The sequence below is a fragment of the Sinohyriopsis cumingii genome, chromosome 18 (assembly GCF_028554795.1).
Source record: "Sinohyriopsis cumingii isolate HCF-2022 chromosome 18, ASM2855479v2, whole genome shotgun sequence".
Classification (NCBI taxonomy): domain Eukaryota; kingdom Metazoa; phylum Mollusca; class Bivalvia; order Unionida; family Unionidae; genus Sinohyriopsis; species Sinohyriopsis cumingii.
In genome coordinates, this window is record NC_142978.1 from 68,419,999 (window position 1) to 68,552,027 (window position 132,029).

General features: G+C 36.4%; 4 protein-coding genes across 13 annotated transcripts in view; 2 read left to right on the forward strand and 2 right to left on the reverse strand.

Annotated features, from left to right (window-relative positions):
* Nucleotides 1-3,836: 3,836 nt before the first annotated feature.
* On the reverse strand, nt 3,837-47,523 carry LOC149776900 (uncharacterized). Of its 9 annotated transcripts, none has more exons than XM_089941602.1 (10): nt 47,467-47,523; nt 44,369-44,472; nt 38,635-38,717; nt 35,970-36,040; nt 35,102-35,221; nt 28,023-28,119; nt 14,792-14,846; nt 10,155-10,281; nt 8,617-8,770; nt 3,837-5,098 (listed from the first exon to the last, which is right to left on the reverse strand). In XM_089941602.1, the coding sequence occupies exons 2-9, from the start codon at nt 44,382-44,384 to the stop codon at nt 8,641-8,643; spliced, it is 699 nt and encodes a 232-aa protein (XP_089797728.1). In that variant the 5' UTR covers nt 44,385-44,472; nt 47,467-47,523; the 3' UTR covers nt 3,837-5,098; nt 8,617-8,640. The 9 variants fall into 9 exon arrangements, with proteins under 9 accessions (XP_089797728.1, XP_089797732.1, XP_089797724.1 ...); XM_089941606.1 differs by having other exon boundaries at nt 10,155-10,218; nt 47,384-47,504; XM_089941598.1 differs by having other exon boundaries at nt 47,384-47,504.
* Nucleotides 47,467-61,514, forward strand: LOC149776901 (large ribosomal subunit protein eL6-like). 2 transcript variants are annotated; one of them, XM_089941609.1, is made up of 4 exons: nt 47,467-47,560; nt 52,372-52,477; nt 57,090-57,464; nt 61,313-61,514. In XM_089941609.1, exons 2-4 carry the CDS (start codon nt 52,373-52,375, stop codon nt 61,472-61,474), a joined length of 642 nt encoding a protein of 213 aa, XP_089797735.1. In that variant the 5' UTR covers nt 47,467-47,560; nt 52,372; the 3' UTR covers nt 61,475-61,514. The 2 variants fall into 2 exon arrangements, with proteins under 2 accessions (XP_089797735.1, XP_089797734.1); XM_089941608.1 differs by having other exon boundaries at nt 47,538-47,587.
* Nucleotides 61,515-94,039: 32,525 nt separating this feature from the next.
* On the forward strand, nt 94,040-105,822 carry LOC149776902 (aquaporin-9-like). The gene is made up of 6 exons (XM_089941361.1): nt 94,040-94,135; nt 98,395-98,521; nt 101,053-101,190; nt 101,773-101,891; nt 103,159-103,376; nt 104,394-105,822. Exons 1-6 carry the CDS (start codon nt 94,040-94,042, stop codon nt 104,623-104,625), a joined length of 930 nt encoding a protein of 309 aa, XP_089797487.1. The 3' UTR covers nt 104,626-105,822.
* An 11,524-nt stretch (nt 105,823-117,346) lies between these two features.
* The window catches only part of LOC149776903 (aquaporin-9-like), a 17,542-nt gene continuing 2,859 nt past the window's right edge, over nt 117,347-132,029 (reverse strand). The window contains exons 3-7 of the mRNA XM_089942664.1: nt 129,490-129,616; nt 127,686-127,823; nt 126,880-126,998; nt 122,893-123,110; nt 117,347-119,672 (exon numbers count right to left, since the gene is read on the reverse strand). Of these exons, the coding sequence (XP_089798790.1) occupies nt 119,441-119,672; nt 122,893-123,110; nt 126,880-126,998; nt 127,686-127,823; nt 129,490-129,616 (834 nt within the window). The 3' untranslated portion in view covers nt 117,347-119,440. The remainder of the gene's footprint in view (nt 119,673-122,892; nt 123,111-126,879; nt 126,999-127,685; nt 127,824-129,489; nt 129,617-132,029) is intronic.

Below are 132,029 nucleotides of genomic sequence, written 5' to 3' on the forward strand. Positions count from 1 at the left end.
ACCAGCCATCTAGATGGAGCAGTCATGTCAAAAGATTTGTGCCACTTTCATTTATAAATAAACTAGACATCACAAGTATTTTAGTGAGAACCCTTCACTGGTTTAACAATTCATTCAGGAGCAGTGATAACAAAATATTCAAGATAGTCATTGTGGTGGATATATTTGATGTCTTAGCAGCACCATTTTCATTTATGACTTAATATACACTATAAGAATGACTTAATACTGAATTTATGAAACAAGTTGAATAATGTTCAGCTCTTGCGAGCCTTGGTGAGCAAAAGCTGGACATTATTCAGCATCGGGTTACAATATTTGGTTGTAGGTTTTGAGCTACCCTGAGAACATGGAGTAGTTTCTTGTAAGTCCATGTCCTCAAAATTGCCAAAACTATTGTGTAGCTTAATGGGGTCATCAGACCCCTTTTGTTGCCTGTTTGTTTGTTGCTTATTTTTCTTTTTTTTGAGATTTAGGTAATGGGTGGTGGTGTTGAAAGTTGTCTGCATGGAGAGTGTGTTTCTTTGTGCCTTGTAGCTTGGAATGTTAGTAGTTGAAGTTATATTGGGTTGTGTTTGGACTGGTTTTTACAACAGTTGAAGGTTGTGCCATGTTGATGGGTTCAAGTTTTGACCATCTACTGGCCTCTGGTAAGGGGATGTTAGAAGTATATTTTACCCTCTGGACCTCCTCTAGTTTCCAGGTTTCACAATCTAGAATTGGCATGGTGACCTTTGCCACAATTTGCGCAGTGAGGGTTTGCACCACAGTCTGTTTCTCGTTGACTAGTTTCACTATATCGGACACACAGGGCTTCTGGAGCTTCTCTGTTCGTGGTGATTAGTACAATGGCTCTTAAAACAATGTAAAGGGTTTGGAATACATACTTCAACTTTAACCTGCAAAAAGTCAGCTTTGACTACCTTAGGTAGTGTTGGTGTGTTAAAGGTTAGTATGATGGTGTTCATGTCCTGCATTTGTTACAAATTCACAGAATTGCAGTAACACCTTCATTCCCTCGATGATTTCTGTGTTGCTGATGCCTGCAAGGTCTCGGCAGCGAATGACACCTTTGGACGAGTTGGGTGTCAAATGAGCAAAAGTAGTAACTGGAATATCACAGAAAGACTGAATTTTCCTGATACTCTCAGTCTGCACCTTCTGCTCACATTAAACTAGCAAGCTACCCAATTTCAGTTTCTTCACACTTTTTGGTGTGCCAACAAGGCCAAGTATAGTCTTTTCGACTATAAATGGTGACAGTGAAGCAATCGGTTTCATTGGATCTTTTGATTGAATAACCATGAAGCGTGGGAATGAATCCATGCTACATGGTTTGTCATTTTAGTCTGTTATAGGTTTACAATGTTTCAGCTGATTTTTGTGTTCGTTTTCCATTATATTTTGTTTTATATTCATCACCCATTTTCACACAACCACCATGGAGTCCAACAAGGGGACATATTTCAAGTGTCGGTGATACATAGGTGGTATACTCGGTAAGTAAAGACACCTCCCAGCTGACCCATTAAGCCACTGCCTTCTAGAAGTCTTCTGAGAGTAGGAGGAAGGAAAAATAAAGGGGTATATAGTAGGGGCAATGGTGGTATCAAGAGAGATACCAGGAGAAAGATAGAGAAAATGTGTAAAGAAAGACCTAGGGCTTGTCATGACCAGCCAATTTGTCGAGACCAGGCCCTCTAAGAGAAATAGAGGCAAAAGTAGTGTATTGCATTGAAAAACCTCTGCTTAACTACCAGGATCCTTTACTCCCCCAACATGGGATGCAACCCATGGCTACTTAGTGAGGACACATCGGGCCAATTCTACAACCCTGGACCTGCAGGGGGACAATAGACCTTGGGATGAATGTCTATGTAAAGTTAGGATGCTAGTACTTAAGGATTAGTTTTATAGCAAACTTGTGCTAACAAATGCTGACAGAGGCCATCACATAAGTTCCTCAGGTTTATGACCATTGGAGCTAAAATAGGCATTAAACTCATTTATTATCAAATAATTTAATAAGCACACATCCGAGTTATGTAAAAGGATGATCTGCATAACAAGCTGAAGGCAGTGGAATAACATTACACTGAAAAACATAATGGAAACAATGGATTTCTAACCACCACTATTTCATCAAACAGGCTGACATTTTTGAACTTAACTATGGCTGCTGGAAGAAATGATCACAAAATGAGCGCATTAGACCACATGGGGCTCTGGTCACAAAATTTAGTCCGCTTTCTGCACATGCATTACACTTCATCATGAAGTTTAAAGAAAGATTTGATATCATCAAGATGTTGGACATTCTGATTTTTAATTAATGATGTGGCAGTTAAACAATAATGCATGGGCAAACAGATTGCAGTAAGGCCAACTCTATACCACTACACTTGATGACCTAAATATTAGCAAGCAATACATATACATCAAATCAAAGGCCCTATTTTGTCTAAATTCGGCAGTTAACTGATGAAACACAATTTATATCGACCAAAACTGAAATTTGGCAGAAACTAAATGATGGGATAATTTTCGTTTGCAGTGATGATATGCTACTTCATGTCACAAATGTATACCATTCAGTGCTTCTTGTCATCGGTTTTAATAATGGTCATTGTCATGATAGATGGCATATATTATATTAGTAAAAATGCCTTTAACAATCATTAAAGTGTACATGCTTGCTTGTCATGTATGTGCACAAAGTGGATGATGATAGTTGTCATGCTTGTAATTTGAATGATGATGTTGCAACTAAAACTGATATGATAAAACATTAATAAAATTCCTGTTTTTTTTTTTATACCAATATCATGTAATACCCTTCAAGAAATGTTATGAAACTTAAAGATACCATTGTTTTTCCTGGATTTGGATTTTTATCAGAAGATTGCATTGAATGAGTGCCAGTTCTATAATCATGACCTGGCTTTTCAGTTATAATGACATGCAAATATAAAACAATTCAAACAATTAAAAAATGTCGATTTTAATCAAAACAATACAAGTTCAGCAATTTTATCTACATAATGACATTCAAGATAAAATGTCTTGGGTAAGATTTTTTTGCTGCACTTGTTTAACTAAAACATATAAGAAAGTTCTCAAAAAGATTCAGTATGATGAGGGTCCTCAAAAGTATCAATACTGTACAGCAAAAAAAAAGGGCAGCAGCTAAGAAACAGACTAGACACGGATGGTTTATAACATTTCTTTTTGGCCAGATGAGCATCATTCCATTTGAGGTCCTCTTGTTAGTAAGGCATAAGTAAATGAAAGGCTAAGCCACAGTGACAGACCATTTCGTTTCGAGATCAGAATGGTAAGAACAATGACAATATTGAGTTACTTATAAAACTAAGCTTCCAAACCGCTACTTTTTGTCTTTGAGTCAGTTAAATGATTAGCATTGCTTAAGTTAAAATTCTGCAGAACTTGCTTGCTTCAATTGTGACGTGGAACAATACAGCACTCCTTTATTAATTAGTACTTAGCAAGTAGTTCAGCTGTAGGGACAACATCTCATTTGCCAACTGACGTCACAGGATGGATGCAAAACCATTACACAAGTTTAATGCAGACGAGACATTTTTGAAGAAGGCATAATATTAAAATGCACATTATACACAGGTACATGGTAAAATACTTGGAAATATTACCTTGATATCTTGACACTCCATCATAGACATAGTTGTAAATCAAGGAAATAAGAGACAGAAAGACAGGACAACATCCATGAATTGTGTAAAAAGAGACAGGAAGGCATGATAACATCCATAAATAAAGCAAACAAGAGACTGAAAGTGAAAATAAAACACACAGGATTGTATATCTTTTAAATCTACTTTAATCTTGATTCAGTGATAACACAAATATTAAACAAACGCTTTTGTTTTGATGAAGTCATGCTGTGTAAATGTGAAACACACACACACACACACACACACATAGGTACTCTCTTTATGATCAGCCTTTAACTCTCTTCCTAGATGTTGTATTAATATAACAGTATGAACACAATGCCCCAATACAACTATCCAAAGGTCAGCTGCCTTATCCACATGTCTACAAGGTTCATAGTCATTAGTAATGTCTCTCTCTAGCATGGGTAGTTACCATACAGTGTGTGTCCATTTTTTGTACAACATCCCCTTGTCAGGCACAGGAAAGAATAGTGCATAGGCCTGCTTACTTGTTTAATTCACAGAGGAGTTGGATAAATGGAACAGCTATTCATGAAAAATACTGTACATACATGTACAAAATGATAATAGAGCATGATTATCGTTATTCACAGGAACTGGACAGGTGCTCCTGTAATGTAAATTATCTATATTCCTTGAACATTTAAACAAAAGAAGTGTCCCCCAAATATTCAATGTACTGTCTGTAAAATTATCAGTTAACCAGACAAAATCAATTATCAAGGAAATATCCATCTCTTCCAATTGATTGGGATGACTGACATGTCAAAGATTCTTGACTATTCATTAACAATAGGCAGTTCATGCTGGTAACATTTGGTGCCAAATTGAGAGTATCCCAATATTTCCATCAAGAATATTTTCTGTATCTACCCCATGTTCATTTTCCTGCTACACATTCTTGTTGGTATTCTCTGTTAAGACATGCAATGTAGTCTATAGACTTTACTAGACAAGATTGGGAAATTTATCACACTGATACAGATAATAAAATGGGTCAATGCTCTATTTCTATTTACATGAACGTCTTCAGTACAGCAATTCTTCTAAGAGTACACTTCTTTGTCACTCAGAGCTATTCCAAGAAACTGTATTATAAACACCCCCATTCATACCAACTTGACATTTTTATTAGGACGAAAAAAGCATTGTGTAAAATTGTTTTTTCAAAATTCCACTGCATTACTTCAGTTTTCTCATCCTTGTGTGACTGATTCCTGGAATAGTCTTCAACAGCACTATTAACAAAAAGAACAGTTGACCAAACCACATTCAATATTTGAAGTATGTTCATAAAGCTTCATTTTGATATCTAGATTTACTGTGGAGCATCAATTATCAGCTCGGAATCTTCATCAGCATTTGAATCATTCAACGTATCACTGGAAAGGGAAAGATGCAGGTCTGTACTTGGAAAACAAAAAGAGCCATAGCTGTTATAACTATCACTGTATATAGACAACCTGTATATAAAAGCTACCTCTATATAAAAAATTGTTATAAATAAGTTTGTCTGTATACCTCACAACGTGTCATTAGCAATAAGCTAAGTACAGATCATAAATGAAAGAATACCTTACAGTTAGTACACAAGATGGTATATCTCCTCAGATCACCATGTACAAGGTCCAAATACAAACTTTGTTCTTTAATATTCAGCACATTTTGCAGAAACTCTATAAATCTGAAATCAAACTGACTTTGAAAGCAAGTATAGCAATGTAGAAATGTTGCACTTGTAGACTCAAATGCATGTATCAAGCTAAGTTAGACAAATCTATTGCCCTGCATCCCACGCCAACAATTTTTGTTTGTTTGGGCCACCATATCTCACAGTAACAGCCTGGTCACACAACTAGATTTTGATAGCTATGGTTTATAATATTTAATAACCATTATGAAATTTTAATTTGTACAAGTAAGCTATGGGTTTGTTAGTTATTACTCGCGACAGGTGTCAATGTTTACTACAGGTCTGATACCTACTTAGAAAAGTCAATCAAGTGTAATGCCTAATGGTAAGTTCTATTAACAGGCATAATTATTTTCTGACACTAAATAGGGTATTGCAAAAAAAGGACGACATAATGAAAAGCCATTACAAGAAATATTTACTTAAAATTAATATCAACTTTAGCAACCGTTCTTGGACCCCACATTGACCATCATAGGCTAAGATTGTAGTTGCTTTCAATTCCCTCCACATGGACTTGTCTTCAAAAGGCATGTTTTCTTTCACAATTCATACATTGTATTGATAAATAATGACTCTGCCCTAACTATGAGCATGAGAAACATAATGTAAGCAATAAACAATTAAAGTCAGTAACTTGCATGATTCATTCTAAGGTAACGAGAAAAAGTCCACAGAAGGGAATAGAGTCAAAAAAGTATAAATAATAAATATTTCATGACTGAAAAACATGAAAAAACCCAAACATCTTTTGGTGTAAAGAACAAAAAAAATGTACTTGGCATAATCTAAATATTCCTTTCAGGGAAAAATCTCACAGTAATTCTAATTTATATTAAAATCATGATCAGTGTACACGCTACATTCTCAGACTGCAGGTTTATGTCCTCTCTAGGCTAATATGTGAGCACAACATATCAGGGCTCATACAGAATTCTGAACGACAAATTCAAAGACTTTCCCCAAACTTTCAAAGACCACTACCACCTAGTTTCGCTAACATTTTGTATACAGGTTATGCTATATGAGAAAATAACGAATGCAAAATACTACAATATTGTTTAAATGATGAAATTTAAACTATAATAAATTTCCTAAAGTTGCTTTATAAAGATCTGGAAGATAGGTTAACGTTCATTGTTATTTCAGAAATATTTAACTTATGCATCAGATTTAATATAAAAATAAAATGTTCTCTTATAAATTAAAATGTTTGGGTTTATTTCCATTTTCAAAGACTATTAAAGACCTCAGGGTAATCTGCTTGATTTTCCCTATCTTTCAAGGTCTTGAAAATGCTACCTCATTATTCCCAAACTGTCAAAGACCTTCAAAGATCATAAGAACCCTAAACATACTGAGGTTGCACATTACGAAAAAAAAACCAAAACAAAAGAGAATCATCACACTAGAGTAAATAACAGAAATATATAAAAAATCAGCAAATAAGACTTTCACTACTTATCTGCATGTTAACGTTTGAAAAATAACCCGGTAAAGATGGATTTAGTAGTAAGTGAATTGACAACTCCAAATATTACAAAAGCTTCTTTTTTTTCCTTGGAATGGAGCTGCTCTTAAAATACCCTTAAGGATTATCATTGCCTCCACAATCTGCAAGTCAGGAATCCTATTTACCATTACATAATTTACTCCTCTGCATTTCTTTCATGATGTGTGCTGTGCACTGAAAGTATATTAGTACAGGGGGATGTAACCAGTCTACCTACCATGACCAAGATAGCAATCTTGAAAGATTTACCACCTATGTGTGTCCTAAACATTGTAAACATCGCCATGTTTGATCAAATTTTCTTTGCTATCCTTGAAAAACTGAGTAGCACCAATACTCAACCGAACATACAGTTCTTAAACTAAATTTAGTACATACTCTTCAAGTAACAAGTTGAAAATCCTCTTTGTGGGCATCATTATTTCTATTGCTCTGAGTATTCAATGTATTAAAGCAAGAGAAGACATCATATTTCTCTACACAGAAATTTTCTCATGTGAAGAAGGTAACAGGATTGCATGTTTTCAGCCAATACATACACGATGCAAAATTCAGTTTCAATTAAACTGGGTGCAGCCTTGATAAATGATAAGTATAACAACATTAATGAAGATTTGAATCCGATGCTGATACACTGATACTGCCACATTCATATGCTTCATCAAACAATGCCACAAATGCATTTTCATGAAGGAACAACCAATAATATCACAATCAATTTAAAACCACCATTTCGTATCCAAATAATTACCAATCATCCTGTATTTTTCTTCTCCTTTTTTCAACAGCAGCCTTGTATTGATAATTAAATTTTGGAATATGTCTGAATTTTCCTTCTTATACTGCAACACAAATGAAGTTCTAGTTCAATACAATTAAGTCCTAGCACAACACAATGAAGTCCTAGCACAACACGATGAAGTCCTTACTCAAATTTCCCATGACTTCTGTATGCACTTCCAACATTTAACAAAAATGTAACTGCTTTGTTTGGAACATGTTTTTTTTATTATTTAAAAACTGCATCATTTCAAAATGTGCAGAAAAGTAACATGCAACTTGATAAATTGTATAATTTGCTGAAAATGTGCACGAGTCATAGAGTGTTACCCTTATGTACTCATCTATCTCTCCATCATGCCTTGGTTAGGTGTTTGGATTGAGGTTTGTTTCTCAGGAATTTTTTGCCTCAGAGTCATGAAACTTTTTAAGTCTTGGCGAGTACAATACCATCTTCCCAAATGTGACCTAAATCTGTCTTCAGTGAAGTAAGTTCAGCTTTGCATTATTTTCAGTGCTAGAGCTATTTCAACTACAGAAGGATGTGGTGTTATTTGTGGTTGCCTTACCATCATTGTGACCAATATATTAAGTCTCAATCACTTTGGTTAAGTCCTGCATTCAAGTCAGTTTTGGGGGTGTTGCTAGCCACAATCAACTTTGTACCTGGATACCTCTTAGTATCAACAAGGTATCACCCAAAATAGATCATTGTGACCAACATAACACAGAAGTACCTATTTAATACCCATTATCAAACAGTACAGACTCATTTCTTGTATGACAGTATGTTGACAGATTAGGGCAACAAAAGATCTGGGTCTACAACATTTACAAAAAATGGTCTAATACAACATCTAGTCATCTCCCCATCCCATTCCCCATGGCAAAAGGTATATTCAATTCATTTTTACCTGTCTGGGCTTGAATTCTCATTACTAAATATCTCCATCGGAAGTTTGGCTGGTGCCTTCTCTATGCCAAACTTGTTTTTCTTGGAGTCCAGATGCCGCTCCAATTCTTCTCTTGTCATCTGGTCCTTGACAGTACCTCCTTTCTGTGTTTTCCCTGTCAATAGGTAGCACAGTACACATCTTGTCACACAACATCTAATATACAGTAAAACCTCATTATCCAACTTACAAGGAGCTATGGTGGCTCATTTGTAAGCTTGTAAGACTTGCAACCAGAAGGTTGATGGTTCAAATCCTTCCAGACCATGTCTGGCCAAGACAGTATTGGATATCAATTAATCCATTTATTCAACCATTTGTATATGTCCTTCAAAAGAGTTAAGACAAATGAGATTAAATTACTGTATGTGCCCTTAAGAATGTATATAAAACTGCCATTTTTTGGATTGAATCAACATAAAAATCCAAAAGGATATATTATCCAATCTTTATAAAAGTATATCCTTGCATGATTGTTGGGCATTTAAAAACTATTCATTCAAAGTTATGTTTGAAAATGAACTTATAAGTTTTAAACAGAAAAGTAATGCTTTATATGAAGCAGCACTGAAATGGCAGAAAGAGTCTGCAGTGCATCAGCTAGATAGAAACAGGGCATTACACCCATTTGGTGTTGGTGCCCATCACTATGCCCTTAAAACTGCCGAAAGAATTTGATGAATTGGATATTTTAGGGTTTTTATTCCTTTGGCTGAAATTGATGGCATTTTTTAAAACAATAAATGGGCTACTTTGTGAACACTGCCGAACATAAACATGTGATATCTAGCCGAGTCTGAATCGAGATTTCAGAATACGTTACAATGGCTTAGTGACCAAGACTAATTCAGAAAGCATTTGATTACATGGCTCTGTATGAGTGTTGTCACATTGATCAAGTACAATAATTTCAAATGTGCATGAAACATCCATAACTCATCCCAGCAGCGTAGCTTATCAAAATCTGCTATAATAAAACATGGAGTGAGCTTATGCCCAGATCAGTACCAATGACAGCTTCAAACTAAATACTCAAAATGATTTTTTTTGTGCATAATCTGGGTGCATTTAATAATTTCTTTAATAGTTTTTGGTTAATTTGTTCATGTAAAATATACAAATATGCTGTTCATCAAAACTCTGAAAGTTGTATCATTTTTCTGTTGATTGTTTCATTTTCCATTAATTCCATCTTTTTTAAATATTTAATTGAGATTCAAATTTGACTGCTTCAATAAGTTTTTACTACTACTAGAAAGATATAAACAATCTGAAAGTTTCACTAGCAAATGTGTCAGTGTTCACAAAAAGTCCCTTTGTTTAAGAAAAGTAACCATTCAAATGGTGATCTTGTAACTAAAGGTGCATCTTTGTATGCCCAACCCTCTATACAAAATTTAATTCCTAGCTGGAGCACTGGTCAGATTTGCATATAATTACAAAGAACGATACCTGCTGATAAAATTTAACAGGAAACAAATCAAAAGTTCAAGCCTTACTTTTTTGGGGAAATTGCAGTGCCTAGTCCAAATTGTGAGTTCCCATTCAGATCAACCAGTCTGTCTGCAAACATGTATGTGCAAATAACTTCAGGGTTCCATGCCCAGCAATCATGAGGCGATATATCTTTAACAAAGCATGCTAGTTATGTTTTTTTTTTAAATAATTTTGTACGCCTTTTTACAAAAAATTGCAAAGCCAATTTATAATGGCACATACATGTACTTTAGGCACATAATATATCAAAATACAACTTTATGCAAAAATGTAGAATAACACTTATATGTATCACAAGTCAACATAAGTACCCAGACAAAAATAACATCTATACACATATACACTATAAACACATATACACTAAACATACAAGTCATGTCTGTGGAAACACAAATTAAGAAAAGCTTATAAGCTCACATAATTTGAAAACTCAAAGCAAGTTAATCATTAGATAAAAACATGGAAATATGCCAAAAGATACAATTCACAGGTCACTTATAATTCTGAAATTATAATAATTACATACAACTGCATGATAATTAAGTACATCTTCATGATAATTCAACACATTTTTATCATACTTAAATACATGTTATGCATATATATTTTGTGCTCAACTTTTTGTACATGGTTATAGATTGTACTTTATGATAATGGTCATTTTTAAACAGTATGTTTACATGACTAACTTTTGACTATGATTATAAGTTATAAAATTACATGCTGACAAAACAGTTTAGTCAAGAATATTCTAGAAACAGACTTGTTTACACAGCAAGAGTTCAAGGTTGGTCTTGTTTACAGTTACAAAACTCTTATAAATCTTCACATTATATATTGTTAAAAAAATCAAATAAATGTGTGTATAACTTGGGATTTGATAAATAAATAATTCATTCATGTTTTAGGTCAGTCCATGGGAATCCTTTACAGCTGTATTCAGAAATAATTCAAGAGGAAATATTTATTTACATTATTTATTGGAATTACTAACTGCTCATTGACTTTGGAATAAGACATCATTTTGGGACTATTGTGAACTCATTTAAAGACATTCTGGATTACATCATTGTGGTATGTCAGGACATTAAAGACTAATGGAATTTCTTCAGAACATTCTATAATTTTGGACTTGTGATAAGACTTTTAGGATTTTTTTGAGATTTAATTCACAATACACTCTTAAATTTTCACTCTGCAACTTAGAGAATAAACTGTTTGTTGATTTGTTGGCTTCACATCTTTGTGCTACCTAATTTAAGGCCTAGGGTCATAACAATGTTCATAATAATTAAATAAATGTTCATGATAAACATATCACTATCAGTGATTTCTGAAAAATTTCCACACTGAAGTCCACCACTACCACATTAATGATCTTTTCTTATACTGAAAACTGTTCTTTTGCAAGTCTTAGATAACAGCATGAATAGTCTGCTTGTGTTTTGAATGGGATAACAGTATGAATAGTCTGCTTGTTTTGAACTGAGTAACAGTAATGAATAATCTCCTTGTGTTTTGACTGGATAATAGCAATGAAGTCTGTTTGTGTTTTGAATTGGATAACAGTAAAGTCTGCTTGTGTTTTGAATTGGATAACAGTATAGACAGTCTGCTTGTGTTTTGAATTGGAGAAAAGTATAGACAGTCTGCTTGTGTTTTGAATTGGAGAAAAGTATAAATAGTCTGCTTGTGTTTTGAATTGGAGAAAATTATAAATAGTCTGCATGTTTTGAATAGATAACATCATAAACAATCTGCTTGTGTTTTGAATTGGATATTATAAATAGTCTGTTTTGAATTTGATAACAGTATAAATTGTCTTCATGTCTTTTGAATCAGATAAAAGCATGAATTGTCTGCTTTTGTTTTGAAAAATTTGTGACAAATATTATATCTACATAAATAAAGCTGAAAGAAAACTGTTTATCACCATTATCAGCAATATAGCTGCATTCAATAATTTATACAATGGAGTTGGGTAATATGAATTTATTAAAAGAGACATTAAACACCAAACATAAACAGAGTTGCCATTTAGAACTTTCTGAGTGCAGCAGTTAAAATGCTTTCATAAAATATTATTTACTCTGAGAACCTCTGCAGCATCTACATCTGACAAGAAAAATACAAAATGACATTCATGCAAATTTTAAAAATACTGTTTTTATTTTGTCTGATGTAGATGGGGTATAATTTGCTTAGGAACCTGGGGAAAACTATAGATAAAACTATTGATAATCAATAACAGTAGCTCAAATAAAATATGTCAGTTATGGTAAGCAATTAATATTGGCAAGTGATCTAGCAAAATAGCTCTTAAATGACTGCTACGAGCTAAAACTTAATGGAGGTTCTGGGTTCTGCAAGGTACATGGCTAATCAGCACTGTATGATTTCTTGCACTTGCTGACAAGCGTCCAACAGCCAAATGCAAAAGCTGTTGGTCAAGAAATCTGGTCAAGAAATCTGGGTCAGTGGGATGCTTTATGCAAATGTTTTTTCCAATACTGTTGATTGCAATATGAAAATGATTGTTTCAACAGTTCTCTAGTTTCTGTAATTATCATCCATATTTAATCATACATCAGCATAATTTGATCAATTCTGAAATGCCTCAATGTCCAGATACATTGTGTCAGATTTTGGCAAATTCTATTATGGCTGTTCCATTAAAATATACATGGGACCCAGCGAAGGCACTTTTATAGTACGGTACTCACCCATTGATGCAATTTAGAATCTTCCTATCATTTTAATATGAACTCTGTTTCTCAAAGTGACCTGGCATATGTTTTTAAAAAGCTGCCTTCCCTGGGTGCCATGTTTGTTTAACTGAAACAGCCCTTAGAAGTTTTAGAGAAAAAGAAATTTAAAATCTTTTCTCTTTTTTAGTAATGGCAGTCATATTTGAAAGCTGTGTGCATAATTTAAACAAATCAGAAGGACCTTTGTGTCAGGATGGATTTGATCCAAGTTTCTAAGAATATGATGCTTGAATGAGTGTCTTTTCTTAGAATGGCTACTTGTCATCATTTGTATAAATTATAATGCTAGCTAAGCCAGGACGATTTCTGTCAATTCTGATCAAATTCTGTTGAGAAGTTTTGATGAAATCATTTACATGTTTATCTAATTTTATGTATGGACTCCATATTTTGTAGATGATTGGCATCATTTCTAAATGAATTTAAAGCAATCTATGCCAGAATGTTTTGTGTCAAATTCAGTCAAATTCCTATTAGAATTTTTGGGAAAGTCAATAAAAAAATGTTTAATAATGACTGCCACATTTAACGGCAGATTGGCATCAACTGTGAAACTGAAACCCGAAATGCTGGAGTGTTTACTGACAAATGTGGTCAAATTCTGCTGACCAGTTTTGAATTAGTTGTGTAAAGATTTTTCCCATTTTAGTAACATTGACCACATGTGAACAGCATCATTGGAAATAGCTGAAATGCTGATATTTTCTCTAAATGTTAGGCCATATTCTGTTCAATGGGTTTTAGAAGAGATACCTTTAAAACATTTTCTAGTTGCTAGTTGCTTTCTGTCAAATTTGGCCAAATTCTGTTAAATGGTTTTTGAGAAATTATTTTAGGTTTCTAGTTTCACTACCTGTGTCCATATCTGATGGCAGATCAACAGCGTTGTATAGTAAGGCATTCATGCCAGGAAACTTGCTGTCAAGCTTTTTCAAATTCTGTTGAGAGGTTTTCTCAGTAGTTACAAACATTTATATCTGCAGTAATGGCAGATATATTTGATGACTAATCAGCATCATTTGTACAAACTGGCCAATGCCAGGATGCTTTAATCGAACCTGGTGAAATTTTGTTGTTACCATGTAAATATTTTCCTATCTTAAGTAAACACGGCCATATTTGATGAATGATCAGCGTTATTTATAAATTATTTAAAGCCACTTAAATCAGGATACTTTCTGTCAAATATGGTTAAATTCAGTTGAGCAGTTCTTGAGATGTTCATTAAAGCTTTTTTATTTTCAGTAAAGTGGTCATATTTAAAGGCAGATCAGCATCTACTCAATAATTCTTCAAAGCTCTGATACCAGAATGTTCCCTGTAAAAATGTGCAAATTAGTCAAAGGTTTTTGAGGAAATCTGTGTGTGTTTTGAATTTTTAACAATTGTTCAGTCATATCATTACAATGTCTGCAGTGTGGCAGTTTATAGCGATGTCTAGCACTGGGGCATCATGCCTCAGTCATGCAGCATCATGTTCCACACATTCACATTATCCTGACACCAGGCCGACCAGTCCTAACACTAACCTCTTAATGCTGAGCACCGAGCGAGGCAGCTGCTAGTACCATTTTTATAAGTCTCTGATATGACTCCGCTGGGGGTTTGAACCCACAACCTCCATCATCCGAGGCAGATGCTCTAACCATTATACCACTGGAGTGGTTTTTGAGAAAATCTAAACACTAATTGTGAAAACACAATGCACAACAAACTAAGGACCATAAGCCTATTTGGCCTAATGGCCAGGTGAGCTAAAAATCTGAAGCATCAAATGATATCGGTTTTAAATTAACCCTGTCTTAAATATTCTGACTGGTTCTTAATGTTGTAAAAGTGGAGAGAGAGAGAGAGAGTGCCTGCATTTTTACCATGGGGTTTATTTGTTTTCTTCATTCCAATTTTTTGCTTCTTTTTAGGTGGGCCCTGAAAATACATTAGACACAAATACAATAGTTCAGTACTATTAGTAAAAATGCATTCTTCTGTATAAGACACCTAGAAAAATTGAGCCATGCAAAGCTGATATTTTTAAACTGATAAATTTGCTGCAGTAAATCAATTTACTGCATTCTGTAACACATACCATGAGTGAATAAAATTATATTACTTCTATGAAATCCACAAGAGAAATAAAATGCATCATTGAAGAAGTAAAAAAAAAAAGAAGAGAAAAGTAAAAACATGCAACTCTGTAGTTCCTCATTTTTATGGATATTTCCAACAAACTTTTTGATGTAATAAGGTCAAAGTAATTCATAAGGGAAAAAAAAAATTAAAAGCAATTCTTATACAAGTGTGACACACTGGATGTTCCTGTTTCAGGCAGATGTAAATTCAGCTTACTATAGAAGAAAAGCCTCATCAAACAATTTGAACCCACCAAATACACTTCATAGCTTCCATTCATCCAGCACAAAATCTAATTACTTTGACTATTATCACAAACTTTCAGTTCCAATACTCTGGTCCACTACCAATTTAAAGCGTCAGCATAAAACTGTCATAGTGTTGTGCCCTATATCTTCAGCATCTTCATACTTGTATTTATCAGCCTCAACTTGCCTCAACCCACCACACTTCAATGTCAATACCCTGTCTAGTGCTACCAGCAGCTTATTACTAGTTATGCACACCATCTATAACATTATGTACACCATCTATAACATTATGTAATTACCATCTATGCTTACTTGTAAGTCCAGTCCAATTTACAACAACAAAGACCCTGTTCTGCCATCACATAATGTGCCAGCAGATCATGGTCCCTATTGTTGTTCTAATGATTCTTCCTAATAAAATCCATAGCACCAGATCTGTTGGCATATTGTGCAATGCCAGATCTGGGTCTGTGTAGTTTTGCAGTATGACTAGACCTATAAGTGAGTTTATATGGTAAACTTTTTTTTATTTCTTTATCATGTATCAAGTACAACAGCTGATATACTGTATATATTCACTAATTCTTAACTATGTATCAAGTACAACAGCTGATATACTGTATATATTCACTTATAAGTGGAGTCCAACTGCAAACTGCAGTCTCATATCTGCCACTGCATAATTACCAGACAGATCTGTGAGTATTCAGTTTGTTAGGAGTAATCAGTACAATAAACAATACAGACCCTGATCTGCCAGTGCATTATGAGATGGCATATCAAGATCTATGTTGTCTGCAGTTGGACAAGACTTGTATGCCTGTTATGCATGAATGCAGTTACTCTGAAGCATCAAGCAATAGCATGGAATAGCTGCTTCCTCTGGTACCATGTGGCATGTACTGTTGCTCATGTGGCATGCTTTTCAACTAGACATTTTGAGTTTTCATGATTGATAACAAGGGACCCTTACACACTTGCCAGAGTTGAGTCCCAGAGTGGCTGAGTGGTCTAAAGCACTCTCTGTTATGGATCACTGCCATCTCACCTTTGTCTGCATGGCTTCAAGTCCAGGATTTGGCCAATGTGGGTATGTGAGAAAACTTGCCAGTAGCTTCTCTTGGATCGGTGGTTCTTCCATGGGTTTTCCCGGGTTCTTCCTCCACCATTAATACTGGCTGCCATGCATAGCCTATTGTGTACTGAAAAATGGTGTTTAACCCCACAACAACAACACACTTGCCAGTCATAGCCTAGTGACATATTAGTTTGAAATTGTTCTAATGGCTACAGCCTAAAACAAAAGCCCATTAAGGTAAATGCTTGCTTCAAAGTATCTAATATACAAAAAATTGTAGTCAAGAAAACCAGTTGCTGGAACTTTCAAAAATCATGCACAGTTATCGTCATTGTATGTTAAGATCTGGCTTAGACCAAACAACCTTGACAGTGAAATACTCCCCTTTGATGCACATCAAATGCTTTTATAGGACTGACAGAGAAGATGGGCATGGAAGTTTATAATTGAAATCTGATTTCTTAGCAACTCCGGAGATGATGAATCCTATGTCAGAAAGTCCACTGTGCTGTATTTTATGATCTCATCATATGTGTAGTCCATAGACCTAACAAAAGCATGTACAATATATTGGATCTTGTATGCAAAATCAATGATTTATTAAAAAATTCACTATGGCAACTATAAGGATATTTTTTTTTCTTCACAATGACCTTACGTATTATGGTCCATCAACCTAAAAAGCAAATTTTTTGTAAATTGTGTTTCTCCGAGAATACTTACCCGATCACATTAACGTTAGGGATATAAGCTTGCTACCTCTTGAATCCAACCCTACTAAAAGATGAAAATTCGTCTTTTCGGTCTATCTCATATAGACCAAAGGGCAATAACTCTTGCCCCTTACCTCCCCTTGCCACCGCCAGGTGTCACTAGTTTTTTAAGCTGAGCGATATATATTATACGAGGATGCTCGCATAGCGGGGTGGTTGGGAGGGTTTTTAAGTAATGTGATCGGAAAAGTATTCTCAGAGAAACACAATTTACTAAAAATTTGCTTTCTCCTTCAAATACGTTCCCTGATCACATTAACGTTAGGAGAATAAGTAATAGGAGGAGGGAATGCTGAGCATCCTACCTCCACTCCGGGTACCTTCTAGGGAATGATGGCTGAATTCCCCATTTGAACGATAACCCGTTCTCCTAATTTCATCAGCAACACAGCCTAGGGTCCCGTTATATGCGACCCCTATATACGGTTAAGAAGATAGTTATTGAAATCTTCTTACCTACGAAATTTCACTGGCGAATCCAGTGAAGCTGATAGGCTGTGCTGATTGTTTTAAATGGGTCTGGTGGTCACCTGGTCTGGTGGTCATCTGGGCTGCCGACACCAGACCTACCAGATTCAAGGTTTGCCTCTGCGAAGCCAAATCTCTGAGATAAAAACTGGAGAAGGTTGACTCTGCATGCCAGCCAACAGCTTCTATTATATCTCGGATCGAAACATTGCGTTTGAATGCCAGGCTCGCCGAGATTGCTCTAATCTCATGAGCCGTAATCTTCATGAGGCGACTCTGATCTTGTGAGACCTCAGAGTACGCTGAGCGTATAACCCACTTCAGCCATGAAGCAAGGGCTTGAGGGGTGATATCCCGTTTACCAGCTTTGACCGGAAGAAAGAGGCACTTACGTGTGTCCCGACATGCCTCTGTGCGTTTTAAATAGTGCTTGAGTGCACGAACAGGATCTTGCATGGCTGCTGCTCTTGACTTATCTATGGAAGAGAGCGAGCGAATGATGATTCTTTGATTGCCAATGGATGGTAACCTATTTTTGGCTACAAAGCCTTGTTGCTTCAGGAGGACCACCGAACCATCTGATCTGAACTGAAGAAGGTTCGGGTCACTGGAAAGGGCATGTAACTCGCTCACCCTGCATGCTGAAGCTAAGGCTATCAAGAAACGTGTTTTGTATGATAGTAGCTTTAACGAAGTGTGGGCTAAAGGTTCAAATTTGTCTGAATTGAGCCATGTTAAAACCCAGGGCAGATTCCATTTTGGAAACAGGGTGAGGCATTTTGGTCGATTGAAATCAAAATTGGCTAAAAGATCTGATAGATCTTTGTTATGCCCAATATCACATCTACCATGATGGCGGAATGTGTCTGATACCATGGAGCGGTAGCCTTTGATAGTAATTGGGGCCAAGTGTTTCTCCTCAAAAAGCCAGAGAAAAAAGTCGGCCAGTTAAGGGATTGAGACACTCAATGGGATGATGTTATTGATATGGCACCAGTCCCTGAAAACACGCCACTTTCCCTCGTAAGCCTTCAGAGTGGAGGGCCTTCTTGCTCTTGAGATTCTCTCCACAATCGAAGGTTTAAATTGTCTCGCAAGGCTGCCCGGACAAGAGCCAAGCGTGAAGAAGACGACAATCTGGGCAGGGGTGGAACACCTGTGACCGCGGTTGTTTGAGAAGATTTGGGCTGGTTGGAATCTTCCTGGGTAGATCTATCGCTAGATCGAGTAGATCGGTAACCCAGGACTTGTTCCATCTGAGAGGGGCAATCAGAATCATCCGACAGTTCTGACCCCTTAACCTCTTAATGCCCACAACCCCTCCCAGCTGATTGACAGAGCGTCTACAGCCCAAGCCTCTGGGTCTGGAACCGGAGAGACGAAGGTGGGCAACTTGCGATTCCACCTTGTCGCAAAAAGATTGATCATCGGATGCCCACAAAGTGTGCAAATCCGAAGAAAGACTGATTGATGGAGTGACCATTCCGTGTGAATGATTTGACCTTTCCTGGATAGAGTGTCAGCCAAGACATTGAGTCTGCCGGGAATGTGTCTGATTTGTACGTTGATGTGGAAGTTGTCGCACCAACGTAGAAACTGCCAGATCAGAATGCACAGGTCTGGTGATTTGGTGCCCCCTTGTTTGAGGAGGTAAGTCACCACCACAGAGTTGTCTGACATAATGAGGACAGTTTTTCCTGAGAGTTGATCCTTCCAGAAATGAAAGGCATTGATGACAGCCCTCATTTCTAAAAGGTTGATGTGGAGAGACCTCTCCTCTGGCTCCCATGTGCCGCTGACTGTAGCGAAGTCCGGCAACAGGTGGGCACCCCAACCGTAGGTACTGGCGTCGGTACATACCGTTATCTCCGCTTGGGGCATCTCCAGAGGAATCCCCATGGACAGCCAACCTGGGTTGTGCCACTGACTCAGGAATGATCATATCTCGGGTGTGATCATTACTGTTTGATTGATGGGGACTTGAAAAGGTAACGTCATTTGTAAGGGACGCATAAAAAGACAGCCAAGCGGAATCAAGTCCGCCGCCACATTGAATAATCCGAGGAGTTGCAAGAATTCTCTCGCTGAAATCCACGTCCTGTTGGAAACGGACTCGACGAGTTCGACGATCCGGATTACGCGAGCGCGAGGAAGCCGTACCAGATTCAGATCGGTGAGAAACTCCATACCCAGATGGACAAAACGCTGAGATGGACGGAGATCGGACTTTTTCCAGTTCACGAGAAAGCCTAGATGATCTGAAAGTGCTAAAAGATCGTTTCTGCCTTTGAGCAGAATAGAACTTACCATATGTTTCTGGAGGATGTCGTCCAAGTACACTGCCATCCCTGTAGATGAAGTCGAGCAGAACAGGGTGACGACGCAATCCATAACCTTGGTAAAAGCCCACGGGCTGATGTTGAGGCCAAAGGGTAGGACCTGGAACTGATAAACCGCGTCGCGGTAAGCGAATCAGAGAAATTTCCGTGACGCGGGGTGGATAGGGACGTGAAAATATGCGTCGGTCATATCTAGACTGACGGCATACTCGTCCTGCCGGAAGGAAAGATGGATTGATCTTGCCATTTCCATCTTGAATTTCAGTGGTAAAATGTATTGGTTGAGGCGACTCAGGTCAATGATTGGCCTCAACTTGCCGTTTGCCTTCTGGATAAGAAACAGCCTGGAATAAAACCCCGGCGATTGCGGGTTTTTCACAATCTCCACCGCCTGTTTTCCTATGAGCAACCGTATCTCCTGTTGTAGAAAGGTATCCTTCTCCCGATCGGACCAGTACGTCCGTGAAGAGGGGAGAGGAGGACAGGGGATGGGGTTGGATAAATGAAATCCGAAGTCCCTCCGAAATGATCTGGATCACCCAATCGTTCTGAGGAAAAAAGGTGGTCCAGTGGTCCTGAAATTGCAGGAGGCGGCCGCCCACAGGTAGGCTGTCCGCGGGTGGTGGAGAGGGTATGTCAATTTTTAGAGTTAGGAGGCTTGAAGACGGAGAAACTTTGTTTCTTACCACCTCTGTATGGTTGCCTCCTAGCTTGATTAGACTGTTGTCTCCTGGCATTGGGTTGGGATATATACTGCACATTTGATTGTAAGGATCCCTTGTCCCTGGTCCGCCAATCATCCCTCCGCTGTGGCAGGGGCTGATTTTTTCTAAACGCCTGTGAGGGCTGGGCGGCGAGTTGGAGGGGCAGTTCCTGAGCTGTCTGCTTCCGAACTTCTTCAATTTTTCCTCCAAAGAGTAAAGGCGACCCAAACGGAGTTATCCGTAATGCCAGAGTATGATGGGGCTTGAGTGACGTGGACCGCAGACATGCGTCACGTCATATCAGGTCTAAGTTGTCGGAAGCAGTCAACGCATTAGCCATGGAATGGTGAACTGCCCTGTTAATAACTCTAGCAATCTGGGCCGTCGCTTCCCAAGCATGGTCATTGTCGGATTTTTCTGCGAGTCGGAAAATGGCTAATGAAGCTAAGTCTAACACTGAAGACGTAGCGACTATGTTCCTGACTAGCTTTGACGTGGCATGGAACACATTTTTGTCCACTTTGTAAAACAGTGACATGCGAACTGCTGCCATATTTTTGTCCAGGGCCAGAAGATCCGTACTGAAGGCGTCTGAATGAGTTTTGTACCAGCGACCCGAGAACGTCGCTGGTATTTGACTTTCTGAAAAGAACGCCTTAGCATTCCCCGGATCACCTATTCGTCCTGATAGACGATCGTTGATCTCCTTAATTTTTGCCGACTGGGGAAGGAGCCGGAAGGACGTCGTCTCTTCCTCCCCGTCAAGATCTACAGACGCCTTAACTTTGTAGTCTTAAGTGGCGGTAGGAGGTGGAGGGCATTCTGAAATTGCCAACACCCTATAAATTTCTTCCACTGACGCCTTGAAGCCAAACTCAGTCCGTTCCATGGTTGGATCTGTGTACGGCTGATTTGCAGGAGTTTCGTCACCCTCACTGTGTGCCGAGTCGTGTTCTGTAATAGCTTGCATTTCTGGACAGAGCATACCAGGTGGCATAGATGACGTGATTCCGTCATCCTTAACACTGTCACTAACTCTCCCTTTTGGATAAGCTGTGAACATATGGACGGCCAGCCCTGCCAGCTGGTTTTTCTGGCTTGTGGTCAGTCTGAATATTGGCGACGGTCCTGCCATCACCGGTACCGGCTGCTCCAATGGCCTGGCTGGACGGACAGATTTCTCACTAAAATCTCTGCCATAGTATTGGTATGTTGCCGGCGGTACAGCTTGACGGACGGATTTATCACTAAAATCCCCGTAAGTCATGTTTGGTCGGATCGTTTTACCAATAGGGTCCCCATGCTGGGATGGTTGGACGGCCAGTGACGTTGAGGTTGTGAAAAGAAATGGATCTGATGGATCTGATAAAAAAAACATGCGTCCTGACTTACAGGCCTGAAGGCCATGCTCGGACATGCGGGGGGGACTTACGCCCACTGGGCAGCCTAAAATTGGGGGAACATTCCCCCTAAAGAGTCAGACAAAGCTGTGTTAGCGAGCAAGGGAAATAAGGGTAATATCTGGCCTGATGTCAATAGCTGCATCGTTTCCTGGACCAAATGACGCATCTGTTCAAAGTTGGACTGTTGTACCCTGTCAACATTATTTCCCTCCATTGCCACTGATGTTACTGTGGCTGACGGTTGCAAACGACGAACTTTAGGTGGAGGGGGGACCCAAACGTCCCCCACAAGGCTTGCAATGGAGGCTGTCTTCGGATGTATACTGAGGACATCAATGCTATCTCTCTTCGACTTATTCCGTCTATCCCTCCCTTTTGCCGCCTTCTGGACTACATCAGCCCACATTTGCTCTGTCCAAGTATTACACGCGCTGCATGGTATAGATGATGTACACTTGGTACATACAATACAAGAGTCATGGTTGTCTTCTTTTGCTTTGAACTTTTTGCATTTCATGCATTTGGTTGACATTTCTACTGAAACCACACAAGAAAAGAAAACAAAGCACAAATCAGCAATTCAGCATGTTATTAATTCGCTAATACCACAACCATCGCTAACGGAGTAAGCGAAATTAGTCAGTGTCGCGTTAACTCTTAATTAATAACACGAGTTCCGTGATAGCGTGTGTAACATGGTCTTCAGTAAACAAAATCCGTAAGGGTGACAAAGTCACTCAATTTTGAGAAAAATTGTTAAAATAATGTATACAACCTGTAGAAGAATGATTGTCCAACGCAATAAATCCAAATTTAACTTCGGATGGTCCAATTTAACGCTAAGATGGCTTGGATTGTTTGGAGGTATAATGTACGTGTTATCAGTACAAGCGAAGCTTAAAAACTGGTGACACCAGGCGGTGGCAAGGGGAGGTAAGGGGCAAGAGTTATTGCCCTTTGGTCTGTATGAGATAGACCGAAAAGACGAATTTTCGTCTTTTAGTAGGGCTGGATTCGAGAGGTAGCAGGCTTATATCCCTAACGTTAATGTGATCAGGGAACGTATTTCAAGGAGAAAGTATAAATAACTTCAAGTCCTTAGAAGATCTTGGCCATACTAATTAAGTGGACTTTCCAATACAGATCATGCACAGATTCAACAAGTAGACTTTTCAATCCAGATCATGGACAGATTCAACAAGTGGACTTTCCAATCCTGATCATGGACAGATTCAACAAGTGCACTTTCCTATATATAAATACTTCAGACCTTTTCTTTGCAAACTCACATTCATTTGTAAATTGCTGGAAACCACTACCTGGCATAAATGACCATATTAACGGATTCAAAAATCTTCATTCAGCAACAATATCAATAAAACACAAAAGTCTATATGAGGAAGAAGTATAATCTGAAAGGCACACGACTGGCAGTCCATGCAAATCTTGGGGCCTTCAGTACCACATTCAATTTATCAGCTGACAAAAATAAATGGTGAACAAACATTCTGAAATCCAATGTCATTGCTAGAACCACACCCCATAAAAATAATCCATCCCTCAAAAACTAGAGATCTCTGCAGACTGAGCAGAAGCATTGTAGAGTTCTTGCCTTGAAGAGATGGCATGCATTTAGCTACAGTTATGAAACCAAGTCAGATATACAGACTGTTCCAGTATTTATCTGATGACAGAAATATTGTGCCAGACTTTGGTTATACAGTGTGACCCCACTATAACGTGAATTTGGATATAACGTGGTCATGATGTGGCTCCAGAAATTTCATATATTCATCCGCACATGAAAAAATAATTTTTGTTCAAAGTACGTGAAATAGTGTATAAAAAATTTGTTATCATTTTCGGAAAGAGATTGTGTATGAATTTGAATATAATATGAACGTGGCATGGTTCCTGAAATTTTAAATACAGGTGTATTTTTCTCCTACACAGAAAAATATTTTTGTTTAAAGAATGAGAAATAGTGTGTAAAATGTTTATTATCATTTTGGGGAAGAGTTCACATATGAATTCGAATATAATATGATCGTGGCATGGCTTCTGAAATTTAACAATTTCACCAGGTTCTTGAAGTGTTATGCCAAAATAAACATTATCAGAAATGTTACTTCTTACTGATCCATGAGTAAAACCAATAAGTCGTCTTTGTGATTGTCTTCAATTAATTCTGTATACAATCACTGCTCAAACAATAGCCGACATGTGTTTCTTCTTAACTGCATACACAAACAAGCAGCAGACACTGCAGTGGTTGATAAAAGATTCTCACAATTTACAATTTAATAAACATCAAAAAACAAAAGCCGCCAACATGTATGCTGGGCTTGGTGGTATTATTAGATGCAATCAGTTGACCAGTAAATAATGTCCCCTTTATTAGCTGGAAATTGAAAGGGTATGAAATTGTACATGTGTTCAGCTTAAAAGACTTTATAAAAGTGACTCATGACCATTGCAGACCCACTGCACTCAGTTCTCAGGTTTTACATGTGTATGGTATTTACTTAGGTACTCATTATTAATTTCCTATTTTTTATAAAAAATATTTTACCGTTATGGAAAAGCAAGTTCACGAACTCAAGTTGTTCTCTACCCAGGTGAAACTGTACGTCCTGGATCAATTAAAGAAGGGCAAATAACAAACTCAGCTTGCCAGAGATGAGATAAGTGGAAAAGCCTGGGATGTTATCTCTGCATGTTGCATTGAACAATGCTGGATAAAGGGTCTTGGTCCAGTGTTTCCATCATCTACACACCATGTCAGTGACGACGAGTCTGAATTTACAGGATTCACTGACGGCGACATACAATTAGCTGAAGAAGCACTCAGAGAATATGAGCACAGACATCATGATATCCTCAACCGGTATTCAGCAGATGACATCTGCCCCGTATACAGCACATCTCAGATGACGCAAATTGTTGCAAATGTCAGTAGGAAGAATGAAGCTGCACAACCAGAGCCCAAAACCAGTGATGCTAATGATGATGAGGATGATGGCACCCCAACTCCCCCACAAAAAGTGTCAGAGGCAGTAGAGCACCTAGAAGCCAGTTTGAAGTGACTGGAAACTCAAGATGTGGACAGCGTCAAAATCCTCCAACTCAGAAGCATTCTTGACTTTGCTAGAAGCCAACAGTTTGTGGCAAAGAAGCAGACTGCATTAGACAGATTTTTTAAGAAATGATGAACTTTAAAATTATGGAGTCATGCAACCAGATTGACTTTGCACTTTGCACAATGATTAGTATAGTAGTTTTCACACGTTTCTTTCAATATTCACGAAATCTGAAGTAAAAAATTTTATGCACGCTCTGTGTGTCTGTGTGTGTGTGATTTTGGATTTTTTAATGTAGCTTTAACAATTTTTCAGACATACTGCTACGATGTCTGCAGTGTGGCATTTTATAGTGATGTCTAGCACTGGGGCATCATGCCGCAGACATGCAGCATGATGTCCCACCCAGTCACATTATCCTGACACTAGGCCAACCAGTCCTAACACTAACCTCTTAATGCTGTGCACCAAGCTAGGCAGCTGTTAGTACCATTTTTGTAAATCTTTGGTATGACTCGTCTGGGATCGAACCCAATACCTTCCACATCTGAGGCAGACACTCTAACCACTAAGCCACCAGAGCGGTTTTATGCACACTGAAAGCATGTGTTGATTGTTAATTATTCTTGCTGCAGTCCTTCAAATGAATAGGCATACAAGTGTTAATTCTTGGGAATTTACAATGGATAAAGGTACACGAAAACGCACATGAGAAAATTTTAGCTGTTTGAAATTTGTCCAGACACCATTCATAGACCTTGGAATGTAATGAACCGTACACGTGCTTCGTCTTTCTTAACTTAATTTTGCTGTTAATATTACCCACTGAATTCAGACACATAATGATCTGTGACAAAATTAATGAATAATTTAAATATGTATGCAGTTTTGGCAATGGAATTCCATGTATTATGGATTAACTACATGCCACGATGGTACAATATCAGATGGTAAGTAAATGGTGTTAATAATCTATTCATGCTATATATTTGACGATGAATTCAGACACAATGATCTGTGAAAAAATTATTGAATATTTTAAATCTGTGCAATTTTTCAACTGAATTACATGCATTATGGATGAACTGCATGCCATGACGGCACAATAGTAAACGGTGTTGATAACCTATTTATCATATAAATTAGACATGCTTTCACATATATGTGCCAATGCGCTGTTCTCTGTAAAAGTAAAATACTGTAAAATCCTGCATTAATGCGATCCAAGTTTTTGGACCCCAATTATTGCATTTCTGCGGGGGTTGCACTGTAGCTCTACAATTAATGAATATATACTATTAAAGCCACTGGCCCAGACAATATTCCCTGCTGTTTACAGCATGGAACAGCAAGTAAGCTTGCTCCTGCAATCACATCGTACAAGTATCCATCATCCAAATCATAGGCTAGTCTGGCATTGAGCAAAAAAGAGACAATGGAAATTCATTTTAGATCTCTGTTTCTAGGTACCTTATTTATACACCCTTACTTTTCTTGGTGTATATCAATGACTTGTCAAAGTTTGCATTTTTGCTGACAACTGTCATTTGTATCAGAAAATTAAATAAATTGAAGATTGGAAATCTCTTGAGTGGGACCTTGTCAACTGCCAACTTTATGATTGAAGACGACAACAAATTTCAATCCATCCAAGTGTCAGGTGCTTGCCATTACCTACCAAAACAATCCATTAAAGTACTCCTAATCCATCCTCTAGCTAAAATAATACATTGGAGTCATCAAATAAAAAAATCTGTCTTGGAATTAACATGCAGTGTTTATCACTGAAAAGGTTAATTACATGCTTCCATAATTACAACAATAGCATGTCTCCATGTGAGGCCAAGGGTCAAGCTTACAAGACCTTTATTCACCAACTTTGCAAAACAGCTCAAAAGGCTGGGACTCGTACATGTGACACAATATTGAGACTATTGACAAAGTGTGTGTGTGTGTGATTTGGATTTTAATGCAGCTTTAAGTTTTTCAGTCATATTGCTATGATGTCTGCAATGTGGCAGTTTAAAGTCATGTCTAGCACTGAGGCATCATGCTGCAGGTATGTAGCATGATGTCCCACCCAGTCACATTATCCTGACACCAGACCGACCAGTCCTAACAATAAACTCTTAATGCTGAGCGTCAAGCGAGGCAGCTGTTTGTACAATTTTTAAAAATCTTTGGTATGACTCAACCAGGGTTTGTACCTGCGACCTACCACATCTGAGGCGGAAGTTCTAACCACTTGGCCACTGGAGCGGTCACTATTGACAAAGTACAGAGAAAGGCCATCAGGTCTGCCACCAACAATTTCAACCAAACCACCAGTGTGACAGTTATGTTAAAGAGATTGAAACTGGCCCAGATGCAGAGTTGTAATACACAATCACATGGTCTACCAAGTCATGGATATACTTCTGAGTGAGTACTCAATTCACTCCGTATCCACACATGACATAACATCGACATCCTCCAACCGATGCCAGAATCTCTTTTCCCTAGTTCTGTTAGACTATGAATAAGTTGCCCAAGACCCTTGTGGAGATCAATTCCAGAGAGACATTCCATCAAGGCCGTGTTAACTGTCCTTTTGAGATAAACACCATGCAAGTTTTAAATCTGCATTTAAATTGTACAGAAATAATTGTGTTTTTACTGTTCATAATGAGCAAAGCATCAAACATGTTGCAACTGTTTCCACAAAGCAATCATATTCATATTTTTTTTGGGGGGGGGTGCACTTGGCCCAGAGCTTTAAGTGTTTTGCTACTGACGTATCTATAACACCTGGTCCCCTTGCAAAAATCTCTAGATATGGCTCTGATAAGAATTAATCCTGAACTCCCTACACACACATATATTACATATTTTCCTACCAGCAGACTGTGTCCCTGTCCTAGTCCAGCAAAACCCAATCCTATGTGTAGAGGCGAAGGGTCCAATCCACTTGGTGTTGCAGAACTCCCCTTTTTTCTGTGAATTTAAATGACAAGAAATTAGAAATGGACTCTTCCAAGACTAAATCTCTCTAAATATTGCAAATAACCAATTACCATGTCAAATTTTTCTTCTAGTACTGACCAGGAAGGAAACCTGTTATAAAAATATATAAAAAATATAAAACAAACAAACCCAAGTGGACCAAAGACGGCTCATGCAGGCTGACATCTACATTATAGCCAAATAAAAAGCAGCTGGCCAAGAGATCAGAACCATAAATTTACCTTGCTATTCATATCTGAGTCACCTTGATCTTACAAATTTAAGCTTGGCATTACATAATAGAGTTAAAAAGGCTTGGCATTACATAATAGACTTAAAAAAGCTTGGCATTACATAATAGACTTAAAAAAGCTTAGCATACATAATAGAGTTAAAAAAGCTTGGCATTACATAATAGACTTAAAAAAAGCTTAGCATTACATAATAGAGTTAAAAAAGCTTGGCATTACATAATAGACTTAAAAAAGCTTGGCATTAGACTTAAAATTCTTCAAAATAAAGTGCATTGTTAAATAGCAGATGGCTTTCTCATTAGATCAATTACATAAAAAAAACAATAGTGTTTGGTATGATTGACAATACATACTGGTATCGATTGATAAAAACAGTACGTGCTCAGATTTGCTTAAATTGAACAAAGGGCCTTTGATTTGCTTGCCAAGTCAAATTTATACTTTGAGTCATATAGTGTGTGGGTGTGATATTTTTATCGAAGCTTTAACAATTTTTCAGTCATATTGCTACGATGTCAGCAGTGTGGAAGTTTATAGTGATGTCTAGCAATGAGGCACCATGAAGCAGACATGCAGCATGATGTCCCTTCCATCACATTATCCTGACACCAGGCTAACCAGTCCTAACACTAACCTCTTTATGCTGAGTGCCAAGAGATGCAGCTGTTAGTACCATTTTCATTAAGTCTTTGATATGGCTCAGCTGGAGTTTGAACCTGTGACCTCCCACATCTGAGGCAGACTCTCAAACCACATGGCAGCCAGAGTGGTGAGTCATATAGTCCAACATTCCGAAGCTGAATTACTTTTTTTAAGAACTTTGCATCAAGTGAACTGAAGCTTTTTTTCCTTAATATTTTAATGGCATTCTATGTAGTGCAATTTTTTTGGGAAGGGAATATACCACTCAGTGTTTTAGTCTGCTGGTGTGTCTTCTCAGTAATTACATAGTCCTACAGAAAAAACAACAAACTTTGCACTGCTGTTTATACTGACAGGGATTCGCCAAAAACACACAGCCCTGTGTGGGTTTATTGTTAGAGCTAAGTCACTCCAGCGCAAAATATTATGATTACAATCATTTTTAAAAAAAAAACCTAATCATTTATGTAAAGGTAACTAAAGGTACTATATGGAAGTACTTTCATTTTTTTTTAACTGTCAGTAGCAAACAATTATTATAATGTTGGATGAATAAACAAATAAATTTGTTAATAGCCCTTACTGTCATATTAAGGGCTGGTTGCTGGGTTTACCTTGTCCTGTTACCTAAGTTTAAACCCCCGACTTAACCCCCCCACCAAAATCAATGGATAAATCCGGCAAAAGTACCATCATATGCCTGTGCTGTCTTCAGATTGGTTTGGCGATGATCTAGTCTGCAGCCACTAGATTCAATTCTTGTGTCTGAAAAGCTAGATCATGCGGATAAAAGACAAAGGTTTACTGTGCTTGCTAACCATATACATTTAGTATACCTGTAACTGTCACATTCCATTCGAACTTGAGGTTTGCTGCTGCGATGGCTCTGAGATCATGGCCAGAGCTTGGATGATTATACCGCTTTCCTATGATTGATCAGAAGCGGAATTGCTGGGCCAAACTGCACTTTTATGTGCACATCAGATAGCACATGGACTGGGTCCTGCATCACTACTTACACAAGGGGTCTCAAACTCAAACCACCCTGAGGGCCGCATGAAGTCATTATTTGATAGGCAAGGGCCAGACCACCTTTGTTATCTCTCGTGACACCTTGTGATGCCAATCATTTTGTTGGCCACAGAATACTACTTCGCGGGTCACTTGCATCCCGCATGCCATGTGCCTGAGACCCCTGACCTTTACAGACAGATTGGTGGAGAAGGGTTGGATGACTACTCCTTGACTGCTAGTTCTTCAATACTTCAATATGAGGCCTGGATGCAACATCAGGACTATGGGACCATCTGATCTGAACTGGAGATAGCTTTGGTCCATCAAAATCGTGAAGTGGTAGCTGTTTATCATACTGGGGGCTAACCCTGTCTACTCAAAAATCTAGAGGAAAAACATTGCCATTTCTGGGATTGAGACACTCAAACAGAAGATGTTGTTGCTGTTGCATCAGTACCTGAAAACCTGCACCTTCCACTCATATACCTTCAATATGGAGGCCTTCTAGCTTGTGAGATTCACTCCATGACAGAAAGCTTTCTTCTGGTGTTCATAAGGTTCTCCTGACCAGAGCCAGTCATAAAGGAGTAGCTTGTGTGAGCCAGTCATAAAGGAGTAGCTTGTGTGGGCATGGATGAAACACCTGCAACCTATGTTATTTAAGCAGGCTGAGTCGTTGAGGAATTTTTCAGGAAATGTCTTTTGCCAGATCGAGCAGTTCATCCAGGATTTGTCCAACCTGTGAGGTAATATCAGAATCACTTTGCATTTGTGGTTCCTCACTTTCTGAATTATGTTTGGTTCCAAGGCTAGTGACCATAGGCATTGCCAAACAAACCCTCACAACTTGAAGTGTATCCCAAGTCCATGCCTCTGGGTCTGGTACTGGCAAGATGGGCAGTTTGTTATTCCACCAAGTTAAAAGTCGTGGTTTGAGACTGTGCCAACACTGCTGTCATTTGCAGCTATGTGGAATTGGTGCTGAAGTCTGGAATGGTTGCAGTAGCCAGTACCAGAGAAAATCCATGTTCCATGTATACCTTTTACTGATCCAGGGTCACTGCAATGTGCTGGCTTTGTTGGACTACAGTCATAAAAGGGTTAACCTCTTGCAGCAATGGGAAGTGAAGAGTCCACAGAGATGTCTGCAGCATGACCTATGGAATCTGCTTTCTTGACCATGTGTTCCTCATTATTTTGTTATTTACAGCAAAAACAGTACAGATGACCAGTGTAAGCATAAATGCCATGTATGACCTCAGGTCATAGCTAAATACATTTAAATCCCATGCACTCAATCATACCCAAAGCACTGACACTTGTAAATACAGAGCAGAACAAGGGCGTGCACAGGTGTAATCAATCAAGAATTTTGTTAAACTTACTTTGAGCAGGACACTGCATAGCATGCTCTAGTGAGCAAAAATATGTCCAGGAATTTGGGAAAAGACAATTTATTCTTTTTAACTGCTGAGTGTTGAAACAATGTTTTTTTTATATTTTTCAGCAATAACAATATTTTCAAACTAGTTGCTGTGGTGGATATAGTGGATAACAGACTGGCACCACTTTCATTTAAAACCAAACAGACATCACTAGAAGTCTTTCTGTGAAAACCCTATATGTTAATTTGACCATCCATTCAGAAGAAATAGTGGTGACAAGTTTTAAGATGGCTGCTGCAGTGACCATTTTGGATTTCCGAATTGCTTCATTTTGATTTCAGACCAACTAGGCCATGGGATAAATGTGTATGTAAAGTTTCATGGCACTTCTCTAAGTATATGTAGTTTGAGAGGAGTAGCAATAGTAAACTTGTGCTACTGGATGGGCAGACAATGGTCCCAATAAAATCTTCTGATCTATGGCAAACAAAACTAAAAATGAATAAATGAAACTACATGCATATAATAATAGACAACAGTTTGACAAAATTCACAGTAAAGGTCACGAACTCTGGTTTATCTGACTGTAGTACTATGAACCCTAGTGCAGACTATTATAATGGAACTGACATGCGTATTGTGTGACAAGGTTAGAGAAATGACATGAAATATTTATCTACAATAAAGACAGAGTGAGAAATAGGCAAAAGTAAAGCTGGAGTATCTTTACCTGAGTGAGAAAATTCCTCAGAATCACTCAAATGTGAAAAAGGAATTAGCAGATGATACATGGAGGGATATGGTGCCAAACCCTCTATCTTTTGAAGAGATCAGTACATGTATATGTTGTTAAAAAATCAAGTTTTGATGGGCAACACTGACACTGATTTTAAGTGGCTTTTTCTGTCTGGAGTTTCAGCTCCTGCCATATTTTAATTCAGGAGATAAAACTGAGGAACATAAATATTCTCTGAGCACCAAACTGCAAAAAGCATGTTAATGTTACACAACGCACTTCTAAACAATGTCCTAACTTAATTGTAATGAATAAATTTGCCAATATAATATTTTGTTCTCTCATATGTTAAAGAAAAAATATCAATCCCAAGTGGAAGAGTCAAGATATTCCCTGAGAAACAAGAACTTTCTCCCATACACAAAGGTCTGAGATGGTTTATGAGGTAATGGTTATTCTCCTAATTTTATTATGATCCAGTAACATCTCTAAATAATCTTGGCTTCCAACAAACACAGTCAAAATCAGATGGGAGATAACCTAATTAAGATGTAAGATCTCGATCATATAAACATACAATTAACATAATTAGATGAGAAATATAGCCGACAAAGTAGAAACAACGCCTGCAAATCAGAGGCAAAGTTATCTCTTTAACATGTGGTTCCTGATCAGGAATGAACTGGACCAATAGCTTCATGTCATAAATATAGATTTCATTTTGATCGATATCCAATGATAAATATGGCCTCTACAGCCAATCAGTTGTAAAATAAGCTTACTCATAACTGAACTCATCCAAGATTTTGATGATATAAGCCCAAATGATCTAAGCTAGATCAAAAATGTGGACTCCAGAATGGTAACAAGCACTTGTTTACTGACTGATGATAAATGCTGCATGACCAATGTGTATCCTTACCATAAGTGCACTTGGCTTTATTACCAGGTGAACTAAAAATGTAAACCTAAACCTTAAATCAAAATTCCTAGAAGTGTGATCATGATCCAGAAGTCAAAAGGGCAAGTGCACATCACAAAATGAATCGTCTTAGCTCACAAGTTTGCTCTGCAAACTGTGTGGACTAAGATTTGCTGTCACATTTTGCAACAGCAGATCTGGCTCTGTCCAATTTGTCATGAGTAATCAAAATAACAAAACCATAGACCCTGATCTGCCAGTACATTATGTGACAGCAGGTCATGGTCCATGTTGTATACAGTTGAACTGTCTTATATGTGTGTATATAGACTAGTTGTTTAGGTTGACTGGGTCAAGGTTATGTACACATGCCATGTTATAGTTTATGCAATATTATGAAACCAGCCATTGTCCTGAGTTTTATTTTGTAAATTGGGAATTAGGACACTTTATTTCTTTACTCTTTCTAAATTAAATAGAAGAGAATTTTCCCTGTAACTTAGCTACAAGTAAATTCAGAATAAAGATTTACTTCTGTATGCTTCCTGCTTTAACGTATTTTTATATGACCTTTTAGTTGTAAGTTTAAGAAAGGGTACTTCTGAGTCAGTTGTAGTGATTTTAAATGTGATATAATTACTCTTACCACTGACTCTGAGTATCTTTAAAAGAGTCAAGTATATTTACTTCTTACTGGAAAAAGACAGGAATGTTCAAAATGGACTTTGATTCTATAAAACAAATATTCAGGGTCCAAAGGTTCAATGCAGGCCCTGGAACAAGCCACTTACCATAAATTCTTCCATTACTTATCTGTAAAGATATACATGCTTCAGCTAAGAATTAAACTGATACGGACTGGCATCTTATTGTGGAAATCTTACTAGCTGTATGCATCAACATAGAGCAGAGGATGTCAACTCTCTAACCCAACCAACCCAGGCAACTAATAATCTGTGTTGGGCAAGTGAAATTTAATGTGAGTATTTCCATAGAAAACACCCAAAAATGTTGAGACCATTTCACCATATATAAAAGTCTGTGGGCTTAGTAGGTAATAATTGGAGTTGATGCTCCCACCCATCCTGGTAATAAAACGTCATTCTCATGCTGTCAAGCTGCAATCAACTCAGTATGTACTTACAAAAAGGAAAAGGGAGTTAAGCACATTTATTATGGACACACCTGGGCAGCCAAACCAGGTCTGCTTGTGTCGTATTGAACCTATGACCACTGGGTTATAAGCCCAATGCTCTACCAACTGAGATGCCATGGCTCTCTAACATGAAGATCACTCCTACATAAAATGATTGTCTTACCACAAATAATCCATTCATATAATTTTTGCCACCAATATCCACACAAGTGGTCCTGCCACCAATATCCAATCAGATGGCATTGCTACTAATATCCACTTGTATGGTCTTGCTACCAATATCCACTCATATGGTCTTGCCACCAATATCTACACGTGTTCTTACTACCAATATCCACTCAAAGACATACGGTCTTGCTACCAATATCCACTCATACGGTCTTGCTACCAATATCCACTCATATGGTCTTGCTACCAATATCCACTCATATGGTCTTGCTACCAATATCCACTCATATGGTCTTGCTACTAATATCCATCATATGGTTTTGCTACCAATATCAATTCAGATTGTCTTACCACCAAAACCAGCTCAGTTTATCTTACCACCAATATCTATTCAGACTGTCTTAACACCACTAAGATTTTTTTACTCCCAAAATTCACTCAGATTGTCTTACTATCAATATCCACTCAGATAGCTGAGCTTGTCTTGCTTAGTTTCTACGACATATCAGTGTTGTGGACTAAAACCTGTACTGACAATACTCTATTATTACTGACATGCTATCTTGTCTGCCTGATGGTAGTATCCTGCATTCAGATTCCCTAAACCTTTTTCTTGACCCTTATGTTCAATTTTACACAATATTCCCTGGAAAAGCAGCATTATATATAGTGAACCAATCTCATAATATTGCTAACCTTCTGACACCACTGCCATCTTTATGACCTTCAGCTTCGCTGTCACTGGAGGCTGTGGCATCCGAATCCTCTGATGACTCATTTATTTTTTCATAACCCAAGAGACGATCCAGCAAAAAGCTGAAATAAAAGGTCAATTACAGTAAATCACGCAATTTTAATTGGATTCAAATTATTGTAGATTAAATGAAGAGAACAGAGTTTATTCCTAGTCATGTGAAAAAGATTAGTGAACATAGCACATACAAACACAAAATACAAAGAAAGAAAGAGATAGAAACCCACCGACATTGAGAAGGGTAGAATCCATCCATTTAAGGCAACAGTTATATAGATATATAAAAGATGTGCTGGGTCTGTCCAGTTGTCTATATGCAGACTACCATGAGATTAAGTTACTGGTACTGTGTCTCACTATGGGTAAAATGACATACTGACTTAGTTCCTTATTTCATGTAGTGCATCTAATTTTAAAGAAGTAAAGATTTCTATGACTCAATTATCACAGTAAATTGGAGTCAGTCATATGATGAAAACCTGCAATTTGTTCATGGAACACAGATGCCCCCCAATAGTACTTGTTCACTGATCTAACACAAAACTTAGCCTGGGCGTAATAGCTGGGCAGGACATGGTAAACACACAAAATATTGCTCAACCACTGGCATGGTGGGTCATAACAACCGAGTGTTCAAGTGTTAATTTCACAGGTGCCTCAGAAACAAACAGAAGCTGTCAATTATGCAATAATACAAAAGGTGTCCACAATGACCTGTTAAAAGCCCATCAAGGCTGAAATGAGTCAATTCCAAATAACTGTCCAAAGGATGACAAGAAACAAAAGGAATGAAGAAAATGCCTGCACTACCTGCGGTCTCGAGATACTTTGAGTAGTCTTCTCTGTGCCCTCCTTAGTTCCTCCAGAAAACACTCTTGTTCCTGTAAGACAAAAGTATAAAAGCAATTAAGGTCTCCTCCATGACATCAGACTGACAAAAGTAAATTAGTTTCCTACAAGACAACAGTATGATAAGCACAACATTTCAGTAAGTTACATCCATATTTTACCAGAGAAAGACCATACTCTTATCATGTACTATCTGAAATTACACAGTCCTTTTTACCCTAAGACTCCCTTTCTCTACCACCTTAACTCAGGATTTGTAATGTAAAATATAGTTTTTCAATTATTACAATTTTGTGCGAAATTTCATCATTGCATCAATACACATCAAGTTTGGATGCCAATACTTCCAGCATGTCACACAGTGAATAAGTTACATTTAGTTCAATTGATGGTTGTTTAACTCTGAACTTGAACAAACAATAACCAATGATCAGAACTGAATACAACATATTTCACTGCATGACATGGAAGCAGACCTCTCAAATCTGATCCTGAAGGACATGATGCAAGCAACATAGAAACTTTGCATAAATGTGGATATTAAATGACCAGTAAAGTCCTCAAACCATAAAGGGGAACAAATCTGGAATGTCTTTTTTGTGTTGATATATGTTATCAGTGGCTGTACATGCTGACACGATAAATTAATCAGCATGAAACTGGCAGGGGTGGGGGTGCAAGGGAGATTTAAAATCATGTAAGTCACCTTCTGTTTCTTAATGTGTAGAAGGTGAGCTGGTGTTGTCAACAGTTTATATTGACTATGGATTTTATGGCACACCAGAACTGTAAGGCAATACAGCACCACAAAAAGCATTATATGCATAAAAAGGATACTCAAAAAGGCTTATTTTAAAACAACAATAAAATCACAAAAACGCAACATCATGGCAGATATATATGAGGGTTCCTGGTCAGCAAGGATATAAATGTTCTTTTAAAATTGCAAAAAGATAATAAAAATAAAAAAGAACAATTAACAGTATGAACATTTGTTAAAAATATTCTAAATAAACAGAACTGTACATCGAATAGATTTTTGAACAAATAGTAACTTCCTTCAAGAAATTTAAAAAACGAGTCATATCTACAGTATCAGAAATTTCCATCATGTGCTGAAAATTGCAGTAACGAGTGAGTGTAGGTTGGATATCGAACAATCTATCCTAAAGCAAAGAGTTCATTGCAAGAGACTCACTCAGGATGGTCTTCACCTTTTAATATGTAAAAGTATGACCTATTTTAATTCTTGTAAGGACTATCTCATAGTTATGGGTGGTTCGGTATGAAGGAGGCCGTCTCCTAGGGTTGGTTTTATCACATGGAATTTCTGTATTCACAGCATCATTTCATGACGCCTGCCACCTACCATACAATGACTTTTTGATACTAGGTTTAAAATCAGTGTATCGTATTTTAAAATCAGAGGGTTGATGAGATAGGGCTTTTTTTTGCAGCCTGGTCTGCTTTTTCATTACCCTTTTAATACTAACAAGGCTAGGTAACCGACAGTATACTATATTGTGAGCAGTACATATGCTGGTGTGTTTATGAGAATATATTTCAGTAACGAGTTTTCCAACTTCATATTGTGTAGTGACTTAAGTACTGATAATGAATCACTGAAAATGATGGAGTTCAACATACGTTTGTTGTTGTTGTTGTTGTTGTTGTAGGGTTTAACACCATTTTTCAGCACACGATAGGCTATACATGGCGGCCAGTATTAATGGTGGAGGAAGAATCCGGGAAAGCCCTGGAAAGAACCACTGACCCTCAAGAAGCTACTGGCAAGCTTTCTCACATAACCATATTGGCCGAATCCAAGACTCAAACCCATGCAGACAGAGGTCAGATGGCAGTGATCCGTAATGGAGAGCGCTTTAGACCACTCGGACACTCTGGGCCCCATATGTTTGCTTTCTATACATTTTAGGACAAAGTCTATTGCCCTGATTTTGGCTGAAAATATTGATGCACCATCTGATAAGTGAACTTTATTCTATGATTTCCACTAATGAAGACTGCAGCAACCTTTTCCTCATCCTCTGACCCAAATTACTGTGCAAACTCTTGTGTATTCTTAAACTGGTAAGGAGTTCGTTATAAGAGTTATGAAAAATGGAAGGATTTGTCTCCCATTTTTTTTCCATCATGAAGTTTAAAAAGTACTTTGAACTGTTTCAGTAGCCAGGGAAGAGTTTTCAATAGTTTGTATTTTTTACTTACATAAATTAGTGGAGTTGCCTGCTATGGTTATCTCAGGAGAATTCTCAAAAGGCAAAGGACTAATAATTATTTGCACCCGATGAAGACTAAAGTAACTTGCAAATTTTTTTACTGATACTTCACCTCTAATGAAAAGTATCAATGCAGTTATATATCAACCAATCCTCAGAATACCTTTAAAAGGAACAAACTGTTATAGTCCCAGCAGTGATGGCAGCATCCCCTCTGACATTTTCCTACTACTGCCCTGCCTTCACCTCTGAATATTAAATTTTAAGGTTATCAATGTATCTTATCTTATTTTGTATAATAATCACACAAAACTGCTATTCTCCAAGTGCATTCCAATGACTGAATGAAAAAAAAATCACTAGATTATACTTATGACTTTGCTTACATAGACAAGAAACTTTAACTTCTTTTTCAGAGCTTTATATTTCTGCTTGTAGTCAATCTGGTGCTCTGGCTGTCCGACTCCATCTGGAACAGAAAAGTCTCTTGCAGATGAAAGGGTGTCTGAATACAAAGATCATGTGTATCAATACAATCAATTCTTCTTACAATAACATTCATTACAGCAGAATACTCCAGTTCCTAAACAAACATGATGAGAAACAATGTGTTCAACGGCGATATGATTTTTAAATAGAACTACCAAAACCAGACTTTGACAGAAACTTTCTAGTATCAGACACTCATATTTCCAATATAAATTGCTTTGAATTTGGATATGCCAACATTTATGTGTAAATTGAAATATAATAAAAAATTACAAACTTTACATTTACAAAGTTTTTAGTATTCTCTAGCAGTCCTTAAAGAATTAAAAGACTAATAATTATTTAAAACTGATGAAGACTAAAGTAACTTGTATAGGGTAAGTATCGTGTTCTACTGATACTTCAACGATGATACTTCACCGCTAAGGAAAAGTATCAATACAGTCAGTCATATATCGACCAATCCCAACAATACCTTTTAAAGGAATGCATATTTTTATAGTCACAGCAGTCACAGAAAAAACTAGTTCATACTACAGTGAATAATAAATGTTGGTCCTTGTGACTGGGCATAAAATGCCACAGTAATTTTAATATATTTTATTTTATTGATGTAAAAGTGGAGTAGCTATCAAATTTAATCCAAGTAGACACAATGCAAAGCAACAGCAAAGCAAAGAAGTACAGTACTGTAATGAGTAAAAAAAAAGATATAAATTTGCCTTTCTTCTCAAACTGTTGTCCATAAAATCTGTTTCAGAAGCTATTATGACTGTCAAACAACAGAATCATCAGAAGGCATTAGGCTACAATGCTCCTGTATGAGCTAGCAAAATAGCGCTAGGACGCAAAAGCTAATGTCAAGAAAAAATAATTCGCTCCATGTGGTGCGTGCGAATGTTGCTTTAAACACAGAAGAGCACACCAACTGAAACTAACTCAAATTAGTCTTAAAAGCCTACATACACAGTAAAATTACCTAGAATGTTGAACAACTGATGTGTATTTTGACCACTTTACTCTATAATATGGATGAAACACATAAGGGAAAGCAAATATCAGGATATTAGCAGCCATGTGAACTTGCTGCAAGTATTTTCCCACCGTATTGCAAATTCACCTGAGAGGACAGGCTGTTCAGTGGTGACATCAGGCTTTTAAGTAATAGCAAATGCATGATGCCATTTTGAATCAATACAGCCCAAATCTGACTGAGTGGAAACGACTTAGATTGGCAAACAGTATGACCACCATTACGGACATAGAACATGCACAAGAATAAAGCAATGTTTTCAGTTCAAGTGACAAGTGATTGTGCATATGTGTGTATGAGGGGGGTCCAGGCCCCACCCCACCCGTTCTGGCTCTGCAGGGTTACCAGTACATCTTTAATTCCATCATATGACCGAATTGTTAACTGTCAATTTGGGGAATTGTCCATACTGCAAAAATGATGCAAAATATTTCATATTTAAAATATATGAAAATACTTTATTGATGATCATAAGTGTTGAGCTTAGATCATGAAGGTTACGTCAAACTAGTTTTAAGTGTAGTGCTACATATCATTCATGAGGATTGCTTATTCATTTCATAGTAGGCACTTTTCAACTTCTGTAGTTGTACCACTGAGTTCTGGCTTTGGGAATCAAACATATTACCAGGTTTTCATTTCAGAAGCAACAACACTTCCGGAGTGTCATTTCCAATTGATGCCCTCTGCTTTGTTCTTACACACTGTGCCATGTCTCTCTCTTATTGTATCTCTTATTTTATGTGGTGAGTGACGTCATGTCATTCCAGCCACCACTCCCAATGACACTGGTTACACACAATTTGCACAAGACATAACTATTGCCTTTTCTGCTAGCAGAAATGAATAGCCAGGTCTTGCAGCATGATGTGATAAATTTCATCTCTTTGTGTCTTTAGCTGAAGTTGACTCTTCCTCAGCCACTCTCTTCCTCATAGATGTCATTTCAAATTCATTTTCTGAACCCTGCTCAACCATGATGTTGTTTACACTACAGGTGGAAGACAAAGATACCCTTCACAATTGCCACTGCAAGTGTTTTGCTCATGACCCTTCTATTTTAATACAAAGCTAAATAAGGTGGGCTGATTTTGCTTTATTTTCCTACTTATTTTATTATATGTTCGTGCTTGCTAAATACAAAAAATAATTTACCATGCACAAAATAAGATTTGACACTTGAAAGTTGTACAAGTATTTCCATATCTGCTATTTTTCCAGCACAAAATATAGAAAAATCCAGAGGGTACACAGGTCTATATTTCTAAATCTGTATATATATAAAGCAGCATGTACATTTAATACCACAATGGGGTATATCTCTAGAAATGCACTGAAGTGTATAATGAAAGAATGATATGCACATGTTAATAAAGGTTGCCAAGTTCCAATAAATTTAATAAAAAATGGGATTAGTTGTACACACAACAATCAATGGAGCATCATACTTGAAATCCAACTGTATGTGTTTGGCATGACATAAGCAAATAAAGTGTTCAAAATGCCTTTAAAATGCAACCAAATGAAATTTAACACCAAAATATGGCAAAACTCTGAAAAGATTTGTCTGAGCACAATGAAAGAACAGAATGCAAATGCTGACCTCAAGGTAATAATATCTCATGTTTCAACGAATGCATTCCATGGGCAGATGCAATAGCAGCTTCATATGGAAGAATTCGTGACAAACATATGGGACAGATGAATCAGCCTAATGCAATGTCAGGAGAATAAAGATGTGTTCTTATTTACATACACCATATGACGAGGGAGGAAACTCCTAAAAAAGAAAGGCGAGCCCTGAGAGATCTGTTCAAACTACTAAATAAGCAGGAGACAAACTTAAAGATAGTTGAAACATATAACAAATGCTTGATGCAGTAACACCAGTGATATGAGGGCTGTTCCATTCAAACATACATGGTACCCAGGGAAGGCAGTTCTTTTTAAATATTTGCCAGGGTACTCTGATTTCACCAAGTTCATATCCAAATGATAAGAAAACTCTAAATTGCATCTATTGATGAGTATCCCACTTTAAAAGTGCCATCCCTGGCTTCCATGCATGTATTAATAGAAACACCCTTAGTAATTTGTTGTTGTTATAGTGTTTAATGCCATTTTTCAGCACAAGATAGGCTATACATGGTGGCCAGTATAAATGGTGGAGAAAGAACCAGGGAAAACCCCAGAAAGAACTACCAATCCACAAGAAGCTAATGGCAAGCTTTCTCACATCCACACTGACCGAGCCTAAAACTTGAACCCATGCAGACAGAGATGAAATGACAGTCATCCATAACAGTGAGAGCTTTAGACCACTCGGGGCCCCTCTTAGTAATTTGAATTGAGTCTGCAACATTTAGCAAAATTTATACCTATACACAATATACAACAAATGAAATGATGCCTTTTAATCGAACTGATTCAAACATGAATCCTTCCCCTGATCTGCACATTAAATTTACAAGTGACTACTTTTTATATGTATGAAAGCCAATGGTAACCTCACTGAACTGATTAATTTATTCTTTGTTGAATATATCAAACAACTGAAATAAAACACCCGCTGGATCACTGTGATATTGTTCTGTACAGTAATATATGTACATGATGAAAAAATAAAAAAAATTCAGCCTGTTGATGTGTATTATCTAATACCAGAAATATATGCATTTTCATTTACTGATTTTGCATATCTTTACCATCCATAAAGTAAACTATGCTGCACATATGTATAAAAACTAGTCTTATCTACAGTATTTGCAACCTTTTCAAAATAAATTTCATGTTTTTTCCTTAAGACCATTCTTTTTTAATTACCAGGACAATGTAACATGCCAGTTAATTATTCCTGAATTGAGGATAAGAACAAAAGACCTATCAGAAAGGAAAGCATCCTTCATTCTTTTTCTTTTCTGCATCTTGGATAAAAAAGGTTGGTATTTAAAATTGCTTTTAAGTATGGATACAACAGGTCATTGCTTTTAAGTATGGATACAACAGGTCAGTGAGTAAATATACTGTCGTTTCACAAATTTAAATCTAGAAAATAATATGATCAATCTATAAGTGACTGCTGCTGACAGAGTAATACTGAGTTAGAGATCAATATAAAAATTTAAATGGCACAGTAAATTTAGGAAATTTAGCTTTCCAAAGGACACCCTATGTCTCTCATTTTAATCCTCGATGACTTTACTTTTTTTTTAAAATGTTGTTAATAAAAAAAATGTAGCGGAAAAGAGGTTTCAGAAATGCTTAATCATGCGTATTTGGGTGCAATTTTTTTCTAGGATTCTAACATTCACTTAGGCAGGAGTCCTCCGTATGCATGTAATAGCTGTACGGCAAATCCAAAGAATTGCCAGTCCTGCTTCAACCACCTGCTGAGTGGGAAAATATGTTGCTCAATTGATAATTTAAGCTGTGTTGATATTTATAATGACAGAATTCAGTGGCTGAAAGATCTACAGATGTGCCTGTAATCATTATAAGAGTATATTAAAAGAACATGATGCAATAGCTGGGCGGCAAGTTCAAAGACTTCAACTAGCTGCTGAGTGGTGGAAAAATATGCTGATATTTACAATGACTGAATTCAGGGGCAGAAAGACACAGAGATGTACATGTGGTCATTATAAGAGCAGATCAAATGAATAACTTTAGCTTTCATTATTGTGTTCATTTCCGAATGTAGTCGAAAAAGCAGTGCATGTGGCCTCAAAATCAAGACACTTCAAGACTTAGACAAAATGCTCTTTGCAAATCTGGACAAGTATTTTGGAGTTAAAAGGCAAATTGATGAAGACTGTAAAGAGACTCAGAAAAGTCCAAACATTGATAGTTTGGATGGAACAGTAGCCAAGTAAAAGAACGTGTGTGATGACTTGCATAGTGTTAGGAAAGAGATATTACCTCGGACTGACAAAATTCAGTCACACCCTGATGGAAAAACAAGAGTTCTATCTCTGTGGTGCAAAGAATCTGGAAATTTAATCTCAATGGCAACAACGGGTTCTTCTCATCTGGACATTTAGCCACTTGAACTTTGCCTATTATGCTTCTGAGAGGTAACTGTAACTTTTGATGATGGTACTCCAATTCTTACCAAAATAGGAGTTGTGGACCCCTTGTTTTAAAATCCTAATGATATCTCTGGTAGAAGATATTGGTAGTTAGTTTCTGGTAACAGACCTGAGGTCAATTACTGTCATATCTAATCAATTAAATGAGTTAGTCAAACCTATCTGAAGCTACCATCTCTTAAAAGTTGAAGAGTGGCCTCAAAACACAGGCAGCTGCTTAACAGAGGTTCATTTAAACAGTAAAGTGCTCGTTTAAGATGTGATTGCTTAAAACTTCATAATCAATCACAGATGATTTGGTTTAGTTTTGTATAGCACAGCAACACAAATAGGGTATTTAGAGCTGAGGCAAACTGAAGTAACATGCCTTGCACAAGAATACACTAAAGTAACTGAACCGGGCTGATCCAATGATAGGATTCAACCTGTATCAGTCCGATTGTGTGTCTTGCATGCTAACCACCAGGTGGGAATAATTACTGATTACCTCAGGTTTGTTTGGAAACATACCTACAACTGGCATCATTTTAATAGTCAAGCAGCTGAACTACCGGATCATTCTGAACTTCTTTTGCGAATGTCACAATGCTGGCTTAGTACTCATCTTGGCCTCACTGAAATGGAGACAGATCATCTAATGAATAACTTGGCTGACTTGCAACCAAGTGGGTAGTGTGGATCACAAATGTTTGAGAGGTTCAAGTCCTTGTTTATCGAACCTAGATTTCTTTTAAAGTTCAGGACTCTGGACTTTCAATACTTTGTCTAAAGTTTCACTGACATTACTGGACTTTAAATTTTCTGAATAATTAGGCCCTTGTCTTCCAACTACGGACAGATGAGTGCCTCCATATGATATGGGTGATCAAGCCATTCCCTAATTTAAACAGCAACTTATATGTAAATTCAACATACCTAACAGTACTTAACATTTTCTAACCTACAGAACCTTTACCTTTTAGCGATTGATATCCTGCAATGCAAAGTTAAAGATGTACTTGTTTATTTCATGTATGAAAAATAGACAAAAAAAATTGGACCAATCCCAACAGACAATTTAAATGGCTGATTATCTTGATGTTCTGTCTCAACTGATGACACTGCAAAATCTACATACATATTAAGGATTTGCACCAATGCTTTGTAAACATCAAGGACATGATCTATGTCTGTCAAAAACAGCAAGCAGGTTTTCAATGCCACCAGCTGGACAGTTTCTTTAAAAACTACTGATTTATACATATATCTTTTTAAAATGGACTGTTACTTGTTCAGCCTCGATCTTTGCTAGGAAAATTAGCTCTTATTAGTTGCTTTGTAAATGTATAACCATATGTGCGCAAATATGGGCTGATCTAGTAAGCTATCTGGTACAGTCAATTTGATAATTGGTTTTAATTTAATGTTTGACAAAATAACCTTTATCATATGTGAAGATTGCTGCTATATTTTTTTGGTATGTTTTTTTTCTTCTTGTATGTTTTGTTAAACAACAGAGTTGTCGATGATGAATAATTTTGTACTTGAAAAATGATGCTGATGTACAGCAGCAATCATTTTGACATAATGCATGTTCTGTTTCCCTGCTGCTGTTTTTGGTGGTGGTGATATTTATGTTGATGATGATCGTCATCACAATGGCGATGATTATGGTCATTAAAAATCTTATATTCACAGAATAATAAGCAAACAATTACTACTAGAGCATAGCCTTGATAGAGTTGTGTTTTTTTGTACTCAAAATACATTTGTATCTGTTATGACCCCTGTTAACAATATTTGTTGATTTTAGTACCATTTTATTCGTAGTGCCCAACTTCTAACACTTAGAGCCTTTTAGTACTTTTTGGTAGCTCTTGACAATTCTTGACAATGTTTACCAGGACCCTGTATCACACGAATCCCAGAACGGTGTGCTCTATATGTTAATTTGAATTAAATTTAAATCATTTAAATGAATTCTGTCATTTTAGCTACATTTTGAGACACTGATGTAAAAAATGAATGAGAAACTGACAAGGATCTCATTCATGATGCTGATCGAACCATACCTTCTGCCACAGGGACTTGATACAAAGAAAATTGTTAGCAGGCCCTGCCTTAGGGCAAGGCAAACTAGGCAACCACCTTAGGCTCCATGCTTTCAGAGGCCCAGCATTGCTGGCTAAATATTTTTTTCCCCACTGTAGTTAGATTGAACAGATTTTTTTGCTTGGGGCCCCGCTCACCACCTGCTGCCTTGGGCCCCACACATCTTGGGGCCAGGCCTGATTGTTAGACCCTTCAGCCCTAGATTCATTGATGGATACTCCCAATTTTCTTTGTAACGAGCCCCTAAGTCCAATAATGTAAGACACATCACTTAACATACCTAATAATGTTTCCTACCTGAAATATTCTCAGCATGTTTTTTAATTTTTAATGTTTTCTAATTTCATGTTGTTTGTTTTTGTAATAATATTATTAAGTTTCTTATCTTATAGGTGTTGTCTAAAGGTGTAAAGCGCTTACAGCTTCTAAAGATTAGGCGCTATACAAAGTCCTCATTATTATTATTATTATCACCAATACTTTTGTTCTGGGGCATGAGGGGTCTTACTGCCTAACTAACAACACTGTGTAGCATGTTTTGATGTCGACTAACAGTGTAAAAAAGTCAAATTTCAGAAATATCACACACAACTGGCAACCAATAACGACACGATTCTACAAAGTAAAGTTTTAATGTTTTTTTCACACTTTACTTACCCTGATGTCTTTTCTCCAATTCTCAGTCAAGAAATGAACCTGTTTTCAAGTTTAGTTGGCCTACATTTCAGTTCGTTGGAAAGCGATGAAAGCCGGGAATGCCAAAATCGGGTTAAGTTGAAATATTATTCTTTAATGAAACAAATAAAATATATTATGTCTATTGAAGCTGTAAGCAAGGTTTTGTTTCGTTCAAGAAACATATCCTCCACATGAACCTACTTCGGCATACCTCGACTACCGTCGCATTGGAACAAATTCAAATGTATGTCAAAGGAACATGAAAATGCATCCATTTGCTAGTGTCATATTTTCATTCTGCCAGGATAAAGACAGCACAGTATGTTAATTACACATAAATTAGTGGAAGAGTGTCGATATAGGCTGCCAAGTGTGAGATATTCCTCAAAGTCTGACTACTCAACTGAATCGGAACACGCCATACAAGGCCGTTGTTTGGGTAGTAAGACAGAGCACTAAAACAAAAACATGTGCCATGTCTTACATTGTAGGACTAACGAGCCCATGTACCTTTTACATTCTCTGCTCATCATTTTGTACAAAAAGCGTAAGTAGGTTGAACTCATCTTCTAACGACACCCATATATTAAAATATTTTAACGAACATATCTATATGCTATATGTTTCATGTGTTTGAAAAATTCGGTTTACTGAGTACACTTCCCACTATATACTGTATATCTCAACTACTAAATGAAACGTTGTCCGTCAATGCGAATGATCACATAAAAAGCATTTGTATCACTAATTATACACCTTTTTCGAACTTTTCGTTAGAACTCTCGAGTAATTCTTATCATATGCAGACCTACGGAAAATGTTTTATACAAAGCGCATACATGAACAAGTTCGTCCGTGGTAAAGCTCGTGTTTACGTTGCCGGAAGTCCTACATCGTCATCAGTTTTGCGGTCTCTTACAGGAACTTGGCCAAGTGAGTGAACACGAATGTAGGACCAACGTAAATAAATCGGGTCCAATCTGTCTTATTGCTTTACATCTGCATTCTTTATCTTCTCAACAAATCTGATATATCATCCTCTTTTTATTAATACTTTTATGATTCTTTGCAAAATATTTTTTGTGCTATAATTTAACCATCACGTGAGCTATGTAACCTCGATTTTCCGTGTGCAATAACGACTTACAATTATAAAGGAATTTCGTGAAGAAACCACTTGTGTTTAAAACTGATGGAGGAGGTTTATTTATACTAATGGATTTCTTTATACAAACTTTGTATATTTTCCACATCCCTATTGTTACTGTCGGGACATATGGTGCTAAATATACCCACCCACCCTATTCACGAGTGCTCGACGTCAGTTTGATGTTGAGAAAAAAACAATACTGAGTGACAAAAATACATTAGATTACCCACACGACTCGTTGTGACATAGGACCTTCTCTCATACTATATAAGAGAGAAGGTACGTAACTTCCAAATAATTGGTTCCACCCAAGACCCTCGATTTCCTTAAATTTTCGTCTTTAAAGGCAAACGAGCTGGTCCTACAATGTAAGGCATAGCACGTTTTTATTTTTATTTTTGTGCTATGTCTTATTATCCTCGCTTGTATAGCGTGTTCCGATGTCGTTGACGTCGGAACGAGTAGCCAATGTTTCAGGAATATCTCACATTTGGCAGCATATATTGACACTCTTCCACTAATTTATGTGTAATTAATATACAGTAAAACCTGTTATGAGAGACCGCCCCTTTTGCCAACCAAAAGTGGTCTCTCAAGACAGGTGGTCTCTCATAAGAGGTGTGTGAAAATGGACTGGTTTTCAGGGTCAATAGTTAGCATTGTTGAAAAATAATTAATACCCATACTCACTGTACATGTATCATATCCTTTATTCATGAATCTTGTTAAATAATGCATGCATTCCTCTCAAAATATCTTTATATAATAAAGATATACATCTATCAAACAACGAGAATAAAATTTATATTTCAACATCACATTAATATGTACAAAAAATGAACAGTTAGATATGATGTATATATCTTATTTTATACACTTATTCACTGTTTTTTTAAAAGAAATCCATTATACTTCTTTGTTGACATGTTTTACTCAGCTCTTTGGTCTGAAGATGTATCTCAATTATTGCCTTTTCCTGAATCAACTTTCCACTTACTGGTATGTTTTTACTCCTTGCAACACAAAACCACTCCCATACTCGCTCGTTCAGATCTCCGTAAACTGTCCGTCGTGCCGTGGCATATTTCCTCTGTGCTTGTGCACCTTTCTGCCATTCGTTTCTAATGGACTTCTTGTCTTTGATTACATTTTGAACTTGCGTTTTACCGACGCTTTATCCTGACTGCTATTTTGCGAGTGGTCTCACCTTTTTCATTTCTTTCAATGACATTAATCCTTTCTTCCAGCGTTAAAATTTTTCTTTTTTTCAGCGGAGATTCTGCCGTTGTTATTAGTGTTGACGTTATAAAGACTATAGGTTTTGATCAGGTTTTGGGGAATTGTGGAATAAATATATATTATGTACCAATGAATGAAACCAAAATACATAATTAACTCATCAGGAAACAATACTGTACATTTATTTAAATCAACAGCGTTATAGCTCGATAAACAAATGTTCCGACCATCTGCACCCACGTAAACAGATTGTGGCTTGGTGAAACACTAACAAAAGAAATAAAAAATAATTTTAAAAAAATCCGGAAATGATTCTCACTTACTAGTATTAAAGACAATGAGCTCATTCACCCTCCAGGCATTATGGATTAACTGGAAAGCAAACGACGTACTCAAACCAACACTGAAGCCCTTTTAAACGATTTCTCACTTGGACATAAGGACTACCGGCGTTTTGTGAGTTTTCATACAGATAAAGAAAAAATACAAACCTCTAAATTGACTGCGTATATCCATCATTACTCCCTTTGATGTTACTCTTACTGGCTATTCACATGACTTCGGCACTACAATGGCGGTTAGTGACATGTACTTTAGTCTGGTTTACTGCAGTTTACAAATGACACCGTACGCTGGAGTTGTAAATTTCACAAAACTGGTACTGTAGCAAGACAAATTATTTTTAAATACTTTATTAGAGCAATCTTTGCTATTTTTGCCGTCTTTGTTACAAAGGATTAAATGATGGTTAGAGGTGTTTATCCCGATATATGGTTGTTCAACTATAGTGTTATTTAATGTGCACTTTGTTTGCATACTACATTTATCCTGAGCTCTAGTGTTTACAAAGGATTAAGTTAAGGTCAGTGGTGTCAATCTGTTTTGATTTTTTGGCGATGCGGTCGTTCATAGCAGTGTCAAAATGCATATTTTGCCAAGAAATCGCGGTCGCTGGTCGCGTTCAGCAGGTGGTCGTTCATAACAGAGCGTTTATATAGTAAAATCGATCCGTGCATTACGATTGCGGTCGGACATGACAGGTGGTCGCTCATAGCAGAGGTCGCTCATGACAGGTTTTACTGTACTTTGCTGTCTTTATCCTGACGGAATGAAAATATGACACTAGCAAATGGACGCATTTTCATGTTCCGTTGACATACATTTGAATTTGATGCAATGGAACTGTAGTCGAGGCATGCCGAAATATGTTAAAGTAGGTTCATGCGGGGGATATATTTCTTGAACAAAATGAAATGTTGCTTTACAGTTCCAATAGGCATAATATATTTTTATTCATTTCATTAAAGAATAATATTTCAACTTCACCTGATTTTGGCATGCCCGTCTTTCATCACTTTCCAGCCAATTGATATGTAGGCCAACAAAAATTGAAAACATCCAATTTTTTTTGTGAGAATTTGAATTTATTAGAGAAAAGACATCAGGGTAAGTAAAGTCTAACAAAAGCATTACTTTGTAGGAGAGCAACGTTACTGGTTTCCAGTTGTGTGTGATATTTCTGAAAATTTGACTTTAGTTATACTGTATGTCGGTATCAAAACATGCTACACACCGCCATTATTTAGGCAGTAAGACTCGTCATCCCCTAGAACAAAAATATTGGGGTGATGTGTCATGTTGTAGGAGGAGCACACGACCATACTCTATGGCTTGTTTTACTCCTGAGATACTTTTGTATTCATCAAGCCATATTGACTTTTCTCTGTGGTACCAGCCTGAAGTGACAGGGTCCGAAACTTGCGATTTTCGCGAATTTTGTCTCTTGGGACAAGTGCGAGCTCATGTGACAACCAGGAAAAGATTTACATGTACTATGTTTGCGACTCTACGATACATCCCTTTAATTACAGAACAGTGGTAGATGCAAAAGTAAGTTGTTACTTATCATTAGCTAGATGACACTTTACAAATCCTGTTCCATGGAAGAATTCGACACACTGTAAACAAGTGAATATCTTTTTATTTTTTTTAAAGTCCACTATGCAGCTAACATGTCAGTGGCAAAATATGGATGGCTAAAAAGGTTATACTTTAATGTATACTCTCATTAATATAACACATTCAGATGATTCTTAACAAGATGTGATCCTGTTGCCTAGTTTTGCCTGGGTACAAATAGTCTACATCATGAAACGGTTCTCTGGTGCATGGATGATATTTAAGTAAAATCGCACGTTTCAGAGCCTGTAACTTCAGTTTGGTACAACGCAGAAAGGTCAGTGGTGGCATGATGAATAGAAAAATATACCAGAAGTAAAACAAGCCATAGAGTATGGTCGTGTGCCTTTAAAGACGAAAATAGCAGAAGGAAATCGATGGTCATGGGTGGAACAAAGCATTTGGAAGCTACATACCTTCTCTCTTATATAGTATGATAGAGAGGGTCCTATGTCAGAACGTGTCATGGGAGTAATCGAAGGTATTTTGTCATTCTGTATGATTTTTTGCGTTCATATTTTTTTTCCTTCTCAACATCAAGCTCGCATCGAGCACCTGTGACCCTATTCACTTCAGTGATGCCAAGCCGCGGTAGCTCAGTTGGTAAAGCATTGGACTCGAGGGGGCTCGTATATCATTGCTTACAATTTACTTGTAAATATTATATGTACTATCTATAGTATTAATATAAGGAAGGACACTTCTATCCACCCTCTTGTACAAGAATTAACACTGATATTTATAGGGCTGTACTTGGCGTAGTCTTAGAAGGTCAGACCACATTAGTCTGACGCTTTGTCAATAAATTATGACGAGATCTCTGACATGAAATCACCTTATTGGTACTATAAATTAACAAGGAATGCAAGTGTGACCTAACCCTCTGCATGATTCGACGTTTCTTGCCTACTCGAACATTTCAGATAGCGCGGTTTGATCGGTTGAATGCCAGTGCTGGCATCGATGTGAAATTATTAATATGGCATGTATTAGGGCAGTAAGATAACAATCCCTTGCACTACCACCCCTTGTTCTTTTGGTTAATTTAGTTAATGTGATGCAGTTTAGTGTCAAGTATTGCTGCAGTCTGAGTTCATTCTTAGACACTTGCCATGTCACCTAAAGAGCTAAATTTTAACTTCTACAGGATTTTTCCTTCACCATATATTCACACTTAGGAGGCATACATTTTCTTCCTTATTGCTGAAAGCATCAGAAGAATACCTATAAATTAGTAATTGGAATTCAATCTTGAATAAAATGATTTCTATCATTATGCCCTAGTTACATGTGTAGAATCAATAAATTGACTGTTTTCTTCAAAGGACTTTTTTTATAATGATGGTGCATTGTGTACTCTTAGAATACCATAAAAATAACTGTCTTACTGTTGCAGAATGGCACCCAAGGCTGATGATAAGACGAAGAAGCCTCGTATGGTGGTGAAGGATATTGGAGGGGACAAAAATGGTGGCAAGAGAAATGTCCGAGTTAGCAGGCTGGTAAGAATAAATTGAGAAAGTACTTGTTATTTTGACAGCATATAAAACTGTGTAAAAATTTAATAAATTTAGTATTTTGCTTCCACGTTAGCAAATAGTTGTGGTATTCTCTCTTAATTTTTGGTGTCTTTTTGTACGAGGCAGAACAAAAACTTGCAAAACTGGAACTGGGTCTTAATCATCATGATGTTACTGGCATTTATAACATATGAAATGCTGACCAGAATTAAACTGGACTGAGTATATGGGTCAGTTTGAGTTTATCCACAGTGATTAAGAACTGCCATTTCCAGCATGCACAAAAGATCCAGAACTTGTCCAAATAGCATAGTTTATATGCATAAAATGTTCATATATGAAATGGACTGCATATACAGTGCTCTAAGAAAATTATTTTTGAAACTGGCCAGGGCTAGTGACTTGACAAAACGTTATAAGCCCTGACTAAAATTCCATAAACCCAGACTCCAAGTTCCACATACCCCAAATTTTCCCTTTTTTATATATTATTTCTTACACACTGTTACAATTGCATCAGTTTAAATATAAATTCAGTAGGGGTTTTGAAGCTATTGGATTGTCTTGATATTCAAACTTCTGCTGGATTCTCTGAGCCAGTCAGTCAGAACCATGTTCACATATGTCAGTAGTGTGCGCAACAAATTCATTGCCTCTCCCTTACCATATTTTTGTATTTGCTGGTGTGTTTCGCAAAGTAAAACTCCGTCGCCCAGTTCTGAAATTTATTTTGATAGGACTTTGCTGATACTATTACAGTAATAGCCATTTGCATCCTATGTTAGCTAAAATAAATAATCACCCTTGAACAACACTATTGTGACAATTGAAATGATCATGATTTACATTTTATATGTGCAGTAAAATCTGACATCAAAGAAACATTGCCGCTATTCACAAATTTGTCAGAATCCTGTAATACATATGGCTTAAACATTTCAGTTCAAAGTAATGATACATAATTCCTTTTGTTCTCCTAGACTCATCTAGAATCTTTGATTTTACCTGCTGGGTTGTTCCACATCCTGAGCATACCTATGCAAATTAGCAGTGGGTTCACCCATTGCAGTCTTCGAGCACGTCACTAGCCATTGTCAGCAAATTAAGTAATAGTGTGAAATGGTGGTTTATAACCTGACCTCTCTGTATTTTAATTACAGCAGATTAAACTGCCCAGAGGATAGTTTTACCTCAGCTCTAGTCATTACTGTTTATATATGCTGTATGTGACTGGCATATACTGATGGTGGTGTTTTGTGTTTTTTTTCCTCGAAGATTACTGAAAAGGGTCTTCTCGAAACACAACCATGTAAGGTGGTTTGAGAGTAAAATTCGTGTTACAGTTTGATTAAAATCAGATTGTTCTGTGTTGTGGCATGAATGCCAATATCTTGAAAATATATTTCCGCTTTTCATCAGCACAGTCAAAGTTTTCTCAAACAAATTTAACTAATGTTTTAACAAGCCCATTGAGCACATATTTTTGAATACAGGACAGGCCGATCTGAATTTACAGGGATTCATGGCATCAGGCATTCAGATTTTTTAAGTATTGATAAATGGGAGGAATAATATGCTAGCAACTGTAAGCTAGTGCTTAATGAAATTTAAAACATTCCAAACTTTCATTGGGTTATTAGCTGCATTTACTGCCTTGGATGCAGGTCATGGGTTTGATACCCGGCCAAGTCATACCAAAGACTTACAAAAATGGTACTAACAGCTGTCTCACTTTGCACTCAGCATTAAGAGGTTAGTGTTAGGACTGTTTGGTCTGGTTTCAGGATAATGTGACTGGGTGGGACATCATACTACATGTCTGCGGCATGATGCCCCAGTGCTAGACATCACTACAAACTGTCACACTGCAGACAGCGAAGCGACATGACTGAAAAATTGTTAAAGCTATGTTAAAAATCCAAAACACACAACACACACATTAGCTATATTGATCAAACACCAGAAGAGCTTGTGTATATGTCAGTGCATTATGTGATACAACAAAACCATGGTCACATGCTCTGTGCTTGATGAATCTGACTCTGCTGTGACAGCAACAGGTTTCTGTTATTCTCAGATTGAATATTTTGAGAATTAGGTGACTTTTATGAAGAGTGAGACTTTCATTTAATATTTTCAATTTTGTTTGTGCTGCAACATTGTAAAGGGGTTTAATGTTGATTTCAAATGATGATTGGAACTCTGCTGTCATGGACATGTGTTTTGTGAGATTTGTGTAGTCATGTAATTAGCAATGCAGGTGATGAGTACCATGTTAAATTTCATCAACACTGAAGTTTTGTTTCATTTGTCAGCAGATTAAACATGTACGAGTTATAATCGCTGTTAATTTCTGAGAAAATAATTAATTTTCTTATTTATTTCATGAATCAATGTAACATTGTTTAATGGCTCGCTGGTAAGCAGCAACCCTATGCCTTCACTTCACACTGGCAGCAAATTTCAACTTGTGGACGGCATACATGCCAACCATTAGGCTTTTTTTTTTCTTCACCAAATTACACATTACACACAACTGTATTCAGATTACGCATTTTCGGTATATTCCCTCCCAAAAAATTAATAATTTGTTTTCTCATTTTTATTAACATCCCATTAATCCCACAGATTGTATTCTATAAAAGACGGCTTTAACTACAGCATAAGAGTACACTTGTCCGAAGACTTGCATGCACTTTCGTAACATTATTATGTTCTATTTATAGCAAATGCCCTACTTCAAGGAAACATGCTGATTTCTACTTTCAGCTTTTGTCCTCGGTTTCATTTTATAGCAGTTGTATGACTTAGTTAAGAGAGAACAGACTAGTTTTATAACTTTTACTCTTTGCTCGCAGATTCTTTGTTCTAATTCAGAACAGAACCGGTCTATAGGTATTTGGCGCTAAAAGTCAAGTCATATTTATTTTAGTCGATGCGTGTTAGAGCAAAAAAAAGATTTCACAGATGGATTAGGAAAAGATGTAAAACCAATTCAGTGATGAATACATGAATTACACAATACAGCGTTTCATTCTAGGGATCTTCATGCCCCTTGCAGGCTGCGTGGAAAGGATTTTAATATAGGTCATGGTTGTAAAACAAGAAACCTTGTATTAGCTCATTTACTAACTCAGTACTGAGGTAACTTCTTATTATGCTGCAGAACTAAATTGTGGACAAGAATTTTATAAATGCAGATGCGTTATCTACTGAGTTCTTAATAAAACATGGACAACCTCTAGCGGTAGAAGACTACATTGGTCCTTTGTTCAAACGGATGTTTCTTGAATCCAAATTTTACTGAAAATATGTTATGTGCAAGAACAAAATTGTCTAATATTGTTAGGGGTTTAGCAGAAGATACTTCAGTTTAAATTGAAGAAGCCATGAAAATTGGGCCATTTAGTATTGGAACAGACGAGTAGTGATTGTGACAAAAAGTTGTACCTAGTCTCTGTAAGAGACTTTGACATTGAAAAGGGCAAAGTCAAAGTGCTCTTCTTTCATTACCAGATTTAATAGTAGATTCCACTGGAGAAAACATTTTATTTATTTGCTTGATAATACTTTGAATAAACTTAAGTTGGCATTATTGTATGGGGTTCTAAGCTGATACTGCATCAGTGATGACTGGAATTCAGAAAGGAGTTGTATTCTATATTTTGAAAAATGTCTCCACCATTGTACATATCAGGTTGTCCAAAATTTAGTTCTGTCATATGATGCACCATGTTGCAGGAAAAGCTGCTAATAAATTAGAAGAACTCCTGAAGTATGAAGTTGGCACTCCACTCTTCCTGACAATGTACTTCATATGGATAGAGCTGATTTTTTCATGTCATTTCCCAGCTAAAAGACCCAATAACTGTAAGATATAAATTTCCTCCTCTTTGTCAGGTTATGAAAGGAATATTGGCTATTTACCATTCTAATGCTGACTATGAGAGATTGTTCAGGATTCACAAAAATCAAACTATTCAGATCCAGGCTTTCTAACCCAGCACTTAGTGCTTTACTGGTGTGCAAAACATTCATAATCTCAGCTGGTACAAACTGTTTTGACATGTAATACGAGTTGGTTGCTTTTTAAAGCTCAAAGTGTTACATACAAAAACTTGAAGCAGTAATTGATCTTAAAATTCCAGTGGGATAAATAAATCATTTTGTACATATGCCCATTTAATTTTTATGTTGTATGTGGATTACTCTTTTTCTGCTAGGGTTACGCTTTTTCCTCACCAGGGGTTGGCATGTATGGGATGGGCAATTGGTTCTGACGTAATGCCCCTGCATAAATGTCCCGGTAACAAAAGTGGGATATGAAGGATCGAAGGAAATTTGGATTAGGAGTCTGCATGCACATTTTGTATGTACGTTTTGGACGCAAATTAAATCATACTGTTTCACACGTTGCATTATATACCTGTAATAAACAGCCTGGAGATTTCAGTGGCATGCATTAAAATTATACTTCAGGGTTTTCAGATCTTTTAATGTTGTAACAAGCATTCAAACCTTAATATATATATTGTGCTGCAATTTTTTACAAGTCTCTCAACACAAGTGTCATTACGTATTCTCTCAATTTTAGCCCAGGTATTATCCTACCGAGGACAGGCCAAGGAAGCTTCGTTCCCGAAAAAAGCCATTTGGCCAGCACAAGCACAAATTAAGGACTAGCATTACTCCAGGAACAATTCTTATTTTGGTGGCTGGCCGACACAAGGGAAAGAGAGTCGTATTCCTGAAGCAGTTACAGTCTGGTCTTCTCCTTGTCACTGGTCCTTACCATCTTAACGGCTGCCCCCTACGTCGCATTAACCAGATTTACGTTATTGCTACCAAGACCAAGATTGACATCAGTGGTGTTAATTTGCCAGAACGCTTGAATGATACATACTTCCGTCGAAAGAAGCTCCGGCGACCCAAGCACACAGAGGGGGAGATTTTTGATACCAAGAAGGAGGTACAACTATAAACTGACATTGACACAATGTTAACACATGAGTTATTTATAATAAGAACAGAATTTAGTTATTCAGAGAGAGAAAAGTAAAATGTATAATTATTGTGACTTTGAACCGATGGGGGGGTGTTTGGCATTGTCTTTTTCTGTACATAGTTTGCATTTGGAGCATGTTGATTTAGTCTTTTCAGTCCATTCACTGTTAAGCACTTTATGATAGATTGTTTATATTTCCAACCTGCACAGATTGTTTATATCTCCAACCTGCACTCAACTGTTGCTACAATGTTCATTACATGAAGGAACTTTTGATACACGAAACGTCTGTTGCATTTAAAAATTCCTGAAACTGGTAATCATTTATTTTAAGATATAAACTTTTATGCTATCATTTATTCATACTAAACACCTTTTCATCTAAATATTCACTGACGCACACCATTTGCATTCCCCATTGATCTGGAAGCTTTATATATTAACTTCACTATCTAATCGTTTGCTTTTAACTGTTAGATTTTATTATCACTGATCGATAATAAACCTTTTGTCAACTGTAAATAATCCTGCATATAACCTTGTCTAAGGCTCTAAGTAGCCTTGCAGTGCTGGTGCACTGTAAAACTAGAATCAATCAATCTGAGCAATCTTGACAAATGAAATTTAGAAGATCAGATTTTATTGCCATTGGAACAATCGTGCATATTTGTAAAGGTTTGTGAACTCATTTGGATTTGGATCATTTTAATTTGCAGTGAGGGCAGATGTGTTATAGAAATTCAAACCTGGCAGGTGGTCGTAAGTGTCATGAAACTTTGTAATTTCTCGAGTCGATGTTAGTAGTCTCTTTTCATGTAAAATACTTGGGATCCATTTCTTTGTTCGTGTAATGTAGTTATGTTTTACTATCCCCCATAGATCGGTGGCATTCTTTTGCACTTGATTATGTTCAAGCACTTCATGCAGGCTAATGCTACAATCAGCATAACTTCATAACCATTTTGGAGAAGTTTTGTGAAACCCACATTTGCGTGAAAGTGACACATAGCAGTTATATATTTTTTTTCTGGCAACAGTGCAGCATCAGTAGTGTAGGTTTTGATTTTTATTTAAATTTACTTGTTCTAAACCCTGCTGGAGTCTCATCGCCAAGTTTCCCTCACCATCATAAACTTGGGGAAAATGTGAGAAAGAATAGGTTTTGTTAGAAATATGGTGGGGGGCAGTGACTGAAAAGCGTGCATTTTCATCCAACACATGATGGCAAAAACAAAATGTGTAATTGAGTAGTAATTGAACCAATTGTATTTAAATTTTTTGAATTTTTTAAAGAATTTTCTGAGTTTGAGTAACTCTTCAGTTGTTTATAGTAAAATTATTGTTTGGATCAATTCTGCACTTGCCTTAAACATTTGTTTAGTTGATCCAAGCAGTTGGGCAATTAGACTGGTCAAGGAGACTGGAAGTTCTCAAAAATGTAGTGATAAATCTTCACATATTTTTTGACAAATAGCATTGGAAACTTTGTTTTCTTTATTGTTAAACATTATCGTCACTAGTAACCGCTGACACCACTTGCATTCACAGTGAATTTTTCTACTAGTCATGGCTAAATATGTAGAAATCTACCAACTATTGAAGCTGTTTTCAATGAAGAATTTGATAGTCTGGGCTTACTTGACAACAATTGCTTAAAATATTCAGCCAAAAGTTGGATTGCACTGAAAGTAGATGTTAGGGCACCATCAACAAATGTTGTGTTTTAAAAAAATCATTTATCTAAGTTTATGTAAGTTAGTAGTAATTTATAACAATGATTTCTAAAAGATTTTCTTCATGCCAACATGTGTTGTTAAGAAGAGTAAATTTGACACTTTTATTATGAAAATGTAAAAGAGTTACATGGAAACTTATATGACTTTCAAAAGTTTTAATTCTTTTATGTTAAACATGTTTTATTTAGATGTTATTGGTTGTCAACAAAAATCCAAATGGCTTTTGATTTTTAAAATGCACATTTTTTTAAATTAACTGTTGATGCCATTCAGTATTGGACTTGTGTGAACCTTTACAAAAATCAACTTTATCCTGGAGAAGGGATCTTGTGTGGCCTATTTTTCTAAAGCACTTGCCTTTACCAGTTACTGCCATCTTGCTTCTGTCTATCTGGGTGTGACAGTCTGGCTCATCCAGTGTTTGTATGTGTGAAAGCTTGCCAGTGGCTTCCTGTGGGGTTGTGCTTCTTGCAGGAGATTTCCTGGATTCTCCCACCACCAGTTATACTGGCCACCAGATAAAGCCAATCATGCACAGAGAAGTGGCATTTAAAAATGGAGAAAAAAAAACATAAGAAAATCTGGTAAAGCTCTGAACATAATGTTTCAGATAGAATGGGAACCCTGTATTGTACATAAACTGTATCATGTCAAAGCCACATTCATTCATGGTGTAAAGGTCATGGGGAATATATACATTGATTCATCCTGCAGCATGCTCACTCACCCTATGTGGCCGAGTGGTCTAAAGGACTCACTGTTATGGATCACTGCCATCTCACCTCTGCGTGGGTTCGAGTCTCAGATTCGGCCAATGTGGGCATGTGAGAAAGTTTTCCACTAGCTTCTTGAGGGTCGGTGGTTCTTTCCAGGGATTTACCGGTTTCTTCCTCCACCATTAATACTGGCCACCATGTATAGCCTATCGTGTGCTGAAAAATGGCGTTAAACCCCATGACAACAACGCTCACCCCATTGACTTTGGGGTCCAAGTCAGGGTCATAGAAAAGGGGTATTATGGTTTTGCTTTCATATTTTGGGACCCCAGGCAGCTGAGTGGCCAAATGCTTTCACCTTTAAAGATAATTCACACATATCACCTATGTCTGCAAGTTCGAGTCTCTACATGAGCAGCGTGTGCATGTGAGACAGCTTGCCGGTAGTTTCTAGTGGGTCATTGGTACTTTGTGCCATTTATAGCCTATCATGTGCTGAGAAAGAGTGTTAAATCCAACAATGCTCAAAAACCTATGGTTAATATCTTTTTTTTGCTTTAATTTCCTACATTCATTGATACATTTTGTCCTTACAACTCTCCTTCATTACAGTGTCGTTGCTTCGGTGGCCTAAGTGGCTAGAGTGTCTGCCTTGGATGCAGGCGGTCATGGGATTTAACCCCAGCCTAGTCATACCAAAGACTTGTAAAAATGGTAATAGCAGCTGCCTTGATTGGTACTCTGCATTAAAAGGTTAGTGTTAGTACTGGTCAACCTGATGTCAGGATAATCATGCTACATGTCTGCAGCATGATGCCTCATTGTGAGACATCACTATAAACTCCCACACTGCAGACAGTGTAGTGATGTGACTACATAATTGTTAAATTTTGTTCATGCATGGGATGATACATTCTGAAGTAAGACTTCATTCTGCAACACATTTGCTCAGCCTTTAGACCTTAGGTTGAGAATCCCATGTCTTGCAGGTGCATTATTTCAGTAGTGTCAGACTTGTAATCCAGGGATTATATGTTCAATACCAGCCAGGGCCAGCATGAGTCTGCTACCTGTACATGTCCATGTGCATTTCCTTGGATGATCTAGCAAATGACATGCAAAAATGTTAAAGGTGTTATTAAAACTCCAAATCAGCAGCAATGCTTCAATCTTGGGCTCAGCATATAAGATTTTGAACAATATATGGAAGATAATCAAAGGATATTTCATTGTTTGAAATATGGTGCTGAGAGTGCAAACATAAGTGTAAGCCAAATGAATAATCTCGTTATTTTTTTTATAGTTTCTTTTATTATAGCACTTAACCATTTTCTTTCTTTCTTTTCTTTTCTTCCCACAGGTGTATGCAGTTAGCCAGGAAAGGAAGGATGATCAAGTTAATGTGGATAACCAGATTTTGGATGTGATCCGCAAAAACAAGGACAAGAAATACTTGTTTGGATACATTGGTGCCATGTTCTCCCTGCAGAACAGACAGTATCCACATCAGATGGTATTCTAATGTGCTGTTTCTCTCTAGAATTAAAAGATTGACAAAGAGAGCGAATTGTTTATCATTTGTTTAAAACAACCCAAACCACTCTCGATCAGTTCTTGTACTTAGTATGCTGTCTTGTGACAAACAGGTAAACAAATTCTTTTGAAGATCTACAAAACCATCAAAGGTCTGAATTTTATTTTTCTGCTGTGTTTAACTTAGTGATATCATGTGTGTAAAATTTGTGCAGTTGATATCATGATGTTATTAATTGCTTTGCATGGTAATTGATGTTGGACATGCCCAAGAAATGATAATATTACAATTATTTAAAATTCTGGATGAATAGAGAGGATTTGTCCGTTTGGTTAATTTGCTGATCAATAGATAGTGGTTTATAGCATAGGTACATCACTACCACAGTCGCAAAACCAAAATGCCAACTCTTGGCATGGTTTGATCTTCAGAAGACAAATTCATTTGACAAATGCTGGCTAATGATAGCATTGAAGATGATTTTGAATGTATTTAAGTCTGATGATTGGAGCTGGAAAAGTGTTAACAGAAGCACCAATGCGTGATTTTGAGATAAAAAAAATGATGCTGAATTGTACATGTTGGATGGGCAGAAACAGCATCTTGATGAGCCCTTTTCAGTGGTATGTAGAAAGTATATAAAGGAAACCAAACCTAATTAAAATGCAGGCAAGTTAAAAGGAGAGTGCAATTTACATTTCAGTTTGCAAACAATTCAGCACTGAGGGATCTTGTACTACAAATCTACATGGCCATTTGATCACAATACCACTGTCTGTCCAAACAGACTATGCTGATATTCTGCCAGGATGCATGAATTGTACCAGATTTCAAAGAATTTATCTGGAAAGCAGTGATGCACAAGAACTCGCTCAATTTAGTCTAAAGTCACACATCTGAAAACATGCTCTGCACAGTTAAAATTTTTATTCAACTGTTCACCCGTAAAATGCATGTTGTGACATACATCATGTCAGTAGAGGTATTCCTTTTTCAGGTTGGCAACTTTTTATACATCTGGGTTCTTAAGGTTGACATACCTGGTAGTTGCTCACTGGGCCCTGGAACAAGCAGTCTGTCATACTTTGAACCATGCATAAAAGAAGTTTTACAAGTACGTATTGAAAATGCAGGCTACTTTTTAAAAAAAAGCTGATTCCCAACATGACTCCTCTTCAGATGATGATTTTGTTTGGGATATACTGGCTGATGATAGTGATGACGTAGATGATTTTTAAAGTTGTGAAGTATATCAGAATATTGGATCTTATAAATTGTTAATGGAGATTCCATGTCAAGCCCCATATTGTGGTGCTGTTACCTGTTGTATTTAGACTGATATGAGCATCTCCAACGATTTCAAAAAAAATTAGTAATGGGTACATATAATTCTTAATCAAATCTTTATATAAAAAAATCATCACATCTATCAAATTGATGACTTTTTGTTCTAATTACACCTGACTGGGTCTGTTGCTGGAGTAGTTGCAAATGGTTTGATTGCATTGAAAAAGTGTGCATTGTCAATAGTTCTAACAATAATGCAAGCCTTGTTGTCTTACACCCATTCAAGCAACACTGTATTGTCATTTATTGGTCATTTTGTCAACATTCCTGGTGTTATCCCAATTTTAGTGGTGTCCATAATGGGATAAAATTTCAGGAGTCCATTTCATAGCATATTTATTTCAACTTTGTTCTGTAAAAGGAACTGAATTTTACAAAAATTCTTTCAATTTCGTTGTAAATATTGAAGTTTACAGTTTGAAAACTAAACTAAATGGTTCACAGATTTGAACATCTTATTTTGCTTTATGATTTTCTTTGCATAAGGCTCTACCTGGAAAAAGAAGAAAAGTAAATGTGTACAGATCATGGCCATTACCAGCAATAAATTTGTTATTTACATTTGGTTTTAGTTGCCGTCGTAACTGCTATTTATTCAGTAGTACATGCCAAAAAATTATTCTGTTATTCTTTTAGGGAAAAGAGAATTTTGTGCTCTGCATATTGCTTTATTTCATCTAAAGGAAACTACGTTGCATATCAGGGCAAGTGGTATAAAGAGCTTGCCTTTAGCAACCACTGCCATCTCACCTCTATTTCGATTCAAGTCTCAGGGCTAGACCAATATGGGTATGTGAGAAACCTTGCCCGTAGCTCTTTTATGTCTGGTTCTTTTCAGGGTTTTCCTGGTTTCTTCCTCCACCAGTTAAATTGGCCACCAAATGTAGCCTATCATGTACTGTAAAAATGGGGGTAATCCACAACATAGTCTCAAACAATAGAATATTTAGTTTATAATTCAAATATTATCAGACATTTAAATGTTTGGATTTAGTAATAACTCAATGTGGGAACAACATTCCACCTAATATTTTATAAAAGATATAAATCTATATATGGTTTGCTTATACAGAACTTCCTCAGCCTTGTCTGTCATATATTAGAAACATGCACCTCACAGATGGTTGCCTCCCTCTGGAACAATGATCTCGCTGCCATAGTGATGTAAATTAGTAGCAAAGAGTCGCCTGAAAACCATACACATTGATAACTACATCATTTTATATTGCATGTTCTACGATCTTTACACTCTTGCATGCAGAATGTGGATATTTTGCCTTGTAGATAGAAGGAAAAGTTATTTTAAAAAAGTTCTTTACTTGCCATTTCTAGGTAGTACCTGGCAAACACACAGTATACCATTAATGTAACAAGTTCCTTCTGTGATTGGAGGAGGAAAAAGTTGCTGGTAAGATACGATATGGACTTGATATTGGACAAGGTCAAGTCCAGAATACAATTATATGTATGATATAATCAAGGAGAAAAGACTAACAAATGCAAATTAAATATACGTAACAATGAAATAAATAATAGAGAATGTAGTAGGGTCGACATATCTGATGAATTCACGCCTAGAGTTCAAAGATGTAAGTGGATTGGTTAGCAGAACTTGGGCACATTGGTTCAACTTTTGATTGGTCAGTAAAACTTTAACACTTTGGTTCAATAAAAACTACAAATAATAAAGAAAGTTGAACAGACTACAGATTTCCCCAAAAATGGAGGGGGATGCTGATTTGTTTACTGTTTTATGCCATTGTGTAATGTGTTAAAAATGAAATATAGGAAGTGTTGTGAACTAAACAATTGCTAATGGCTTCAAGAAATGAACTGATGACTGGAGGCAGTACAACTGATGTGGAGGAAAGGAAAAAAACTAGTGGTTAGACAAAACAAGAAACCTCAAGGACATAAAAAAGTAGAAATTGTATGAACTTGTAATAAAGATCACATGAAAAAGTGATAAAATGTATTTAGCCAATTGATGTTGAAATGTAAGTGCTCTTAGAGGCATTTTTGTTATATTGCTTGTGTAATTAAAAAGAAATGAACCAAATACACTAGCAAAAAAATCAGATTCTTCCCTACATAAGTACAATGTTTTTAGAAAAAATGTTCATTATTGAAGAATTTTGATGAAAAACAATTTAAATTATCAAAACAGGTATATGTATAAAGGTAAAACAATTTTATTGTGCAACTACTTTTAACTTCGTCATGAAGAAATAAGAAACTGATATTGTGCAGAGCACTATTTTTAAAAGAGGATACAAATAAAAATAATGAGGTCTTTGTATAGCGCCTAATCTTTAGAAGCTCTAAGCGCTTTACAACATTAGACAACACCTATAACATAAAAAACATAATGATATGGTTACAAAAAACAAACACCATGAAATTAGAAAACATGATAAACATAATGAAAATATTTTAGGTAGGAAACATTAGGTTTTTAAGTTTGTTCTTGCAGTCGAAATAAGCGAATTTTAAGAGCACTCTTGAATGGGATCACTGTCTTTGTGTCCAAGTTCAGTGGAAATTCATTCCACGTTGCTGGGCCCTGGTATACAAAAGAATGCTGTCCATATAACTTTGTTTTCATAGTGGGAATAATGAGTATACAATTGTCAGAAGAGGAGCGTAAGTATTTTGCGGGTGTGTACACATTGGTGAGGTCGGATAGGTATGTTGGACTAGAGTTTGTCAGTGAAACAAATTTTGTGTTTGATTCTGGATCGAATGGATAGCCAGTGTAAGGTACAGAGCAGCGGGGAGGTGTGCTCTGATCATGGTACTCTAATTATGATCCGAGCAGCTGTGTTTTGAAGTTTCTGGAGTAGATATTGAGAAGAACCAGACAGAATTGAGTTACAATAGTCCGGTCTTGAAAGTGCTAATGAGCACAGAAGTTTTAGTGGCGTCAACTGAAAGATATTTGTGAATGGAACTGATGCGTCTCAGCTCAAGATAATGCAGCCTTGCATATGTTCATGACATGTTGGTGCAGTGTGAGAGTACTCTCCAGAGTAACACCTAGGTTTCGTACTGACTGAATTTAATGTTGGTGTTGCTGATATTTACTGTTTGAGGTAAAGGATGTGAATGAGAAAGTGTGTTTTGATCAGAATGGCCTCAGTTTTTATCATCATTCATCTGCAGCTTGTTACATGTCATCCATGATTTCACATCAGAAATGCACATCTCTACACCTTGGATGGTAGCATCAACGTCAGTTGAACTTGGGTGGCTAGATTTGTATATCTGGGTGTCATCAGCGTACAATTGGTGAGACACTGGATAATGATCTATGACACTTGAGAGAGGCAAGTGTATAGAATGAAGAGAATAGGTCCAAGAACAGACCCCTGTGGAACACCACAACATAGATCAACTGGGCTGGAGTGTTCCATTTGCAGACACAATTTGTGTCCTGTTGACCAAGTAGAACTTGAACCAAAATAAGGCTGTATCATGAATGCTAAATACATGCTGGAGACGGTGAAGTAATATATCATGGTCTGTTGTGTCAAATGCTGCTGACAACTCAAAGAGGGTGAGGACTGTAATCTTTCCGCTAACCAAAGGAGAGAGAATGTCACTAACTACGTTTAGAAGAGTAGTTTCAGTACTGTGGCAAGGGCGATATGCAGATTGTACGTTGCTAAAAAGACTGAATTCAGACGAGATACAAGCTGGGATAGAACAACCTTTTCTAAGATTTTTTTTATATGAATGGGAGATTACAAACTGGGCGGTAGGTCTAGTGTTGGTTTCTTCAGCAGAGGCTTTACAATGGCAGTTTTGAAAAATGATGGGAATCCCCAGGATGAGAGAGAGGTATTAATAACATAAGTTAGTGAAGGCAATACTGGATCTAAGCACTCGAGCAGCAGTGATGTTGGAATTGGATCAAGTTCACATGACTTTGGTGCACTCTTCATCAGGATTGTACGTACGAAATCCATAGAGACAGGTTCAAATGCTGCTAATGGTTGCCGCTGAAATTTTCTATCCCAACTTTATAGTGACGACGAGTCAATTGAAATTGTGTTGTCAAGCTTATCTCTAATGGTTTGTACTTTGTCACGGAAGAAATTTGCAAACGGGTCCAGAAATTCGACTGGAGAGAAGGCAGTTGGAAGTGGTGTACATTTGTTCCTTGACATTAGCTTGTTAGTCATCTCGAAGCGCTCTTTTCAGCTGAAACTTTCCATGATCTTAGTACTGTAGTGGGATGATTTCGCTGCATGGACTATAGATGTGCTTTTTGGCATAACTGAAGTATAGTATATGATCTCGGACAAGTTGACGCTTTAAATTGTAGCTGTATCATATGGCCTGAATGGATTAAAATAAAAACTTGCATCAATGTTAAAATTAGTGATAATCAATGTTTGGTTTTCGGGGGCTTTTCGGATTTCTTTTTGTAATGCAGTGATGTCGATTTTGATCATTGCAAAAATAAATCTACAGAGACTAACCAGTTGCAATTTAAATAAATTCTATACTAGCATTGTTTTGACAAGTGTTGCCGAAAAATTGAAACGGAAATTTTATATATCTGTAAATGTTTATGAACAAATAGAGAACAAGTATATTAAACATTGTGAATCTCAAGGAATGAAGAACAGGAACAAGTTGATACGTTTAGTCATATGTGCTGGTTTCAAGATAATTAATTATATTGGAATAAAAGTTGTATGATATCAAGCCAAAATTAATAAACATAAGCGTCAAGTATTCAACTTCAAGACATGTCAATATGTATTCTTGCAATTGACAATGTAAACAAACACAAAAGATAGGATCTGTTGTGCAGTCTTAAAATTGCCAATACCAGTTCAAGGTTCCGTTCGTAAATAATTGTGACTTCGAAAGAGTTTTTTTAAACAAATGTTTGGACTTGATAATGCCCGAAAAATATCTGAACACCATCCAGATTTTGCGTTTATCTTAAATAAGTTAATATATGGACCAGTCCAATTTCCTTACTTATTGAAATACGTGTTTATAATACATCTGGTAAGAATAAACTACTAATGACCTTCACTAGAGAAGAAATTTGTGAGAAGAGAAAGTGATGGTGTCAAGGTGTCAGACTACAATCCTTTGATGGAGAGTATAGTAAACCAGCTCATAGCGAGTTTAATTTGAATTTTAAATATAAATTCTACTGTTTGTACAAAATCCGTATGGTTATAATAGACATGTGTTCATCAAGACAAGAATCTGATAAAGAACTAAAAGTCATTTAACACCGGTGGGGAAAAAAATCATTTAGTAAGGACTTTGTGCTTGACAACTTCGATAAGGACAGAAAGGAGATTGTTGTTAACACGATCCTTAGATTCCATGATAGTTACGATAAAATCTAATATAAGGGGTCATCCGTTTAGTACGTACGCACAAATCATGCAAACCTTGACCCCTCCTCCCTCCCTGTTCACATGCTTACTTTTTACCTACCCCCACCTGCGTACGTACGCTTGACCCCACCCCCCATTCTTTAGAACGGCCTATATTTCATCCACGCAGAAACGATCAAGGATTAATAATATTAACGTGTTTATTAAACAGATAGTCCACCGACGTTGAATGTCTGACTGCATCAAAAAAGTAAGCTACGTAACTTTAAAAAGTTTTGTCTAGTGTCCGCTGAAATTTAAATGCAGGTTACGTATTAGACAAATTATTATCGAGGTTTCACCCCCACCCACCCCCCACCCCATTTCATATGCGTACGTACATTATCAGCAGACACACACACACCATACGCAAGCGTGTGTATTTGGGTTAAATCCCCCTCCCCCTCCATGCGTACGCACTAAATGGACGACCCCTAATGAATACAACAAATAGTTCCAAAGGCGTTAGAAGGCTACATCGCAAGACTCTTATTGCTTAAATGGACAATCTAGCGACAAATTATGTTAAACAATCGGTTAATCATACATCCATTAATGTGTAATCACAAATATACATCCATTTGATAACAGGATGGCATATTATACATTTCGTTATGAAAAATAGATTTTATACTTGGTTATTACAACATTTAAAATGATTTTTTTATGTTACAAAAATACGAAGAATATATTCTGCTAAATAATGGAAAAGAAATTAACCAAAACCATATCAATCACTGATACTTTCTATAATCTTGAAATGCAGATGAAAAGAGAAAGAATTACTACTGATATAAAACATAATTATTGAGTGCCAGAAGAAGAGCTATGAAAGTTTTAATAACTTTGAGCAATAATTTCAAACCAGATATAACCAAATTTGTACTACATTACAATCACAGCTTCAGTATTTGCAGAAAGAACTTTTATGGGATGGAAAAATAATAATGACAAAGATATCAATAGTTTATTAAGGACATTGAAGATGGTGTGATGTTGTTGTTGTAGGGTTTAACGCCATTTTTCAGCACACGATAGGCTATGCATGGCGGCCAGTATTAATGGTGAAGGAACAACCCGGGAAGAACCACCGACCCACGAGAAGCTACTGACAAGCTTTCTCACATACCCACATTGGCGAAGATGGTGTGATACAGCTGGAAGATAGAGTGTGAGCTCTCAAACATATACTTTCACAAATTACAAAGAAATATGATTTTGACAAAATCAATAAAACAAGAGGGAACAAAAATTATAAGGTTCTTGTGAGTGAAAATACGATTAAATATATGTAAACAAAATAAGACTGATCTAGTTCAATTTTAAGCAATACATTTTTAACAAAATGTAATTATAAAGGATTTAATGGCTCTCAGCAATGAGTTATCTGTTGCGATATATAGTGCTCGAACATGGTAAATTATATACAGATAAAGGACTTAAATCTTCTGCATTCATAGGACTAAAGATAGCAACACAAACAGACGAAACATAATGACATCAATTATAAAATTAAGCATTAAGTGAAATAATTGATACAGTTCAATCCAAAATAGAGAAATCAGTAACTAAAATAAATCCAGATGTGCAATTGATGAAATTATTAATAGGTCATAATCAATTGATGAATGGTCATAATAAAAGGTTATTTACATTAAATGATAAAATACACGGAAGCATATTACATTCGACTTCCATCTTACAACAAAAGGATTTTTTAAATTCTGGTTTGAACAAGAAAAGATCCATATGCTTTATCTAGTAGTGAATGATGTAACATATCAAATTTAACATTCTTTTGGACATGTGCTTTGGTTTCACAGCAATTGAGACAGTAACCACTTTTGGATTTGACCGTGCTCCATCGCGTTGTACTGGATATAAATTACATCGCATATATTTTGTAAACTAATATGTTATTAAGATAGATAAGTCAGGTTTAGGTTCATATTTAAAACTCGGGTATATTGTCTCCTTTTTCAGCTATTAAAATGTCATTGTATCAGCATCTTTCTCGTTCGGTTTTTCTAATAGGCGTCATTTAAACTGTTTTCAACATTAATAAGTAATTTTGTGTTGGTTGTATTCTCTCATCTTTTCATCACCTCAAGTAAAACACAACTGAGATTTCATTACAGTTGCACAATCTTTGTGTTGTGAGTATTTGGACTTTCTGTTTCATCGATATAATTAATTTGATAGGACGCATAATAGATAAAGGGTTACATTTATGCAATGAAAAGTATTTGCACGTAACTATGACGAGTATTTACAAGATCCTGGACTGGATGTTAGGACTGTGCTTCGCTAGTGAGACATTTTCATTACGCTCCAAAATATTAAAAGATTTACTATATATTTTCATGCTGCCGTCACATATGTGTTACTCTTAAATTTTATTATTTATTTATTTCAATTTTCGCAACCTTGAATACACCATATTGCATATTGTATCGAAATAACGCCTCCTCGTAAACTAGTACATTCATATTCTCTTCCTTAAAATTTTCTGCTTTACATACCAATGGATCTCCTGAAATTTCTTCTTTGATTATACATATCTCCTCTTAAAATTCTAACGATGATATTTAGGAAAACAGAGTTATATTTGAGATCATCTTTTTCTCACAATTGCAATATTTTGGGAGTTCTATAAGCTTATTCTGTTAGTTAATCGATTAAGTTAATCTTTACATAACATATATTTTCTTCCTTGCCAGCTTCAATTGGCGACTTGTCCTTATGTTTATCGTATGTCTTATTATATCCATCCATAAAGTCATGCAATATATCTACCCATTTTATGCTTTCATTTAAGTACGATGCTTTAACATTATAGTCTTCAGAGTTTGATTTAATATCTCCACTATATACACCTTTTGTTTGAGTGAATTAAAAAATACTCAATATTTTCTTTCTCTAGCAATTCGTTGGTTTTTACGTTAAAAAATTCTTTCCTTCATCGAACCGTTTTTTACCCTGATTCTCTATCTCTTCAAATATTTTCATTGAAAATAAAACGATATCATCTTCATCTTGCTTTTCAAAATATCTCAATCGGATGGATTATAAACGTTATCGTCGGTGAGAGAGGATTTAAGAAAGACGAGGAGCTAACTTATCTGAGCGAAAAAAATAGTTAATCGATAAGTAAATATTAGGCATATTCAGTGATACTGTGGTCGCAAATGGAAAATCACATTTTCTTCTATCTGCATAAATATAAAATGCTCATTTTCACATAATTAACTCTGAATCTTTTTTGAAATTATTTTTCAACAGATTCATATCCCTAAAATCGTATGGACGATTAAGCAATTTATTTCTGAATAGTTCTTTAGATGGATTACTTGGTGGGGTAATTTAGTAAACATGTTCGACTTCCTTAGAAACGACTTTAGCTGGTTAGTTTGGAAATATACAAGATTCTCGTTGAGTATTTTTTACGTTAACATATATTTGATATATTATTAAGGTAATATCATATCTGTATTATATGCAACTGTAAATGTTCTTTTGTTTCTCAGGTTGGAGATTAAGACGATGATACGTCTTATTCAAATTGGGTTTAATTTGATATTAAGCCATAGATTGGTGTGTGTGTGTGTGTGTGTGTGTGTCTGTGTGTGTGTCTGTGTGTCTGTGTGTGTGTGTGTGTGTGTGTGTGTGTGTGCGTGTGTCTGTGTGTGTGTGTGTGTGTGTGTGTGTGTGAGAGAGAGAGAGAGAGGACGTACAGGTTTGTGTGTGCAATGATATATGTCAGAATTGCTAGAAGTGAAATGATCTATTTCATTTGATTCAGACAACCTATACCTAAAATATTACTTGGAAGGGACAAAAGGAGAGAATTATCATGGTCTCAATAAAGTTGTATTGTTCTTGTTGTGTTAAATTCAGCTTTGCAACGACAGTATGCAATAAGATTTAGAACATTACATTGGATTTTGTCGCAATAAAACATGTGGTGCAATATTTTAAAAAGAAATTGTTTCTGATTAACACACACACACACACACACACACACACACACACACACACACATCTGTTCCTTTTTTATTCATTTATTTATGCGAGTCCTGGCCCTTTTCAAAGAGGTAATTCTTATAAATTCATTCCAAGTCTATCTACCTCTTTGTAACCGTATATGTAACTTGTGTTGAGGAAAAAAAGGCAATTATTTTCTTTGCGTATAAAGTTTAAATGCGAAACTTTTCGTACAATTGTTTGGCATAAATTAATAGACTTATAATGAATGAATAAAATAATAAGACAATAAGTTGTACGTTTTGTATTTACTTATTAAGTTCTTTCTTCCGTGTACTGAACTGTACAATGCAGCGTTCCATTTGTAACTATTATTTAATAGATTTTCATTAGGCCACATTAATCAAGCGGTTTTATTAAAGCCACACTAATAAGCTGATACTTAAAACATGAAGTTAATAGCATTAAGATTTTATATATAATAGGTTGGCACTAAAGGTCTCAACATAAGTAGACCAAAAGTGGTGAGATATATTATTTTAATTAAGCTGAAAAAGAAGATAAAAGTCGATTTTAGTGTCTTGTGGTGCTAATATCGTATATATTTTGATACACCGAAAAATGAAATAAGACAATATTAGTTTTCATTGATACGTGTATTATTGTAGTTATGACAATTATTTACCACTCGATTGATTAACACTAGATTGTTCTGGCTAAAGATAAACTCCGAGGATGACCTAATATCGGGACCGGGTTTTTCTATGGCTCCACCTGTTGGAAAGATAACTAATTACGATCCCTCGATGAGTAACTGGTCCTGCACAATGATTTTATCTTTTACATACCAAGAGTGTTTATTCAGTCATGAAAATAATTACCAACTGATGTACTTGCTGATATCGTATAACCACATCATGTACACGATAAAAATGAATAACTCGGCATTGTTATGTCACGACGATCAACGTTATTTTCTTGAGAGTGCAAATACGTTGCCATATGGTTATATGAAGTGATTCAATTCAAACTAATACAATTTTCTAAATTTAATGATAGAAATGTCTCACATGCTCGATTTGCCAGTTGTTAAGGAGTTGTGTTGGACTAGTATATGCCAGGCTATATATCAATGATATTACCAAATATTTCAAAAACTGTCGTTAATGTAAAGTGCGAAAAGCGCATATGCAGACTGGAAAATAAACTTTAAAAAGTAAAAAGTAACTTTCTACGCTTTAACATTTGTCAAACCGTACAACGAAAGCATATTTGAGTTTCAGAATTTAGTATTGTTAGTCTTATTACTGATTCAATTTTATTACAAAACAACATCTTTTAAATGTTATGAAGCTGTATGCAAATTTATATAATTAGATATTAGGAGGAAATAAATGTCATATAAGATGTAGATGCACTACGTCATGACAGATACGATGCAAACGTTTTTCTTAGATGCAAAAATGTAAATGTCATTAGTGTATTTTCTTACCACTGTGCAACACTCTTAGTTGTTTTTAATTGTTGTTCAAGATTTAATTGACTTCTCCGCAAGCTTTCATTGGCAGCTGCTATTAGCCAATCAAATTGGGAATCCCACACATGGTTACATCTTCTATCATTACCTTAGACAAGCTTCGCTCTATCAGTTTTCTAAGGAAACAAACTTTTGTATTGTGTTACTCATCAGTGTAAACTTTTGTATGTGATAGTGTGATTTTAAAATGGTAGAGAGGTGTAGTTATAGTTTGTGGCTATGACCAATATCCTGAACGGTTAGAAAATTTGTGTGACGTTTTTGCCTTTTCCAATGCCGAAAACAAACTTACAGAAATGCGTAAGATATATTACAATGTACGAAAGACCTTATCAACAGTTAAACCCGTCGAAAATCAACTCAAATAAATACGATTTTACGAAGGTAAATACTTGCCATATTTACATGCAGTTTTTAAATAACCTTTTAAAGTGATTCTCCTTTGTTGAACACGACCCATTTGCCTAGTAACCGAACAGAACACTTAAACCATGGTTCCAACTAATCGAACATTTATCAGTTCTAGTAATAATGCTGCCCGAACATTTTTCAGCCCTATCATGTCCTTATGACATTAAATGGAACACACACACACACACACACACACACACACACACACACACACACACACACACACATATATATATATATATATATATATATATATATATATATATATATATATATATATATATATATATATATATATATATATATATATATATATATATATATATATATATATATATATATATATATATGGCTAACATGAATTTCCAGACAGATCCTTTACCTGTTGAACCCTTGCCTCCAAAAAATGAAATAAAATTAAAATTACATAAATACATTGAAAATTCTGTTTTGATTGGTCTATCCATGAGCCGACAAAGAGAGTATCACTACATATATCATGCTTCAACACTAACGCCTCCCCTTTAAATACGCACGCACGCACGCACGCACGCACGCACATACATACATACATACATTACAGTTTACATTTATCTACTTGTTAATTAATTTGTATCCTTGTCTGATGGTCCTAGACACCTGCACAGGATCCCCATAACTCACTGATATTTTAGTTTCCTGATATGTGTATAAGACATATGTAATGCCAAGTATCCAGCAATATTTTTATTTACTTAACGTTATGTTACATAACCCAGGAAGTCTCAGTGTCATTGATGCTTCTGCGTGCAGACGTTAATTTTTGATGTTGTTCTTGCTCAAAAACATGTTTGCATTTTGAATGTTTCCTTTGCTGAAATACGTGAACCGCTATTGTCTACTTTTTAAAGATAAATCGACATCTTCCACAAACTCGGAGAATAATTCGGAGGAAGATCGCCCACTTAATATGCAACAACAACGCGCTGAATGGAATACTGCCTTCTCATTGGCCAACTGAAAATAAGTTAAAAATAAATGCAGGTCAATAACAGTAAGGGAGGACACTTCTCTTCTTTCTCGCGCGACCTATTTAAGAATAAACTCTGATATTTCACGCCACACAGTCCTCTCGACAGTATTCCATTCAGTGGGATCTCTCTTGCATATGAAGCGGGCGCGATCATGGCCATGTCGAGCAGTAGCGTGTAAAAATGGTATGGCATTCCTTATAGGTATGATAGCAAGCCAAACTACGAATACGAAGCCGGATGCCTGAGCTAAGCATCGGTACCAAATTTACTCCGCTACACGAAGTGTGACTTGAAATATCAGAGTTTATTCTTAAATAGGTCGCGCGAGAAAGGAGAAAAGTGTCCTCCCTTACAGTTATTGACCGCTCCGGTGGCCGAGTGATTAGAGCGTCCGCATCGGATGCAGGAGGTCGTGGGTTCAATCCCCGGCCGAGTCAAACCAAAGACTTACAAAAATGGTACTAAGCGCTGCCTCGCTTGGCGCTCAGCATTAAGAGGTTAGTGTTATGACTGGTCGGCCTGGTGTCAGGATAATGTGAGACATGATGCCCCAGTGTTAGGCATCACTATAAACTGCCACACTGCAGACATTGTAGCAATATGACTGAAAAATTGTTAAAGCTACGTGAAAAATCCAATTACACACACACACACACACACACACACACATACACACACACACACCTTGTAGTTATTGTATATTGCGGTATAAGGAACGATACGAGCCCCTGTGAGGTATACCGGTATATTGCGGTTTGCTGTTCTGGCAATACATACTGCAATAATGTTTTCTGTACCGCGATTTTTTCAATGTCTTGCTTTCATCCAACAAATCTCTATATACCACGCAATTTTTCCAACTTAATTCAAAAACCATATTTTTCTGTATTTTCCTATATGCACACTTAGCATGAGATTGCATTGAATTCGTGTAAAATTTAAGGGGGGGGGGAGGGCAAGTCAAGACCAGGTGATATTTGTCTCAGATATTTATGTCGGTTCATAATAACACTAACTGAGCAGTACCTAAGATTCCTTGTTCGTAAATATCAATTCCTCTAAAATAATTTTTTTTTGTATCCAATGCTCGGAATGTACGTACAACAAAGCATGCAATGTCTGCTGTTATGATTGAAAACCTTTAAATAAACAGCGGCCGCATGTGACGTTTTCGGTGTGCAAAACCTGGTCCGTCAGATCAATGTGCTTATGTCACGTTAACTTCCTGTTCTTGTTTCCAAACATCGATTAACATCGACTTATTATTCAAGTTAGTTGACACTTGTGTAGACCTGAATTTTAATTTTCAGATATTTTTCTTCAAAAATCGGATTTTGAGATTATTCACAATAAAAAGGCAAAACGTGAAGTGTGGGAATTTCAAAACAGAGACAGACTAGAAATGGCAGTGAGTTTTTTTTATTTGCTGATAATTTGACTGCTTTCAGGTTTTTTTTTTCTCTTCATTTTTTTGTGTTAATTGTATGCGTTAATTTGACTACCATTTGAATTCGTACATGGTAATATCACATGTGGATGTTGTATTTTTCAAGTAGTAATTGTCATAGTGATTTTTTAAAATTGTTTTTATTATGTGTTACTTTATTGCAATACGTATGGAATATGGTTTTCTTATAGGTTTGCACCCCTACATACACGCAATCACTCCTACATACATAACGGATTACAAATGCCAATATGGAAGTATAGATGGTAAATTTATTCTTGCAAAACTTTAGGTGAGGTACAATTACACGTTTTGCATTATGGTTTGTGATTGAGAGGACAAATTTCAATACAATATGATTAGCCGCATCACCATATCCTCCTCCTTTCTCGCCTCCAACTTCCTTTATGAATATTACCTGCCGCTTAAAGATAGACACGAGAAATGTGCTAGCTGCATATGCGAATTAATTCCCACTGTAAAGGCGGTATATTTGTATTCGCTTAACATCTGCGAGTCAGCGTCATATTCGTGGGAAAATATTTTTGTAAGCATTTTAGTTCTTAAACAAATTCAACTGGGTTCAGATATTTTTACAACTTTTTTTACCAAGTTCAAAATCAATTGTAGAAAATGGCAGAAAAACAAATTTTCTCGTGTCCCACAATGTTTGAACTTTGTAAAATTTAGACCAGACCACACGAAAAAGAGCGTAATTAAAGCCCACCATTTATCTCTGAGCACTTTTAAAGAGAATATGCTGAAGCAAAGCTTTCATTCTTGTGTGCTTGCATGTCCATATTTGGTTTTCTTTCAAATGAAGTACCGAGCACAGGGGCTTGTATCGTTGTGTAAAATTGACCTGTCATACATGTACTATATAATAGTTCAAGGGAGGACACTTCTCTCCTTTCTCGCGCGACCCATTTAAGAATAAACGCTGTTTTTTCAAGCCACATTTCGCGTAGCGTAATAAATTTGGTACCGATGTTCAGCTCAGGCATTCGACTATGTATCCCGATCAAAAGTTGGACTTCCTATAATACCTTTAAGGAATGCCAAATCATTTTGCCACGGTACCGCTCGGCATGTACCTGAATTAAATAAATCTGTGGAACCCAGAGAAGAACCACCGAACTTTGGTGTGCTGCCCATTATTCTTGCACTTGCTGGAAACAGGTGATCACAGTCTGGAATTTATGGATGCAAAGCTGATGTGCTTCGAATGTTGTATTAGAAACCATATGATGTGCGAATCATTGCACGTTCTTCTGAGTGGGTACGAAGCAAATGTTTGGGTAAAATGTATCGCAAACCTCTTTACTGTGTTACCAATAAACATATCAGAAATTTGCTCTAAGACCCGCCTGCACTTATTTACATACATCGTTCTTTCCTAATGTGTAAAAAATTATGCTAGGTAACAAAAATAAAATAATTGTTTAAATTAGAGCAAACTCAAAGAAATCGTTTTGGGTTATCGAGACTGCATATTACTATCGATCTCCTATAGTTTAGTTCAATTTGTGTGACCACATTATGTAATATTATGGCACTAATCACACTAGGCTGCATATATTAACCCTCGAAATTGTTACAGGCAATGACATAAGCACCTGTTAAGTAAGGATAACTGAAATGTAGTTTACACTGTATAGATAACGGTCATTTGCAGGGAACTAGCAATGCCCGACGCAATGATAAGTAAACTAAACTGGCAGGTGACTTAGATTCGTTCACCATAGTTTACATACATTATAGCATATCTTATATTTACCCTTGACTGACGCAGGATTAATAATTTAACACTCATAACTCTCATTCATGCATATTTAAATTGTGAAAATGCTGATGCTAAAACAAATTGTATCCTTCTAAGATTTATAATTCAGTATTATCAACGAAATAAGACAGAGTCTTTCCAATAGGTTAGAGGTCTTGTTTGATAAAGACTAAAGCAGGCCAATAGTAGTGAAGTGGGATACCCTAGCCTCAATGGATCTTTAGTGTTAAACAAGGAGGGTTGTACCCTAGCCTCAAGGGGAATTTAACATGGTTAATTTTAACATGGTGGGACTGTCTAGCCTCAATGGGAATTGAACATGATGGGACTGTCTAGCCTCAATGGGAACTACAGGACCGGCACTCTAGGGACAATGGGAATTGAACATGGTGGGACTGTCTAGTCTCAATGGTAATTTAACATGGAAAATACAGGACCGGCACTCTAGGGACAAGGGGAATTGAACATGGGAGATTTATATAACACAGACAACAGACAAGAGACAAACACTGATACAACACTTTTTAAAAACATTTTTGGGGAGGCAAGAAAGTCAGTTCTTTTCGAGGCCTATGAGTGTCCCTGAAAATGGTCTTTGGGTTCTTCTTCTTCTATTTCCTCCATTTCTTCACCCAGTTCCTGAATTTTCCCAATATTCATTTCTTCTTCTTTTCCGACTCTGGAATCCAGTCTGGATGGCCCAATGCTCTAAACTTCTCCTGGACTTTGATCCAGTTGTTGTCGAGCCTCTCAAAGTCTTCTTTTTTCTTTTTATTGTCTCTTTCCTTTCTCTCTTTAGCCCAGGTTTCTTTGATCTTCTTCACTTCTTCTGTCAGCACTTTCCTCATCAGTTCTTCTGCTTTCTTGAGTTGACCTACTCCCCACTTTACAAAGGACCACTCACTCCATTCCAAGATATCTTCTATGAAGCACCTGACTCTCGTGACATGATCAGTGGCCTCCTTCAATGTTCCCACTCTCACATAGGGAGGGTGAATGAAGGCTCTTAATCTCTTTACTTCTTCCTCTATTATTTCCTGGACAAGATCCATAGCTACGTTGATGCTGGTTACTTGACTTGTCATAAAGTCTTTGGTAACTGGATGTCTGTTAAATAAAGCCGTGACTACTACCATCTTCTTTGCGCTTATTGCGTAGAATATGACGGACCCTTTGAGTTTTTATTTCTAAAGCACGGACGTGAATGAAAACATCCCCTACTTTTCTCTTCACATATTATTTACTATCAACACAGAGGTGATGAGCCATTAAAACTAACCACAAATTTACTATCCACACACGCGGAGAAGCAAAATCAAACCCAAACTATACTATCCACACACGCCGAGAAGCAGAAACATAACCAAAATATACTATCCACACACGCGGAGAAGCAGAAACAAACCCCAATAATCTACTATCCACACAAACGTACGTGAGCGCTTACTAACCCCAAAAATCTACTATCCAGACAAATGTACGTGATCTCATACAAACACACACACATAATCACATTAGTAAAGGAGTAAGTGTTTATAATCACACTACTCCACACCCACACCAATTAGCAAATTGAATACTATCTCTTTTTTAGAGCTTTGGTTAGCCCTGAAAAAGGCTGTTTTTTTAACTTCAGAGGCACCTGGCTAATGCTGGCATATTCCCGTTCTGGCACCCCACACGCATCGTCTGCTCCAATTCCCTTCCCAATTTACCCTTGTGGTTGGGATTGCAGAGGCTTGATGAGTAGCCTCAGCACCCCAATCTTCAATTTCTGTGATAATGAAAACTTCCCTCTGTCTTCTTCTTCTATCCCGCAGTCTAGGATCATGTACTTGTCTTTGTTTTCGTTCTCTCTCTAGCTCTTCCTCCCAGTTTTCTCTCTGGTGAACCACTAGTCTTTGTACTGGTTGTGGTTCTTGTTGACGCTGTTATTGTGGCTGTGGCTGTCGTGCTACATGTGGAGGCGTCCTCGCCTCAGGTTTCACCTCACACTTAGGTCTCATCATAGGGTGAGACAGGATAGATCTTTTCGTTTCCTCCTCTCCTTTCTTCATTCTCTGCTCCTCCTCCTCTTTAACCCTACCTTCTCCTACAATGATCTACGCTGCCAGCTCATTCAGGAGGCGCCTGGCGTACTCCAGGTGCATCTGGAGTTAAATTAACTTAGCGATTCTGCTACTCATTTTTCGTTCTTCACGAATCAACAGGGGTAATAATAACGTTAAGCACGGACGTGAAGGAAAACATCCCCTAATACCCAAACTTACATTATCCATATAATCACCAAAAAAAAAAAACACACGCGGACCTAACAGAAACACCCGCTCACTTTTTTGTACTGACAATCAATATTTTAAAAAATTTTGACAAGCGACATAAAAGAAGGACTTAGAGTCACACTTTCTAACTCAGATGAAGAAATAATGTGCTTATAGACGCACTTCTGTTTATTTTTCTAACTGACTAACATAGCACAGGCAAAGGAATGATTATTTCTTTTCTAGAGTATGGGGTAGCCCTGAAAAGGGCTGTTTTTTGTGAACGAGGAGTGATGGCAATCTTTTATGGTCTAAGATTGTGGCCTCGTCTGGTGACAGACTTTCCCACAGGATAAGGTCTGCTTCTTCTGAAAGAGACGGAGAACTCTTTGGTGTCAACACGGCAGTCGACAAAACCTCTTTTAGGTTCCTGTTGCTGTTGCTGCTGCTCTTTTTGTTCTCTCTGTTGTTTCTGAAGTCTGTACTTCTCCGTCCATTCTTCTTTTTCCCTGTTAATTTCCTCTCTGAAGACCTCTTCTATCAGGTCTTCAGTGACTTTTAACATTCTGACATTTTCTATCTCTTCAGGCTTCGGTATCAGACTGTGTCTGACCCTATGCAAATTCACGTAGGCTTCGTTCAGCTTGGCTAATCTTGAGCACATCTTTGTAGGAGGATGAGTCGACAATGGATGGTCAGACTGTAGACTACCCCGCTTTTATGGTAAAAGCGCGGACGTGAACGGAAACATCCCTACACGGTTACGAGTCGGAATGCTCAAATAGTTTGATGTGAGGGATAGAGAGAAGTCAAAGAGCACGGTTCATGATACAAATGACAAACAAACGAAAAACGCATTGTTTTCAAAACACAACATTTTTTTTCAAATACAACTAACAATTAACAAATTTTTAAAAAAATTATCAATTCAATTTAACAACAAACATTTTTTCAATTAACCATCTATTTTGGACAAGGTTGACAACGTTGTGAATTAAATTGAGATTTCCACTGTTGGATGTCATTGGACCATTGATGTACACTACGTTTCCTAGGTAAAGACATAAGATAACCATAATGACCTATGTAAAGAGGGACAACAGTCCTCCGTAGCTTCTAATAGTCTATAATGACTTCTCTCAAACTATTGATTTCTAGGGTATTATCGAATTCGGCATACAGGAGGACGTTCAGCGTTTCAGGTAGAGGTTTAGCAAACTGAAGTTCCACTCGAATCTGGCCTGATTTTATAGGGTGGAAATGTCCCTCGTCGCTCCCTTGGTCTGGAGTGAAATCAAACGCCCGCAAAGCGTAGCCTCCTGCACAATCGTCGTACGTTACCATGACTGGTGTTGCTTCCTAATTGTACCGTGGCTTTGTACATGGACAAGTACGACCTTAAGTAACTCATCTTGGCACTAAATTCAGGTTTAAAAGGTCTGGTACACAAGGTCGTGCCATCTCGACTGACTTCGATCTTGGACACGTCGTAATGCTTAAACTGGAAAGGATTTTTATTGTGGACTCCGTTGAAGGCTGCATTGCTCACGATACCAAGGATTAATCGCTTGGGTAATTGTCCTTGGAACAGATGATCTTCGATCTTGGATCAGAGTACAGTGGCAATGGTGAAAGTTTTCATTCCCACGCGTCGTATCGGATACTTAGCGGTCGTTCTGCGCAAAGTGTGACTGATGTCGTTTCCCACTTTTGGTAACACTTCCACACGTCGCACGTAGAGTCTGGCTTCCTCGATGTAGGTTTTATAATCGTTTGCAGCATCCATCGAATGGAAAGTGGTACTGCTACGTTTCAGTCTCAGGCGAATATCTACGCCGTTCAGCAAATACTTCTCTTGTAACCACATGTCCAAATGTAAGCCGTCCATCAGTTCTACACTTCGACTTCCAGCAATTTTCTTTTGACGTGCGTCAGATCCCTTATTGGTGCAATCTTTATCTGCCACCTCATCGAACTTGCCCGCTGTGTCAGGTTTCCATACCCGCAAGCATCCAGATGAGTTTTTTTGGCTTCTTTTCCGTACGTCAAGAGATTTTCTAGCACGCTGGATAAGGATAAGTATCCATGCTGCTGCTGACCAGTTTGTTATTCAAGTACAAGTCCACTTCGCTGAACAAGGAATGCACGAAATTGTTGACAGGAGCTACTGGCTCGTCGGCATCTAGATAGCTACCATCCATGTCGTTCATTTTGACTTTCAAATACAAGTAACTACGGTTCTGATCAATGTAATCTTCAGGCTGTCCTTTGATTTCAAACTCGATGGGAGCTGAAGCTGTCAAGGAGGAGATGGGATGAAATTCGACCCATGGGGATTCTTGCATCGTCATCATGGTGGGTGGCATGGCAAACAGATCCAGTTCCGACTTGGAACAGGCGCCAGACGATCTGTGCATAATTTCTGTTTCTAATATTTAATAATCAAAAAACGTCTAAGTCTCGAGCAGTTCTTCTTTTCTTTGTCTTTCTAGCTTTAAAAGTGTGAAGTCTGGTGAAAGGGTGTTTTCTTCGTCGTCTCTTTCTGCCTTGTCCTTGCTGATTCGTCAGGGAAGCAGGAATGCCTGACTCGGTAGCTTTCAGAGTATTTATAGGAGTTTCTCGTCGGCCAAAATGTCTTTACCCGTTTGCAGCAAGACATTTTTGCCTGCCCTCAAGAATGCTTCTTTTGGGTTTTCTTTGTCGATGATGACATTTTTGAGAAATTCTTTACCGTGTATCAATGCCGCATCTTTCAAGGCATGCAATCCTCGTGTCATCATCGGTTCAACACCCGAGCCACCGAACTAAAGGCTGATTTTAACATATCCCCTAAACCGTGTCCTCGCTGTCGAGCAACGCCTCGGTACAGTGGATACATGATTTACATTTCGTTAGAGAATCGTTTTCGAAAATGGAGTTTCACCGTGACTTTCCTTTTGGAGAATGGAATATTTTGTCCCAGATTTCCTTTTATAGCAATGTTGACAGTGGCAAAATATGACTTACTGATGGGCAAATAGTGAGGATGTCCAAGTTCATGGTGTACGTGATAGGTGTTTGCACTTTCCTGGTCATTGGTCGTGGTACTATCCACTTTGAAAGGAATGACACGCAGTAACGGCACGGAGGTGTGTCCCACTACGTTATACTCCATCACATCGGAGTACACAAATATCAAATTCAGTCCTTCGTTCAGTTCTACCGGGTTTCCAAAAAGCCCTGTAAAAATCCATATTACTGTTGATCTTGGGGCTCAGATTGTTTGCCACCATTTGTGGATGTCCACCTAAAATTTCAAACAAACTACCATTAAACCTGAGGGACAACGTGTCCGTATCCTGAAATTTGATCACGAGGCGATGAGCCACGTTATGGTACTCAATCTTCGCACTCCTTTTGGCTCTGTTCAGGGCTTTGCCAAAGGCTAAGTCGAACCTGTCCGCACTAGTGTCCACCAAATGTTCACCACTAAAATAAAACCCTGAAGGATTTTTTAATGTGTAGATACATAAACCCAAAGGCTCTTTTCAGGGCCACTCATAGGCCTCGAAAAGAATTGACTTTCTTGCCTCCCCAATTTTTTTATTAAAATGTTGTATCAGTGTTTGTCTCTTGCATGTTATATGTGTTATATAAATCTCACATGTTCAATTCCCATTGTCCCTAGAGTGCAGGTCCTGTATTCCTAATGTTAAATTCTCATTGAGGCTAGACAGTCTCACCATGTTCAATTCCCATTGTCCCTAGAGTGCACATCCTGTATTCCCTATGTTAAATTCTCACTGAGGATAGACAGTCTCACCATGTTCAATTCCCATTGTCCCTAGAGTGCAGGTCCTGTATTCCCTATGTTAAATTACCATTGAGGCTAGACAGTCTCACCATGTTCAATTCCCATTGTCCCTAGAGTGCAGGTCCTGTATTCCTAATGTTAAATTCTCATTGAGGCTAGACAGTCTCACCATGTTCAATTCCCATTGTCCCTAGAGTGCAGGTCCTGTATTCCCTATGTTAAATTCTCATTGAGGCTAGACAGTCTCACCATGTTCAATTCCCATTGTCCCTAGAGTGCAGGTCCTGTATTCCTAATGTTAAATTCTCATTGAGGCTAGACAGTCTCACCATGTTCAATTCCCATTGTCCCTAGAGTGCAGGTCCTGTATTCCCTATGTTAAATTCTCATTGAGGCTAGACAGTCTCACCATGTTCAATTCCCATTGTCCCTAGAGTGCAGGTCCTGTATTCCTAATGTTAAATTCTCATTGAGGCTAGACAGTCTCACCATGTTCAATTCCCGTTGTCCCTAGAGTGCACGTCCTGTATTCCCTATGTTAAATTCTCCTTGAGGCTAGACAGTCTCACCATGTTCAATTCCCATTGTCCTTAGAGTGCAGGTCCTGTATTCCTAATGTTAAATTCTCATTGAGGCTAGACAGTCTCACCATGTTCAATTCCCATTGTCCCTAGAGTGCAGGTCCTGTATTCCCTATGTTAAATTCTCATTGAGGCTAGACAGTCTCACCATGTTCAATTCCCATTGTCCCTAGAGTGCAGGTCCTGTATTCCCTATGTTAAATTCTCATTGAGGCTAGACAGTCTCACCATGTTCAATTCCCATTGTCCTTAGAGTGCAGGTCCTGTATTCCCTATGTTAAATTCTCACTGAGGTTAGACAGTCTCACCATGTTCAATTCCCATTGTCCCTAGAGTGCAGGTCCTGTATTCCCTATGTTAAATTACCATTGAGGCTAGACAGTCTCACCATGTTCAATTCCAATTGTCCCTAGAGTGCAGGTCCTGTATTCCTAATGTTAAATTCTCCTTGAGGCTAGACAGTCTCACCATGTTCAATTCCCATTGTCCCTAGAGTGCAGGTCCTGTATTCCCTATGTTAAATTCTCATTGAGGCTAGACAGTCTCACCATGTTCAATTCCCATTGTCCCTAGAGTGCAGGTCCTGTATTCCTAATGTTAAATTCTCATTGAGGCTAGACAGTCTCACCATGTTCAATTCCCATTGTCCCTAGAGTGCAGGTCCTGTATTCCCTATGTTCAATTCTCATTGAGGCTAGACAGTCTCACCATGTTCAATTCCCATTGTCCTTAGAGTGCAGGTCCTGTATTCCTAATGTTAAATTCTCATTGAGGCTAGACAGTCTCACCATGTTCAATTCCCATTGTCCCTAGAGTGCAGGTCCTGTATTCCCTATGTTAAATTCTCATTGAGGCTAGACAGTCTCACCATGTTCAATTCCCATTGTCCCTAGAGTGCAGATCCTGTATTCCCTGTGTTAAATTCTCACTGAGGCTAGACAGTCTCACCATGTTCAATTCCCATTGTCCCTAGAGTGCATGTCCTGTATTTCCCATGTTAAATTACCATTGAGGCTAGACAGTCTCACCATGTTCAATTCCCATTGTCCCTAGAGTGCAGGTCCTGTATTTCCCATGTTAAATTACCATTGAGGCTAGACAGTCTCACCATGTTCAATTCCCATTGTCCCTAGAGTGCAGGTCCTGTATTTCGCATGTTAAATTACCATTGAGGCTAGACAGTCTCACCATGTTCAATTCCCATTGTCCCTAGAGTGCAGGTCCTGTATTTCCCATGTTAAATTAACATTGAGGCTAGACAGTCTCACCATGTTCAATTCCCATTGTCCCTAGAGTACAGGTCCTGTATTTCCCATGTTAAATTACCATTGAGGCTAGACAGTCTCACCATGTTCAATTCCCATTGTCCCTAGAGTGCAGGTCCTGTATTCCCTATGTTAAATTCTCCTTGAGGCTAGACAGTCTCACCATGTTCATTTCCCATTGTCCCTAGAGTGCAGGTCCTGTATTCCCTATGTTAAATTCTCCTTGAGGCTAGACAGTCTCACCATGTTCAATTCCCATTGTCCCTAGAGTGCAGGTCCTGTATTCCCTATGTTAAATTCTCACTGAGGCTAGACAGTTTCACCATGTTCAATTCCCATTGTCCCTAGAGTGCAGGTCCTGTATTCCCTATGTTAAATTCTCCTTGAGGCTAGACAGTCTCACCATGTTCAATTCCCATTGTCCCTAGAGTGTCGGTCCTGTATTTCCCATGTTCAATTCCCATTGAGGCTAGACAGTCCCACCATGTTAAAATTTCCCATGTTAAATTTCCCTTGAGGCTAGGGTACAACCCTCCTTGTTAAACACTAAAGTCCCACTTCACTACTGCAAATACTAAACAAATGGATCTTGGTCAACAGACAATGTCTCCAAACATTGTTCGTGCAATACATTATTTGTTTGCAGGATATCCCCGTTTTTTTATATTTTTCTCCCAGATTTACAAGTTCAAATAATGTATAACATGCCCTTTCGGCGGATTGGAGGTAGAGGTAACCGGAGAAGATGTGAACCCTTTCTTGGGCAGCACGTTATCATTGCATGTGTTTGCACCAGGATCGAATCAAGAGCCTGAAAGGTTTAGGGTGAATATATGCTGTACTCATTTCTCTTTTTATCCGTGGCTATGTCGCAAACTTCCGCGCGGTTCACTGATTTATTATCTTATACTACCTGTTTGTATATATGTACGTATAATTTAAGTTGACCCAAATTATACAGCGTTGCAATGAGGCTATAAAAGAGAATATCTGCATTATTATATTATTTAGGAAAATGTAAATACAGTGCACCATTAAATAACATCTGGGTTCAATACATTTTCTCATTTCAGACCCCAAATCCATGTCCAATATTCAGAGCCCGACCCCAAAAATAACACACATAAATACTGTAATTTTCAATGCAAGACCGATATAGTTATATTTATGATGATAAATTCTTTAAATGACATATGAAATATATTTGATTAATAAAAGAGTTAATATGCGTAAGAGTGACGTCAATAAGTAAAATTATGTATTATGATGAATTGCAAATTAATTGTATACGTTGGAAGAACCTGGCGTACCAGGTGCAAAATACGACTTTGATTTTGCATACAATGTCAATAGAAGATACGATGAGAATGGTATGAAAGAAAACAAAATTATGGTGTACATCGACTGAAGGAGGTAAACACCAGTAAGTTATTACTCTCACTTTATAATTCTTGAATTAAAATCTGGAATTGAACAGTATAAATAAGTTAGCATTCTTGCTTAACATTTCCAGAATTAAAAATCTGGAATCGAATCTTATAAATAGGTTAATGGATGAATAATGGACTATGAAATGCGTATGACATTTTCGAGACACAAATGGCTATCATATTTCTTTATTCGACAGCTTCTGAATAATGTCGAAAATTGATATTCATGTAACCACCTCAGCTACCCCACTCCTCCAAGAAAAAAGTAACAAAATTTCGGATCGAATTTTATCCTAATTCTGGAGGGAAAAAAGAACGTACAGGGTTGTAAATGTAGTGTGCTTTTGAAAAGACCGAGAAGTTCCAAGTCAGTCTACAAAGGATTATATAATCACACATCCGAGGCTTTTCTTAGAAACGCCGCAGGGGATCCGATTGTTGAAAACGTATCGTTCAGTCGCGTTTGTTTCTTTCTATTTTTCTTTCTCCAACCCAGATCCTTCGCAATGGTCACTTTCCAGAGGAAAGGTTCAAATTTGTCTCACATCCACTAACGAATCAAATTCATTCCGATGGATAAATCTGTGTCGTAAATTTTGTCGGAGAACTTTCAAGAAAGTATTCAGGAAAGGAAGGACAGCCATGAAACCAAAGTTCATGTGTTAATTTAGTTTGTTTCTTTGTTTTGAAATTCGCAGAGATAATTACGCCAGGAAATCCTGTCAGGAATACTGAAATTTTGACTGCGTGTCCTTTTGGAACAAGCTGATGTTTCAACTTCCGATTTTTCGTCTTCCATCCAGTTATGACTAAACCAGCTTAGCTGGATAAGGTGGAAGCTTAATGGCCATTACAACACTGTACGTCAAACTTCACAAGTTCCGGTTTATTTTGAAAACTGATCACTTGGACCTAGAACACTATTAATTTTACTATATATTCGCTACATTTGTTTCTCAGTACTGAACTTTCCACTGTGACAACCAATACAAATCATATGTTAATCTAAAATACCTTCAAAGATGACTTCACGGTGAAGCTCTTGTCATAGGTTCACCAGAATTTCTTTGAGAGGTTTTGCTGTAAACAAACCAACGTGCAATGGAACACGGATTTCACTTCCGGATCATCACTAAGACCTTTTTACTCACTGTATACTGTCGCCAAAACACCCCCTCCCCCCACAACCACACCATAAGCTCATATTCTAAAGAATAAACAATTACCTTTTAATGCGTACCAAGAATGCATAAATCTATCTCTTGTATCACCACCAAAAGGAGACAGGAAACTATTCTCTAAAATAGACTGGGACTACATTCTTATGTACTGAACCGGTACTATTAATTGTGATCTGATTCCACTTCTATTTAGGAGGGCGCTCACCAGTTATTAAGTACTTTTGAGAGAATGACGTATGTAAGGTGAAGTTGTTTGCATTTGAAACATGCACAGTGGAGAGAATGTTGGCATACCTCTATGCTACTTTGATGTAATGTGACTCACATTTCTTTGGATATTGTACCTATGGAAATTGTACATGATCTAAGCACATTACTAACTAAAATGACTTCTCCCTTGTGCTAAAGTGCACAGTGGAGAGAATGTTGGCATACCTCTATGCTACTTTGATGTAATGTGACTCACATTTCTTTGGATATTGTACCTATGGAAATTGTACATGATCTAAGCACATTACTAACTAAAATGACTTCTCCCTTGTGCTAAAAAAATCAGCCTGAATTAGTATAAAGTACACTATCTGTAGCAGTTATTAATATGAGGAAACTGAATTTTGACCAGCTAGTGAAAGTGCAATGGATGAATTACTACATATATAAAATGTAAACAAAAAGTTATCAACTCTTTTTTTAAAATACAATTTACTTCTGAAGTCCAGGAAGTGAAAATGACCAAACGGAGCTAGCAGTTTTTGAAAGCTGCACATCTGGAGTAAGGCCAAGCTGTATACTCAATAACCCATATTACACCTTATCAATCATACAACAAGATAAACTGAGTTAAAGGTTCCTAAGATACACAATTTTTTTTTAACAGCCAGTATAACCAGTGAGGAAAGCCGGAGAAATTCTTTTTGTTTAAAATGCAAAATACGAAACTGTAGAGCGCAACCTTAGGCAATATGGGATTGCAAATTACAAGACATATTTACTTATCTCCGAAATTGAAGAGCTTTACAACGTGCAAAAGTACGTAACTCCGAAAATGAAGATCACACAACGAAAGTGCGCCAATAAACATCGGCAATTTTAATTTTAAGCTTTGCAAAACGTTTTCGAACGGATTGAGCTTAGTTTAAAAATTAGTTCCAAGATGTATTAGATTGACTTCAACTTCGTAGTTTTACGACAGAAAATACAATTTTGCAGATTTTTTAAAATATGAATGTTTGTGAAATGTCGTCACACATTATGATTTGTTCCCCTCGTTTTCTGTCACAAGAATGAACAAAATGTAGGTTTTGGGACAAATGTCAAGGATTTATCCCAAGTTGATGACAAAATATTTTCCTTGTTCTGATTTCTCATTCCCGATGTAAAAAATTGTCAGGTATCAGGTACATCACTTAAGCATTAAGTGGTTAAAAAGAAAAACTCTTAACTTATAAGATGTGTTTTAGATCGTAGAATGTGAAGCAGTAAAATAGTTGCGTGTGTTTCAATATGAGAGAGAGAGAGAGAGAGAGAGAGAGAGAGAGAGATTCGCACTCTAGCGACCCGACATGAATATCAATAAGAAAGGAAAATGTTATCGCAAAATAGAATGTAATAGCTTGTCTGTATACATTATGTAGTTTGGAGTGAACACTTTTAAAAAAATTATTTCTATTTTTTTGCTCACCCTAATTATAACAATAGTTTTAAAAATGAAATCGTCAATCTTAGACGGGCATTTAATTGAATGCACTCTGCTTAATCGCTGCTAAATAAGAGTTTCTACTTGCTGCCGATTTACTATGCCATATTGGATATTATCCGTACGGCGAGCAGCTAAAAGAACACGACAGTATGCCAATATTAAGGAAATAGTGCGAAACGCTCAGCTAAATTATTTGCTTATTTTCATGATTTGATAAGGTCAATCTAAAATATGACTTGATTTTAATATAAATTAAGTAAGACTCTTCGTATCATATTTGCGAAAATATTTTAATTTTTTAAAATATTATTTGCAAAGCATAAAATTGCCCAGGCTAAATGGAGCACTTCCGTTCTCAAATCTTCGGTACTTATTTTTCGGACCGCTCTGTGGCCTAGTGGTTAGAGCGTCCGCTTCGGATGCGGGAGGTCGAGGATTCGAACCCCGAGTGAGTCATACCAAAGACTTATAAAAATGGTACTAACAGCTGCCTCGCTAGGTGCTCAGGATTAAGAGGTTAGCGTTAGGACTGGTCGGCATGGTGTCAGGATAATGTGACTGGGTGGGACATGATGCTACTTGTCTGCCGCATGATGCCCCAGTGCTAGACATCACTATAAAATGCCACACTGCAGACATCGTAGCGACATGACTAAACAATTGTTAAAGCTACGTTAAAAATCACACACACCGCCACACTCACACACGCGTAGTTTTGCATGTTGCCAAACTCTTCAGTTTCAGAGCTAAATAAATCTTGTATGTAGTTCGCAATCCCGTAATGCCTAAATAGGCTTTGAAAAAACACCGGAACGTATGAAGTTTTACTTTGAAAATATGGGCATCAGTTAAAGACTTTAAAAGATCCCAAGCTCCGAACACACGAGGGACGCTGACACTTGTCATAATTCTAAATTCATAATTCTAAAATAAAATTTCCTCTCCAAAGTGTTCACCATTTAAAGCAAATGAGAAACCCTGTTTTATCAATATAAAACATATTGGTTGATGTTCACGCTTTAAGGAACTTTCAGGGCAATATGTTCCTAATAATCTAACCACTGTATGCATGTATTAGGTTTTAACGGCTTGTCAGCAAAATAATAGCAATATTGTGCCGATTAAAGGTAAAGTTCGAAATACGTAAATATAAATAATTGCACCAAATCTTTAGAAATATAAAATCCTCCAAATCGATACAAACATAAAGTACTATAAGATAAAAATAAATGGTAAGGATAAAAAGAAACCAACTCCCGAACCCCCAAAATAACAACATTAAAACAACAAACCATTCTGTAAAATGTATATAGAGTAAAAGATAAAGGTATAACATTGGAGAATAATTACATATAGGGAACTTTACCAGGACATACCTCATTATCTTCGTACAAAGAGCGTTTAATTCTAATTGAAATAATATGCCCTGACACAAACAGTTTAAACGGGTTGTTCACAGCGCAAGTTATTGATGCACTTTAAGCCAGAGGAAAAAAAAAAAAAGAGAATATGTTTCCGAACCCCCACCCCACAAAACAACAACAACAACGTAGAACGAAAATATACAAGCATGCTCAACAAGCAAAAAGACAAACAAGCAAACAGCAAAACAACGTAACATCTTTTCAATGAAACGCAGATTCGATTTGACCCTTTTCCTCTTTGCATTCGTGTGTCCTCCAGAAAACGTGTAACTGTTCCTATAACCACTGGGAAAGAAAATCCTAATGTTTGCCAAATATTTAACGCATTTGGAGGGTTCATGCATAATGGTGTTTAAACTTTACATTACTCCCTAGATAGACTAGAACTTTTCTTGTTTTGATTGCACGGAATGGCTAATTGGAATTTTTTAAAAAAAAGAATGAAGACATAAAGCTTTGTACTAAATGAAAAGCATTGTTTTACTTTTAAAAATCAGTACCTTTAACTAAAGGATTTGCCTTTAAAAACAGTTTTGAGCTTACACAATTTTACAAGAAATCTCAATCAGGAATCAATAATAATAATAATAATAATAATAATAATAATAATAATAATAATTATGTTTAACTTTAAAGAGAATGACGTATTAAACATTAAAAGCTAATTTACAAATGGCCCACATCAAAATAAATGTACGCAATATTAAACTTCATGAACAATTTTGCCCCCCCTCTCCCCCCCCCCCCCCGACGAGATAAATAGAGTTGAACAGAGATGAAAATGTTTTTACTGTTCTATTTTAAGAACGCAAGCACGGAGAGAAAAAGACAGACACATAGACGGACCAATCGTTTTTACTTTGCTCAATACTTTCTTTTTTCATGGATGTCCTTGCTTTTTGATCTATAGAATATCTATCAAATTATAAATAAATATGTAAATAAATAACAGATTTGAATATTAGAGGTGATTGATGAAATAAAGCATCACATAAATCTTAAAGACGGATTAAGCAATGACTTTACACTCACTGAATCCATATTTATAAAGATAACTTAATAAGACTTACGTAACTACACACTGCACATATCACTCAAAGAACGTTTGTTTTGATTTCTTTCAGAATAAAGCACATTTTTATTGGTCAAGGTTACAAACACCGCGACGAGAATGACATATATCAAAAGTTGGAATCTAGGTATAGCCTACTTTAAAAGTTAGTGAGTCATAACACTTATTTTCATTTGTGCTTGCGTTCGAATTCAAGGTAAGCATTATTTAATTTCGCTCTATTTAAAGTAGGGCTTGATAGAATAATCACAAATTGTCCCGTTTAGCGCGTGCAGGTTGCTGGGTTCTACTCTAAGGCTGTGATGTTGTTATGAATCTTTTGCTCTTGTATTTTCCAACACTCAGGATTTAGCCAGTGACGAGGGTTTTTGATCACAGTGCTAACACCACATACAGCTGCCAACAATGAAAAGGTAAATTAGTCTTGTTCCCTGCTTAGTATGCTCCCTGCGTTGCAGTCCGCTATACTAATATATAATTAGTATAGCGTAGTGCAACGCAAGGAGCATACAAGCAAGGAACCAGACTAAAGGTAAATCGGAGAAGTAACCAACATTTGTAATGGAGTATTTTTCTCCAATATATATAAGGACATATGGATCTTGATAAGCTATTTATTTTTTTTAAATTTATTTATTTATCACGTCTGTGACTTTTAGCGCAAATGCATGCCCCCCCCCTCCTCTCTCTCTCTCTCTCTCTCTCTCTCTCTCTCTCTCTCTCTTATTGTATATAAATCACAAAATGCGTTGAATGGTCTAGATGTACAACATGCTTAAATAAAGGTTGCGACTGCTCTGGTCGTTAAGTGCGACCTCAGTCTAATTTAAGACTTTTCTCGTATTACATGTTTTCGCATGATGGCCGCGAATTACGTGAGTATGGCTGCAATTTTTTTTTAGATCGAATTTCAAAATATGAGGGCATTCTCAATACAGAAGCTAGGACTGAAGATCAAAAACACTTGGGTCAGAGATGGATTATCAGAAATCCTTGCCACATTCATTTTGTCAGTAAGTCACACTTTCTGCCTATCTGTCTGTCTGTACCAATACATGTTTGATCTCAAATTTTTCGTATATATTTTATTGACCCAAGGTACGCTCCAGCGTGCAAAAGATGTGTGACTTCTGAATAGCAATTTAAGAAAATCGTGAAAATCGTAATACTCTTTTCTTCACCCTTAGTGTTAGGGGTAGTTGAAAGAAAATTTTATTCTTCACGTATTAGCATCCTGGGAAGCATATGTACGAATCGATGCAATTATTCAATATATAGTTGGGGTACAAGCTGCCGAGGGTGTTGGCTGAAAATATAATTAAAATGACAATTTCGTAAACCTTGAAATTTACCAATCATTTCTAGTGACTGGAGAATCTAATGTTTAATTTGTTGCTTTGTTGTACGTTTGATTAGATAGATATAAAATATACATATTTTCGCTGTCTCCATATTACAGTTGAAATGCATTTAAGTTATTGGGACATGGCCCTATACATTATAGTTTAACTTCAATTTACTTCTTTGAAATAATCTGAAAGATTGGTACCCGGAGAGTTTTGTGTTGTCAGGGTGGCTGCGAGTAACAGATATAGGACTTGAGCATTTGAAAGCAAGCTCGACTACTAGTGCTGCTCGAACAGTCACGTTCGATTTAGTTTCGGGTAAGCCAGAATTAAAACGTACACGCTTGACTCGAATTTCAGGATCTGTGTCCTCGAAGCTGACATTGCTAATGCATTCAGTCATAATATCCAGGTTAGACAAAGCATAAGATAAAAAAACCGCGGTCACAATGCGCCCAAAGTGACAAAATCTCTGATTCTCAGCAAAACCTGAACATTCTTTCATAATAATCAAGATAAATATTAATTTTATACACTTGTCTGCATCATGCCGGATACATTTAGCATGATGTCTCCCCCCCCCCCATTATTCTGACACCAGGTCGACCAGTCCTAGCACTAACCTCTTAATGCTGAGCGCATAGCGAGGCAGCTGTTATTACCATTTTTGTAAGTCTTTGGTATGACTCGGGTGGGGTTCGAACCCGTGACTTCCCGCATCCGAGGCGGACGCTCTAAGCACTAGACCACCGGAGCGGTATTATCAAGGCTTTTGGAGAATCTACAACAACTTTTTTTTTAAGGGCTTACATCAAAACTATAATTGCAACGCTAAAACAGTTGAATACTGGATAAAAATATCAGCAGGACATATTAATAAAATGTCAAACACACGATACAAGATTTGGATGGGCTTATTTTATTCTACAAGATAGCAACGGACTAACAGATAAAGGTGTAGCACACCCAAATCAGAGATTCAGATCAAGTGTAATATGATTTTAGGTTGCAAGTATAAAAAACACAACTATTATACAGTCTGTTTATACTGTTCAAGATACCGCAAAAGAATATTTGACAAATTAATTTCCGATGAACAATGTTATGATGATGATATGAGCACAACAAGATTTCAGCAGTACATGTCAGTTTAAAAAAATCGACAAAATTATGTAGATGGTAGATGTAGCTGGTACTGACGGAATTTTTTATTGTACCTGGAGAGATGGTGATGAAAATAAGTAGCATAGTAGGTTACAAACAATTACGATGTCATCGGATTCATTTGGCCTAGGAATAAATGATCATATAAATACTGACGTGACAAATAATCTAACTTGACTGTGATAAAAAAAATCTTCAACAGTTCCTCTAAAGGCAGACAACGAAAAGAATAACGTTGTAACAATTACCTTGGCTAACCTACAATCACAACGACAGAACAAACAATACCAGCAACATTATTTACAACATCAGTGACAGTACTAACTTACAACACCTACAACTATAAAAATCAATATACGTCATGATCTAAAATATATTAATCATAAAAGAAAAAAGACGTGTTGATATTTATGTGTATGGTTACGGGACTGGTGTAATTTCTTTTCTAAAATTTCTAGACAGTTTTCAGTTCTTAGTTTTCCGGGGTTTTTTTTGTTGTTGCTAAAAATAAATATTTTAGAACATTTGCAAAGAGCAAGCTAATTCGAGAATGAACAAAATGGCATTATCAGCCATTAAAAAAAAATAACGTTTCAGGCTAATATAAATTCCAGTTTATTACGATGCCAACGATACCAGACAATATGACAACTATTTTGGCAAGGTTACAGAAGAAAGCCGGCAATAATGTTTATACCGTTCTTCAATTTATCCATAAACGTATCTTTGGAACCACCGCTGCTGCTAAATTCTCCTCAAATTAATATTGTTAGACCAAGACTTCCTACTTTGATACCAAAAACTATAAAACAGAAACAATTCGTCTTAACCTTCCACCTAATGATAAGTTTTCTTTAACTGTGATATGTATGTGTTGATGATATTTTATCTAAAGTTATAACCTATATCTATTAACGAGCAATTATTTGTGCTATTATTTCAATTTATTTTGAAAAATTCTTTTCATTAAGCTGTTATAATTACATATTTTTTTAGCAACGTCTTTTTGTACTTGCTATCCCTCTGTCATACAAATAAATGTCGGATTTCATTGATATTAATCTCGAGATTACTATACAAGCAGTAGCATTCAGATAACGTCCTAATTCTTTTTTTCTTTCACCGTAAACAATCCGTCAGATAAGTCATTTAAAATCGTTTTCATAGTATGAACCTATAAATGCCTCTGCTGCTTTAACTTGCAGGATAAAGGAATTATTTGTTGAACTCTTATTGGTTGCGTGTCTGTAACTGTAGGATTTTATAATATTTTAGAATTTTATAATGCAGTATATTTAGGTGGATGATACAATATTTGTTTTTCATCCTAATGAATCGAAAAAAACTTATTTCCTCCTGTCTTTTTAAATAATCTATTTTGTTTTAAGTGATAAGATTTTATTTTGTTTATTCTGCATAAAACTTTTAATATCATCTTAACCTATATCTTCGTCATAGTATATTGTAGTTTTAATATATAACTGAAGTTAGTGGAGCTCACCTCATGTGTCGTTTATTTTTCATGAAGAAATCATTGTTGAATTGTTTGTTAAGGGTTTCAAACCCCTCATCTGCTAAATTTTCATCATCACCATCATTTTGGTTAAATTGATTTACATCAGAATCGTCAAAAAAATCCTTTCGAAACTACAGGGTGTTGAATACCTCCATCAGAACATTACTGTATTACCCACATCCCAAGCAGTATATATAACTGTACAACGTTTATAACTTGTAATACTTAGAATTGGACCAAATTTTAAACTGTGCCTGTTTCGTTCAATGGAAAGTTTAGATAGATGAAAATAATTCAGTTGAAAATTGCTTTGTAGAGTCCAACTATTTTCTATGGTAATAAAGTATTTCTCAGCTAAACAACTGCACCCTTTTCATCGCATTCAACTTTATGATTACCAGTGCCTGTATGAGCAAATAAAATGGAGCAAAGTATAAATCTGAGAAAGCTACGATCAGGAGCTGGTAATGGACGCTATTGAGATTATTGAAGAAATATTCAATATATGGACGGAAGTTTAGAATTCTACTCCATTTTCAGATATTGACAGATCGTTGGTCTTTGTATTCTTACGTTTTTCCTCTGGATTTGAGATTGTTAATTACGCTTTGTATTGCATCTGAAGTTCAGAAAAAAATAATGTAATGGTGAATACTTGTCTTCTGTACGACACAATTACATATGATGAAATGAAAAATACTTATCTTCATTTCAATATAATTATCTCTGAAGAAATGGAAAATACTTGTCTTCAGTCCAATACAATTACCTATAATCAAATTGAAAATACTTGTCTTCAGTATGATACAAATACGTCTGAAAAAATGAAAATTACTTGTCTTCATTACGATACAATTATCTCTGATACAGGTACAGACAATAAGTTCGGTGTACGTGTACCTGATGCATTGAAACTACTTGTCGTCATTAAGATACAAATAAATCTGATCAAATGGAAGACACGTGTAGTCAGTACGATATAATTACATCTGACGAAATGGAAGATCTGATGAATTGGGAAATGCTATTTTTTCAGTACGATATAATTACTAACCAAATGGAAGATATTTGTCTTTAATTTCTGTCGAAATGTGCGATCTTAATAAGGCGTAAGAGATTTTGCAGGATCTGAAAAAGCTATGTCTTTCTAATTTCTTTTCTTCTCTGTCGAATACATTAACTTGTGAATTAGTCTTTCATTTTTCTTAAGTATTATCATCTTTTGGTTTGCTAACTTTACTTTCAGGTTTTCGTCTTCGTCTCAGGGGCTATGTTTACCTTGTCCCGGGGCACAGCCAGCTCAGTTATGGGAAGAGCCCTGGCTTCTGCGTGCGGCACAACACTTGCCGCTTACTCAGGTTTCAATGCATCAGGTACACATGCACCGAACTTATTGTCTGTAATACTGATTTTTTTTTAAAAACAATTTTGTAAACGCATACATAAAAACACACATGGACATTATAGTATATATAAACACCCCGTTTCATTTGGTGACAAATGTGATTCTGTGAAGTGACCTCTACACAAATAATACATATAATAGTTGAATACAGTTTGAGTTAATTTATTTTATAAAGCTTTTTATGGGTTGTGACAGAACATGCAAGAAAAATGATCTTTGTTCAACCTATTACCTGTTGAAATGGAGAAATACTTCGAACGCTGGGGTTCAGACTTTCTCGTGCTCCAAACATTTACATTTCGCACAATGCATATAATTCCTATATTCAAGGACACATATTTACGTACGTACATACATACATACATACTTACTTTCCTCGTTTCCCTCCTTCCTTTCCTACGTACGTACATACATACATGATTATCTTTTTGCTTACATACATGAATATCGTTTTGCATAGGTCGACAAATCACTGGAAGCACTTTGTACAAGAGTTATGTCCCTTTTACAGCGTGTGAGACAATCTTATGAACGAAACCAGCCTCACATTCTTCAATGGATTACCACGAATTTTGTAATTGATGTGTCCATCATTTTTTGATGTTAATACGGAACAATCATTTGCTGCAGAATTTCTGTCAGAGTTATTTCCCTTGTGAATGAAAGAATCTTGTGAACGCATCTAATATTTTTATGGATCGCTGAGAAAGATATATTTACTATTGTCATCATGTGATGATATTTATAACGACAAAATATGTGCTCCTATGAGAGATATTGGGAGAATTGTTGTCTTTTTTTATGAACTTGGAGCCTGATGTAGTGTCTGATCGTATGCTGTGTACGGCCCGGCCCTAGTATGTACGGGGCCCAAGGCAGCATGCGGGGCCCAAGGCAGCAAGCGATGAGCGGGCCCCAAGCAAACAATTGCATTGCGGAGTTGATTTCTTGAAAGCGCGGTGCCCAAGGCGATTGCCTCGTTCGGCTTGCCCTAGGACCGGGCCTGGCTGTGTATACAACTAGTCCCAGAGCTTGTTATGGTCCGCGATGAAACTTTGCACATGTTAGTGTCCTCTTTTAAGTTAAGTATGCTGACAGTATCTTCCACCAATTTCTATTACAGTTAGTATACTGCTTGTTTGCTGCTGAATGCAGTACATGACAGAATCTTGTTGAAGCAACTAAGCTTACATGTTAGTTTATGGATCGCTCTGAATTCCTACATATTATGATCATCATCTGAAGATGTGGGTATTGATAATTTACGGTGTTTCTGCCGTATTGTTAGAGTTATTACCCTTTTCGCCTGGAACTGGATGAAATCATACACTTGTTTATTTGAAAAGTATCAATTTTATAAATTACCATCATCACTGTTAAAACTGAGTAGAAATCTGTACAAATACAAGAATAGCTAAATCAGACAATATTCAAGCTTTAAAGTTTGGTGTCATTGATTTAACATCGACTGTCATGTTGAATATTGTCTAGGACCTCGGGCCATACCAGCTAGTAACTTGGCTAGGTTATAATCTCTGCAACAATGTTCTACCGGCAACAAAGGGTTATTCGTGTCCTCCTCCTTCTTCAAGGCAACAAAACCTTTCTGAAATCAATAAAACAACGTCGCTTGGGCACATAACCCAATCCCGTAGACACTCAGCTATCGGCATTTCACACGCTACGTAAATTTGTGTACTTTAAATGTATACATTGGTTCTACACAGTATGTGTTTACTTCAGATTTGTTAAGGTGGATAAATATGAGAACATGGGAAAAATTTAGGAAAAAAAGCTACAGAATTCTCATCAACACTGGATGCGCGACAATCAGATTTTTCTGGTGTCAAATTTGTAAACCTTACGTCAGCATTGCAGCAGAGCAGATTGGAAGATTCGCGGATAATCTTCATCGGCTATTTCCTACGTTTAATCTAACAAAGATACCGGCAGCTATACCAATGGAGAAATGCCTTTCACTGATGCCATATAATGATGTTCACATAAATTATTATATCGAGAAGGCTTGAATTATATATTATCGCGTTATCGTTGTGGTGGTGAAACACAAAGTCCAGGCATTCTGTCTATCTATCTATCTATCTATCTATCTATCTATCATTGTAGTCTGTAATAGTAATCTAAATGATATATATATATATATATATATATATATATATATATATATATATATATATATATATATATATATATATATATATATATATGTCGACAGATATATTGATAGGTAGGGAGTGAGAAAGGATGGTGGTTAAGTACTTTTAGTTAGTTGGAGAGCGGATAGTTACTTATATACATACTTACTTGATTACTCTGTTGGTTTTCTTACCTGATTTTGTCTGGTCTTGTTTTGTTTTTTCTTTGATGTGTTAGCTAGCTTGCTAGTTAGCTCCCAAGCTAGTTACATGGTTGGTTGTTTGTTTGGTTGGTTTCCTTTTTACGGTAGTTAAGTTTTGTATTTTTATGGCTACTTTTCAGGTTCATGTGCAAACCCTGCCATTGTACTGATGTTTTGCCTGCTGGACAAAGTACGGTGGAAAAAGTACCCTAATTATGTAGTCTGCGAATTTATTGGTGCCTTTCTAGCTGCTTGCGTAACCTACGGTGTTTACTGGGGTACATACATACATACATACATACATATTGATAGATAAACAGAGTTTACTTGCAAGTATGTGATAAAACGGGAGATGTCAAGAATTAAGGTTTCAAAAACAAGATTATAACATTCGAATGCTTGTAGTTAATGATAATAGCAATCGCGTCATAGCCAAGTTAAGGGATATCAAAGAAAAATTCAACTCCATATAGGTTGCTTTGAAAGAAAGAAATCAAAATATCGGTATCTTATATTCCCTGTTAACATAGTGGGCTACTGTTGCACGTTTTAGTTAATACACAGTTGTTAAATATAAAATTGTTGTAAGGTGTAATATTGTGAGCAAAACGAAATCAAATTGAGTCGAGTTTACCGTCCGTAGAACCAAATTTTCAGTGTGTTTCTGAAGATGTTCATACCCGTCTTGTGCATAAAAGACGAGATGATCAGCATATCTGAGTCAAACAAAATCATTTTTACATGCCTTTGAGAATGTACCTTTTGGAAATGCTGCCAATATAGTTACCAATAATGTGCATTTTAGTGTTTCTTTCTTTGAACAAGTCTTTATTTCTCGATCTTGTCTATTTAATTTACAGAGTCTTTTCATAAATACGATGGAGGAATACGACAAATCTATGGGGAAAATGCCACTGCGAACATATTCACCTCTTTTCCCACAGAAGGATTCTCAAAGTCCTCATGCTTCTTTGAAATTGTAAGTGAATGTTTGAACAGTTTTACAGTTCGAATTTAAATTATATCGAAAAGTCTCTGTATACTATTGATTCTTCTTTGCTTCCAGATATGGTTTCATAACTTGTTTGGCTTCATTTTACAATTTGTAAATGAGAAAAAATATCAATACATTACACACTGAGGACTTTTGCTGATTTGCATGGTTTTGCATTTTTGCAATATATTCAATGAATATTTTTCTTCGAGGAATGTGATCTGGAATGTCTAGCATTCTATATGTTTAATTTGTATTACTTGTTGGTTTTCCTTAATGATTAGATATTATATACATCTGTATTTTGTACCTGACCTTGTTTAAAATCAAGTTCATGGTGTACCCGACCAGTAACATTTGTTTTTGAAAACAACATATTAGATAGAAAATATTTTTCTAAGATCATATTTAACAAAAAATATTTAGATCGTTATCAATGGAGGTATTGTGTTTATTTGAACCTGAGTCTATGACATCAGTTTTCCATCTGGAAATTCCTAAGCTTGTTGACAACTTAGAATATTTTGTAAGTGAGTTTTTCGTTTGGATGGATTTGTTTATTCAAATTGTTATTCACTTGAATTACAAAGTGCTCAATGATATTCTTGGACCGGAACATTAATTTTGAATTTTAGTGAATTCAGACAAGAACATTTATATTATCAATATACTTTTAGTACATTCCAGGCTATTGGCATCTTAGCACGTTCAAGACTATAGAAACATCAGAGCATTCAATATTGGAATATATTTAGAATACCACTGGAATTCAATTGGAGCTCTATACATTTAGACTTGCGATATACCTTTTAGAACAATTTGTGATTTAATTCATATTACTGAAAGTTCTTTTTAAATTTTCGTTTTGTATTCTAGTAAAATTAATTATTTGTTGAATATTACAAAACTTGTTGGTTTTTGCTCTTTTTTGTTACTTAGTTTAAGACTATAGAGTAGCAACTCTACGAAAATGTAAAGAGTATTAATTTCCAGTTTTACAACAATGAGGCACTAAAATGAAGCTGTAAATATGCAAGGCTCATAATTGAAACCGCAGCAGCAGACAGTGACGGCGTTTCATACTGCAGTACTGCATACATTTTATTTTACAAGTCATATAGTGGTAAAAGGTAACTGAATGCAATATATGGACCTAGAGTCCAGATTAGAAAATAAAATGATCGAAATGTTCATTAGCTAATTTGCATGGAAGGTGACTTTCTTTCATTGTCTTACTGGGATTTTTTAACAGTTAGTCGGGGTGGCTCTTCTTGTGGGTATCACAGCAGCCATAATTGATGGTAACAACGCAAGGCCAGCAAACGGTGTTCTACCAATACCTATGACGCTTCTGTTGTACGCTATTGCTATGACGTTCAGCTTACAAACTGGCGCTGCCACTAATGCCACCATAGACCTCGGTGGGAGGGCCTTTGTGGCAATAGCCGGCTGGGGACCAGATGCTTTCAGGTAAGAACATTGTATTTTCATCAATGGAAGTCGTCCAAGCATTAGTCTCACTATGTGTGTGTGTGTGTGTGTGTGTGTGTGTGCGTGTGTGTGTGTGTGTGTACTTATTTAGTTGAACTTTTGTCCCTTGTTTTTTGGACGCTCGACGCTGCATTGAAGTCTATGAAGTTACACAGTTTATAGGGTTCGAGACCGATTCGTGATAAATCTTTTCTGAACATTTCGAGTAATAAGTGTTGTTCCTGATTTAGAAATCTTGCTCGAAATACATGAGTGCATTCTTTTGATTGGTCTGAATATTTCTGAGTAAGATTTGGAGTCGAGTAATGCCTTATAACGGAGGGACCACATCGCTTATGACTGTTTTGTTGCTGATGTGCGATATATTAGGGATTGTTCTTGTTTTGGGTTTAGGCTATACATGGCAGCCAGTACAACTTGTGGAGGAAGAACCCGAATAAAACCCAGGTAAGAATCACCGACCTACGGGAACCTACTGGAAGCTTTCTCACATAACCACATTGGCCAAGCCCGAAACTCGAACCCATGGGTACAAATGTGAGATGGTTGTTATATATGTTAAGGAAAGTATCTAAACTTGTTGGGTTCATATCCCCACCTACAAAGAGAAAACAAAAAAATGCAAGCCCAAGAAAAATAGCAAATACAGAGAATCAAGACGTCAGAAGCTGGACAACGAATTTTAGAGGTAGGTAAGAAATTGAAAGACGAAGAAACACGAGAAGCGTTGGAGAGAAGCTCCATTAAGGAAAATATAACTGTGTTAACACAGATTAGAGTAGTTTCTAAAAATGTCTGTAGATACGACAGCCGTTATATAACCGATTATTTACCATCAAAGTATCCTGACATACTGAAATTATTTAAGAACAGCAACAATTTGTAAGTAAATTTGGCTCATGTGCTCAGTAAACTACGCTATATTGTACAAGTGTTGTGTAATATTAAAAGTGCAAACTCATTCGTAATCGTTGTACATTATTTATTTTATTATAGCCGAGCTGACTATTGGTTTTGGGTTCCACTGGCCGGAAACGTAGCTGGAAGTATTGTTGGTACTTTCATCTACCAGTGGATGGTTGGTCAACACTTACCTCAGCCGTACGATATGACAATAGACCCTGTGAATATTAATGTTGACATTGATGGAACCAAGTCTAAAGAGAATTCAAAAGAGTTGTCAACAGTGTGTGGAAGAACTAACTTCAGATACATAAACGAGATCTGAAACTGGAGATACTTAGGTTACGATGCACTTTAATTACGACAAACACACACAAGCACTAACACATGAGGAAAAATGAAACATTTACGAGTATATACTATCATATCAACATGTATCCTATCTAGCTTCGAAACGATGGCTGTTTAGAAGACACATAGAATGCCCGCTAGCTCTGTAGATGTTGAAGAGTTTCCATGTGTTGATTTCTATGTTGGGCACAGACGGGTGCTAGTAACGTGGAAACGAATGAGCTAACGCTTTTAGTGTGGTTTCGTATTTAATAATACTTTTGATATACGAGCTCAAGCAAGAGTTCATTTCACACTGTAAAGTACTAATCCAGTGTCTTTAAATTTGTAGGTTTTTATGTAGTCGAACAGCAAACGGAGTCTCTCTCTCTCTCTCTCTCTCTCTCTCTCTCTCTCTCTCACTCTCTCTCTCATGTTTCAAATGTAAATAGTTTAATCAGTCATTAACAAGAACTCTAATTTAAGACCACGCTCCAAGGACAGAGGGCACCATTCATTTTTCGACATTACAAAGCGGAACAAAGAGACGGATTAACCGTGTGATTCTAAGAGTCAAGCTGATGTTAGTATCCCTGACTGAAAAGTTTTACGCTGTTGTGGATGGATATTTCTATATTTAAGTTTCAAAGCAATTATTCGGGAGATGGAAACTGGCGTCCGGGAGCAGTTTGTTGTGGACCTGTAAGTGATCATTCGGTACTTTGTTACAATAAACGGAGAGTAATAATGACTGAGGGTAGTTGTGTGCACTGTGTAGCACACAGAAAACAGTTAATGTATGTTATTCTCTGAACAATAGGAACATTCGCATTTATTTACATTATGGCGGTATTAATTGTGGATTTTAAATGCACACACAGATCGAATTTGAGGTGACTAAGGATAATACAATCAAATTAGATAAGAAACCTGTCTTAAAGGCCCCTGTATCAAACATTCGATTTCCATCAACAGCCATTGCTTTATTTTGAAGAAATGAACATTTATTAAACCATGTATCTTCTGATCTTAAGATTACACATGTGTAAATGTGTAAGACAGGTTTGACCGTTAGTAAGGACAGAGAACATTGATTTATGTTTAAATTAAATATATACACGTTTGCCATTCGATGTAAACTGCTAAAAAAACCGAGTATTGCTTTACGAATTTTATTGTTCTTGGTAAAATGTGACAAATATTTTATTTTGTCAACTTTAATAGATTTTTAAAAAATGTGCTTTGATACAAAAGCTGCAAATAAATGACCCATATACATGTGTCACAGGATAGAGGTTTCTATTACACTAGAACTGGGGTGCATAGAAAGGCTACATTTAAAAAAAAATATTTCATTTATGTGGTACCTTTATAGCTTTTGTACCTTTCTAAAATTGTTTCATGCGCTCTTATGCCAAAAAATACTACTCAATCATATCGTCATTAGGTCACAATGGTCAATATTTTGATAGATACGTACAAGTCTCTCTGTAATTGTTTTTTAATTTTCTAACATCCTTTCGCATTTAAAATTCTGAAACATGTATATCATGTAGAACTTAACGTGATCTTTAATATTTAAAGGTTACTGCATTCGTATGGGAAAATATGAACGAGTTTTGTTTGAGATTATTACTTCACGACCTTTGGGAAATCCAAGATGCAAAAATGTAAATATATTTTTGCCATTCTTATTACCAGCTAAAGAAGACATGTTTATGCTTTGTCACTTGCATGCTCTTTGTAGGGACCCCGGCTATGTTATGACCTGTAGGGCGTCTATCGCTTGCCTAAATCAGAAACATCGTATCAAAAAAGTAAACGCGGTAAATTGCAAAGCAGCTGGTGTGTGATAGTCCATTCAGCCAGCGGAAATAAGAATTCTTCCTTGTCTTGTCTTACTGTCGCTGAGTACCTTGCTTTTCTCCCAAAACCTTCAGTTGCATTTTGTTTCCTCGAATTTAGTACTTTGACTTGAATAAAGGTACATCACTGATAGATATGCGATAGTCTTTGGCCTCAGTATGCTTTTCTCTGCTATTTTTTATATACCTAAGAGAGCACTGGTCATAGTCTTAACCATTCCATTTATGAAACGTTACGAACATTTCTTCTAAATAACTGTTTAAATGATCAGAATGACATTTTTTTTAAATGCTGCATCTCTCACGTTTGTGACATTGCGAATATCATGTTCATTTGTTTGCTTCTTTGACAGTTTAATTAGTGACTCAGTCAACTCGTCCACATTGTTCACTTTATCATCTACACTTTCAAATAGACGAAACATATTCTTTTGTTTACCCAAAAATAAATCTAATGAACTCAAACCTAAATTGTCTACTACATAAGTGTACATGTTTTTGTTTACACAGTGGTTCCTAATACACTATACTATTTTTAGACGCACGTGTCGTGCAGTATTAAGGTGTTCAGTATCGTAAAATACTGAATTATACTGACAAACTGAGCGCTGAGATATACTTTTGTACTTGTATTCGACTGTTTCATTTTGGTCTTGCCATGATTTCTATCCATATACGCTATATTGGTGTCTTCAGTTTTGAAATGAGGCAACATAGTAAGATCGAAAGTATATTTAATTGCACATAAATGTCATCAAAACCTGTGTTCTGACAAGGTCTCAACAAATCTAATTTATTCTTTGGTTCTTTTGATACAGTGTATATACCTGCGTTCAACTTGCGAGAGTACGTATGTACGCAGGCATGTATATATGTATGCTTCGAAAAATCGAAATTTGTCATACAGTATTTCTTGAACTTAAAATGGCGTATCATGTTATAATCATAATAATATGGCAGGAATTTAATCTGTTTAGTTAGTTTGTAAACTCTGATTGTATTAGAAAGTGCTTTAAAATATGATATTACTTAAATATTCACCACAATGTAAATAAAATATTAAATTTTGCTGAATATTTTGTTAATCTTTGAAATGTGTGTTAACGGATTTTCTACTGCTTTAATTTAATATAATGAGATATAGATACGGAAGGAGGTGAAAACTAACATTGTCCAATTATCACTTCCAAGGAAAGTGTATGCATGAACAACTTGCAGCAATTGAACAGTGAAACAATGGAATTTCCTTTATACATTTTATTCGCCAGAAATATGTACACCATAATAGTTAGAAAGTTTACAACATCTGGTACGTATTAGATAAGTAAAAAACTGAAGTAATGGCATTGTTATTTCTACAGGAAAAGAGCTATTCCATAAATCATCGAATAATAGTAAATGGTAATATATATATATATATATATATATATATATATATATATATATATATATATATATATATATATATATATATATATATATATATATATATATATATCATCATCATCATCATCATCATCATCACTAAATATCACACTGGACCACAGTTTGTAACATTCCAGTGTATTAAACGCTCGTCGTTTTGCGTGTATACTGCTAATGGTGACGGGCTGAAATCTCGTGACGGGCTTAAATCTTTTAAATCTTGCACGGTGCAGTCTTCTTAGTACCGTCTTGAAAGAAATTTGATATGGTTAGTTATTGTAAAAACAATCTGTTGAATCACTAAGAGTTTGGGTCCTATGTGTCTTCATCATGCGAACTGGCACACGATCTCTCCTGTTTGTCTCGTACTCCCATTTCGCGGCTGGCATTTTTACAGAACATATTTCCTCACATCGCTTCATAAAATGTATGGATCTTTCTCCAATTTACCAATACCAACTCACTAACTTTATAGCTACTTCTTGAGATAATTTTAAAATCAGGTCGCTGGTTAAGTCTTCGCTTCTCAGGGCGATGCTTACCAGACTCCAAATTACTGTAAAATGTACTGGGACTCCATGGTGGGAGGTTAACATCTAATACAATTTTCTTCATTGATTTTGTTTGTTTATTCCATGTCCATTCTGTTTTCCACGTGTAGCGCATCATCCAGTTTAACATGAGAGTGTATATTTTTGCGACATCTACGCACATACAAACAAACGATCCGAAATTCGTATACTCGCGTTTGATAATCTATGGTTAATCATTGCAGATTTTTAGATCATATTTCGAAAAAAAACAGGCCCGCAGTGGATGAAGTATTGAGCAAAAACGATATAAAAAAAACACGGAAAATACAAATATTCGATTAAAGTCTAAATATAATACAAAACTTTTACAGCTTATTTGAAGTCTGACTTGTCTGAATTTGCCGCATAATCAGCCGCTTCGTAAACAAATTACGTAAACTTCCACTAGAGAAATCTATTTAAATATTTACAATAATCAGCAGTACAATTTCCACATCGAATTTAAACGTTCTAGGTATTCTGTTGTCGATATTTGTCTCTGCAAATGGTTTTCTATCGTTTTCTGTCCAGCTTTAAACACCCCATCCCCCATGCAATATTCTGGATCCGCCCTTGTCACTGAAAAAAATCACTCACCAGCGTGCTGTTTTCTTTATGTTATCGATGAGAATTATACGATTTTAGACTGGTACAAATCCGATGAAATGTTAAAATAATTACCAACCTGTTCTTTTATTGACAAATAGTCATGGGTTCTTATCAAAACTTGATTGCATAAGATGTTCATTACCTGGAGACAGATAGTCAACTAAGTGTACAGCAAGAAAATGCACACCAACTTATACATCTTAAAATGAAAGTGCTTTGATTCGCTTGGACTTTTAGCCATGTAAAATGACTAATTTTTTACATCAAAAAAAAAAAGAAAAATGATAAAAGATTCTAATAGTAAACAAGTAGTGATTCTTATAAAGCCGAATTTGAGTCAGAAGCATGTACGAAGGTTCGATTGGATAGCTGGAAACAAATCTGGAGACAAAACCCGCAAAAATTCTCAAGTACTATAAACAATCACAAGCGGATGGCGTCTCCTTCATAAAAGCAACGAACAGTTAAAAATATAAAATACTAGTGGAACGTAGTATAGATAACTGTATTTCATTTGTATTCCTTAACTTTTCTTTTGTTTTTATAAAACAAACATCAAAAGTATAAGCTTTAGTTAAATTAATATGCATAACACATAACGCAAAATTTCCAATGCAGTCTTGCTTCGGCTTTATGTTTAGAAACATGTTGTGTACATATGTTGTCTTTGAATGTAGATTGATAGAATGTACATAATTGAACTTTCAGTCTACTAAGAACTGCTGTACAATTCACGCCATACCAGATATGTGTTGAACGTGTTTCTTTAACAAAAAATACGTTGTGGAGAGAGAGAGAAAGAGAGAGAGCTTTCGTGGAAAAACCAACGGAGAAAAAGGCAGCCCCACACTCATGTGCAAATGCACAGAATGCTGTATGCTGCTTTGTTTTCCTTAAATCACACCCTACCCTATTTGCCACTTAGAAACTACCAAGAAAGCATGGTAACTATCACTCGGCTGACTTAGCTTTACAGATGATCGTTTCAATAAGCAATCTGAGCAATCGCCAATGAAAACATGATGTGCAAACTATCTCCCAAGCTAAGTATTATGTTGGTTATACATATATTACTTTATTGTGATAAAAAAACATTTTCTAAAAATGAAGACGCGGGTAATTTGCATTTTTTATCCTCATAACAAATTGCTTATTAGGTTCCGTAAACTGTTGTACCAATTGAAAACCAGTGGACTAAACCACGTGTGGCAGTCCTACAGTCAACCTAGTTATTAGAAGATTGTTCTCTTCCAGATAATATATACATGATTCATTTACACTGTAAATATCGTCATCTTTATTGAGCTCCTTTTAAAGTCTAATGAGTAAGCGGAACGACTGAAGTCCATGCGACCGGCGTAAAGGGTTTTGGCGGCTAGTTCACTTATATGGTCGGGTCGGCCCTCGATGTACAAAACTGATTAAATGTGAACATCAACATTAAATTTACCCAGCAGCTATAAGGATCATATATATTAGCTGATATAAATTCGTGTATAGGCATGATTTTACATTTAATATTGCTTTAATGCTCCCAAGTTCTTTAATTCGGAAAATTGATGGAGCATAGGTTAGTTGATTACATATCAACATTTTCCCGATAAAATTTAGTTTCAAAAACTAAAACTGTTCCCAGTATAAAAAGTTTAACTATATAACTTGAACTCAAACATAAATAAATGACATTAGCATTGTTCTTATCATTGTAGAAGTCGATAATAAATACATATCAATGAATTAGTTTGATTTCCACATTAAGCTTCATGTTGATTTTATCTTTTTTCTTTGTCAGTTATATCACATGATGCACTATTTAAGTATATCCATTTAATGCATGTCATTCTGTAAAGAATTTATCTCACCCTATACCCTCGGTTGGACTTGCTGTAGAAAAGGAACAAGTAAAAATATCACTTACATCAGTAACAGTGTCTGTTCGGCAATCTGTTAATACCCTCATTGTTTGTAGGGCTTGAATAGCAGTAGATTGACTTAATCTCTGGTGGAATAATTCCCGTGTATCTAAATTGTGTTTTCTGTTTTGATCAGTGTTTATGTAGCGCTGACATTTAGCTAGTTTGTTTTCTCATTAGCATTCTGTTCAATAGTTTGTAATGTATTGTTAATTTGGTTCCTTCACTTCGAGATTTCTATCATACTGGTATCTATCAGACTTGTGTATTTGAGCAAAAGTCGTTTTTGTGCAATATGTGTGTGTGTGTGTGTGTGTGTGTGTGTGTTTGTGTGTGTGTGTTTGTGCCGTGTGAACATTTTGCACTTGATCTGTTGAACAATTAATTCTGTTATTGTCGAGGTTTTGCTAATTTTTATTGCCTTTTTTAATGTTTTAGCAAGCACGTTTAAGAGTTAGCACTCTTAGCTCCTTTATTTACAATCTGTTCAATTACTTTATTGTCTACCTTTCATCTTCATGTATTCATATCTGTTTTATCCTGATGTTCAAAGGTAAACCAATGTCACTAGGTCTTCATTGTAATATTATTCCCATTTCTTCATAGAAAAACACGATATTGACCAAGTCGATGTGTTCCAAAGGAACAACACATCGTACGCACGTCACCACATATACATGCTTGAACTTGGACGTTAAAAGCAATTAAAAAGTTATATGAACCTTGACCAAATGCTTTTGCTACAAGTATACCTTGAAATTTTATGTTTCCTACTTCTCATGCTGATGTTCATTACATTCTTTGCCCCCCCCCCTTTGTAATTGCTAGCCATTGCCGTTGTATGTCACGAAATCTCCATGTAAAACATTTTTAACATACAAATACTCTAGAAAATATGAAAAATAGCATTTTAAATATTTTTGTTTCATTGATTTGATCGATTTAGGACGAGTGTTTGGTTTGTCTTAAACCCCACAAACAGTATCGTATTCGGAATATATATGTATGAATGCCAGTGTTTTGCTATGGAATCCGAACACTTTTGTACTTTTCACCATGAATTTGTAACTCTGGGTGATTTTAACTTTTAAATCATATTAGATACGCGTATAGACTTCTCTCAAAGCATAACATAAAATACATTCAGATCTAAGTAAGGACAAAAAATGCCACAGCAAATGACATCTAAAACAAATATCACAACAACTAACAATATCTGTACCACAGTTCTCAAATGTACCTCCGAGGACGATCTGAAGGTAATAGCAGAGGAACTACCCCTCAGGATTTGACGAGAAGAAACAGTCCCGAAGTATGCAGCTAGGATATCTGTCGGGGTAGAGTAGCATCACTTTGGGGGCGAGACTGCCTAAAAACTGCTTCATTTATATAGTAGAGTATTGGGATAAAAATGAAGTCATTAAATTGATTCATGAATCCAAAACTTCCAAAGCAGTAATACTCAGCTTCTACATCAGTGTGCTGTGCTCAATCGAAACTGGTAACCCATCTAGTAGGGAAAATCTGTTAATTCCTGAAATAACTGGACAAGTGACCAATGAATGCCCAAACTACTTAATAGTGAGGAAAATATTCAAAGAACAGCAGATAAAACTGAAAGCCCCATTAACCTATCCTGAAATTCTTAAACCATTCAACAAAAACATCAATAAAATATACCGAAATATCCTATAGTACGTATCAGAGATAGGGAAAAACAGAAAACGTTAGTTCTCTGAATTAATAACAGAACAATGAAAGTAAGAAATCATTAATTAATGCGCTCAAAGCAATATCTTAAAACCAATTTTCAAATAAGTTAAAGTAACACAAAATCTCTTTCAAGACAATACAAGACAAAACAAGACAAATTCTTTATTACACTAATGTTACAATACGCAACCTATGAGAAAATATTAGCATCTCAATGCGTGTACATCAGTCATGGACGATTATTTTCCCTTACACTAAATGCAATATAACTGATTGACAGCATTAGTACAGTCATTACTTCAATGGAATAAGATCACGTTGAAACTTAATTACATAGATATTGGTATATTTGGGAAGACAGTTTGTAAACTACTAAATATGGAAAACAAACTAATCTTTAGCAAATACATTACAGTAATGAATTTACAGTATTTTTGTCTTCATTGAAAAATTAATAAAACATTGAAAGAATTTTAGGAAAACAATTTTTAAAAAAGGAAAAAAGAAAGAAAGAAAAAAAAGAAAAACGGAAGAGCAATAAACACATCTAGTAAAGTTGGTTTGAAATTAACGAAATATCGATACAATAATATCAATCAATTTAGATAGATTTCTTAAAGTGCAAAGTTTCTCAGAACACATTAATTCTTTAAACTTTGCTTCATTTGGTCTTGTATAGAAGTGCTTTGGTAGTGCTAGCTTTCTTTGGTCTCTGAAATATATACATTCAAGAAGGTAATGAAATTCATGACCCAACAGTTCTGTACTCAAAGCGTACACAGTCTTTCATATTTAGGCACATTCTTCCATCATCTCTTCTCTATCGGTTAACAGTTATTACATGTTCAAAATTTTATTATATTTACCTTATACTTTTTATATGCCTTTCAACAAATAATGTTTTAATTTTAATTCCGAGATTCTATTGTTAATAACAGCAGTAAATAAGAGACAAATCCAACCAGTCTAGGTGGAAATTATCATCCAGGGAAGGAAATGAGGGCTAGCGAGTAGGATACATCAGTGCAAGTGCGTACGTTCCTAACTTCGGCAAAGAAGGATTACTCCTAGTCTTTTAACTTTGACTAACAGGGTATGCCTCTCAAAATAAATCTACAATATATATATTATGTGATACTACCAGAACAATGTTACATAAATCGCTAATCTCATCCTAACAAGCTCAACAATATAATATCAATGTAATGTCCAAGTGTATACTAAATATATAAATTCAATACAATTTGCAATATTATGATCAAAACATAAATAACCATTCTGCTATTCTATTCTTAACCATTCTATCTACCATAACACCTCCTTGTACTGGTATTGATGAAATGCCCACAACTTAATAAAATACTCTACATGCTTAAACATCAATTAAAAAACATAAAGTGGTCATAAGCCCAGACTAACAAGGTCCAGCCAGACAAGGATGCAAAAGACTGAACAAATAATAATACTCGCAATAGAACTGTGTAATCTGACCACAAACATTAGAAATATAATGTGATCCTAAGCGTAAGCACTAAGCGGCATATTGAGACAAATTAGGGAATTACTTTAGGGTCCAATAAAACTGACCCCTAAAAGTAGAAATTGTAAGGTGGTATAAGCCCAACCCACCAGTCCAAACAACACAAGGCGGTAAAACCGATACATACATTAGCTGAGGCACCATCTTATATGAATGATCAAAACTCTTCTCAAATAAATTAGATGAAATAAGGTGGTTACAACCAAAAACCACCAAGGTGACAACGATTGAACATATACATAAATAGATAACTAACGAAATAAGGTGTGAATAAAATTTGAATTCGGGAACGAACAAATACTAAGTCAACCGCCTGTTTCTCGAATCTTAACAAAACCAATAATTCGAGATTACAAATTAAATGCAAGACCACACCTTCAGATTCTATGATATCTGGATGGAGTCATACTAACCTGTTACATGACTACCCTTGCCGGTTCATTCCCTTCTTAGCCGCCCCCGGACATTAATTAGGAGTGCGTGGTTATATTCCTACTCGTGGCACTAACCAAAATCTCGTAATTAAGGTCTCAATGGATAGTTTCGTATTTTGACAACCCCCTAATATTTAAGGTATAAGGCATGAACCTAATTATCACAAGCCTAGCATTTATAAATTCACACATAATCTAAATCTGTAATGTGGTTTAGGTTTACTTTGAGATAGGCTTGGAAATGGGTTGGCTTGTTGGTGAGTGTCTGTCACAGTTAGATGAGCATTGGAGATCAGATGCGTAACTTGGGCTGCAAATGAGCAGCCGACTTGGCTTACGTGTTTACGTGTGACTGCTACAGAGGTAAATATCTAAACATCTAGATGGTTGAATAGTATGCTAGTTTGTTATAGTACTAGTGAACTTTATTCATGCATAGGGCACATACTGATTCTTTTAGCTTCCTTGTCACAGGAAAATATTCAAAATAGTATTTCCTGTCTAAAATGAATGTAAAGTTTAGGGGGTTGGTGGCAGTGTTGGTTCAGTATGAAAACCACCAGTTGCAGCAATAATTAACCTAATTGCTGCAGTCGAAATCTCACATATATGCTTTCTACAAAAATCATTAGTTTGTTTTTATTTGTATCTTCAGTGTAAAACTATTCTCATTTTTCTGCAATAGGTCATTGTTGGATGAAAATTCACAAGATAAACTATCCAGACCGAATAGCGTGCTTCCAAGGAACCTAATGTCTTTAGGTGTGAGACTCCATTCTTAACTGCCAACTAACTACATATCATTCTTTGCGCTCAGTAATGTGTGAATGGTATACACTAAGTCGTGTTCTCCGCGAAGTCGCTGCACGTCAAACACCAAAAGAGCAATGTCAAAGAAGTAATGGCGGAGGGAGCAGATTAGATTATGGCCACATGGAGAGAAAAACAAATGAGGAGCGCCAAAAGAAAGAAAGAAACTTTCAGAGCCTCAATAACAACTGGATATTGGTCCAGGATAAAGTCAGTAAATTGGGGCATCCAGATTGGACTGCAGAAGAGACAGAAGAATCGATAATCTTCACGAAGTCATATGGAAAAAATGGTGAATAATGTTTTTTAGGGATAATGAAGAAGTAGAACGAAAAAAATGACTCTTTTCAGGGCCACCCAGACCTCTAGAAAAGAGAGATACTACTGCATTCGTGCTTGTCTATCTTGTTATGTGATTGTTTGTTTGTCTAGCTATGTTAACAATAACAAGCTAGAACTTAAACCGCTTACTGTTACCATTCCCGCCTGGGCCAAAAAACACTTCTGACCATATATACACTTTTCGCCCCATAACTAGTTTCGACCCCCCCCCACCAAAAAAAAAAAAAAAAAAAAAAAAAAAAAAATGACCGTATAAAACCATTCCCACGTTAAAGCTATGGACGTTTATGTGCCTATCTGATATGATATGACCCCAAAGTGTCCCTCGCATGTTAACCTCTGGGCACCTATATTGACTACATATGACCCCAAGTCCCTCATATAACTAGTGATGCTGCGTCAAATGCCAGGAAAACAAAATATTTACGACAAAGTTGTGAAACGTGACGAGCAGTAATATCAGCAATCACTACACTGAGTATTATTGATGACACGATATGCAAAACGATCAGTAAAACTTAAATCGGCAATACAGATTTTAATATAATCATTGAGCACACAATATGCAAAGAAATACGCTATCAGGGTATAAGTGAACATAGAAATAGAAGAAATAAAGGAAGGGTCAAAACTGAAAGAGGAGATCCTGTAGAAACTTTCAAAAATAAAAATAATAATACTCAAGTTGAAAATTAAAAGAGGTTGAGTCTTGACGGCTGACTGCCTCAGATTCCTCTAAATAAATCTTTCACATAAGAGGAACATTATTACGGGACAAGTGAACCCTGAATCGTTTACCAAACAAGAGAACTATATTGCATTCGATAGTCTATATGAATACAAATTATATTTTACCAATCTATTTGAATATGGAAATGGCATACTACCTCTCTTAGTACAGATAATAGGTCTTTTAGCTGGAAATGACACACTATCCATCTCATTACAGAGAACAGACATTGCTGTTGGAAATTATATACAATCCATCTCATTGCTAGAACAGACATTTCTGTTGGAAATGGCATACAATCCACTTAATTATTAAAAAAAATCACCGTTGCTGGAAATGGTATTCTATCCATCTCATAACAGAGAATAGACTCTGTTGATGGATATTGTATTATCAAATCAGACGGAAGTGAATTATTGGGGTGGGGGAGCGAGGGAGCACCGAATTCATAGTTAGCATAGGGCACCAAAAATCCTTGGACAGGCCCCATACCCAACAGCCGTTCCGCTTACTCATTATACGTTAAAAAGGAGCTAACTGAAGATGACGATATTTATCTGATAGGTTGCAAATATTTCTGGCCAATAAAATATATGAAGGAAGTTCCATTGTTTCAACGTCTAATTTTTGGCTGCTAGTTGTTCGCGAACTTTCCGTGGGAGCGATAATTGTAACAAAAAAAAAAAACATTTTCGAGCATGCATACTATATTTAAAAAAGTAGAAAAGCCGATAGCGCATATGTAAAAGATAACAAGAATTGGTTCGGAAAAATGTAGTATTTTATTTACATTGTGGTGAATATTTACGTAATATCATATTTTATAGGATTTCCTAATACAACGAGAGTCTACAAAAATTAAGTAGATTGCATTACTGCCAAACTATTATGAATAGACCATGATATGCCATTTACGTTCAAGAAATATTGTATAACAAATATTGATTTATAAAAAAATACATATCTACATACCTGTGTGCATATGTAGGTACCCAATTAGAGCGCAGGTGTATACAACGAATCACATGAAGACAAGAACAATACAGATCTATCGAGGCCTTGTTAAAACACAAGTTATGGTATCTATTCGCACTAACTCTAGATCTTGCTATTTTTCCTGATTTCAAACCTGACGACACCAAATATAACGCACATGGCTATAAATGATGGTAACACCAAAATGAAACTGCTAAATACAAGTGCAAATGTATGTCTTTGCGCTCAGAAACTAATATTAAAGATCACGTTAAGTTCAACATGACATACATGTTTCAGAATTTTATATGTGAAAGGCTGTGAGATAAAGATTTCTACACAAAGACGTAGCATTGGTCAGAGTGCATTATTGTCGTTACGACTGAGTAGTATTCTTTAGCATAATCGCACATGAAAAAGTTTAGAAATGTACAATATTGTCTGAGAAATAAGCCTTAAAGAAGAGATGTACAATCTAATTAAAAGAAGAAGAAAATATAGCCTTTGCACGCACGCCAGTCCCATTGTAGTAGAACCTTTGTTCAGTGACACGTGCATATGGGTCATTTACAGGCATCTCTTGAATCAAAACAAATTTTTACAAGTCTACTTAAGTTGACAAAATGAGATTATTGAACAGTTGTGCCCAAAACATTAAAATTCATAAACAATACACAACGTTCAATCAGTTTGCATCGAATGGCAAACCTATATATATTCCATGTAAGCATAAATCAATGTTCCCTGTACTTACTGATGCAGTCAAACTTGTCTTACGCAGTCACACATGGAAAGTGAGAAATCGTTAGATCCGAAGATACGTGGTTGCTTAATACAGGTTCATTTCTTCTATATAATGATTTTGAGTCTTTAAAGCAAGGGCTATTGAAGACAGTCGAGTGCTTAATACAGGCGGCCTTTAACGCATGTTTCTTATCGAAACTGATTATATTATCCATAGTCACTCCAAATTTGATCTGCTTGTACGTTTAAATTCCGTTATTAAAACCGCCATATTGTAAACAAATAAGGCTTTTACCATTTTTCAGTAGATAACAGACGTCAATCATTTTCTCTGTACACCACACGGCTATCCTCAGTTGTTATCGCTTCCCGGTTATTGTAATTCTGCAGCGAATGACTACCTTCAGGTCGTGCGTCAGTTTCCCTCTGCCGAGTAATTGCTTTGAAACTTTAAAATCTAAATATCTATCCAGAACAACATAAACCTTTCATTGAAGGACACAGACTTTATTTTGGTAGGTAGAATCACAAGGATTTTTCGTTCCTTTCAGCTTCATTGTCATGTCGAAAACTTAATGGTGACCAGTCCTTGGAAACGCCTTTTGTCTCATCAAACTAAAACTTACAGCATGGTCTTAAATGTTGCAAAACGTTTTTGGATGGCTCTCGTTATTCTATGCTTGAATTATTTTGCATTTGAAGCTTGATAACATGAGAGAGAGAGAGAGAGAGAGAGAGAGAGAGAGAGAGAGAATGGTCGAATACAGAAGAATCTGCAAAGTTGAAGACAAAGTTTGTCAGTATTTTTACAGTGTGAAAAGAACTTGTCCTTGAGCTAATGTATAAAACGTATTATTAAATACGAAACCATTTTTAAAAGAGGTATCTATTTCGTTTATAAGTTACTAGCACCGTCCTATGACCACCAGAGAAAATAAAACCTGGGAAACCTTCATCTAGCTCTACAGATCTGGCTTTCTATATCACTTCTAAACATCCGTCGGCCTGAAGCTGAATAGAATATATGTGGAGATGATAGATAGCATATATTCGTAATGTGCGATTGTTGCCCATGTACTAGTAATTAAATTCTGTTTTTGTCATAGTTATGTCCATTGTAACTTAAGTATCTCCAGTTTCAGATCTCGTTTATATATGAGAAGTTAGTTTTTCCATTCACTATTGATAACTCTGTTGAATCCTCTTTATATTTGGTTCCCTCAATGTCAACATCAATCTTCACAGGGTCTATTGTCGTATCGTACGGCTGAGGTAAGTGTTGACCAACCATCAACTGGTAGATGAAAGTACCAACAATTGCTCCGGCTATGTTTCCGGCCGGTGGAACCCAAAACCAATAGTCTTCCAAGCTATAAATATATACAAAAATAAATAAACAAATAAAGAAATAATGTGCATTGATTGCGAAAATCTTTATACTTTTAATATTACATAAAACTTATGCATTATTTCATAGTTTGCTGAATACATGAGGCAAATTTGCTTACAAATTGCTGCTGTTGTTTAACAATGTCAGTGTATGAGGATCTAATCGATCATATGGAATCGAGTCACAATTAGTTCTTCATGGTCAGTACCTACGAATGTAGTTCTAGCCTATTTTTAGAACATTTTTTCCTCTCTCATCTTGGTGGTGATAGAAGAGTTTTATTTATGCATTTTTGGTAGGTATTTATAGGCAATTGTTTATTCTTGATAATATGAGGTCAGGGTGATGTTGTCTGTGTGTATTTCGGCGACAGTGCGCAGTGATTAATAAGGCCTTGGTGATGATCCGGAAGTGAAATCTGTGTTCTGTTTACATGCTGATCTGTTTATAGTCCAGCATCTCAAAAAAGAGCAGGTCAACCTTTGACAAGAACTTCACGGTGAAGTCATCTTTAAAGGTATTTTAGATTAACATATGATTTACATTGATTGTCACACAGTGGAAAGGTCAGTACTGAGAAACAAATGTAGAGAACATACAATAAAATTAATTGTGTTCTGTGTCCATATAGCGACTGTCGTATCTAAAGGCACTTTTAGAAACTATTTCAAACATGGACGTGGCGTGGCTATGACAAACTGGTTGTCTAGATCGGTAGCAAACTGCAAAGAATGACGTCAAATCGCCGGATTGAACATTTCATGTATTGGTTAAGGTTCCTTTTGATACCATTAACCTTTACAGTTGTTTTCATGTTTTCTTTCACCGACTTGGAAACAAAACTATTTGATTTTTTTTTAACTATGAAGCAGAGAAACGCGAAAAGTGTTTTTTTTTATTATAAAAAATTAAAAAATGAGATTATAATATTCGAAATAAAATATTATATTAAAGAAAACAAATGGATTCCTGGGATGCTGAGTATTCTAATGGACTCACTTTTACAGATCACAGACATGTCATCTTTGTCCACGTAAGTCCGAGTTTCGGCTCGGTAACCTTGGTCAATGAGAGAGTTTGCCAGTAGCTGACTTTGGGTCGATGTTGTTTCCCGGGGTTTTCCCTTCACCAGATATACTGGCTTCCGTGCATATATCATTATTATGTGCAGAAAAACGGCGTTTGACCAAATAGGTGGCACACTACAATTTCGCATTTGAATTAGGTTAGATTTTTTTTTTAAGAAACACATTTCACCGGTTTTCCTCATTGGCTATGCTGGTTATTTAGAAAAAGACTTGTATATATTAGGTATTGTTCAAAGTACTTTAATTCCATCTATTTTGGTGTATGATTGCTGTGTGTAATATGGGTTATAGAGTATATAGCTTGACCTTTATTCAGATGTGCACCTATATAAAAAAATATCTTAGCTCCGCTTGGTCAATTTCACTTCCTGGACTAACTGCTCCAGTAGCCTAGTGGTTAGAGCGTCCGCCTCAGATGCGGTAAGTCGCGGGTTCGAACCCCGACCGAGTCATACCAAAGATTTATAAAACTGGTACTAACAGGTGCCTCGCTTGGCGATCAGCATTAAGATGCTTGTGTTAGGACTTGTCGTCCTGGTGTCAGGATAATGTGACTGGGTGGGACACGATGCTGCATGCCTGCGGCATGTTGCCCCACTGCTAGACATCAATATAAACTGCCCCACTGCAGATCTCGTAGCGATATGATTTTGAAAATTTGCTAAAGCTACGTTAAACGCACACACACACACACACACACACACACACACACACACACACACACACACACACACACACACACACCCTGGAGGTAAATTCTGGAAAAAGTTGATAATTTATTTTAGATTTTATATATTTGGTAATTCATTTATTGCACTTTACCTATTCTAATAACTGCTAAAATAGTATATTTCAGACTAATTCATGCCGACCTTTGGGGATGATGGAGCAGTGATTTTTTGATTTGTTGTGTGCTTAGATCATGTACAATTTGCACAGATACAATATCCAAAGAAATTTCAACCATAGTGCATGGAAGTTACTTAGAGGTATTCCAGCATTCTCTCCACTGTGCATGTTGTTCGTGCAAACAACCTCACCTTACACCTGTCACTGTCTCAGACGTTCATAATAGCATTAGATCGCCCCCATAACAACAAGCCAACCAACTAAGACCACGGTAAAAGATCATTACTAGCGCCGACTCATTTGTTCCTTGATCTGGTTCCCTTAAATTAGGCGCCTTTAAATTATTAGAAATAATAGCAATTATGTGACATAAAGAAAGTAAAAGTCCTAATTTTTAGACACAAAATATACCAATAAATCTTTTCTGTAATTCTAGTATGCTGATAGATGTCACAGTATCGTGGGATGAAGGTTTAGACTGGTTTACTGTTTCAGAAAGTTTTGCTGCTAAACAAAACTTCATAACACAGAACCTCAAAACGCGTAGTAAACATAACTACAGAAATCTTCGTGCTAAATGTCAACCTATGACCTCATTAGACGCTTGACATCAGCGCCACGGTCCAAGTCATTATAAAAATTGTGCATGATGCCAAATAGCTCAGATATGGAAGTTTCCGTTTCGATATAATCTATAATATAAGACTGACTACCTAGCTACCTCATAGCTAAGTTTCCCAACCATTTCTTAGCATTCCGCAGAGATTATTGTCGTTGCGGAATTATCGAAGCTGCGTGGTATATGCGAAACGAAAATTTTGCAAGCTTGATTACCTGAAATCAAGTCGTCGGTTTATTAAGTTGCTAAAAGCAACAAAAAATAATTAAATGCAAAATCCATGACATCTTCACACCTTGAAAATGCTACAGTATGGTTGGGGAACATAACTGTGACATTTCGTGATCAAACTTTACCAGAGTCCAAATATTCAGACTCATTTCAAAGGCCACATTCATGCATTTCGAGTAAGATTTTCGAATCTGAAATGACACTAATAGCTCGAAACGTTGAGTAAAGTTTTACGACGAATCGGCTCTGAATACTACAAACTGTATAATTTCATCGACTTCAGTGCAAGGTCGAGCGTAAAAACACACAAAGTAAAAGTTCAGTTAAATAAGTACACACACACACACACACACACTTACTTAGTAGGACTATTGCTTGGACGAATTCCATTGGAGAAATTGCTTTATTCTTACCTGAAAACCTCTGGACCCCAGCCGGCTATTGCTACAAAGGCCCTCCCACCGAGGTCAATGTTGGCATTAATGGCGCCACCAGTTTGCAAGCTGAACGTCATAGCAATAGCGTACAACAGAAGCGTCATAGGTATTGGTAGAACACCGTTTGCTGGCCCGGCATTGTTACCGTCAATTATGGCTGCTACGATACCCGCAAGAAGAGCCGCCCCGACTAGCTGTTAAAACATCCCAGTAATATAATTAAATAAAACCATTTTCATTTTGGATGATGACATTCGATCATTCTGTTTGGAATCTGGGCACTAGGTCAAAATACTGCTTATTAAAAATGCCATTATAATGATGTTAAAAGAGGAATATACAAATATAGACACGCATTTATTTACCTTTGTGATTATTTGCCTTGTAAAAATATGTACTGTAGCAGTATGGAGCGCCGTTACTGTCATCGGATGCTGAGGTCTTTATGAGCAGTGCTTTTTATAATACACCCAGTATCATTTTAAGCGCATCTGGTGTCTTAACCAACACGTGGTTCATCGGGTATAGTATACAGTGCATATTTCAATATATGCGGTCGTTTTTATATAATTTGAGGTGCATTTGATGATAAATGCGATAGATGTATTATTGTATTCAGTCCAATTAGCATTATATTAGGTTATATTTCCATCATGCTTGTAATAATTATAGGTTACTGCATTTGTATGGGAAAATAGGAACGAGTTTTCGGAATGAATACTGCACGAGCTTGTGAGTGCAGTATATCCTTCCGACAAAACGAGTTCATATTTTCCCATACAAATGCAGTAACTTTTTTATTATATGTTCGTTTTTTTTTTATTCTACCTAAGGTTTAATTATATAAACAAACTACACATCAAGAAACAACGTAAATGAATGAATGCCGTATTCCAAACTAAATACACAAGCGCAGATTTGACATTACAAAATGATATCATTATTAATGCGCACATAGCTCAGCCCAGATAAATTTGAACTTAGTCGCGCGCTTGACATAACTTTCGAAAGAAAATGGCGTGTCTAGTTAAAATTGAAATTTGCAGCCATATTGTGAATGAATGCGCATTGCAACAACTTTTCCATTTGATCTGGAATGAATAGATTTTGGTATTTTAGATTTTGGTATTTTCGTATTTTGTTTCGATTCGACGAAAGTTTGTGATTTTGGACTGGATTCATCTGTGCAAATTATACATGAAATACATCGGATTGAAGTGGCGCGGGAGAAGCGTGTTTACGTCTGCAAATGTGTTTCTGCTTCTGTCATTGAATGTTTGAAATCATAACGTGGGAAAATATGAAGTCTTTCAATTGCAATTTTGAAAAAGACGCTATGGAATTTAATGTGTATTTCATTTTGAGTGCAGTAAGGAGGATGCAATTGCACTTATCATCGAAATTACAGCACACTTTCGAAACGTGTAATCCAGATTGAAAACCTATGACATGGCTCATGTAATTAGGATTTGCAGAATTAAGTAAAAACATTTTGAGGAAATTCAGGATGTAAAACTCTAAGTATATTTTATTTTGCCGTTCTTATCACCATATAAAGAATACAGTATATTCCTTGTCACTTGCATGTTATTTGTAAGGACGTAATCGTCCGTCTTTTATATAATGTAGCTAGCCTAAATCCGTAACATTGTATCAACGCGGAATGTGCCAAAACAGCTGGGTTTTTTTTGTTGCAGTCTACGAAACATGTTTTAGTTCATTCAGAAACAAATTTATATAACCACAACGTAAAGAGCCTCTTACGCGAGTGTATATGATTTGTTTACAAATCAAAAGTGCTGGTGTCTGCGTCATTGTTTGTTTACAATAGAAAGAAGTTCCTTTATTCATGTGAATGCTATATGTGTATTGTCGCGCGCGTTCAGTATCGCGGAATACTGAACGATTCCGACAATGTAAAGTTAACGGGTAAAAAATGAGCATATAATAAAAATAAAGACGTGCAAAACAAAGATCAAGGCAAAAGTGGGTAAAATCCATGACAAAATAAAGACGTGCTAAACAAAGATCAAGGCAGAAGTGGGTAAAATCCATGACAGAATAAAGACGTGCAAAACAAAGATCAAGGCAAAAGTGGGTAAAATCCATGACAAAATAAAGACGTGCAAAGCAAACATCAAGGCAGAAGTGGGTAAAATCCATGACAAAATAAAAACGTTCAAAACAAAGATCAAGGCAGAAGTGGGTAAAATCCATGACAAAATAAAGACGTGCAAAACAAAAATCAAGGCAGAAGTGGGTAAAATCCATGAGAAAATAAAGACGTGCAAAACAAAAATCAAGGCAGAAGTGGGTAAAATCCATGACAAAATAAAGACGTGCAAAGCAAAGATCAAGGCAGAAGTGGGTAAAATCCATGACAAAATAAAGACGTGCAAAACAAAGATCAAGGCAGAAGTGGGTAAAATCCATGACAAAATAAAGACGTGCAAAACTAAGATCAAGGCAGAAGTGGGTAAAATCCATGACAGAATAAAGATGTGCAAAACAAAGATCAAGGCAGAAGTGGGTAAAATCCTTGAAATACAAAGTAAAAAATGTGTTATATCAGCCACATTTTTTACAAAAGTGCAAAACCTCAAATGGAACACAATCTCGGGACCATTCCAGGACAAAACATTTACCTGTATTCGTCTCTTTTTACGAAATGCAAAAGGGAGTTTTGGGTATATTCTGCGTCCCTGAACCCTAGCGGGAATATTCTGCGTCCCCTAACCCTCGCGTGTTTAAAATAGATATGCTTGCTGTGACAAAATGTTTTAGTCGCCAAGTTGCTTCGGATGCAAACTTTCTTGAACCATAAATGTTCAGAAATGTACACTAACTATCAAGGTTATGTTAATTTGTGTGCTATTGTCACTTTTTGTCGGGTAAATTTATCATAAAGTTCAAAGATCAGATGTTCCTTAGTAATCTTGAAATAAATCTACTCGATCGTTGTTTGCAAGCCCGAGCACAAACTGTGTTAATCAACAATTCAATTTTTAGACACGTTTTTGTTATAAACCGAGAAAGATAGAGACATAATCAAGAACGCAATAATGACATTATAAACTACAGTGACATATTTTAATTATTAATGAAAACTTATGTGAATGATCTAAAAAATAGAAGAGACCATGAAATATGCTGAAGCATATGATTAGAAACATAATACCAGGAGGATATCCCCGACTGACCGAGTGGTCTAAAGCGTTCTCCGTTACGGATCACTGCCATCTCACCTCTGTTTGCGTGGGTTCGAGTCTAGTATTCGGCTAATGTGGGCATGTGAGAAAGCTTGCCAGTAGCTTCTCGTGGGTCGGTGGTTCTTCCCTGGGTTTTCCTGGGTTCTTCCTCCACCATTAATACTGGCGGCCATGCATTGCCTATCATGTGCTGAAAAATGGCGTTAAACCCAACAACAACAACCAGGAGGATATAGGTAATGATTCGAAAAGACGTCAAAGAGTTTTGCAGTCCTTTATTGGAAGTCCATTTCCAAAGATATACTCCTCTAGCTGTAAAAAATTGATATTTTGTTTATACCAAAGAAACAATCAAACAATGAACAACAACAAAAACCCAAACAATCAATTTTTTGAATTTGTGAAAAATGTATTGGTTTTTATGTATAATTAGAACTCTATTTTAGCTCCTGTTTTATATACTGAAATAAAGTAATACTCTTTACATTTTCCAAGGCAGTCTAGATCATATTCATCGAACAAACATTTTTAATGAATGCAGTACAGAAATACAAAATTAGGCAAGTCAGGAAAAGCCCTATGTGTGTAACATATTAACATTTTGTTCCTTTAGAAATTGTGAAATGAAGCCAAAAAATGTTATGGAACCAAATTTGGACGCAACGAATGATATATATTTTAAAGAGAGTTTGCATTATAGAACTATATATTAAATTCAAATGACAAGTTTAGTTTAAAAAAAACATTCGCTTACAATTTCAAGGAAGCACGAGGACTTTGAGGAACCTTCTGCGGGAATAGAGGTGAAAATGTTCGCAGTGGCATTTTCCCCATAAATTTGTCGCACTCCTCCATCGAATTTATGAAAAGCTTCTGCAAATTAAAAAAGTCAAGGATCGCGAAATAACGCTTTTCAAAGAAACAAGCAACTAACAAAGCACATCATTTGTAACATTATTGGCAGCAGTTCCAAAGCGTACGTTATCAAAAGTAGGATTATAATGAATTAGTTTCACTCATATATACTGATCATCAAGTGTTTTATGCACAAGACGGGTAGTAATATCATTTTAAGTGTCAGATGGAAAATTTGGTTCTATGGACGCTACTCCCGACTTAATTTGATTTAATTTTGATAGGCTTTACGAAAATCAACGTTTAACAACTGTGTGTTAAAGTAAAATGTTCAATATCAGTCCACTCTAATATTATAGGTAGTAGATACCGATGGTCTGATTTCCAACTTTCTTCCAATGCGACCTGTATGTAGCTGAATTTGTTTTTATATCTCTTGACTTGGGGTGCGATGCGACTGCTATTTTCGTTACTTAAAAATAATCGAATGTTATAATCTTGTTTTTAATACTTTGATTATTTAAATTTCTCGTTATGACACATTTGCATGAAAAGTCTATCATGTAGGTATGCATAATCGAATGTGTGCATCACGCACGCACTTCCACACGACTACAAGTATGTATGTATGTATGTATGTGTATGTATGTATGTATGTATGCATGCAAGCATGCATGCATGTATGTATGTATGTATAAGGTATACCCGCATAAACACTGTAAGTGACGCAAGCAGCTAGAAAGGCACCAATAAATTCGCAGACTACATAGAGAGGGTACTTTTTCCACCGTAATTTGTCCAGTAGGCAAAACATCAATGCAATGCCAGGGTTTAAACATGAACCTGAAAAATAGCCATATAAATACAACGTCACTATCTAACAAAATACGTAACAAACCTATCAACCAACCAGTTTTGTAGATACCTGATGAGCGATGAACGAACTAGCCAACACATTAAAGAACAAACAAGAAAGGACAAAATCAGGTAGAAAACAAACAGACCAAGCAAGTAAGAAAGATCTATCTATATCTATATCTATATCTATATATCTATATCTATCTATCTATCTATCTATCTATATATATATATATATATATATATATATATATATATATATATATATATATATATATATATATATATATATATATATATATGCTATTTTAAATTATTTTGGATTTATGCTCATTAATTCCTTCCAGCACTCCCGCACTCAACGATGCAACCAAACAAGAAGCATGGCCGGGTTTGCGAGCAACTCTACATTTAACAACTGCACATTTAATTTCACATTGGATAACTGAAAAGGTCTTGTTAAGTATTAACCCTGATGAAAGAGATATAAAATGTTATTCCCGTATAGGACGTACTAAAATTAACAAGGAATGTTATTTTTTTTATATGAAAAGAAATGTGCTGACACCACGGGTAACCATTGTCTAAAGATGTAAAGAATGAAGTTGCCGAATTCACGCAACTGTGACAGTAGTCACATTTCATTTGCCATTAGATCACTGAACGGGTCTTCACAAGAATTAACGCTGTTGAGAATGATATAAAATGTTATTCCTGTATACAATTTATTTAATTGTTACCTTTATGATAGTAAGTGATAGCATCATCTTGTTCATATTTCCATGTTGTTCATTGATAAAGTCCAATATGATTTAAGGTTTGATTGGAAATTTAATCTAGCCCACTTGTTCATTCCGTACCAGCTGTTATTATGTAAGGCCATGATCATCTGACGTAGCAGATGGGACTGACTAAAATTAAAATAAAATGTTGTAAATGACCTAATTGTGCTGAAACCATCGGTAGCCATTGCCTAATATGTAAAGTAGGATATTTTTCAATAAACGTAACTGTGGCAGTAGTCAATGCGTTCGTGTAATTCTGTACAGGCTAAGTATTATGGGGCGATGTGAAGCGGTGAATGAAAGGAAGGTACGCGTTACTTAAAATTGGAATGCGTTGTTGATGCAATATGTCAATTTGACGGAAGCAAGGACGAAATTGGAATTATAAGGATTAAATGATCATGGTTGAGTATTTATCGATGTGTACATTTTACCTAATTACTCACAAAGTTAGCATAACGTCCTTCGGATTTTATTTACTTTGTGAGTGATTAGGTAGCATTTACACATCGATAAGTACCCAACCATGATAATTTAATCCTATAATATAGGAATCTTATACACTGTGCTAAATTGAAATGTTTGCTAAAGCACGAGAAAACCCGAGTACGAGTATTTCCCGATTCAACCGGATATAGTTTGAATATAAAACGTTCTTCTTGCTTGATCAGTGACAACCCATTCAAAGCTTTATTAAACGAAAAAGCTCAAAATTTGTTCGACTCGGACATACAATTGTATTGTTGTGACTTAAGAAAATGACCTGCGTCAAACCAAATGAGACGGGACTGATGATATGTATTAATAAGTCAATGTGTGTTCCTATCCATACATTTATACAGACAATAGATTTAGTGTACGTATACCAGATGCATTGAAACCGGAGTAAATGGCGAGGGTAGTGCCGCATGCAGAGGCCAGGGCTCTACCCATAACTGAGCTGGATGTGCCCCGGGACAAGGTAAACAGGGCCCCTGAGGCGTAGACGAAAATCTGGAAATACATTTAAGAAAATTGAAAGATGATAATACGAAAGAAAATGAGGACTAATTCACAACAAAACTTATTCTGCAGAGAAGAAAAGAAATTGGGGAAGACATAGCCTTTCAAACGTTTGCAAACCATGTCACTCCTTTCTAAGAGTATTTTAGGCACACATTTCTTATTGTTACATTTTTAAAGTGTCGGTACTTTAAAAGTGTTTTTACCTCAGTCATAACAATGTTCACCGAAAATTAATTTTTCAGACTTCTTGTTTTATGGTATCTCAGAGCATTCGAAACAGACCTTGTAGAAATTGTTTTATTTTGTACTTGGAACATATAATATATGTTACTTATACTACATATGATTAGCTACTATGTTAGTCAATTAGTATTTAGGCGAGCTGTACCGTCAGCTGTTAGTCAATTAGTATCGTATAAAGAGAAATAAGTCGATCGTATTCTTTCGATGTGTATTTACTATTTTAGCAATGTCTCCTGTTGATATGCTTCGCCAGTATTTAGTTGTTCTAGTTCCTTAATTATATTTTCCTTTGTAAACGTTTAACACAACAGCTCAAGGTTCTCCAAAGCCTTGATGTACAGCTTTATGTAATACATGTCAATTATCGTTTAGATATCAATTTGTTTCATTAACATATATCCAGTCATGCTCAGGAGGAATCTTAAGATGACTAGAAATGACGCTAAATCCATTTTGTTGAGGGTTGGGGCTTGGTTGTTGCATCAACGACCTGATCATTAAATTGCGTAAACATCGGTTTTAGAATCATAATTAAAGATTAATACTTTAGAGTAGAAAGTATAACTTTATTCCACAACTGCTCCAAAACCGTGTTTTCGGCGGTACTTTTAAAAGATCTACCCAAGAAAGCAATTATTTGGGGAGAGGAGAAATGAAGTAAGTGACCCGAGATTTAGGTCCTCTATACTACTGATAGATGTAAGTAAATTATTTCCTAAAACGAAAATTTACCTTTAAACTCATTATGATACAGACTGGAATCATACCTTTTTTCCAGATATCATCACCAGTCATAAACAAAACGTTACATGCATCGGTGTATGATAGAAAAATTATACCCTAATGTCCGAAGTTTGCTTTAGACGTGAGGTTTCATTGAGTGCGTAATACAAAACTCTTATCCCACGGGTGGATTTGTCCTTTCCAACATCAATGCAAAATGAAAGATTATTTTTCTCACATTCCTGATCCAAAGGTTAAGGTCCAAGTCAAAATGGGGTATTGTGAATACTTGTACAACTTTAAAACAGCAAAACAACCGAATTAATTTTTCTCACCGGAACCAAGAACATAAATGGTAAGTTTACTAAGACACTTTTCAGTGATGTGTAAAAACGCATCAGCGTTCAAATAAAGGCGAACAAAACCGTCAAGGTAATGGCAATACGCATGGACCGAACCGAGCATTAAAAATAGTCTGCACAATGATAAAAATCTGAAGTCCAGTCTTATTCAAACAGACATACAAAAATTAAACTCCATTGTCTTAGATTAAATTTTGATCTGGAATTTATTTTATTTTCATATGAAATATTACCAAGCTGATTTTAAAACAGATAAACAAAGAAACATTAAAAAAAGATAAACAAACATTAAACGTAACACGTAACAATTTCAGCAACAATTTTTCGACTCAAAACATAACTGCAGAGTCAGTTCATATTTCGAGATCGATTAGTGCAAATAGACCTATGTGATGAACACTGACTTAAACCGCTGCACTTGTGAAAATGATGTACACGTGTTTGAATTGACGTTTCTCTTGATTAGTGTGAACAAATGCTCAAGTGATGCTGAGAATCCGAGAGTTTTGCCACTTTGGGTGGTACATTGTGATCGCAGTAGAAGACGTTCATGTGGTGAAATCAGTCACGTAATGAAATATATTGATTACACTACAATAACTTGTTTGACTTGCATATATACGAAATTTACCACGAATTCAACATTTGCTACCTGCTTTGGTCCATTCAAGTTGTAATGTAGCTTATTAACTGTTCTTAATGGTTTTATTACTACAGGTAATACAGCAGCGACAATAACAACAACAACAACTATTATGACGACTATTAGTATTATTGTCGTGTGAATTATTTTCCTCGTTTTCTCAGCCGAGTTGCGTCGGTATACGAAATTTACCACGAATTCAACATTTGCTACCTGCTTTGGTCCATTCAAGTTGTAATGTAGCTTATTAACTGTTCTTAATGGTTTTATTACTACAGGTAATACAGCAGCGACAATAACAACAACAACAACTATTATGACGACTATTAGTATTATTGTCGTGTGAATTATTTTCCTCGTTTTCTCAGCCGAGTTGCGTCGGTGTGAGTGGTATTTATGTCGAGTTCATACTCTCATATGTTCTTATATC

What these genes read in the sequence shown, in the direction of transcription:
- LOC149776902 (XM_089941361.1), top strand. Translation starts at nt 94,040, where the DNA reads ATGAGGGCATTCTCAATACAGAAGCTAGGACTGAAGATCAAAAACACT. An exon ending in TTGCCACATTCATTTTGTCA is followed by an intron (nt 94,136 to 98,394) that starts GTAAGTCACACT and finishes CTTTACTTTCAG; the next exon opens with GTTTTCGTCTTCGTCTCAGG. An exon ending in TGGGGACCAGATGCTTTCAG is followed by an intron (nt 103,377 to 104,393) that starts GTAAGAACATTG and finishes ATTTTATTATAG; the next exon opens with CCGAGCTGACTATTGGTTTT.
- LOC149776900 (XM_089941602.1), bottom strand. An exon ending in GACAGGGACACAGTCTGCTG is followed by an intron (nt 14,847 to 28,022) that starts GTAGGAAAATAT and finishes ATGTATTTTCAG; the next exon opens with GGCCCACCTAAAAAGAAGCA. An exon ending in GAAAACAAATAAACCCCATG is followed by an intron (nt 10,282 to 14,791) that starts GTAAAAATGCAG and finishes GCTTTGTTAAAG; the next exon opens with ATATATCGCCTCATGATTGC.
- LOC149776901 (XM_089941609.1), top strand. Translation starts at nt 52,373, where the DNA reads ATGGCACCCAAGGCTGATGATAAGACGAAGAAGCCTCGTATGGTGGTG. An exon ending in ATGTCCGAGTTAGCAGGCTG is followed by an intron (nt 52,478 to 57,089) that starts GTAAGAATAAAT and finishes TCTCAATTTTAG; the next exon opens with CCCAGGTATTATCCTACCGA. An exon ending in TTTTTGATACCAAGAAGGAG is followed by an intron (nt 57,465 to 61,312) that starts GTACAACTATAA and finishes TTCTTCCCACAG; the next exon opens with GTGTATGCAGTTAGCCAGGA.